Source organism: Notolabrus celidotus, chromosome 13, assembly GCF_009762535.1.
Source record: "Notolabrus celidotus isolate fNotCel1 chromosome 13, fNotCel1.pri, whole genome shotgun sequence".
Taxonomy (NCBI): domain Eukaryota; kingdom Metazoa; phylum Chordata; class Actinopteri; order Labriformes; family Labridae; genus Notolabrus; species Notolabrus celidotus.
In genome coordinates, this window is record NC_048284.1 from 31,127,915 (window position 1) to 31,272,093 (window position 144,179).

General features: G+C 42.1%; 1 protein-coding gene and 1 long non-coding RNA gene across 2 annotated transcripts in view; both read right to left on the bottom strand.

The window, feature by feature from the left end:
* Positions 1 to 7,544: 7,544 nt before the first annotated feature.
* On the bottom strand, positions 7,545 to 104,866 carry lrfn2b (leucine rich repeat and fibronectin type III domain containing 2b). The gene is made up of 3 exons (XM_034698859.1): positions 104,796 to 104,866; positions 33,827 to 35,223; positions 7,545 to 12,130 (listed from the first exon to the last, which is right to left on the bottom strand). Exons 2-3 carry the CDS (start codon positions 35,200 to 35,202, stop codon positions 11,152 to 11,154), a joined length of 2,355 nt encoding a protein of 784 aa, XP_034554750.1. The 5' UTR covers positions 35,203 to 35,223; positions 104,796 to 104,866; the 3' UTR covers positions 7,545 to 11,151.
* Positions 104,867 to 126,368: 21,502 nt separating this feature from the next.
* Positions 126,369 to 144,179, bottom strand: part of LOC117823626 — a 180,051-nt gene continuing 162,240 nt past the window's right edge. The window contains exon 4 of the long non-coding RNA XR_004633439.1: positions 126,369 to 126,618. This is a non-coding gene — a long non-coding RNA (uncharacterized LOC117823626). The remainder of the gene's footprint in view (positions 126,619 to 144,179) is intronic.

Consider the following 144,179-nt stretch of genomic DNA (forward strand, 5'->3'; position numbering starts at 1 on the left):
ATGTTAACCTCAATTAGGAATTAATATTTCCATGTAAACACGAAGGAGAAAACTTGAATTCCGAATGATTTAATTCGGAATAATTAATTCAGAATTAAAAAACATCATGTGACCGTACCCAGTGTGTTATGTTTACTGCAACAGAACAGATTATCCTAAGATTTACTTTACCAAGGTAAAGTTGATTATTCTGGACCCCTCAGCTCCAGCATGAACAGTTGTTTTGCTGGACAGCGTTGTATGCAGGGGTGTAGTGCTAGTGCTAGTAGTAAGTGGATCATCTTATATTGCTCTAAAAAGTCTTTATGAATCTCAACCGGATTATGCATACAGCAAGTTATCTATTTTCTCACTTTGAGGAAAAAAGTGCCGTTCAGGTGCGCTCCATTAGCACTCTGATTTAATGCGACCCCCAGAGGACAAATCTGAAAAAGTAGTACTTTTATTGAAAAATTGCAGTTAATGTCTTCTCTGTAATTTTTTCACTTTGCAAAGTCGTTCCGCGGGCCGGATTGGCACGTCTGGCGGGCCGGTTTTGGCCCGCGGGCCACATGTTTGACACCCCTGGTCTATGGTGTCAACAAGCAGAAGCTAAATGTGTCTGAACTTTTTTCTGTGGATTGATTTGACATCATGTTAGTGAAAGTTAATAACCGTATTCAAGGGTTTCTTAAAATGGGGAGGGTGGGGGTCCTATTATATCTAGACTAATACAGAACGATTCTCACATAAGACAAGAAGACGAGAAGTGTCTTCAGGTTACATCTGAGGAGATAATGAGTTACTGAAGGATGATGTTGAAGGATGAAGGAAGACCTTTTCCTTTGCAGCTTTCCTCAAAATGAGAAAATAATGTACAGGGTCAGATCACTTCAAAACACAAGTGAAGGTAATGTGCTTTGCAGCTTAATGCCCAGTAAACACACAAACACTAAAACAGTTTATGTTTCTAACTTTCTTCCCCTCAGCTGTGTTAGTTTCTTTGTAACAACAGGTTTCAGTCAGAATTAAGGCTCCAGCAGCTCTCAGACGGCTCTGTGAAAGTTACAAATGATCTCCTAATTGCTTCAGACAGTGGACTTTCCTCCACATCTCGCCTGTTAGATCTTAGTGCTCTATTTGTCCCTGTTTACCTTCACATCCTATTACAGGGACTGGAACTTTTAATAGGCATTAGAGCATCCACATAAACTGGTCTAAATCAAATTCATCAGATCGATCCAAGTCTGTAAACCTAAAGGAAAGTCCTCCCTGCACTCCAAAGTTAGTCTCAGAGTGTCACAGTACACTCAGTGTGAGCCTTTACTTTTCACCTTAGATAACCTTCCTTTAGTGTGTTTTAAGAAACCCTGCAACAATTCAGTGACCCTGCAGATGGTTCCTGGTTTAAATCATTAATCCTGATTGGTAAATATCCAACTGCAATGGTGTTATTACCAAGCGGAAACCTCCGGCCCCGAGAATTGAGGCCAATGCGGAAGTGTTAAAAACTGTAGTTCATGGAGTGTCCACTTGAGGCTGTCTCCGTAAGTACCAGAAACCACATATACACAAATTCAAAAGAGACGATCTTTACAGCAGAAATAAACATGTTTACAGTCTGGTACAAAAGACGAGTGTAGTCTGGATAGCTCATTTCTTGTTCGGCACACACTGGGTCTCATTCATGAAACATGAGCAGCACCAGTTTGTGTGTAAACCGTGTGCAGCAGAAATTTACACAGATTTCTGCATTTATCAATCTTTCAGTAGCACAATACGCAGTTGCCGGACACATAGTTTAAACATGACAAAATATTAAAAATCTACAAATACAACAAATAAGTTGGCAGTTAAAGCTTTGAGATCTAGATTAGGTTCATTTAGAATGTGAACTGCTTGTTAAAAACCCCACAGACTAACTGTGTAGCTGTTGGCTAGGAGGCTCAAAGCCCGCCTCTTTACCTCACAATAGCTTGACAGAAGTTAAGGTGAGTTCAACATTTCCAATATGGCGCAAACTGAACTCTGGCCCTTCTAGTGTTAACAAACACACCGACACAAGTACAAGAATCCCTGCATGAGGCAGCAGGGCAGCAGTCCCTGCTCCAAAATACCTCCTCACCTTAGAGCAGGTGATCCTTGTTGTCTAATCATTTGATTCACCTGCAGGATGAAACACAGAGCGAGAGGAGGGGAAAACACAGACCCACCCTCAGTTTAATAAGAATTTGACCCCCCTGATAAGAAGATACTGGTACCATGGAGGCCTTACTGACTCCTTCAGGGTGAGCTCCCCTCAGCTTTGAATCGGGGTCCTGCTCACCCTGTCAGGATTCTAACTTGCATACCTATCCTTCCTTTATATACAATGTCTCTTTAAGCTGTTCTCTGTTTGTCTTTCAGCAGCTCTGACCTGTGCAGTCAGTTTGGTTGTCTCGAAACGTTACGTTTTAGAAAGTGCATCCCTAAAAAGAAAGAAAGAGGATATTCCATGGCTGAGTTTTCTGCTCTAAATCCCCCGGCTTTTCTCTGACACTGAAAACAAACAACAGAACAGTGAAGCTGAAAGTGTCACTCACAAACCTCTGCAGGATTCCTTTAAATTGCAGATTGGATGCTTTCCTCTGAGCCCGGGTGGATTTTAAGATGGAGGGATATCTCAGCCCCAGGCGCGGTGCCAGCTCATCAACATGACTGACCGGTGTCAGAGCTGGACTCGACCAGGGGAGATAGAGGAGGGCGGGGTGAGTGATACACCAACAGACTTAGAGCTGCAGTGTTTCTTCTTTAACTCCGTCGGTTTGCACAGCAACAGCTCACAGCTCGGACTCTGAGACGCTGTGAAGCGTGAAGCATTCATAAAGACCGTTCTGTATCCGTGAAAACAAAACTTAGAAAACGGTCAACGTGTGAACTGACACATTAAGTGACAAGACTGAACTGCTGGTGTTTGATCCAAAGAGAATGTTCTAGCTCTCATCACATCCTTAGGGTATGGTGTGAATCCTAAAACTACTTAAAGGTGGACAATAACATCACTGACATAAGTCCAAGGTGTCTGTGCATTTGGACAGCATTTTTTACTATTGGATATAAAAGTATGAACTTAGTATGCCCGACCTCCTCAAACGCCACTCCCTATCTCGCTGCCTCAGATCCTCAAAAGCTGATTTCCTGTCCCCCATCACCAAGACCAAGTACCGCACCTTGGGGGCAGTGGCGCAGTATAGAGGAGAAAAGTTAGGATGATTCTAAGGTCCCATGACTGACAGGGGGCCCGAAAATAATAATGATTTAAAAAAAAATCCTAATAAATATTTCATTCAGAATAAGGTAATTAAAAAAAACAGTCCCGTTGTCTTCATAAAATGTATATCAGTAATCTCTATTTGTTCAAATTCATATTAACCCCACTGTCTCAGCATGAAATGGTACAGCCCAGCCTGAATCCACTAATCAGCTGTGCCTCGCAGTCAGACAGAAGTTGCACAGTGCACAGAGTGCGCTGAAATGTCTTGAAAGGCAAAGTCTGGGTCCCAGAAAAGGAGGGAAAGAAAGGAGAGAGAGAAGAAAGGGTGACAGTATGTCACCCAGTTTATCTCCAGGAAAGGTTGGTATAGTCTTTGAGTGTTTAAAATCAACCTGTTTGCTAGTTTGATGTCCACAATGAGATGAACTACGTTGTAGCTAATTATACTAAATGGGTTTCCTCATCCTCCCTACCAGACTCAGCAGCTGATATGTCAGCAGGTGCACTGTCTCCCCACAACTCCCCCCAACCCAGTGAACAAGAAGGTGAGCAATGTAGCATGTCAATTTGCATTATTGAAGGGGGTCTGTGGGAATCTCTTTTTTCTCTCTTTATCTGTACTATTACAAAAGCCTCTAAAAACAAAGCTATAGCTAAGCCATGAAAATATAATAAAAGAAGGGGCAAATCTGTCACCTTGTGTGCAGGGAATCCTTCATTTTTGCCAGTCATACAGTAAATATTTGACTCCAAGAGGCAAGGCCTTGCCATCGCTGCCCCGACTCTTTGGAACTCTCTCCCTCCAAACATCCGCAACTCTGACTCTGTTCACTCATTTAAAGATCAACTTAAAACCTACCTCTTCAAAAAAGGCCACACTACATGACCCAAAATCTGTTTTTTAGTATATATATATATATTTTTTTTTTCGCTCTTCATGTAAAGCAACTTTGAGTATCTAGAAAAGGGCTATATAAGTCCTATCAATTATTATAATTATAATTATAATAATTATTATTATTATCATTAATAACAATAATAATAATAATAATAATAATAATAATAATAATAATAATAATAATACATATTTTGGTTATTATTTGATAATTATATATTTTATTATTAATAATAATAATAATAATAATAATAATAATAATAATAATAATAACGAGCCAACAAAAACAGTATTTTGAGATCTGACTTTGTTTTTAGAAGTAAAAACAATAAAAAAAAAATTCCCCTCCAAACTCCTAACTCCACCCTGTCAGCGTCCGTCTCACAAAGCTGGGTTAATCTCTCCTCCTCCATGATCGATGTCTGGATGAACCTCCCTGCTGCTTCTAGAGACTTGAGGCTGACCAGTGCCCAGTTTGATGACCTGTCTCGCTCTGGAACAGGACTTTTAGAAGGACTTTGACCTCAGTGCTCTGTTCAAGCTGCTGTGAGTGACAGCTTCACTGTGTCTGGTAAGTCACACGTTCCTAAAATGGTAAAAACTGTAGCACAGTTCTTGTCTTCTTAACACTCACAATGCTTCCACACTACACGTCTCATTCCCTCACTCACACTGTGGGCAGGGGATGATATGAACAATGCATATTAGTATAAAAAATTCCTATTCATAGATATTCACACACCTTAATGATCTACGTCTTGCCCAAGGACAACTCAGTATGTAACTGTGGGAACGGGGATCAAACCACAAACCTTCTGACTGAGAGAGGACTGACTGAACCGCAGTCCTGTTGACATCCTGTTTAGGGGTTAAAAATAAGCTGGCTTTTAATGAGCTTCATTTAAAAAAAACATAACAAAAGGATGAAAAAATAACAACAGAAGTAAAGATGAGGTATTTAAAAAGCATTCAGCGTTTGTCTTTAGGAGAAATCATACAAGTTATGCTGATCTCGAGTGCATCATGACAAACAACTCACCAGAAACACAAAAGTTTCCCCTGTCTTTCTGTCAGACATTTTATATTTTATTTATTTTATTGAACATATGAAAGAGCAAGACAAGAAAACATTACAGCTCAAATATAAGAGCCAGGATAAAACAGACCTGAGAGGTTTACTCAGAAACTGATCACTAACCTTAGTAAAGAGAAATGTGATGGAGGAACTGAAAAAACCCTGAAGCTCATGTTGAGAGGAAACATCCAACATAAACACTCTGGGCCCGATCTACTAAAGGTTTGCGTGTATAAAAACACGTGCAAACTTGATAGCTCGCACAACTGATGTACTAACCGGGAGCACGGAGGATTGCGTCTGTCAAATGAGCAAAATAGCAGCACAATCCATTTAGCGTGTTTGCCGCCATGAATATGCAGAATACATGTAGATTATCAGAACGCGCAAAATACTGGGAGGAGGAGATGCAAATGTAATCATTTAGCACACGCAATGTGATTTATCAAACCTGAAGCAGATACGAGCGCTGTATTTGCGTCTAAATTTAGCACGTTTGAAAGGCAGGTGCAAACTGGCACAGCGTTACGCACACTTGGCTGCGGTCACTGTAAAGCTCATCATAACATCACTTTACAACATGCCCACAAGACGCGGGGCTTACAAGCATTACTACATTTTTTAGTCAATCAAACCAAGAGAACAAAATAATAATAATAATAATAAAACAACACAAATTCAAAGCAGTTCAGCACCACGGATAGCGACTGCATCATTCTGACACCCACTTTAACTTTTTCAACTAATGAGAGCACAGTAGGTCACTGTATCGACAGATATAAAGTTTATTAAAATTGGCACAGCGGCCCACATGTTCACATACAAACAAAAAATCAATATGAAGTACTCGGCCTACTCACCACTGTTTGGACGAGCCTTAAGCTCCGCGGACTTGTCCACGATGCACTGTATGTCCATTTTCTTTGATCTGTCATTCTCAATAGATAACATGACATGTCCACTCAGTCTATTATGTCCCATCGTGCTCATCAAGGGGTTTTTAGTTAGTTTTAACTTGGAGAATGAGCGCTCACTGAGCTGCGCCAGGCAGCTCTGCGTAACTCCTCATCTCGTGCTCGCAGCAGTGTGTTGGGGCGAATTGACTCAAACATGTTCCCAGTTCCATTTAAGCTGGTGAATCTTTGGGACAGTTGCTGGATGATGATATCAGGCATTAAAAACGTTCACCTGAAAGTTGCTCCCTGGGACAGTGAGGCGAATGTCTTCATCCAAGTGACGCCTAATCAAAACACTGATTGCGTTTTGGAGTAGAGTAGATGCGTTTATTTCATTGGCAGATCTTCTGTTTTTTCTCACATCATTCACCTTTTCACAGATGGACTCCCACTCTGCTCTCTCAAACTCTCCATGGTGACAGCCGATAGCACACGCAAAATCCTCGTAAAATAGGGCGGTCCGCACCACTTTTGCACTCGTTATCATTTGCGCACGCAGTCTTAGTAGCTCACCCGCAACACGCCCAGAAATAGCATGTGCAAAATTATTATTTGCACACGCAAATTAGCGCTCGTTATTTGGGATCTTAGTAGATCAGGCCCTCAGTCTTGTCTCATCTTAATCCACCATGAGCATTGCACCTCGCAGCATTTAGCAAGTTACAGTGGCAAGGACAGACTTCCTTTAACAGGCAGAAACCTCCAGCAGAACCAGACTCATGTTAGACACACATCTGCTGAGACCGAGTTGGAGAGAGGGATAGAGGGAGATGAAGAGAGAGAGAGATGATAGTGATGAGATGGGTAGTAGTAGCTGTCGCCGCTGGAGTCCAGCACATTGTGTCAGCTGGAGTCCAGCACATCCACAGCAGCAGGCCGTCCTTGGCAGCTCAGAGGAACCTACGAGACAAGGGAGCTCAGGGACTCCAGAAAGGTCTATGGTTAGTAACTTTAATGGGACAGGGAGAGTTAAAGTAAGTGATGGGGGTTTGGGGGGGGAAGGGGGTGAGATAGGATCCCAGTGTGTCAGTGCGCCAGTTCGGCAGTCTAGGCAGCATCACATAGAGCTGGTCCAAGACTGCATTGTTTGCACGCTTGCAATCGTGCTTTATTTATTTGTTCATTTATTTTTGTTGTCATTTGGTCAATGAAACAACTTCAAAAGGTTCCAAATCTATATACTCTGTAATTATGCCTCCCTCATGGGCCCATGGTATATAATGTTCAGTTTTTCTTGTCCTTTGATCCACCTCTCTCAGTCTGACTTTGATGATCACATTTGCTGTCATTCAAAGATTTCATTTTTATGAACCTGTTTGTGTCACTTTAAGCTCCCATTTACTCGCTCTGCAGCAGTCATAAAAGAAACACTCAGAGGACATCGTGTTTGTCTCAGGAGATTTTTAGTTTTATCTTTGTAGCAAAAACAACAAATTGAACCACAGAAACATTTTTTTTACAGCTCCAGGTAAGAAACATGAACAGCTGCTACTCGTCACCTCCTCCTCTGCTGTTCACACATCTTCCCACTGGAGAATGGTACAAAAAAAAAACTATATGCAGGGACTGTACACACGCAACCAGGTCAGAAATATCACAAAGTCATTCAGACAGCATATGAGAAATGACAGCATCAATGTATACACGACTCTGGGGTCATCTGCAGCAGAAACATGCAACACATGACAAAAAGCAAACTTCATCATGTTTAATAGAACTTCCTCCACAATGAAATTAAAATGAACACGCTCATTAACTTTAAATTCATTCGTAACATTAGTTCACTTTTATGTTCTGACAGATCTGCAGGAGAAGAATGAGAGGGACGTTGAACATATGAGTTTGAAAATGTGATGTTGACTCTTCAAAGAGTTGCATTTATGTCAGTGACTGAAAGAACATCATCAGATTGAATGTGTGGCTTTTTAAAGGATGCTATAAAGACTTGGAGAGGGGTGTTATGCTCTTTTTCAGGCTTTCTATCGACTTTCTCAGAGCTCTGTTAAATGATTTACAGCTCTAAGACTCTTTATCCTCTCAGGCTGGCGTCTTTGAAAACCCTCATTTCAACCTCTGTATGAGCCCACTGTCTTACAACCAGCTCTCTTGAAGCCTCCTCCACTTTTGCCATACTACAAACTTGTCATCAGTTAGTTAGCCAGTGTTGTTCTATTCGTTATGACACATTATGAATACGCATACGTTTTGGACCCTGAATCTCACCCGGACAGTTTGGAAAGGGACCAATCAGTGACATCACAAATTGAGGAAATCCTGTGTCCCTCTTGTGTAACTCTCATGAGACTATTTAAACTTAAATTTCAAGGCAGCCCATGGCCTCTTTACCCCACAGTTTGAAACTTTGCACACGTTTAGTATTAAAATCCAACACTTTAACACTTTCTTGTTAAATATGAAAAGGCATAACATCACTGATTTAACTGCTCTGTACAGGGTAAAGGTTCAAAGCAACTGAACTTCAAATAAGAAATTTGTGCGGAAAGGGAATTATGGGTTTTGTATAACTTGGGCCTAAGATAATAAATAATTATCCACAAGGCTGCCTTAGTTTGGTCTATTCTGGTCCAGAGTCAGAACTCTGTGATGAGGAAAACAATGTAATTTAAGATAAACGGCTGAAAAAGGGTATGAAGAAATGAACATCATGTGAGTATTTCTTCAGCCTGTAGATAATGATCTTCCTTTGAGTACCAGTGTCAGCCGCAGACTGAACATGAGAGGTGAATAAAGCCTCAGAAGTCCCTTTAACCTGAAGTCTTTCTAATGACCAGCAGGAGGCGACCTCACAGGTTGTAAAGAGCAGTCTGATCGCAAAAGGAGTCTATGAGAAACTGGCTCTACTTCTCAGATGATTTATTCCTTCAATTAACATTTATGGTCTCAATCTTTAGTTTAAGACTTCTTTATTGTCAACATGATGGTTATTTTGTAAATTATGGTCCCATTTAGCGTCAGATAGACCATACATCTGGAGGGGATTTAGGACGGGGCCACCTGTTGTTGACAAGGCACTAACATGCCAACCTGCAAAATGTTATCCTCTCTAAAAACCACTGTGAAGACTGGGCTGTTCTTAATTTGTAGGATGTTTAAAGCCTGATTTATGCTTGCAAAAATGACAATCCCAAATAATTCCTCAGTATCTGTGAGTTTGTGCTTGTGCTTCCTGTCAAACAAGCTAGCACTTGCACTAGCTTGTGACTTCAATTTCTTCAGCTTCTCTCTTCCCTCCAGCCTCCTTCTTTGATCCAAATATGGTCTCAATCTTTAGTTTCAAGTCTTTTTCCAATTAACTTGGTGTTCATTTTGTTAACTGTGGTCCCATTCAGAGTCACACAGACCGTATAGCAGGGGAAGATTTAGGGTGCAGTTGACTAGTATTGACACATGACTAATGAATGTCTTTTGACGCATTTGGTTGTAGTTTTGGACGCTCAGGAGTCCGCTCACTTTGTGTAAAGACTGTTTTCTGCTAGCCAAAATTAGCAATAAACATCCAAGTTGCTGAAGGGATATGGATTAATCTCGATGACATTGCTAGCGCTAGCCTTCAGCCTGATTTATACTTCTGTGTCGAATGACTCAGATGCAAGCCCTGTGATTGGTCCGCTCATGTCCGTGTCAGCTCCTGCTGCGTAGGGGCGACGCACAGGTATAAATCAGCCTTTATTTTATGACTTAGCATTAACTACCCTCTTGATCCTCTCAAGCTCCACCTTCTTGTTTTAATATGGTCGCTTCTGGCTCCAAAAACAAGATGGTGTCTGCAAAAATGTCCCATTTCAACTTAACAACGGTCGTGCATCAATCAATATCTGACATCATTGTTAGTACACTGACTCACACTGGAACATCTGATTGAAATAACCTAAACAGGTTTGTTTCCAACATGTTTTATAGCCATTCTTCCCTCCTGAGCGTTGTGGCGTGAGGAGTAGTGTCTTTATAACCACACTAGACTCAGATGATGAAATTGAGTTATTGGTGGTAAAAATGATGACTATCCTACAACCGGATCGGTCCTCTAGCTTTAGTCATAGCACCCAGTATTGACCTGAAAATGTAGTTTCGGCAATGTGAAGAAAATGTTCGGTTTGTGTTTCATGGATTAACAAAAAAGGGAGTTCCTCTTTCATGTCTGTCGTCTTAAAAACCCGGAATAAAAAAAAGGAACATTAAAAAAACATTTACTGACTATACAGGACCTAAAGGGTTAACTGTACACCACCAAACAGGCCTACATGTCGGTGTGATTATCCTTCCTGTTGCACCAGGTTACTCTGAAATCATTTGGCATTTTTAAACAGTGACAGTGCGGCCGCTGCTCAGGAGACGATGGTTTGTAATCAGTCACATGAAATTCAGAATTAGAGTGACCCCTGAAATATATACTTTGTAGAGAAAGTAAATATATTCAAATACAACTCTGTCATTAAATCTTTTTTGTTAAGTCTTAAGCATCACATCTACATATATATATATATTCATATATTTATATTTTACTGCACCGTTCAGTCAGAGAAGAAGAACTGCATCAGGAGGTCACCGAGATGAGGATGAATTTACAGCAGAGAGTTTAAACCTGGACACGCCTCAGTGTTTGTCAAGGCAGAGACCAGCGTCGTGTTTGACCGGCAAAAATCAAAAATATAAAACTTTAATTTCATTACATACTTTGAATTTTTACAGAATAATAACAGTCCATGAGCATGACCTCATATTTCTGTTTCAGACAGCACCGCTTCACTCCAGCCGTTTAATCCGTCTCTGTACATGGTGTGAGGCAAAGGTCTTTCTCCTGAAGTTTGATTTGGCTGTGACTGTGACTCATCCAGTCTGTGAGTCTGAGGAGAAGGAGGGATGAAAACGAGTGTGCTTCATGCAGGACAAAGGCTCTGAGACCAGCAGGTCTGTCATAGTGTGGCCGTGTGTTTCGGGCAGTGTTTGACAGAGTGACGGTTCTCCATCTCTCCTACACAGTACTCTCCATCACCCAGTCAGCGCTGTCCAACGTGCCCTTGCTCCCCCCCGTGTCACCCTCCTCCTCACACTGCAGCAGCATGCCGTTCACAGACAGGCTCCTCTTAGTCCAGATGCTGCTGAACCTGCGTGGTTTGTTGCTCAGCTGCGCGGCCCCGGCGCTTGTAACGTCCCCCATGTCAAAGGACTGACTCCTCCTGGGCTTGGCGTCCAGAGGGAGCATGAGGAGCCGGCTGAGGCTGGAGTCCAGAGTCCGGCCCAGCAGCGGCTCCCTGTCTGTTTGCGGTTTCCTAACCACTGTGTTGGAGGCGCTGCTGGAGGCCCCAACCTCGCCGCTCTGAACCCCCCTCAAGTCCAGAGAGGTGAACGCTCCGAGGAGGTGGTCCAGGTTGGTCCTGGGCTTCGACTGAGCCGACCTCCAAATGTTTGCAAGAGCACTGTTGGGGCTGTAGGAGCCCCCCGCCAAGGAGCCCGAGGAGGAAGAGGAGGAGGTGAGGCTGCTCTGGAGGGAGCCACACTTAAACTCCACCACCTCGTCCTGCAGGGTCACTTTAGCCTTGACCTTGGGCTCGGGCTGAGGCTGTGGCTGAGACTGGGGCATCAGGAGTCCGTTCTGCCCCAGGCGCCCCCCGTTGGTCTGGGAGTGTGTGTCGCTGACGTTGGTCAGCTTCCCCACGGGGGGCTCAGTATCTGTAGCTTTGTAACGCACCATGAGGATGACGATGAAGACCAGCAGGGTGGCCACGATGATGCCCCCTACCACCAGGATCATGGTGCCCCCCAGCAGCTGGCTGGGTAGAGACTGGCACTGGGCGTAGTCATCCTGCGTGAAGAAGTGGGTGCAGCCCACCACGTTGGTGGCGGTGAGCGTGGTGGCTGAGTCGTCCCAGGCGGCGAGCACACACAGATCATAACGGGTCCCAGACACCAGGTTTGTCACCAGGAAGGCTTTGCTGGAGGCCGGAATCATCCTGAACACAGAGAGACAAGAAACAAGAGAGCGCTGCAGGTTACTGAGAGGACCAGATAACAAGAGAGAGCTGCAGGTCACTGAGAGGACCAGATAACAAGAGAGAGCTGCAGGTTACTGAGAGGATGAGATAACCTCATGTCTAATGGAGTTAATGAAGTAGTGAACCCTCTGAAATGAGATCACAGTGAATGCATTTTAGTTTATTTTGATGTTTTTGAGTACCAGCAGATTCTTGGTATCCCTCAGACCTGTACAACCTCAGCACAAAGGTGATGCATGTCAAAAACCATGATGACAGAGATACCTAATGACACTGTCATACAAAATAAACAAAATAGGATGTCTGTCCTGCTTAAAGCTTGATCAATGAAGAAAAAACCTACTGATCAAGAACAGCTGAATGTAGAAGTCTAAAATGAGCATTTCTTTAATTCCCAGAGGTCAATTATTTGATCAAATATTCTCTTTCTCTCTCAGAGAGTAATGTTTTATTGATATCTTAAAGGTACAGTGTGTAGAATATTTGATTCTGTGTCTTATTTCTAGTCAAATGTCTTCTTAGACCTGCTGTGGTTTAGTTTTTTTCTTTATCTTTGTAAATCTTTGTTTAATCAAAGGAACTTCTTTGTTTTGACCTTCATTTTTTTCCCCCTAACCATTTGATCTCTTACGATTTTAGTGGTTAACCCTTATGGAATAACTCAAAGAACACCCTGTTGGTCTGCAACTGCGTCCCACTCCCCCTCATCCTGACACTTCTTAAGTTTCTTGAAGTAAGACATTATTCTTATTTCAAGAGACGTCATAAGTTCATTGTTCTTTAAACAAACATGAAAAACATGATCCACTGCAGCTGATCCAGGGCCATTCTGTCATTTAACACACAATATTAACTGCTGTACAATGTGATGAGAAGAAAAATACCTCAGCTATAAAATTATTTACTAAAATATTTATAATTTTTTTTTTAAAGTTATATTTTTCTGGCTTTTTTCCTTTATTCCATAGGACAGCTGAAGAGAGAGAGGAAATATGGGGAGTAGAGAGTGGGGGAAGACATGCAGGAAATAGTCGACTGGTCGGGAATCAAACCGGCGACCCCTGCGACCCCTGCGACCCCTGCGACCCCTGCGACCCCTGCGACCCCTGCGACCCCTGCGACCCCTGCGACCAGGACTGTAGCCTCTGTATGTGGGGTGCTTAGACCACTAAGCCACCAGCACCCCTGTTTATGATTTTTTATTGTTTAATGTGTTATTATTACTATAATAATAAATACTTAAATGTATTTATTTATTTAAAAAAATGAATTCAATCAGCTGTGCTTTTTATTTAGTTTTTAATTTATCATTTGAATGTTCTTAATCTATCACTGTCTATTTTCTCTGATGCAATGTCGTCTTCTTTGAACCTTTTTATTGTCCTCTGTCTTTATTTACTTATTTACTTTTTTATTTTTTTTTTAAAACCCTCTAACAATGATTTAATGGTGTACTTTTTCATCACTTTATTCTGTTTAATTTGAGTTTTTTCTTTAAAATTTTATGAATTAAATTTTTTTTTTGCATCGTTAGAATTTCTACCCTGCTCTCTGTCTGCTCAAGGTTTATTTTGTCCTTTGAATCCTGCCATGCTTTGTTTGTCAAAGCACTTTGTAAACATTTGTTTTTAATTGGGCTATATCAATACAATTATAATTAGTGTTATTATTATTAAAAATAATTAAATTGAATAGTTAAATAGTACATCCACTTGAAAGGAGAGGTTTAAATGTCCCACCCTCCCCACCTCCGCCCACAGACACACAATGATTTGCAGGAGGTCTGTTTAAAGGGTCACAGACACAAAAGCAGTTCCAGTCAATACTCTACATGATTTCAAGAGGTTATTCACTCAAAACCAGCACATCTAGACTCAACAACCCACTGCAAGCTCTTTTTACTGAGCCGTGTCTCCTCTAAGCAGAGCCACAGTTTCTATTTGCATTTCCTGGAGTTTTTTCTCCACAGCTAAGTCTCTCCGGATGCTGCTGTAACAGACAGCCAACAGTAATTGGCTTTATCTCTCAGAGCCATCTGTCTCGCTGCAGTGAGCAGAGGGTCTGCTTGATATCTGGGCTCTGGAGCGGTCATAAATAAATAGGCAGAAAAGACTGCAGAGGTCTGTCCTGGTCCATACAGGAATGATGTAGATCTGTGAGACCGGTCAGGAGTTTCTGTGGCAGGAAGAACAAGCTGCAGGAATGTGTCAGGTGGTATCAAGCTGCAGTGCTGTTTGCAGCTGTGTGTGTGTGTGTGTGTGTGTGTGTGTGTTTGCATGTGTGTGTGTGTAGGAGGGTATGTTTTTCCTGGTTTTAACAGATAGCAGCAGGGTGTGCTGGTGTCCTGAGGAGAAACAGCTTCTGACCGCCCGAGGCGAGCAGCTCAGCATCCAGCTGCAGGTCGTACTGCTGCTGTAACACTCACTCCTGCCGTTTGACTGATACAATCATTCATCTCCAAACACACCGCTCCTCCTGCAGGGACTCACATCAGACATGAACCTGATGGTCCGTCCCTCAGGCACACTCTGGACAGATCTGTGTGAGAGAGCTGTGAGTAACACGCCGCTAAATGAAATCATCCTTGAAAAAAGATAATAATCTGTTCACGACGCAGCGTCACATTCAAACCAGCTCACATCGTCTCTGTGTCCCTGAAAAAACAACAACTCCCATCCATTTCAATCTAGGACAGGGCCGGATTAATCTACTTAGAGGCTAAGCTAATTAGCTTATAAAAAAGATGCTCTTGTTGACTAATACTACTATGATACCAGCGCCTGATTAGAACGGTTAATGGCTGATAAATTACAGAATCAAACCGACGTCCAGAAACACGCCTCATATGAACATGTGGAACACATAAACTGTATAAAAACATGGAGGGCATGACAGCTGCTCAAAAGGAAAGCCAAAACATGATGATTACCCTCCACTGATGGCTGCAGTGTAGGTCATAAAGCCTGCGTCCTCCATGTTTACAGATGGAACATGGGTCAAACTATCAAATCTAAATTCACCTAAATATATATATATATATATATATATATTCTACTGTCCATCATATCATGATCTCAGGTGCCTCCTTTTCAACAAAATATCAGAAAACTGTCCTGATTTGTTTTTCATGTCTGATGAAGATAAACTTCAGTACCTGTTTACACACAAAGTGTTCCAGTTTGCTCCGTTTGTGTTCAATGCTGTTCAGCAGCGTAGGAGCACACTTTATGTCTGATTTAGTTGTTGTCACTGTCAAATGTCTGAAGTGTACCACTGTGCTTTTGAATTACTTTAGGTCATTGCTGGACATGTGCAGTATTGTAACTGCTCTTCTTTCTTCTATTTTTTCTTTTTCTTCTCATGTTGTTGCTCCTATTTTGTTTTGTTTTTGTAGTGTCTTGTAAGTCCATATGGGCTGGGCACCTTTATGGTGCACTACACGATGAATAATTAATAAATTAAACTAAAGTAAACTAAACTAAATTCCTCAAACATGGTTTCTGGCGTTATATAGAGTTAGTTCTTTATGGGGCGCCGTTTGTAAAGTTGTGCAAAAAATAACAGCAATAATTCTCCACATTTAGCTCTTAGATGTAAAACTAAAAAACGTAGTGAAATTTTTAAAAGCCACTTTTTTTAATCACATTTAGATCAATATGTGTGATCTTTTTCACTTTCATTTTGTTGTGACAAATATGTTTAAGTTCAAATCACCGTTAAATCTGTTAATGTTAAATTTAAATGTTAAATCTTAATGTTAAATATTAAATCTAAATGTTGCTCTCAGATCCTTAATATTTAGCTAATGTGCAAATTCACACTGCCGTCTAGTGAAAGTACCAAAATGAAAGCTTCATAAAGCGATACAGATATTTCAACCATATCTGTCAGTGATGACTCTTACGGGTTAGTAGGCGGCGGACTGCCCGCCCCCATTATGGGCAATGATTTAGCAGAAAATGTTGGAAAGGCAGTTCTGGAGGCCATTAAGACATTTCACAACAGTAATCACCCAGTCTATTGTACGGAAAGGCTAAGTGGGTAATGCTAATTCTGTATCACTTTATGATGCTTTTATTTTGGTATTTCTAGGAGGCAGTGTGAATTGGGATATGAGAAATATTAAGGATCACAGAGCAGCATTTAAAATTTAGATTAAACATTAAGATTTCAAATTTAACATTTATATTTAACATTTATATTTAACAGTTACATTTATTATTTAGATTTCAAATTTAACATTTATACTTAACATTTATATTTAACAATTACATCTAACATTTAGATTTAACATTTACATTTAACATTTAGATTAATATTTTAAATGTATATTTAACATTTAACATTTATATCTAGATTTAGCATTCAGATTTATATTTAACATTTAGATTTAACATTTATATTTAACAATTAATAATTAGATTTAACATTTATATTTAGCATTTTGGATTTAACATTGACTTTAACTTAAATATATTTGTCAAAACACAATTGAACGTGAAAAAGATTTCAAGTATTGCTAATTTTTAAGACATTGAAGAGCTAAATGTTAAGAATTGTTGCTGTTGTTTTCAGTGGGCACAACTTTACAAACGGTGCTCCATACTTTTTGCCATGCTGATTTATGTCACATTATTCTTTTTTTTTCAAAGTTGGGTGTGACATCATGAGTGACAGCTTTGTTGACAAACGACCAGCTCACTTTGTCAATGCCCATCAAAGCGACATTGTGGTCTCCTAATTTGAAAATTAGGAGGAGATGGGGGGCCGTCATGTACATGCTATTAAACGTTTCATACCTTTACTTGAGAGAGACAGGACAGTGGGTAAAGTGGGAAACTGGGAAGAGGGAATGAACATCAAAGTGGTTGGAATCAAACCTGCGCCGCCTGCTTCAAGGACTGTATCCTCTGTACATGGGACACGATTTAACCGCTGAGCCAAAACAGCACCTCGGTACGACACTTTTGACACAAGGAAAAAGACAGATGTGCTCTAAAGAAAGAGGTCAGCCTGTACGGCCAAACACAACCCATGTTCCCATTTCACTGACAAGACGCTCCAGAGGACATTTCAATTTTGACTCGTGTCTGTCAGGAGGACAAGAGGAAAAACAGAGATGCTGTTCAGAGACACAAGAGCCCAAAGGGACGAGGTATGATGGATCAACAGAGCTGTAACTTTGTCATTGCAGTCCCTGTCGGCTTTGTGTCTCCTGTCAGTCAGAAGCCCCCTTGGACACACATGCTACACACTCAAGGATCTCCTGACTCAGCCTGGTGGGGTGCAGGTGGAGATGCAAACACAATTTCATCCAGACTGTTCCCCCAGTCATCATGTGAATTTTGGGTTGGTTGCCTGTGTTATGTTTCCACTGTTGTGTTTGTGTTGTAGAAATGTAGTTACAGATGTTGAAGTGATAGTAACACAGAAACACTCCTCCTCCTCCTCCTCCTTCTGCATGCTCTACCCAGCCCACCTACCCAAACAAAGCAGAGCTGTGACGGTGCATCTGACAGAAAATCTGTGACGTGCATGTGTGAATCACAAGTTTCTAAAAGGAAGCCTTAAATTGACTTCCACCAGATCTGTGTCCAGTCCGTCTCCGGTACAACTCCGTGCTCTCTTGTCCGTCAACACCCACTGGTTGTGCTTTCAGAACACAGCATAGAGCAGTAGTGGTGCCGTATAGGGGGGAAACGTTAGGATGATTCTAAGGGCCCATGACTGACAGGGGGCCCGAAAATAATAATACAAAAAAAAAAATCATAATAATATTTTATTCAGAATAAGGTCATTAAAAAACGGTCCCGTTGTCTTCATAATACGTATATCATAGATCCCTTCTTTATTTGGGCAAATTCATATTAAGCCCCCCCTGTATCAGCATGAAATGGTACAGGCCAGCCTGAGTCGCACTAATCAGCTGTGCTTCACAGTCAGAAAGAAGTTGCACAGTGCACAGTGTGCAAAAGGCAGCTAAAATGTCTGGAAAGACAAAGTCTGGGTCCCAGATAAGGAGGGAAAGAAAGGAGAGAGAGAAGAAAGGGTGACAGTATGTCACCCAGTTTATCTCCAGGAAAGGTTTGTATAGTCTTTGAGAGTTTAAAATCAACCTGTTTGCTAGTTTGATGTCCACCATGAGATGAACTATGTTTTAGTCTGTCTCTCCAACCCAGTGAACAAAAAGGTGAGCAACGTAGCATGTCAATTAGCATTATTGAAGGGGGTCAGTGGGAATCTGTTTTTTCTCTGTCTATCTGTACTATTACAAAAGCCTCTAAAAACAAAGCTATAGCTAAGCTACATAAGCTACAGCATAAAGTCTGTATGGATGCTGGGCAGGTTGAAGCATTGAGTGATTTAGTCTGTTTTAATGTCACAGAGATTACTCAAATAATACCTTCAAATCAAATATTTTGATGCTGACTGACAACAGTTGCACAGGGTTCTTGTGGCATTTGGTGATGGGGCCCACTGTGATATTTTTTCATGGGGTCAGAAATCCCTGGCAGCGCCCCTGATTGTGTGTAGTGTTTTGAAAAAAGTGTGTTTTAGAACTGCAATTTGAGTGTAAAGCAGGAATTGAGCTTGTAGTTTAGCAGAATTGGTTCAGGGGGTTGTGTATGGGTTACATGTCGTGGTCATTGTGTCTCAAGAAAGTAATTGTGTGTAAACAATTGAGAAAAACTGTAATCCCCCCTGTATCGGCATGAAATGGTACAGCCCAGCCTGAGTCGCGCTAATGAGCTGTGCCTTTAAGTCAGACAGAAATTGCACAGTGCACTAAAGGCAGCTAAAATGTCTGGAAAGGCAAAGTCTGGGTCCCAGAAAAGGATGGAAAGAAAGGAGAGAGAGAAGAGAGACAAGAAAGGGTGACAGTATGTCTCTAAAAACAAAGCTATAGCTAAGCTACATAAGCTACAGCCTATAGTCTGTTTTGGATGCTGGGCAGGTTGAAGCATTGAGTGATTTAGTCTGTTTTAATGTCACAGAGATTACTCAAATAATACCTTCAAATCAGATATTTTGATGCTGACTGAATTATAGATCCATTATTCTGCATGATTCAGTGCTGCTCTTTTCTGTTGTGCATTCATTTTTAAAGACTGTTGTAACTCTGATTATGATGTTATTATAAATGGTAAATTACAAGACATATATGGGGCCCAATGTGATATTTTTTCATGGGGCCCAAAATCCCTGGCGGCGCCCCTGTGGAGCTGGACTGCAGGACAGTCAGAGTCACGTGACCATCATCGCTCACTCTCTTATTCTCCTCTATCCCTCTTTCCAACCCCAACTTGGTCAAGGCAGATGTGTGTCTAACATGAGTCTGGTCCTGCTCGAGGTTTCAGCCTGTTAAAAGGAAGTTTTTCCTTGCCACTGTAACTTGCTGCATACTGCAAGGTGCAATGCTCATGGTGGATTAAGATGAGCTGGGACTTGATCTGACCCCGTCTTGGTGTTGGGTCTCTGTTAATAGTTAATCATAGAGTACGGTCTAGACCTGCTTTGTTTGTAAAAGCGTCTTGAGATAACGTTTATTGTGATTTGGCGCTATACAAATAAAGATTGATTGATTGATTGATGTGACTGAGGTTTTCCCGCAGTATTTACTGAATGAATCCATGTTGTCTTTCTGGTCCTCTGAAAACCTCTGACCTGTTGACTCCAGGCCTGGCTCCGTTCATCATGACTTTGGTTTGTTGTTGTAGTTAATTAAAATACGATCTGGTGATAACACAGAGTGTTTTATTCTGAAAATTGACCGGATGTTTTCATTTTTTTGGTGTCTGACTTCCTGTCCTGCTCCAACTGTTCTGTGCTGATTGATGTGTCATGCTGTCAAAAATAGAGGTCTTGCGTATCTGATCTGTAGGGCTCTGACCTGCCGGATGCAGTGGAAGTTAACACATTGACTAGAATAGAAATCAGATCCAGTGACGTGACGGAGACGGACCGGACACAGATCTGGTGGCCGTTGGACTTATCAAGATAAAGTCAGGAGTTAATTTGTGAAAATGCTCTAGAGAACTATTTCCAGCCAAGGGTCGGTGGTTTAGTAACCCCCCCCGCCCCACCCCTAATTTGTCACAGCAGAACATTGAAGTTGCCTCACCACAAAAAAAACATATAGCGAACAGTTTAACAGTCTGTTACATGGCTGACGACTGTTCAAACTACTAAAGGAATTGCCAAAACAGTCCTGACCAGACGAGACCTGGACTCCTCTAGACCTCTGAAGGTGTGCTGTGGGATCTGGCAACAAAACATCAGCAGCAGATCCTTTGAGTCCTGGACTCTGTGAAGTTTAGCCTTCATGGATCAGACTTGCTTGTCCAGCTAATCCCACAGATGCTGGATTGGATTGAGGTCTGGAGAATCTGGAGGCCAAATCAGCATCTCGAATTTGTAATATTCAGTTAGACCACCTACTTCCAGGGCTCTGTGGACCTGTTCTGATTTTCATGTGTTCATTTTAGGCACTGGTCTGCAACATACACAGGGAAGTGTGATGCTCTCTGTGTTAATTTTCCTTCCTTGAACCATTTTGGTCAGTACCGACTCCTACAGACGGGAACACCCCACAAGGGTTAGAGATACTCTGACCTGAACTCTGAGCCGATGAATCATCACAGCCTGGTTCTTGTCAAAGTCGCCCATTTTTCTTTCTTCCAACTCATAAACTTCAATCTCAAAAGGTTCTGTTGTGGCCTAACATCCCGCCCACTTACTGGTGCTGTTGTAAAGAGATGATCAGTGGTATTCACTTCACCTGCCAGAGGTCTTAACGTTAGAGCTGCAGGTCAAACTGGTGCTGTAATGTTTGAAGGTTTAAAGAAACAGCCTTTGTCCTTCAGGGTGCAGACTATTGTTGCAGGAACACCCCCAAGTGGTGCAAGTACGATCATTTCTTTTCTGTGTCTACCCAATTAACTCAAAGTTCTCCAAAACAAGAAAACTTCCTGCAACAGAGATCATACATGAGCCAAAAACATCAGAACTTCAGTCCTTTCTTTCTCCCAATTAGTCCTCCCAGCTCAAACAAAAGGCGCTGTTTTCTAATGAAAAGTTCTTCTTCTCCAAAAACTTGCTCCATTTCATTACTCTGGTATAATTGGTTGCCTGAGATTGGGAGGGAAATTCTTCAGCCTGGTGGTGCTCGCTGCGGTGTCTGGGTCTAATTGATTTCAGGTTGTCTGCATAGACGCACTTAATTCATTTAATACGTAAGAATAAAGCCGGGTCCAGAGAAACCTATGCCCGTACTTATCATGGGGAGATAAAAGTCTTCTCCGCCCCTGCAGGCTGCAAAAGGCAATTTGTGGAGTGTCCTGCTCGGCTCCTCGTGCTGGTGTGAGGCTGCAGCATTAATCAGAGAGAAAGAAGGAGAGGAAGAGGAGACAGAGGGGGAGATTGGCTCTTTGCTTTGGCTCCTTTAAGCTTTGTGAGAGATTTATAAGTAACAGTTTTATTATCCCTTCTTCTTAGTTTAAAGAAAGGGCTGACAAAACAAACAGATCTCTCCTCCACGCCACATCATTCCTGTCCACCAGCTTCAGACTGTTTATGGTTCTGCTTTTTTCACCGCTGAGACATTCATATATCATCTCTATTGATTTCTGCAGGCTTCTCTCTGGACTTACACAGACAAGGTCACGCCAAACGCTCTCCTGCCCCACTGACTCAGCGTAAACATGGGTGTGACGCCGAGAGATTTGATTATGCTTATATAATCAAAATCCCTGACGTGCTCACAGTCTGCAGCTGTGCTGTAAAGGATTAAATGGGCCGTGACATTTTTCTATCTCTGTGTATACCCTTGAATATCTCCTGGTAGCTCTAGAACATCCCCATCCATCTAACGGTAATGGATGTATGCATTAGGGGAAGGAAGCTGTGCTGAAGCGGTGCTTTGTGTTACAGTGTGTGTTTGATGAAACAGCATAACTGGTGTGAACCTGCAGGGAGCGTTCACGTATCTGCCAGTAAGCGCTCTTTTAACAGAGTCATGGCATGGATGTGATTACACCACAGCTCCATACTTTTAGATTTAGATCAAAATGAAGTCAAGATCTGAAGCTACATCAGTTCTCTGTATTAAGCCCCCTGAAGGCAGCAGAACAATCGGGAAACACAACAGCTGAGCTCATGTCCTCTCAGTCAAGACAACAACAGGAGTCTGAAAGAGAAAGTTACGGACCAATAAATGCTAACGCTAACGTGTGAGTTAAAGCTAGGGTTGGTAGTCTTGGAAAACCAGCATGAATTTGAATGTAGCATTTCCTCAGGACTCCGTCTAACCCCTCCCCTCCTCCCTCGGAGCTCCTCCAAAACGACGCCCCTGATTCTCGACCATATGATCGTGACTGATTCAAAACCGGTCCTCACCAAAACATTATCATAGTGAAAGTTAAAAACACAAACAAACATGGCTGCTGTTAGTACTCACAACTATCATTCTAGCATTATCCAGTTGTACCAGTGACACGATATCAGGAGAAAAGTTATAACACATATAATACTGTAACAGCTCTACTGTTTGTTAAACGTGTTCAGTGTAGATGTTCTTAATTCCTACAGTGTTGACGGTCAGTGAAGGCATCAGGAGAGGTGTAGAGTGTGCGAGTGGGAGAGAGGAGAGGAGAAGTTTTTCATTCATTCAAACATTGATTGTTGTTTTGTTGGTTGGCGTGATCACGGCCGACAGTGACCGGTTATTAAAGATCAACGTGTTCACCAATCGGCTCGTCATCACTACAACGTCCGGACGGACGCTACAATAAATCTATATTTTCTGTAGGACTTACTGAACGTCATTAATTATTCTGCTTGTTGGTGAGAGCTTTTTAGACTCTGATCCGGACTACAGTCCTGAGCAAAGCACCTCATCAGGTCAGAGGGGACAGGCCCGAGGACGAGCGAGAGGGGCAGTAAATAGAGTCAGGGGAAGTAGAGGCAGGAGACCGGGACTCGGAGGAGTGAACGCCGGGGAAATGTACGCGCAGGAGGAGGGCAGAACGGCTGGACGGGATTTGATTGGTTTAAAATTTGGGGACCCAAAAAACGGTGATTGGTTTGTGTTTTCCCAGGTTTACTCCGGCTGTATATAGCAGTTTTTTTTCACTCTTTTTTAGGAACACATTATGTATTGATTGCCATCAGGACATAAAGATCATTTTAACCACTATGACAAAAAGTGTATCTAAATATGATTACCAACCCCAGCTTTAAAGAAGCTCCACCAACAGCAAAGCTTATCAATCTGAATGTTGACCTCGTCTGTAAAGTTGAATTCACATGAACTGACAGAATTCTTGTGGATGATAATACAAGTAAAATATTTAGATTAAAGGGTTAACTGTCCTTTTAACAAATGGTATCACTTCCAACCTCATCACCTTGTGTTCAGATCTGTTATTTACATGTTTAGAATTAATATTTTAATTTCTCTGATTGTCAGAGGAAGGTTCATGTTTGATAATCTGCTTTTAGAGATTTGGAGGTTACTTTAAAATCACTGTGAAATAGCCTCACTCTTATCCTGAAGCTTCTTCATGACCTGCAGAATAAAATGAGTTCATCAGAGATCTGATTGATTATTTCTTTCTTTGTCAGAGAGAGTAAGTAATCATACAGGAGGAGTTTTTTGTCTTTAGATAATCCTCTATTGACTAGGGATGAGCAATGATTTTTTAATATTTGAAATATTCATTCACTTAGTAAAAGCTGAAGAGTTACTTTGAATATTTTCTCATTTTAAATGTACAGTTTTTCACCATTTTATTTACCGGTGCCTGGTTATAATACAGTGTTCCCACCAGACGGTGGCTACAGAGTGTCTTAAAGGTGACATATAATGCAAAATGGACTTTTTAATGGTTCTCTACCTGAAATATGTTTCCCTGGCATGTCTACAAACCCCCCGAGAATGAAAAAAATCCATTCTGCCCCTGTTTTGATTTCTCCACCTTTCTGTAAATGTGTGTGAAACGAGCCGTTTCAGACTTCCGTGTTTTTGTTACGTAACAACAATATCCGGTCTGTCACGGAGTCAGAGCTCGGAGCTTGTTCAGCCCATAGACTGTATAAAATAATACTGAATCCCCCCTCCGTTTTTCATTACCTGCACAAATGTGTGCTAACAAGGAGCTTAGGAGGGAGGCATGCTAGTTGTAGGCTGTCTTAATAAACACAAAGGTCGGTTTTACTCCCCACGTCTGCAGATTTGAAGATCTAGTGGATGATTTTTATTTATCATGGATAAGTGCTAGCGCTAGTTAGCATAGCCACATAGCTACATGTTCGTAGCTGTGTACCAAGACACACGTCGACATACTGACAAATAAAACAACAAGAAACACTAAATCTGTGACCAATCCTTCAGAAAGGTCCTGCTACAGGCGCCTCTCCGTCAGGATCAGATTCTGGATCAGATTCAGAGGGTTGAAGTAACGCTATCTGTGAGCAGCCGTGTGTATTCAGCCAACATGTAAACATTAGATCAACGTGCTGGAGAGCCGACGCACATCCACTTCCTGAGGGGGCGTGGTCAGAGGGAAAACAGAGTGTTCTGAGGAGGACTGAAGAAGAGGGCTTTTCATCAGGCAGACCAAAATCTGATTTCAAAGTGTTTTTTTGAGCATAAACTTTAAAGACTTGTTTTGGGGACCTCTTAGACCAATATATATTGATGAAAAAAGCGTGATATGTCCCCTTTAAAGCAGTTTGCCAACCGTATAAGCAAACAGAAGAAGGAGAATGCTAACTGCATTAAATAGTATAAGAAGAAGAGAACATTAGCAACAGTCACTGTGTTTAACTCCGTTTCTGAATCTCACACTACTACACATGTACTGTATCTCCAGAGACTCAGCATGGCTGTAACATGTAAACACACACGCCACGCTGCGTCACAGAAACACCAAAATGAAGATTGAGACAGACGTTGCCCACTACTAGCAGCACCTCGTCCTGCTGCTGGTTCATGCCACTGCCACACAAACAAACTGTTAATGGGACAGGTATTTGTGTGTGTGTGTGTGTGTGTGTGTGTGGGGGGGGGGGTTATTCGAGTAATCGTGGAATAGATGCAAATGATAATCGAATAGTAAGATCAAACAGACGTATGTTTTCTCTTGAAGTGTCAGACGGAGAAACTCTACAACCCGGGCTCTGCTAGCTAAAAGAGCTAAATGTCTATGAACAGGATGTAATGTTAATTTTGATGTGTGAATGCTTCCCTGCTCTTTGAGGACTTAAGCCTGGTTATTACTTCTGCGTCGACCCTACACAACAGTGGTCGATGTGGACGTGAGCTCTACATACTTGTGCGTCGATGTGTCCGTGTCGCGCAGCAATACTCCACCGAAACGTTTGAAACATTCTCTGTTTACTTTTCCACAGTGATTCAGAGCGTGTTATGTTACCTTACAGCTGATACATGTTGCTGTTTATCAAACAGAAATGATTACAGGGAAGAACAGAGAGGAGGAAATTAAATACACAGCCGATGTACGCCTTTTCTGGAAGTGCTCTTAATGCAGGAAATACAATGCTGTCAGGCGGACCAATCACATGGCTTGCGGTTTGCGTCGTATTCGAAGCATAATTACATTTGGATGGAGGTGCGCGTCAGCTATGTGCGTAGGCCTAGCGTGCATATTTATGTTATTCAGACATATATTGGGACACTGAGCTCACATCATGACACCGGGGCGTCTGCTCACCTTTTGAAGCTAGCTAACGGTTACTGACGGTTACAGAGTTTAGTAGTTGTTACGTTACAGTTAATATTTTGACACATTACCTGCATCCTGATAAAAGTTATCAAAAGAAGATCTGTTTCATTCATTAACTTCAACAACAAATATGACACATCTTTATCACAGGGGGTGATAGTGCTCATGGGAAATGCAGTCTTCATCCCAGAAGAAAAACACGCTAACACTTTCATCCAAAGGAGGCGCCAGAATCACCACAACATAAAAACTTCTCACAGCACCTTTACATTCACAGGACCAGCTTTCACAGTCATGAGTACATTTTTAAACTAAGAGACAACTTATTACTCAGGCTTATTTTACGAAGGTCTTACTTTGGGTGGCTGTTGAATTGGTTTTCTTTCAATCAGATGGTTGATGGTTCAAACCCCAGCCTGTGCAGTCTACATTTCAAAGTGTCTTTCACATAGCTTGGTGTTTTGTCCACCGTCATGTATCAGAAATACATTTAACCTTTTTTTTTTCTTTCTAGATTGACTCTTTTTCTGCGGATGCACATTAATTCAGTATCTGTAGAATAATAGATGAAGCATAATTCTACAGCCACCTATACTTTTTATATCCTTCTTTCTTGTTGACTTCATCTGACTGAATACCTGTTATTATAAAGTATTTTCACTTCTTCGCTTCTTCATCTGCCCTTCCCATCTGCGATCACAGCACATTCAAAGCGTCACACAACAGTCCACTCTTCAGGAATTAAAGGAGCCTTTTTTTCAGCCTGCCACTGACGCATTTTTAAAGTCTGTTTTGTTTTGAATGATTCCTCTCGGCCCTCAGGCTCTCACATTCTCCACATTCCCCATCCTACATAAAGGATCCCGTCAAACCTTGAGTTCAAGCAACAATGTGGCAATCACGGAGCGGTGATAAGTTTGTCCTCCAGCTGCAGCGTTTGAAGAGGAAACAGCTGAAGACTCTTACCTCATGTGAGCAACAGCAGGACACAGCTGAGATGATGAGGTTTAGTAGATTATTTGAATCTCAGGAGCTACAGGCGAGTGTACAAACTTTATCTTTTATCTGAACTTTTACAAAGAATCCACTTCACTTAACTCTCCTGAATTCAACCCTGCTTTCATGAATCAACCTGTGAAACATTACAGGCGGCTTTCAGCACAGACACTCCACTTATTAAGGTAGAACATCATATCCTCGCAGCAGCATGAAAGCTCATCCCTCTGGATTTCATGCAGATATTTTTAACTTCTTAATTTATCCAGTGAGTTCTTTTTATTCTTGCTCTTATCTGCCACACATTCACAGTAAGACGTCTTCAGCAGACTCCAAATGTGGGTTCAGAAGAATCTGGTTTAATATTCCTCTTATTTTTCGATAATATTCAGCCAAAACTAACACCAGTGTTACAGTAAACAACCTTCAAAGTGCTTTAGGAAACGATTTCACAACGAAAAAGGGAAATCTTCAGAGTAATGCTGTGTATTTGTTTTAGTTTGTTATGTGTTGGATTCCAACTCACTGCTTCTAACACCAAGTCATATATAAACTCAGTGGAGCTGAAGAAGTAGATCAACAACTCCCTTATTTTGAAGTGTTAAAGTGCTGTTTTTCTCAGTGAAGTCTGGAGGCTACTAAAAGATCCATGTAACAGCTGTTTCAGGTCTTCTGTATTTAAGGGGATTATTCTGAGGACCATCTCTCTGGAACAATCTGCCTATATCTGAACAATCAGCATCAACATCATTATCATCCTTTAAAGGTGACATATCACGCTTTTTTCATTAATATATATTGGTCTAAGAGGTCCCCAAAACATGTCTTTAAAGTTTATGCTCAGAAAAACACTTGAAATCAGATTTTGGCATGCCTGAAAAGCCCTCTTCTTCAGCCCTGCTCAGAACACTCAGTTTTCTCTCTGACCACGCCCCCTCAGGAAGTGGATGTGGCCTTGGCTCTCCGGCACGTTGATCTATTGTTTACATGTTGGCTGAATAAACACGGCTGCTGTTACTTCAACCCTCTGAATCTGATCCAGAATCTGATCCTGACGGAGAGGCGCCTGCAGCAGGACCTTTCTGAAGGATTGGTCACAGATTCTGTGTTTCTTGTTGTTTTATTTATCAGTATGTCGACGTGTGTCTTGGTACACAGCTACGAACATGTAGCTATGTGGCTATGCTAACTAGCGCTAGCACTTATCCATGATAAATAAAAATCATCCACTAGATCTTCAAATCTGCAGACGTGGGGAGTAAAACCGACCTCTGCCAGAAAGGCAGCAGGACCTTTTCTGAAGGATTGGTCACAGATTGTGTTTCTTGTTTTATTTGTCAGTATGTCGATATGTGTCTTGGTACACAGCTACAGCTACAGATATGAACATGTAGCTATGTAGCTATGCTAACTAGCGCTAGCACTTTTCCATGACAAATAAAAATCATCCACTAGATCTTCAAATCTGCAGACGTGGGGAGTAAAACCGACCTTTGTGTTTATTAAGACAGCCTACAACTAGCATGCCTCCCTCCTGAGCTCCTTGATAGCACACATGTGTGCAGGGAATGAAAAACAGAGGAGGGGTTGAGTATTATTTTATACAGTCCATGGGCTGAACAAGCTCCGAGCTCTGACTCCGTGACAGACCGGATATTGTTGTGACGTAACAAAAACACGGAAGTCTGAAACGGCTCGTTTCACACACATTTACAGAAAGGTGGAGAAATCAGAACAGGGGCAGAATGGATTTTTTTCATTCTCGGGGGGTTTGTAGACATGCCAGGGACACTTATTTCAGGTAAAGAACCATTAAAAAGTTGATTTTGCATGATATGTCACCTTTAAGAAGCATCTGAGCAGGTCGCTTATTTAACAAATCTCAAAATACACAGCATGTCTTGTAAATGTAGAACTGTGGAGCTGTTTTTATTAACTTATCGGTATTGCTGCATTTCATAACTCTTGGTTACAAAGAGGGGAGGTATCTTCATACGCCTCTTTGGGGCCTCTAACCTCCCCTGCACAATGTTTAAGATACTATTACTGTATATTGATGTTGTTTTTATGATGTGCACACAAAATGATAAAAAAAAAAAATGTATTAAAAAATGATAAAAATATATATATTTTTTGCCGTTACTGGCTGAAACAACCTATAGAAGCAGGTCCAGGGATTCAGGATCTGTTTGTCAATCAGCACCGAAACATGTAAAATATGGACCTTTAAAGATACCAATATTCTCCTTTAGGTCGTTGATTTAGACCAGGGGTGTCAAACATATGGCCCGCGGGCCAAAACCGGCCCGCCAGAGGTGCCAATCCGGCCCGCAGAACGACTTTGCAAAGTGAAAAAATTACAGACATTAACTGCAATTTTTCAATAAAAGTAACTACTATTTCAGATTTGTCCTCTGGGGGTCGCATAAAATCAGAGTGCTGATGGAGCGCACCTGAACGGCACTTTTTTCCTCAAAGTGAGAAAATAGATAACTTGCTGCATAATCCGGTTGAGATTCATAAAGACTTTTTAGAGTACTATAAGATGATCCACTAACTACTAACACTAGCACTACACCCCTGCATACAACACTGTCCAGCAAGACAACTGTTCATGCTGGAGCTGAGGGGTCCAGAATAATCAACTTTACCTTAGTAAAGTAAATCTTAGGATAATCTATCTGTTCTTTTGCAGTAAACATTACACTCTCTGTCAGGTGAATGGCTAACCTGTGTTTGGTGTGTTCGCAGCAGGTTTCAGGGCTTAAAGAGTAAAATATTCTGCCCACTATGAGACTCATCATGGCAAAAAAAAAACAACAGCTGTTTTTGTAGAAAGACAGTTCATTAAATGTGAACATTTACAGAATGTACTTCTACTTTTTTGCACTAAAACAAAGGGAAACATTTAGAGTTCTCGTTATTTATAGGTTATTATGTTATGACTTTACTGGTCCGGCCCACATCGGATCAACTTGGGCTGTATGTGGCCCCTGAACTGAAATGAGTTTGACGCCCCTGATTTAGACCAAGTGGCAACCTGCGGCCGCAAGAATTGAAGCTAACGGGGAAGTGCTAAAAACTGCAGTTCCTCAAGTGTCCGCATGAGGCTGGCTCCTGAAGTACTGGAAACCACATACACACCCATTCAAAAAGCCGATCTTTACAGCAGAAATAAACATGTTTACAGTCTGGTTCAAAAAACGAGTGTAGTCTGGATGGCACATTTCTCTATCGGCACACACTGTATGAGGTGAATTTTTTCATAGTGCATCAGTTTCAAAGATAATAAGATTAGAAGTTTTCCATTATGAGAGGCACAGCTGACTTGACTGACAGAAGGAGACGCTGTAGCTGTTGGCAAGGAGGCTCAAAGCCCACCTCTTTATGTCACACTAGCTCAACAGAAGTTAGGTTGAGTTAAGCTAATGAGTGAAGCCAATCGTCTTGGCTTCAAAACAGCGCCTCAGAAACAGGTGGGTGATGTCACGGATACTACGCCCATTATCTATACAGTCTATAATTTAGATGCTGGCGAGTTTTCACACCAATACAAATACAAGGTCACACACAAGCCTAGTGTCCAAGGTAACAGCAAACCAACAACTCCCTGAAAGTCTCTGTGAAACCTAAGAACAACAGGATGAGTCTGTCTGTGATAAAAACTTTGAATGGACGCCCTTTGATGGGAAACATTTGATCCAAGGCTCCCACTATCACTCAAAAACCTCCTTTCTCTTAGGTCAAATTCAGTTTACAACAAACTTGTTAAGTTTGAAGGTGTTAATGTGTCCCACATGTAATAATCATTTGAGGGTTCAACACATGTGATCCTTTCACATCACACATTCCAGTGAACTGGTTAATTCACTAGTCTGATGGTTCAAATAAAACCCAATGAAGAACACAGGAGTTTTTGCTCTACCCCTGACTTTGTTCTGTACAGTTTTATACCCAAATAATGCGTTTGATCCAGTTCTTTAAGTGGGCTAGTTTGCCATCACTTCTAAATTTAAACCCCTTGGCATACCAGGACATCTTACTTACTCCCAGTACCCTTCCTTGCCCTCTCGATACTACAGTTTTTTCAGTGCTCTTCATGACCCTTGTGTCCTTTTTAACGGTGTAACATGATAGTCACCTGTCTGTTTTGCCTGAGACTAATGTCATTTTAATGCAACTATATATATAGATCATATAACCTGATGGAAAATTGGATGGGAGCATGTTGGAAGTACCGTCACTAACTTCCAGTTAAAGCTCTGGTTTGATCTAAACTAATCACTTAAAGCAGTAAAGTCACAAAACATCATAAAAAGACAAACAAAGGCAGGAGTAGATCACCAACTCCTGTTTTCTGTGAGACAGGTTTCATGGATTTGTCAGAGGACTCTGGTAGCTCTGAAGAGAGAGAGATTTATTTATTTGTTTCTGATTTTTGAAAAGCATCTTGTCTCTGTAAAGATCCTCCCCGTAATGTTGTCACAAACATAGAATAACAATCTGATCCGATCGGAAACAAAAACAAGAACTTTTCAAAAGGACATACTTTGTTTGGGCATATCTGAGCTGAAAGATTACCTTGCAGCCTTTACAGTTCAAAACTCTCATTAACTTTGAATCATTTGGACTCCATTAAAGAAGCCTGTGTTGAAATGTACCTGAATTCCACCTTTAAATTGAGTGTGCACAAAAGATGGTGTTTAGATTGAATCTGCAGAGAGACTGAACGCTCCTCTGGGAGATTATCAGAACTAATTTATTTCACAGATTTCACTTGAGTCTCCTTTTCTTACAGACCAAAGTGTATTCATTTTTTCTATTCAGCTCAATTTTTATACATCCCAACTTCTTCTGCCAAGCTCTGTAAAACCTCATTAGCATGCATGAGGTGTTTTTAATTCAGGCCCCTTTTTGAATCAGCTGTCATTTCTGTACATACTGTGCAGCTCGAGGCAAATGCTGTTTGACAATTTGCATAGAATAAATGGTTTCTATTTAATTATACGATCCTTTCCATAATTATGTTTAAAATGTTGATTAGAATGGGGATGATTTATGCAGGAACACACTATATGAATCCTGTAAAGAATTAACAGCATTACATTACTATTTGCTGGAGTCTTACTGTATAATTACACAAAAACTGTAAAACAGCCGTTCTACATAATTAACAGGACAAACAAGATATAAAATAGGACTCGTAATGGAGGGGAATATTGGAAATAAAGGGTGGGCCGACCCAACTTGGGGCCGCGGTTCTTAATATCTTATTTTCCACACTTTAATAAGAGTCATTGAGCTAAATGGCCTAAAGTAATTGGATTTTTTCTGTTTGGTCTCACTTTTGTTTTAGAGGCTGTAGTGTACAAAACAAGCTTCATCTGGTGGAGTTTAATCTCTGACAAACTCTGCTGGACCGACAGAACCCTCTGCCTCCTGGAGAGGACTCCTCTGGTTCTGGACTGCTGAGCATAACCAATCCCTCCATAAATCACACAGCACTGTTCTCAGTAAGAAAAACAACAGATGATGAAGAAGGAACAAGAGTTGTTTTTTTCTGCTGATAAATAACTTGGTGGAATAAACAGACAGAAAATGATTGGTGGATTCTTTTGATATTTCAAAATCAGTTAAAAATTTAACAGAAAACGTTGATCTACACTGAACTCACTGAGAGGTCAAGATGACCACACCACCACAGTTTTCAACCCAAAAAGATAAGCTATGATTGGCTAGTTATTGGATCAGAGGTGGGACTTGTGTTAGTGTCAACTTTAAGCCCTTAAAGAACTGAGCCGAGACTATTTATGTGTCACCACTCTGTTGTGTTTCTATTCAAATTAGAAAATCTGATCATAAGGTGATCTCCTGTCCTCGAACCCAACTCATCCCCCTTTACCTTGACCCCTACTCATCCCTCTTTACCTCAACCCCTACTCATCCCTCTTTACCTCCACTCCAACTCATCCCTCTTTACCTCAAACCTTTGACCTAGTTAAATAAAATTATTAAAACTGTACTATTGCGGGTGCAAACTTAGCCTAATGGTTAAGTTGCGCACCCATGTAGTGCCCGGGTTTGAATCCAGCCTGCAGCCTCCCTCCCTCATGTCATTCCCCCTCTCTCTCCCCCAGTTTCCTACTCTCTCCGCTGTCCTCTCCTCTATTAAATAAAGGTGTAAAAGCCCCAAAAATATAACTTAAAAGTAACATAAAAACTGTACTATTGCGTGGTTTCGTTTTTGATGTTCAATGATGTTGTTCTATTTACGTATAAAAGCAGGTCTTGTTACAAATATAATTATAACGAACAAGGGCGTGGTCTTGTTAGTGAATGCAGTATGATGTGTGTTTGATAAATTATGACTCTGTGTAAAATAGATGATAAAGTAGGGCCGGTTTGGAACCTGGCTACCTTTTGTTTGGCAAGCTGCTATGACTGCAGCGGCTGACAACTATGAAGCATTGTGTATCCACCCTTGTGTCCAAATAACAAACCAAGATTAAAACAGCTACAAAGACAAACTCAAGGTTTCAAAATAGTTGTCCCCTTGCAAATTAGGGATATCACGTTGGCTACTTCAACCTCAACTTCTGCGGTTTTTGGGACATTTTAATGAGTCCAATAATCACTCTTCTTTTAGGACTGGTATTTTTAACCAATTTGATTAAATATATGACAGCTTATGGTAGTTTTTTGTATCTGAAGGTGCAACACCACAAGTGCCCCCTTTCCCTTTACACAATTAAATAATGAGGTGGATTTACTGTGTTGAGGGTAGAAATTAATCCAGTGCATCCTCAACTTACCAACCCTTAACCCACAGTACTTACTATGTAGACATGTCAAAATTCACAACACAAACTGTGCCTGCTCTTTTAACTGGGTAAAGAAAGGTAGATGTGTTTACCTGTAGATTAGCACCTCATCATCAGAGCAGTTGTACTGGAGCTGGTACATCTTCACTTTGGGGGCGGACTTGCTCACGGTCCACGTGACCAGTGCTGAAACAGCTGTCACCTCGGATGCAGACACAGTCTTCTCTGGTGTGCTCTTGGGAGCCCCCTTGCTGATCCTAGTAGTCCCTGTGATATCTGAGAGGCGGGACTTTGGCGCCGATGGTTGTCCTGTGCCGTTGCTGAGGTGGGGGAGCTGGACGATGGACACCTCTACAGGGGCAGTGGACTCCCCGGCCACATTAGCAGCAATGCAGGTGAAGGTGCCGTAGTCCTTGGAGGTGGTGATGGTGATGCTCAGGGTGCCGTTGCTGAACACTGAGGTTCGAGAGGAGTTGCCAAGAAGCCGATCATCGGGGGAGATCCAGTGGATGGTAGGAGAAGGGTCTCCGGTTGCTTCACACCTCAGACTTGCCGTCTGACCCTCCAGGACCAGCATCCTGTGAGTGTGCTGGGTAATGAGAGGTGGCTGACACAAAAACTCCTCCTCCTTCAAATTCCAAAAGTAACGTCCCTTCAGGGCCGGGGGGGAGGCACAAGTCTCCAGGTCATCGTCTCTCTCAAGTCTCCGCAGCCACAGCATCTCACAGTTGCAGTGCAGCGGGTTACCACCCAGGCTCAGAGACAGTTGTGGAGCATAGGGGGTAGTCAGGATCATCGAGTCCTGGGCACGGGCAAAGATTGGGTCTGGGGGTAACTTTTGCAAGCGGTTTGAAGTGAGGTCCAATCGTGCCAGCCTTTCCAGATCAGTGAAAGTGCCCTCTGGGATAAAGTCCAACAGGTTGTGGTCCAGACTAAGCTGGTGCAGGTTTATCATCTGGCGGACTGAGTCCCAGGGCAGAGATATCAGGTTATTGTAGGAGAGATCCAGATCCTCCAAGGCTGGTGCTAGGTCCTCAAAAGCCTTGTCATGAATCCGTCTCAGTTGGTTGTTGTTAAGGATGAGGTGCTGCAGGTTGACCAAGCCTCGCATGTCATCAGGGCCTATCTCCATCAGTCGATTGTTGTCCATATGAAGCGACCGCAGTGTTTCCAGGTCACCAAAGGAGAAGGGCTGAATGTAGCTGATGGTGTTCCTGGAGAGGGTCAAGTCCACCAGGTCACTCATGTTGGCAAAGTCCTGCTGCGTGATACGGAGGATGTAGTTTCCTCCCAGTCGGAGCTCCACCGTGCCACGGTCAATGTCCGGAGGCACAAAGAGAAGGCCTTTGGAGGGACACAGAGTCCCCAGGGACTCAGACAGATTCTGGCATGAACAGTACTTGGGACATGCTTGTGTGATCATCACTGTGGCTCCAAGGACCAGCAGGCAGCAGATGATGTGGTCCATGGTAGAGTCATACAAGGGAACCTTTGAAGAGACAGAGAAAAGGAACATTAGTTGAAGCTAATATTGCTCAACTTCAAATCGTCACCGTCATTCGCACAGGACTCAATAAACAATAGACTCCTTTAGGATATAGTTTGGGGCTTTTTTATGCCTTCATTCAACAGGACAGCTGAAGAGAGAGAAGAGATGTTAGGAGAAGAGAGCGGGTGTAAATGAATCAAAGAGTTTACGCTTGTAGTCGAATCAGGGACCAATGCTTTGAGGACCATAGTCTCTGTGCATGAGTCACCTGTTCTACCAACTGACCTGAACCAGCACCCCTAAAACCCTTTAATCCTCCAAACATTGAGTATTGGCTTGACCTCTCATATGGCCTATTGTCCTGTCTCTAATCTCTCTAATCTCTATATCTCTTGTTTATAGTCAGGGGAATATTGCCCAATCAATTTGAATGAGCTTTGGTTATAAACAGTGAAAGAGTCAGTGTGAGCATGGCAGGAGCTGATGGCCAAACCAGGCTGTCCAGGAACCTTTCAACAACCATCACATGACAATTTACCATTTCAGAAAGTAGATATTGTGTATCAAATCCATTCTCAGGTCCCAAGATGCTGGTTGGACTGAAAATGACCTACCAGTGGACGCTTAATTCTTAGCCTTGATATTCGCTTTAAGTTATTCAAAACCTATGGGCTATAATTGAAGCTCAAAATGTTGCACCATCAGCTTCATAGGCTAAATCATTGTTAGAAAATAGTCAATAGCTTCCGAGATTGACCTGGCAGTTCACTAGTGTAACAGATTGGTGCAGAATCTGGAAACTTGTGAACCAGGACCAATCTTAATTTATAGACCGTACTCTATGTTCTATTATTAACAAAGACCCAACATCACGACTGGATAAGATCCAGTCCCATCTTACAGACAGTCTGATCTCATCTTAATCCACCATGAGCAGAGCACTTTGCAGCATTTAGCAAGTTACAGTGGCAAGGACAAAACTTCCTTTAACAGGCAGAAATCTCCAGCAGGACCAGACTCATGTTAGACAGGAATCTGCCTTGACAGATGTCCCTGGCACAGTGCGTTTAGATGTCATCTTGATCTGCACCGTGGAAGGTAAAATTGATAATGAGGATAAGATTGATGTTGTCAAATAACCTACAGACTCTCCTTCTTGTTTGCCACACAAATGAGGCAGAAGGGCAGGGGTGTTTTCAGAATCTTTGGGTGGCCAAACTGGGGCACTAACTCATGCTCAAAACTGACACCAATAATTTGAAACGTATCCTTACAGAAGCGTTGTCAGTAAATATAGTTTTGGACAAAGTGCAGAAGTCTGGTTGCAATTTCTGACTTCATCCTAACCAATGCGCCTGTCTTATGAAATACCAGTAGATGGATGTGGAGTATGTTTTTTCTCAAAATTTGAAGTACCAACAAAGAAAATGGGCTGCCTTAAACACAAAGAAAATGTGGGTCCACTGCAACACACCCAAGTTCTTCCTTTTATACTAGTCCCGCCTCTCTTGGGCAATAGGCACTCTGAGATTAGGAGTGGCCAATCAAATTTCAACTGAGGGGCCCGTGTCACCCCTACCTTTCTGGACATGCTTCTGCAGAAGAGACAGCACAAGGAAGTGGAGCAATGTCAAGAGCAAAACCTTGTTTGACAGTGGAGGCGGAGGTGTTTTTAAGGGAAACTCCATAAAAACAGCAAACATGATTTACGTATATGCACGGAAAAGCCATGGATATTCAAATTATGATGATGCTTTAATTCAGCTGTTCAAAGCAAGCGGCAACCTCCGGCCACGAGAATTGAAGCCAATGCGGAAGTGTCAAAAACTGCAGTTCATTGAGGATCCGCTTGAGGCTGGCTCCGGAAGTACAGGAAACCACATACACACCCATTCAAAAAAGCTGATCTTTACAGCAGAAATAAACATGTTTACAGCCTGTTTAAAAAAAAACAAATGTAGTCTGAATATCTCATTTCTCTATCGGCACAAACTGTACGGGGGTGAATTATTTCATGACACACTGTTTTCGAAGATATTAAGATCACAAGTTTTCCATTACGAGAGGCACAGCTGACTTGACTGACAGGCGGGAACACTGTAGCTGTTGGCGAGGAGGTTAAAAGCCCGCCTCTTTATGTCACACTCGCTCGACAGCACTTATGTTGAGGTCAGCATTTCCAATACGGCTGCCGCCGATTGGCTTCAAAACAGCGCTTCAGAAACAGATGGGTGACGTCACAGATGCTAAGTCCATTATTTATACAGTCTATGGTTCAAAGGCAATGTTCCATTATTAGATTATTATTTTTTATGTAAAAAAAACAAACATAGGAAGTGTCAGTCTTCCCAGTATTAATATTTGATGTTCCCACTTTACCCTTTGTGTGTGTGTGCAATCATATAATTTGAGTTTGTGAGGAATAAATACAGTATCCATGACTCCATGCAGAGCATCCACTCAAAGACATTCACTATAGCACCAGGCACAGTGTATGGTGTCGTGTTTGTCTTGTATAGTTTGTTCCATTATAGAGCTGTCAGTTATCGCCCTGCAGGGACATTGAAGCGGCCTCTATCTAGGACGTCAGGCGACCCTGCTTCATTTCTGCAGGTGTATGGAGCACTCAGGTGTAGGTAATGGTGCAATCATTATGTAGCCCTGTGATCAGGGAACACTGTGCAATAACTCCAGAACAGAGTGTTAGACAGCAGGTGCTTGGAGACACGTTTGAGCTGTAACAGCAGGCTGCCGGGGGGGTTTGGGGGGGGGCGGTGGTAGCCTAGTGATAAGCTGTATTTATGGGATGGTCATAAATTAGCATATCTCAGAACTTAAAATGTGACCACTTATTACAGTCTACTACACAGGATGCTCCCCTGTTACCTCATTAAAGCCACAGAGACAATAACAAACACTCCTAACACTCGCTCTAAAATGCAGTGACAGGACTCAGTTCAGACAGCGTGAGGTGTGAGGTGTATGATAACCCATAGAAACTCAGTATCTCTGCACATTTTCACTCCATATCATGCACAGCGTCATTAGAAACTGTTATCATTTCGAACAAACAGCAAGCCTCCAACATAAACAGACATTATCCGTCTTTTCTTTGCTGGCTCACACCCACACACACGCATACACACACATTTAAATCTGCACAGAGCACACACACACACACACACACCGACATGTTTAAACATCCAAACAAACATTGCGGCTCTGCCAGATATCGCCTGTTATGACTCACATCTTTGCATTGAGCTGTCTCTATTCTTATCAACTTCAGCTGAGCACCACGCTCCTTTGCAGCACAGCGTAACCTGCCTGATATGATAGAGGTGCTAATGGTTGTAATGATGATGATGAATAGTTCAGAGTAACAGCCGAAGTGAAGGATAAAAAAAGATTAGCTATGGGAGCTTAGGCTGCATAAAAAATTGCATTTTGAGGAGAGCTCTGTTTCTGTGGAAGGAACGGCAGCATTCCTTGTCAATCCACAGTATGTGGTGCTTTACACTTCAGATATGGTGATGATTCATTATTCATGTTAGAGATGACCTGTCATAGTCAGCAAGCTTACAACTGAGCAAACATCTGTAAAAGACCATGGGACTGGATGGGCTATATGCACACAGCAGACATCTTCCTTCGACATCACACACAGGGAGGGAAGATTTAGCAGTGTATGGAGTACTTTTCTTCTGTACCAGCTGATGAGGGCTGTAACATCAGACTTCCACCAGATCCGTATCCGGTCCGTCTCCGATCAGCTGCGGTCCAGCTCTGTGCTCTCGTCCATCAACAGTCCCTGGCTGCATTTTCAGAATGTAGCACGGAGCAGGACCGCTGGACAGCTGGAGTCATGTTACCGAGGTTTCCCACAGCAAACACTGAATCAAGGATTCTCCTTCTCCTCTCCTCATCCATGTTGTCTTATTCTGAAAATTAACCAGATGTTTTCATTTTGTTTTGGTGCCTGACTTCCTGTCCTGCTCCATCTGCTCTGTTGAGATTGATGCGTTGTGCTCCGGCATCCGGCAGAAATAGAAGTCTTGTGTATCTGATCTGGAGGGCTCCAACCTGCCGGATCAGAGACGCAGCCGGAACGCAACAGAGCTGATCCAGTGGAAGTTAACACTGGACCACAGATGAGGACATGAGGAGAATCCTTGATCCAGGGATTACCGCAGGAAAACCTCGGTCACATGACTCCAGCTGTCCGGTGGTCCTGCTCCGTGCTGTGCTCTGAAAACGCAACTGGTGGATGTTGACGGACGAGAGAGCACAAAGCCAGACTGCAGCAGATCGGAGACAGACTGGACACGGATCTGGTGGAAGTCCCGTGTAAGCTCTGCCACCACTGCACCTTTGAACTTTTATATTGAAACCCTGCCACGGTGTAATAGCCAACAGTGTGAACACGGTGTTAGGGAAGCATGAGAAGCACAAAGAGTGTAAGAGTTTTACATACACACAAACTCTCAAACACACAGACGTCCATTCTGTCCTGCCAGCTTCAGCATTTCACTTCTGTTGCTGCGTTCGGTGCCATCTCAGCGATGGAACGACTTCATCCTAATTTTATGAATTGGTGTGTTTTACATGGACAGCAAAGTGAAATAATAAACATGCAATGTAGAACAGGCAATGACTGTTCTGAAGAAAGATGACCCTGAGACTTTGAATGGAGCAGAAAGTTACATCAGCTGGTACTGTCTCTTTAAATAAACTTCTTTAACAGGCTGATGTATCGTAGGAAACATGGCACAGATTAATTCAGCACCAAAGATCCTGAAACTGTTGTTAATACGTGTCATGTTCAGGTGACAAGTTATGTGGCCCCAAACTCCTGCTGAGAATACAGTACATATTAAATGATCTGCAGAGTCCTGTACACGGTGCTCAAAGGGCCCGGGGACACAGGGAGGAGTGTTTCATCAGGCGGGGCCACACACTGAGGTGGCGTTTAGTAAATCATCTGGTCAGAGTCAAGGGTACGGTGTGGAGGATGGATGGTGTGGAGGTCAGGGAGTTAGCTAAACGAGATCTGTGCTGACAGGTGGAGCGTAGCGGCTGTGCAGGTGGTTCTGTGGCATGCCGCGCGGTGCAGGGACAGTAGTAATCAGCCAGGACCTTGATGTGAACACTCATCACAGCTCCTGACAGAGTCTGCTGTGTCGGCCCCGGGGCCCGCCAGGCTCTAGCCTTCATGCCCTGACCGGCCCCGAGGTGGACGGGAGAGAGAGAGACACACTCATCTGAACACACACAGACCCACACTTGTCCAACACACACACACACACACACACACACACACACACACACACACACACACACACACACACACACTGCTGCAGAGCCTCGGTGCTGCCCTGATAAGCCCCAAATTCTCTGCTTCCACCATAGCATTCTAAAAGATTGAAGTTAATATTGAATTTCCTCAACATTCACAGCTTTCTCAGACTGTGTTGTGCTGCTGAAAATTCATTTCAGCATGAGCTCCAGAGGGTGTCGAGTCTGCACACACAGCAGCTGAGTGAGAAGAGGAAAAAATGAAAGCAGAGTGAAGCAGAACAGCGGTGTGTTTCCTGACGACACGCTGCAGCAGTCTCAGCTGAAAAAAGTCAAATGGGTGAAAAATGGGAACAGCATCGGTGAAACTTATAAAACTGGATCCCAGTGTACCCACTGCTGTAAAAATATCCTTCTCTGTCACATCCCATATGATCACACTCTGAACACACACTCCTCCTCTGACCTTGGCACGTTGTCAACCTCAGACTCGTTATTTCTGTCTGTGGCTAAACTGAACACTTATAACCAGCTTTGTGTGCATGAACTTCTCTCGTATCTGCTTTAACCTCTTTAACTTTACTGTCCCTGCATTATTTGAAACTGCTTATATCAGAGTGTGTGATGTGTTGCACTTCAACACATCACAAGCTCAATCCGACACATGACAGAACAAGAGTCTGTCTGGTTATTCAGAGATGATGGTTTCACTTTGACTTCCAAGAATCAAACCGGTAGGTACAAATGAAAATAAAGGGCCACAAGGATCTGATTGCACCAACAACTTCACTGGCTGATTAAACTATTACTAAAGGAACAGTTAGTATTTTTTTCACGGGGTTGTATGAGGTACTTGTTTGTGTGTTCGCTCTGTTATGGTTTGACTCTCTCGTCCGTAAACATTCTCCAGCTGCGTTCTCAGACTGAAACAGCTGGAGTCAAGAGATCAGGGATTTCCTGCAGTTAATACAGAAACAATGGTTTTCTAACTCCATGATAAGCCTCTCATCATCCATGTTGTCTTTATCCACTTCTGAAGACCGCTGACAATGTTGATTCCAGGCCTGGCCCCACCCGTTATGATGGTTTGTTGTTGTAGTTAAGTCAAACACAATTTGGTGTCAACATTGAGAGTCTTATTCTGAAAACTGACTGTATGTTTATGAAAGCAGCTTAATAACCCTCTCCTTAAAACCCATTTTACAGACTTCATCATTTTAACCGCTTTTATTTCTATTTATTTATTAGTTGTATCCAACTAATGAATAGTTTTTAATTGCATTTGATTATTTTATTGGATAATTTACTGTTTTATAATTGACTTTTCATTTCTTATTTTAATGTTCCTAATCTATCCTTTTCACTTCTTCTATGTTCTACGGTGTGATGCCGTCTCCTCTTTTATTGTCCCTTAATGCTTTTATAAACTTATCAATTTTTATTTATTTATTTATTTTAATCTATTTGTCATTTATTATTGAAAAACCTCTTAAACAATGATTTATTGGTCTATTGTCTCACCTCTTCATGCTGTTTAATTTACCTGTATTCTTTATAACCTCTTGTGTTGCATTCTGTTATGCATTGTTAAAATTCCTCCTCCCTGTTTGTCAAAAGGTTTACTTTGTTATTGAAACATGCTTTGTTTGTCAAAGCACTTTGTAAACATTTTTTTAAAGGTGCTTTATAAATAAAGTTATCATTATATTCTAATTATTATTATTATTAATAATATTATTAATATAAATATTAATGTTAATATTAATATGTACATTAATAATAATAATAATAATAATAATAATAATAATAATAATAATAATAATAATAATATATAACAAACAAGGTCTTTCTCTGTAGTGACTCTTGAGAAAATGCACAGTGCTTTGGACCCCAAATCTGACCCAGGAAAGTTTGGAGTCTCATTCTGGGATTGCTCTGACACATATTTCCCTCACAGTTTGAAACTTTGCCCATATTTAGTGTTGACATTCAACATTTTCACTTAATATTGTCTGAAAGAGCAAAATACCACCTCTCTCTACTAGATCTAAGTCAGGCTTTCAGCCTCGTCACATCACATTTAGTTTTGGTCCTCGTGACGGGGCCGACATGTGCTCAGGTGGTATGCTCATCTGTTCTACATTTTGTGCAATAACCTGATGAGGAATGATGATTCAGACGTTGGTGAGTAATGTGCTTCTCTGTCCTCACGTTGACAGAACAAGAGTCCTTCTCATTATATAGAGCTGATGGTGGGAGTTCTCCCTGCTGGTCACAGACAGCATGTGGTCCTCTCTCTCTGACTCATCTGCAGGTTTAAAATTAGAGTCTACAAGTTCTCATTAAAAATACTTTTAAACGGACTCCAAGATTCACAGCACAGGTGTTATCTCCTGAAAGAGGCCATTAGTCCTCACTCTGCATCTGCACATGCATGATCAACAGACTGTAAGAAAGACCTGATCCTGGCGGTGAAGGAGGTTTCAGCGTTTGTAGAACCCGTAAAGCTGCAGCGTATTTTGAAGGACACTCTCAGAGGTGTACAAAGAACGTTCCTGAATACAAATCCACCTTTCAAAGCTCTTAGTATGTAGCAGGCTGTTTGACCTTGGTAGACGGAAATAAAATATAATAACACAAAGATTCATATAAGCCTTGTAGAATCCACGAGCCACCACCACTTTACATTTGACCTAAAGTTATGAAAGGCATGCTTCGTTTCCGATTCTATATAGCTAATTCAGAGTCAAATGTATCTCAATATCACAACAAATAAATACGACAAAGTGAAATTTGATTTATACTTTAGGTTTCATCAGCACAAGAGGCCTTCACTGTATTTACGCTGAGGAGCGGATGTGTCTGCAGCAGTCACTCCCACATACAGTCTATTTACAGATTCTACAGGAACATGTATAATCAGTCTCTGCTGGCCTGGATTTCAGTGTGGGGGGTGTTTCTACTTTTGTAGTCCAAGTAGGTTAGACCAAACAAGTCTCAGCATCCTTTGTAGTACAAAGGAAAAACAGTCTGTATGGAGAGCAAAAGCAGGAAGAGTACAACCCACCGTAATGACATCTCGGCTCTGCACAGCAGTAATCTAATGATTTGTTTCTCTCTGTGAGCAGGTCTGCATGAAGAGAAGCTAACGATCTGTTCTAGATCAAACATTTACACCGAGACACAAATCTGCTCTGTGCTCTGTCACTAATTAGGATTTCCAGAAAACCTGGAATGCACCCGTACCTACGCAGAGGCCTACGCACGTAGCTGATGTGCACCTCCTCCAAAATGTAACTACACGTAAAATCAACGCGAACCACAAGCCCTGTGATTGGTCAGCTCAGCAGCATTGTGTTTACCGCATTCACAGCACGTCAGTCTTGTATTTGATCTCCTCCTATCTACTCTTCATGTAATCATGTCTGCATGATAAACATCAACATGTATCAGCTGTAGATTAACAGAACACGCTCTGAATCACTGTGGAAAAGTAAACAGAGATCATAGCGGGACCGGAAGCAGGCGACCGGCTATCAGAGAGACCACACTGCCCTGAAGTGTTTCGGTGGAGAATTGCTTTGCGACACGGGCACATTGATGCACAAGTATGAGGTGCTCATGTCTACGTCAGCCCCTGCTGCGTAGGGTCAAGTATAAATCAGCCTTTAGATTCAGCCAACTAAGGACCAAACTTCAATGAATCACAAGAAAATAGTTTTCATTTTTTGGTTTATATCATGGATGAAAGCCAGAGCAAAGCCTGACAGTGGAACTGAGACCCACCAAAATTAGATGGATGGGCACTACTCCACGGAGAGCATAATGAACCAAGAGTGTTTGAGATACGCTGTGCATATTCAGCGTTTATACCTGGATGGGTGCGTTTCGAGTTTCGGCCTCTTCTTCTGACGTTACTATCTTCACTTTAAAAAAACGCAGGGCATGGGAGAGAAAGTCTTGCCTGGAAGTTGTTTATCTCTGAATTTGGCCACACTAGAATGCAAACAGAGTGGGACTTCATTCCCAGAGATGATTGCTGATATGTTCTGAGATTGCACCTATGAAAAACCACTTAGCACTTTGGTTTCTACATCCCAGTGTTGAACGTATTTCCAGTTTTTCATGTCTTTGAAACAAGGCCATGAAGGCTGATGCTGGAGACCCAGACGCTGTCCTCTTATTATAAACAGTTTCAGATGGAGCCCAAGGCATCAGGGTTTTGTTTTCCAGAATGCTCCCTGTGATGGTTAGAACAATACAGCGGTACAGATTCCTGTTTTCCTCGACTAAATTAAAACTCAATATAGTAGTGTCTGTATAAATGTTGAAGTTTCAGATGTTCAACGTTTAAGTGATGGGTTGAGGACTTCTCAATGAACAGATGATCACAGATCTTTATTGGTGTAGCTAACTCAACTTTTAGTTTCTTAGCTCTTAAAGTTCCTGTGAGGAACTCTGGGTTTGCATCATTTTGGCGCCCCCTGTAGACAGAGCTGGTCCTCTTCATTCATGATCTGTGCCTCCTGATGAAACCTCTCCTCCTGCACTCACCATATCACTCTCTGTGAATCTTTGCACTGTAAGCTGTTTGTGCAGCATGCCGTTAATCTACAACAGACCTCACAGCAGCAGCTTCAGACATCAATAATCACAAAATAGAAGTTTGTAACGTTCTTGTTTGCTGTTGGTAAGTTTTATAACCGGATAAAACTCCCCCCAGTAGCTTTAACTGACTCATTTTAAAGGTAAATATTATTAACCTGTAGAGTCATATATAACTGTGATGGGTTTTTGGAAGCAGAGAGTAGAGAGTAACTGCACAACACTCATCCAAACCAGCCCTTGATCAGAACCACGGACAGCAGCCGTAACAACACAGTATTATAACAGCCAGCCTCAAACCACCACAGCCTGATCTCTTTAAACTACAGAACATCTGACACAGCTTTGGACTGAAGGTAACTTGCACTGAACTTTGATAAACATGAAACACAACCAAAAGAAAAAGGCCTGTACGTTATTGATGTCGGACTTAAACTTGTATCAACTATTACTGGGGATACATTTTATCACATACACACACAAGCAATGGTGGACAAAGTACAGGTCTTCATGGCTGAAGTCAAAGTGTAGATCCTCCTGGTCAAACATTACTCCACTACAAGTGAAAGTTGTTCAGTCAGATTCTGACTTGAGTTAAAGTCCTGGAGTACTTGCTTTTAAAAATACTGAAGTATTCAAAGTACTTTTTAAAATATCTCTAAATGTATTTTCACAAAGCATGAGGTCAGTCAAGAATGCATGGGTGTACATTCTGCTCCGTTCTGTTTATGTAGAAAACATGATTTCATATCTACAAAGTCTACCATGAAATCTAAACTAAGTTACTACAAGCACAGACAAGTTTACAATGTTCCTCTGGAATCAAAGCAGTGTGTTAGCTCCAGACCTCCACATGCTTTCTCAGGTTAGATGCTGATGATTTGGTGGCTGTGATGAAGTTTGTGTGGTAAACAGATCAGAGATTTACAACAATACAAACAATCATTCTTTAATTAAAAACCTCAAACGTGGGTTTAAAATATGTCCGTGGTGCTCAGGTAGAGAATCATCATCCTCCTCAGTCATAGCCATCATCACCACGACTAAATGAACGCACTGATCTGAGGAACGTTTGATCTACGCTCAACAGAGGTACAGATACACCACTGAGACAAACCAAACACAAGGACACCAACAGTTTACGGTCTTTGGGATCTGATTTCAGAAAAGAGAATTCATCAGCTGACTTCAAAGATAAAGTAGAGAGTAACTAGAGCTCTGATAGAAATGTGGAGGAGTCAAAAGTATGATATTTGTCTTCTACATGTAGCAGTAATCATTTCCCCCCAAAATAATACTCAAGTAAAGTACAGATACGCAAAACATGTACTTAAATAAATTTCCTTTGTTACTGTCCACCACTGCATAGTAGGTACACATTTCTGAACATATGAGAGGTAACAGTTAAATTGCTGTAAACTTAAGAGAAATCTGCTCCACCATTAGAAGTTCAGCCTGCAGACAAGTCTGTGATAATTCTGTGTAAGACCAAGTTTCTGTCTCTGTTGTTCTCTATTGACAACTTCCTCAACCTGCTGAGTCTCTCTCACCCCACGCTGCTTCTTTTTATCAGGTTAAGCTTCACACTCATCCTGTTGTCTCTGCTCCCTCCTTTTTTGGAGCGCTGCTTTTTTGCTCCTGCTTGATAACAACTATAAAGTTAACCTGACGTCTTGTTATTTGCTTTTCGTTGGCGGAAAACTGATCACATGACGTGAAGTCACAAGGTCATTGGATGAACAAATTAGCATTTCCCAACAAGATTTTCCTTCATAACTTTAGAGAAGAGAGAGACCAGATAGGTGATTGGTGCGAATAATACTCATTTAGGAAAAAGTGAAGTCTTCAATAAGCACAAACAGAAATCAAATTACATAACACTGTTTGAAAACCATCAGTGCAGCATACTGGTTAAAAGGTGATGTGAAAACTATCATATGCACAGTTTGTTGGGACCATGAGTGTATGATAAATGGACGTAGTATCCGTGACGTCATCCATCTGTGTCTGAAGCGCTGTTTTTAGGCCAATCGCCAGCGGGAGCCATATTGGAAATGTTGAACTCAACCTAACGACTGTTGAGCTAGTGTGACGTAAAGAGGTGGGCTTTGAGCCTCCTCGCCAACAGCTACAGTGTTCAAGCCTGTCAGTTAAGTCAGCTGTGCCTCTCATTGGAAGACTCGTAATCTCAATACATTCGAAACTGCAGTGTTATAAAAAAAATTCACCCCCCATACAGTGTGTGCCGGCCGAGCAATGAGCTATCCAGACTACACTCATTTTTTGTACCAGGCTGTAAACATGTTTATTTCTGCTGTAAAGATCGTCTTTTTTCAATGGGTATGTATGTTGTTTCCGGTACTTGAGCCAGCCTCAAGTGGACACTAGAGGAACTGCAGTTTTGAGCACTTCCGCATTGGCTTCAATCTCACGGTTGGAGGTTGCTGCTTGGTTGGGACAGATTGATTCGACAGTATACTTCTGTGTCACACTCAGCAGATTGCTTGACACTCGACACGTGTCATAAACTGACAGAGGTGGGCGGCACCCTTTGCACTGCGATACTTAGGCCACTGTTTTTTACACAAACACTGAAGATCATTCTTTTTGTTTTCACTCACTGAAGCTATGAAGCTCCTCGACCAAATCCTCAGACCCATTGAGATGAACAGTGGAGCTGATTGAGTCGTACCAGCGGGAGGAGAGTTTAAATCCTCTTCTTCTCTTTACTCTGTGATCCTCTGATTCTTATCTTCTTTTTAACTCAGTGAATGTTCAAAGGCATCAGATCAACCAGCCTCTTGGTGATAACATGCCATATGTGTCATATATGAGCACTGATGAGTTAATGGCTCAGCCTGCCTTGGGCCTGATGGTTCCTCTATCTCACTTCACTCTAATGATCACATGAATCCTCCAGTTTCACATCCTCTGAGCCCGCGGTAGTGTCAGATAATTAATTCTGTTTCTGGGGCTTTTCCCTCTAATGAAGATTAAACGCTGCACCTTATGGCATTATTACAGTCTTTAATTCTTAAATACTGCTCTAAATGTCTGCTATCAGCTCATATTCAGCACTTAAAGAACATAAAGCTCCTGTTTAAGGAGGTTAGACGACACTTTTATACACTCATGTATTTTCTGTATATTCTGCTGCTCTGAGGATTTGTGCTGCAGAGGATTCGGCTCAGATGTGACAGTCAGACTTATCTTATGCACAGACATGAGATTTGGGTGTAAGTCTGCGTGTTGAAGCGTTTGTCTGCAGGAGAGCAGCTCCAGAAGCAGGATCAGGCTCTGATATTTCATCTAATCTCTGCAACGCGGCAGACTAGCTCCTATTAGCATTCTGCTGCTGCCGGGTTTTGTGAGCAGCTTTTAAGGAGCTTTCGGGCTGAAATCTGCCTATCGCCTTCAGAGGGCTGCCGAGTGCAGCGTGTTACAGAGAGTTTGCACTTTAGAGGATGAATGCAGAGAGCAGAGTTTAATAGAGACAGTTAGAGAGTTAGCCTGAGAAGGTGTGACCTGCAGGGAGGAGGAGATGAGGTTTAGACGGCTGCAGGTCGAGGTTTAGAGAGGAGAGCGGATCAGGGCAGACTGACAGGTCTGCTGCGTTTGTTTAACATCTTTCTGCTGAGAGGAGAGATGCTGCAACTTTTGCAAAAATTGCACGGATACATGAGATTTTAAGTTGTATCATGCACTGAGGAGTTTATATATCTTTACAGCAACCCCTTCACACCTGCTCAAACACATCCCAGGTGATCAGATCTGAAGCTTTAAGCACTTTTATCCTTATCAAGCATCTCCAGTGACCTCATGTGGAAGGATCTGAACTCCTGGCTTTCATGCCCACAAATACAACATCAGGGCCTGTATGCACGTCCAGCCATTACACAAACGGGACCATTAGTCTTAACATACTGTTATGGAACCATACCATTTGACCGTAGTGTTAACATGGCGAGCGGTACCGCTGTGACTGAAAGAAGATCAAGAATAAATGGACATTTTTTTAGAAGAATATAGAATGAACAAACAGCTGTTATGAGCAAGTCAGTCCTCAAAGATAACAAACAAGAAGAAAGGGAAAGTTTGGCTTCAGATCTTGAACCGGGTAAATGTGTGTGTTGTTTCTGAGCGCACAGAAGACCTACAAAATAAAATAAGCAACATGAGAGAGGCTTTGAGCAACAAGCACCGCCACCAACGTGGTCCTGGTGGAAGACCACCTGTCCCCCCATTGAAGGATGAGGACTTGTTAACGGAGTTGTTTGGGAGGGATTCACTTCACGGTGTTTCTGGTAGGTTACCTAAGAATTATGTTGCGTCTCCTAAACCTAAATTTGCTGTATATTTCGACATCGTCATACTTTTCCAAATAATTTGTTTGATCCCCAAATATCTGTTGTCTTCGCAATTTTCGTCTTAAACAGTTATGCATAAGCACGATGTCCTCCATCCTTTAAACCAGGGGTGTCAAACTCAAATACACAGAGGGCCAAAATAAAAAAATTGGTGCAAGTCAAGGGCCGGACTGGTTTAATGTTTATTGCAAAACTTATTAAAATGAACTTATTGCACATATTGAACATTGAATTAGCAAAACTTAAGTTATTGCCTATAAACATTAAAAAAATTCAAAATATGTTGAATTCATTTCTTATTGCTCAATCTGCAGCTTATCTAATGAATGCGCTTCACTAATTTCTTATGAAAATATTTTTCCACAGGCCAACAACATTAGCAAAAAAAATTCTGCAAAGAAAAACCAAAAATGCCCTGTGGTAGTGAGAAAAAGTGCAAAAAGGAAACATATTTTAGCTCAGTCGGCTGCTCTGTGATGCACACTAGTCTTAGCCAGATACTCAGCATCTCATCTTGGATGTAAGTTCATCAATGTTTGCGGTCAGGCTCTGAGCTGAGGAAATCCTCAGGATTGAGTGAAGGTGTTCATCAGTAAGACGACTCCTGTGAGATGTTTTGTTTAACTTCATCAAAGAGAACAGTTGTTCACACAGGTAGTTTGGCAGCACGGAAAATGGCTCAAGTTTTCTTGCAGCATCTGCGTCTCCCACAGACACAGCTTGGTTTTAAAAGCCCTCACTGCAGCGTACATGTCTGTGATCACACGGCCCCGCCCCTGAAGCTGCAGGTTGAGCGCGTTGAGATGGCTCGTGATGTCACACAGAAACGCCTCTTCACACAGAAACTTTTTTTGATCGTGGAGCTCTGCTGTGTCTTTCCCTTTGCTCTCCATGAACTGACAGATCTCCTCACGCAACTTGTAACACCTTTACAGCACTTTTCCCTGGCTTAGCCATCGCACCTCTGTGTGATGGGACAAGTCACCATATGCTGAACCCAACTCCTCCAGAAAAGATTTGAACTGGCGCTGATTGAAACCTATGGCTCTTATGAAGTTAACTGCTCGTGTTATGGTGCTCATCACATGGTCCATTTTCAAGGCTTTGCCACACAGTGATTTCTGGTGTGTGATGCAATGATCAGCTGTCAGCTCACCTGCGCTGTTTTCCTCCCGCATCTTCTCCCCGATCCTGCCCACTAATCCACTCTTTTGCCTGCACTTCGCGGGCGCTCAATCCGTCGTCAGTCCCACACGTTTATCCCAAGACAGCCTCGTTTCATTTACACATCTGGATACCTCTTCAAAGAGATCTTTCCCCGTAGTTGTGCCATGCATTGATCTTAATCCCAAAAGTTCCTCTGTTACGCGCATGCATATACTCTGCCTCCCACCTGTCTTGAACCCCCCTGTTTTCAAAGTCCACCTTTCGTTTAGCCATTTTTGGGGAGAGGGATATCTGAAAGTTGACTGCAGGTGACTAGCTTCATAAGGCTGATGATGAGCGGAGAAGGGTAACGACTCTCGCGTGCGGGCCCTCGATTGACATGCAGTGCATTGTGGGACTTGTAGTTTTAGTGATGCATGCAAAATACCGTCGGGCCAGCTCTATAAATAATTTGATATTATCTCGCGGGCCAAAGATAATGCCACGGCCCGCGGGCCTTGAGTTTGACACATATGCTTTAAACAGACTAACAGGTGTGGTAATCCTGCCGTTAGCACCTGTAAAGGTTGGGTCTACTGCCACTAAATGTAATGCTTTGTTGGGGCCTTAACCTGGCTCATGCATACCGCTAATCCATTTTTTTTTCACCATTAGTACAAACGGCCCGTTTTCATCAATAATGGCTGGCATGCACACAGGCCCTGGTTCTGTGCTAAAACAATCCACTTCTAAGTGTCCCTCTGAAGGACTTTTATAGCAGCTGTTTGTGCTAAGCCAGCTGAAGATTGGAGACTCTAAAACTCAAATCATCAAACTTCAAATGAAAGAAGGGAGGGAACAGAGGGAAAATAGTGAACATTCACTTTGCTCCGACAGTCTGATGTTAAATGTCTCTCTGCTCTGATTCTGCTGCTTGTCGTCGGCCATGTTGGCTGCTTCCCTTTCATCCATGTGGCTCTCTCAGACATCACATTCACAGGACGCCTCTTCTCCATGCTCCAGTTTCCCTCTCCGCCTGTTTGTCCTCACACGTCTCTCACACGTCTCTCACCCACTTCTCCTCGGCTTACGTCTGTCCTGTGTGATATGCACTGATGGAGACACCAAGGAATCAGCTCTACTCCGAGTCCCAAACGTTCGGTTAAAATCAGGCAGGCAGGGGGACGCTTCATGCAATAACTCCTCTCAAATTAAGTTTAAAATCATAAGCCTGCTGCTGATAGTGTGAGGTGTGAGTTCAGATTTCTGTTAAAAGGATGTAGACGGTATAAGTAAGTAAAAAAGTCAGAAAACTTGAACACAAGATAAGATCATGTGTTCAAATGCTTACAGCAGCCACAGAAATGTTTAGAAACAGCCTAGAGGCTTGACAGTAACAGCAAAACCAAAAGGATGATGAAATCCTGTAGAAGTGATATAATATGTAAGGTATGATGTATGGTTAGCAGGTGGTTATGGGAAATAGAGCCCTCCAATTCGCATTGTTTCTTCTCTGCCTGTTGCGGTGGATTGAACATGAAACTGTCCTCATTCAGCTCTCCTTCTTCTCTGAGCTCTGTGGTTCACACACCTTTAAAAAGAAACTAATGTCACAACTTTGAACCCTGCTGCTATCATCACCACCGCTCATGGTTTAACTTTAAGTTTCTTCAAACTCATTGGAGCTCAGGTCCGGCTCAGTTGGCAGAGCAGGCGCCCCATGTACAGAGGTCTTAGGATCAGTTTTCACTCCCAACATGCTTTGGTACATGTCCTCCTCCACATTTCCCCTCTCTCCCTCTCTCAAGCCGTCCCTTCAAATTAAAATGAGAAAAGCCTGAAAAATCTAACTTGAGCTGAACTAAAGCGTCCTGTTCAAAGTGTGCAGAGAGGACGTTACTGTAACTGACAGACAGGTGTAGGACTTAAAAGCTTACGAGGACGTAATCTCTACCAGATGAATCACCAAACGAAAAATCTCTGCATGCAAACCTCACAGGTAGCAGCTTTAACACATGACTCACCTGTTCTACTTCAGAGAGAAACATGAAACAGACAGGTTTACACTCTGCTGTTTGAGTCTGTTATTACTGTTCCACTTTTAGAAACTTGTCAAAAACTGGAATTTAAATATGTCCACTTTCAGGATAAATGTTAGGTGAAGTGTAGTAAAGATTTCTGGCTAACTTCACCTGATTTAAAGGTGAAAGACTTGAACAGAACTTGAAGTTAAAGCTCCTGCTTTGGTTTCGGGACCATGTTGTCACACTCTGAGGACTACACAGTTTATCTGATTTTGTAGATTCCTCTACATGTGTTAAGCTGTTTTTAACACATGCATGCTAGAAAATAAGCCCCAATATTAGAGTTGTTTGAGTTGTGTCTTCACAGTTACCCCTCTTCCACAGAGGCAGTTTCAGGGCCGGTTCGGAGCCGGTGCTCAATTGAGAACCAGTTTTTTGTATTTCGACTGCGAGTGAACCGGCTACCGGCCAGGAAAACAGGTTCCAGAGCAGCACCAACTCTTTGCTGGTCTACAACCTCGAACCGCTTACATCAGGGGTGGGTGGCGAGGGGTGAGGGGCGGGGTTGCTGTGACCAAAAACAAACTGCCGCCAAGTTGGTTCACAAGTCAAGAAAGCTCTGAAGCCAGGTTCGCATTGGTCGAAAAGGGGTGAGTGGTTCTCTCACAGTCTGGAGTCAGACGGATCAAGGGTTTCTGGAGATCAAACAGACGCTGTCGTAGTCACCATTTAATGTTTCCCAGATTAAAACTCCTGATCATTAAATTTGACTCTTCCATTACCTCATTCTTTATCCTCTCTTCTTTTGTTTCCCTCTCAGCCTCTGGTGCTGGTTCATGAATTCACTGATGGGTTATTGTCAATGATTGCAGAAAAAAAGGAGACAGACGAAGCAACACAGCCGTATGCTTTGTTTTCTTTGACTGAACATATCCACAGTATCTGATAATAATTTACGCTACAGTCTTCCTGGTTAACATTTCTACAAGCTGTCAGGACTTTTGTGCACGTGTGACAGAACTATGAGCCATGATAACTGATAGAAAATCATCCCCCACTGTCTTTTAAAAGTCAAACCTATCACTCACTGCTGTGCATGTTTACTGTGGGACATGTAACAAATCAGGCTTGGACCAGCTTTTGTCATGCTGCTATAGGCCTAGACTGCCGGGGGAACTGGCACACTGACACACTGGGATCCTAGCTCACCCTCTTCCCCCCAACCCCTTCATCACTTACTTTAACTCTGCCTGTCCCATTAAAGTTACTAACCATAGACCTTTCTGGAGTCCCTGAGCTCCATTGTCTCGTAGATTCCTCTGAGCTGCCGTAGACGTCCTCCTGCTGTGGACGATCTGGACTCCAGCTGTTACGGACGTGCTGGACTCCAGCGGCAACAGCTTCTACTACTCGTCTCATCACTATCACCTCTCTCTCTTACTCCCCTCTATCTGTCTTTCCAGACCCAACTCAGTCGAGGCATGATGGCTGTCTAACATGAGTCTGGTTCTGCCTGAGGTTTCTGCCTGTTAAAAGGAAGTTTTTCCTCACCACTGTAACTAGCTAAATACTGCGATGTGCAATGCTCATGATGGATTAAGGTGGGGTCAGACTGAGTCTTACCCTGTCTTGGTGTTGGGTCTCTGTTCATAATTTGACATAGAGTGGTCTAGACCTCCTATGTTTGTAAAAGCGTCTTGAGATAACGTTTGTTGTGATTTGGCGCTATACAAATAAAGATTGATTGATTGATTGATTGAAATCGGAAACTACAGCATCTCCATATAAGACAAATGTGGTTTTTGTCTAGTTTGCTTTTGCAAGTCACAGAGGATTGTTTCCCAACCTAGGGTCTGAGCCATGCCTACGGGGTCACCTGAGATATCAGGGTGGGGTGCCTGGTTTTGTGGTTTTCTTAATAACTCATATGTGGGGGTTTTTTTCTATATAAAAATATAAAAACATTCATTTCTCATTTATTTTGGTAAGAAATAAAAAAATGATGTTTATTTGTGACACATCGCTGTGAGTGTCCTTGAGGGCTCAGCTTTCCTACACAACAAGCAGCAGGGGCTCAAAACTGTTGCAATCCATTGATATGGAGGCAATATTTTAATTCCAGTCTGTTTCATAATCAGGAAAAAGTCATCACAGGAGCTTTAAGAAGTCTAGTTAAGTCCACGTTAAGCATCAAACAGTGTTCCCATTGGATGCATCAGTGTTGCATCATTTCTGCACAGTGTGATCATTTCAAGGCTGACGTGGTTTGACGTAGTGCAGAGGCAGGGCTCAATGTGATGTGTTTTCCAGGGGTCAGAACCCCCTGGGAGCGCCCCTGCATGTTTCAATCACTCGCTGACACACACACAGACACACACACACACACACACACACACACACACACACACACACACACACACACACGTACACACATTGGGTCTCATTCATGAAATGTGAGCAGCATAAGTTTGTGTGTAAACCGTGTACAGCAGAAATTTACGCGGATTTCTGCATTCATCCATCTTTTAGTAGTTCTGATCTGTGAGTAACTACTCACAAAATCTACACCTGCTCCTGACTGTGTGTAGAGCTTGTGTAAATGTAGGAATACACATAAATACTGCTGGTCACTGTCGGAAATTACAATTTTAATACGTACTGCTCTCTGTTATCTACACAATATGCAGATGCCTTTGAGACACGTAATTTAAACATGACACAATATTAAAAATATATGTAACATATTTTTACAAGTTGGCAATTAAAGCTTTGAGATCTAGATTAGGTTTCTTTAGAATGTGAACTACTTGTTAAAAACCACACGGACTAACTGGAGCCTAATCTGACGAGGCCAACTAAAAGAAGCCAAACCATACCTGCACGTTTGCAGGCGCTCTCTGTGCTGGGATTCTTAGCCACAGGGACCTTCCAGCAGGAGATGGCGGATAGATCTGGAATCTCCCAGCCATCAATGAGCCGCATTTTACCGGCAGTACTTGCCGGCATTATTGAATTAAGGCCGAAGTACATTCAATTCCCCCATGGAGCACAACGGCAAATCGAGGTAAAGGGGGGTTTAGCGCGCTGGCCAACATGCCAAATGTCATTGGTGCCACAGACTGCACACACATACAGATCAAGGCTCCATCTGATGATGCATTTGCATACATAAACCGGAAAAACTTTCATTCCTGATATGTGATGCAAACTGTGTGTTGCTCAACGTTGTGGCTCGGTGGGACGCATGACAGCTTACTGCTGGCACCAGTTTGGAGAATGGAGCTGTGAGAGACGGCTGGCTTGTCAGTAAGAATGTAGTCTTCTATATAAATGCATGTGTTTTATATGTAGAGACTTACCATTTTATATCCATAGAAATTAAAATGTGCTTCCTAGATTCCACTTCACCCAAAATAATTTCAATCTCCACCTCGGGAAGTTCTTTTTTTGCTCTCTATCCTTCTTTCCTTGCACCATGATTGCAGGGCAGGCCGACCAGATGCACAGGTCTGTGTCCTTATATGGTGGTTATTTGATATTCATGGGCGGGGGTTTATGCTAACTGATGATCATCTGGAGCGCGCTGTCAGTTTACGATGGGTTTCATTCATGATCTTACACATGTGTTTACGTTCAAATCTGAGTTTCCCGCGCTGTTCATGAATCCGGAGTAGAGTTTTAGTAGCGTGAGCTTTTATGTGCAAATCTACACACAGATTTACTCACGTTTCATGGTTGAGACCCATTAAGTACTGTTTCTGAGACATAATCACCACAGTCAGAAGTGTGTCGCTCTGTTTTCTCCTCCCTCTGTGTGTTTCTCAGGTTGAAGTGATCTCATTTATCACAGGTGACAGCGAGGTGTTTTCACGAGAGCCACTCAGGGTAAAGATCAGCTTATTCAGCCAACTAAGAGGAAGAGAACCCCCCCCCCACACACACACACACACAAGGCTCTCCTGTTAATAACCCCTCAGCTCCCTCAGCGTCTCTCTGTGAGGAGACTCTAAACCCTACCCACTGCCTACAGGCTCCGTTTGAAGATTAATAACTCTACTTGGAAGCAGAAGTGACATCATGAAATTGCTTTCTATTGTCCGTCTAATTAACCTTCCTGCTCAGCGCTCTGCACAGACTCTGAGATTCCTCTGTGGTGTGACAGCAGCGTTAGAGAACAGACAGCAGCCTTTCAGCAGAAACACACACTCCGGGCTGTGAGACGCGCTTCATGTGAAACTCTTCCCTGAAATAAAAGAACAATCACACTATATATATATATATATATATATATATATAAGTCACTCTGGAGACAATCACAGGAACAAACTTTGGAGAAGTATAGATATGCTCAGCAAATCAGCTGCTTGCATTAAACAATGAAGCTGGGGGAATTACCACGCTGCGCAAAGCATGCTGGGATGCCAAACGTGTCTGCTCACACCATCTGCCCTAACTTTAACAGCTTTTCTCCCCCATTCTGTCATAACTATACATCTAACAACAACTGTGACACACTATGTAGTAGAAGTTTGTCCAGAGCTGGTTTGATTAAATGATGCATCACGTCAAATTGAGACAAGTTAGGCTAAGATGGCAGTCAGGCATGGTTAGCCTTTGAGCCTGAGCTCAGGACAAACTAACCCTCAACTTATGCATCTGAGTGTTACCTCACACATTTGTGGATCTTGCACGGCGGCAGTATAGCAAAAGCCGTATTTAAGGCGTGGCATGATTCAGTTGTAATCAATGATGTGTGTGTTTTTAGTTTGTCAAGGAAAAACACTCAAAGGGGATTCACGAAGAATGGATGGCAGTGGCTAACACAGGACTTCCACCAGATCCGTGTCCGTCTCCATGCTCTCTCGTCCGTCAACACCCACAGGCTGCATTTTCAGAACGCAGCACGGAGCAGGACCTCCGGACAGCTGGAGTCATGCGACCGAGGTTTTCCCGCGGTAATTACTGAATCAAGGATTCTCCTCCTCCTCTCCTCATCCATGTTGTCTTTCTGGTCCTCTGAAAACCTCTGACCTGTTAACTCCAGGCCTGGCTCCGCTCATCATGATGGTTTGTTGTTGTAGTTCAGTGAAATATGATCTGGTGATAACACAGAGTGTTTTATTCTGAAAATTAACCAGATGTTTTCATTTTGTTTTGGTGCCTGACTTCCTGTCCCGCTCCATCTGCTCTGTTGAGATTGATGCGTAGTGCTCCAGGATCCGGCAAAAATAGAAGTCTTGTGTATCTGATCCGGAGGACTCTGACCTGCCGGATCAGAGAAGCAGCCGAAACGCAAAGGAGCGGATCCAGTGGGAGTTAACACATTGACTAGAATAGAAACCTATCAGATCCGGTACTGTGACGGATCTGACAAGGATCTGGTGGAATTTGGCCGTTAAGCACCAAGATCTGTGCATCATTAGTCCCTGCTATCTTCTCTGTCTCAAGGTAGAACTCACAAAACATGTTCCACTGATGATATTCAAACACAAAGCTCAGCAGCTCTGTGCAGTTTGCTCTTGTTTTGTGTCTGATTCTGGAGATGAGCTGTTAGCATCTCTGATCTCTGCTTCACAGAGCTTAGCTGTGCACTCTCATCCTGACAGTGCAGCTCCGCCCACATATACACGACGAGCCGGATGCATACTTTTGTTTTACAAGCTTTAGTGTTCCAGTCGTCTTTGGATAAGCCTGTTTTAGCTCTTGAGATCAGGGTGTTTTAATTATTGCAGAGTATTTGCACTTGTTGATTTGCCTGTGCAGTTTAGTTCATTATTTTTTCTCTTTTTCTTGTTCTTCTTGTTCTTCTTCTTGCCCCTTTGTCGAGGAATTGAAAGAGAGACACGAGGGAGACTGATGGAGGCTAATATTCCCAATGATAAATTCATAGTTCCACAGCGTCAGTCTGAAACGACATCAGGTACAGACGACGAGCTGCACAGCTGTGACAACTGTCACACTCACAGCACAGCAGAACCCTCATTTAAGACCTATATTTAAAACTCTACTTCTGTCTCACATATAGATGGATTCCTCTTACACAGGAAGTCTTTGATTATTGAGATCAATTTATTCGCTTTAATGCTAGAGTAAAACATAATGTCACAACACCTTATATTGAAATCATCTGTATATAGTTAAAGCGTGTACTATTACACTGCACTTCACAACTGTTAGTTTCTGCAGGGGGAGTAACATGCACATAAAATAATAACCTTTGTGCAGAGGTGCAGCATTTACTGAAATGCAGCACCTCTGCACCAATCACATCACGTTCTCAGTGAAAAGACTTCTGCAGATGATCCATCTATGGATCCTCACTCTGAGCTCCTCTAGGAGTCTCCTCTCTCCTCTGGCCTCATCTCCTCCAGGTGCATTTAAGGATTTGGAAGATACTTCATCAAGGCAGAGCAGGAATGATTCCCAGGTGAGTGGAGGAGAGAGGACGCAAGGATGCTTACATTAATGCAAAGAGAAGCTTCCTACTTCTTCTTCTTCTTCTTGTTTTGAAGCACTGGGCATCACGTCTATCCCTCGGTAACATTACAGCCAAATTCCACCAGATCTGTGTTCGGTCCGTCTCCGATCCATCACGGCACCAGATCTGAGAAGTTTCTATTCTAGTCAATGTTAATTTCCACTGGATCTGGACTGAAACCTCGGTCACATGACTCCAGCTGTCCGGCGGTCCTGCTCTGTGTTTCGTTTGGAAAAAATGGTGACATATAGTGATGCATATTTTAAAAGATTTTACATTTGAATAAATTATTAGAGCATACAGTCGTTACTTAAAGTCCTCTTGAGGTAAAGAATAAAATGATGTTGCAGAGAGTGAACCGATTTTCCACTTGAAGAAATCAGTCCTCCTCCTTTGCACCTCCAGAAGAAAATATATTGTCTTATATTTAGAGACAGAGGCTGGAGACATCTGCAGCTGCAGGCCTTCATTTAATATTAATAGAGGTATCACCCGTTCAAATAGGATATCGATGCAGATAAAACAAAGGACAAAAGAGAAAACAAAGTTTGCAGCAGCTCTGCGTATTGCAGCAGCAGCAGCAGCCTCTGACCTCCTCTCTGCAGCATGGATCACGTCTCCTCGCCTCGCTGACCTTCACGCTCCGCTCTCTTCAAAAGAGATAACAGGCTGCTCAAACTACAGGCAGCCAACACACTCCAAGGACCGCTCACTCCCTCTCTGAGGCAACACACTTCAAAGTTTGAGTCTAAAAATATTTCAGAGAATCACAAATAGTGACCAGCAAAGCTTCTGAGAGTCAACACAACAGGTCTAAAAGCGGAGAAACAAGAAGTCACTATTATTCTCAAACACAACAAGTTAGTTCATTTTTATCAGAGGAAGATAAAAAAACAACTACAGACGGATCATTTCCCATCTCTTTCTCTTTTGCTGTTGTTTTGATTCCCGTTAAACTCGGCACTCGTTTTTTCACATTTTAAACCCTGACAGGAAAACAAAAACTCTCTGAGCTGCTGGAAGATTTTCACTGGGATGAAACATTTGTTCAGTAAGAGAAGAAAGGTCTGTTCACAGCAAAGTAAAACCTCAAAGCTTACTGAGTCTATTTCCTAATCAAAATATCTCATCACACTTATTATAAGCCACACTGACCTCAGAAGTCCAGACATAAATCTCATTTTAAGATATTAAACATCTGACAATACGGGAATAAAACGTGTTTGTAAAGTTTCTTTAAAGAAGCGTCTCATCTTGTTCAAAAAGCCAGGTTTGTTGGCTGCTCTGGTAGGAATCTTCATCCCTTATGATCAACAATATAGGGGCTTTCCCATTACACGCCACCTGATCACACTTAACGCATGGACACCGGGCGTGCACATTCATGTACTTATTGTTAGTGCGCAAGAGTGTCCCGTTTCTCCAACACTTCAAAGTGCAGTGAGCTCGATTTGCACTTTATCTGTACTTTAGGTAAGATCGATCTGAGCGGTTGTAGCCCAAGTATAAATCCCACAATGCATCTTGTTGGTGAAGTGTATTCCCAAGAAGTTATTCTGAGCCATAAGATTGCCCTCTGAAGAAAATTTAAATGTCAGAAAGATGTTTGAAAGATGCAAAATTGGTAACTTTACATATATTCACATCGTTACTTTAAGTAATATACAGTATCTCACAAAAGTGAGTACACCCCTCACATTTCTTCTAAAGCTGATGCACAAGAAAGCATGCAAACAATCTGCTAAAGACAGCAGACTAAGGACATGGATTACTGGAACCATGTCTTGTGGTCTGATGAGACCAAGATAAACTTATTTGGTTCAGATGGTGTCAAGCGTGTGTGGTGGCAACCAGGTGAGGAGCACAAAGACAAGTGTTTCTTGCCTACAGTCAAGCATGGTGGTGGGAGTGTCATGGTCTGGGGCTGCATGGGTCCTGCCGGCACTGGGGAGCTAAAGTTCATTGAGGGAACCTTGAATGCCAACATGTACTGTGACATACTGAAACAGAGCATGGTCCCCTCCCTTCAAAAACTGGGCCGCAGGGCAGTATTCCAACATTATAATGCCCCCAAACACACCTCCAAGATGGCCCCTGCCTTGCTAAAGAAGCTGAGGGTGAAGGTGATGGAGTGGCCAAGCATGTCTGCAGACCTAAACCCTATTGAGCATCTGTGGGGCATCCTCAGACGGAAGGTGGAGGAGTGCAAGGTCTCTAACATTCACCAGCTCTGTGATGTCGTCATGGAGGAGCGGACCTGTGAAGCTCTGGTGAACTCCATGCCCAAGAGGGTTAAGGCAGTTCTGGAAAATAATGGAAGCCACACAAAATATTGACACTTTGGGCCTAATTTGGACATTTTCACTTAGGGGTGTACTCACTTTTGTTGCCGGTGGTTTAGACATGAATGACTGTGTGTTGAGTTATTTTGAGAAAGCAGTAAATGTACACTTTTATACAAGCTGTACACTGACTACTTTACATTGTATCAAAGTGTCATTTCTGCAGTGTTGTCCCATGAAAAGATATTATTAAATATGTGTAGAAAGGTGAGGGGTGTACTCACTTTTGTGAGATACTGTGTATATATATATATATATATATATATATATATATATATATATATATATATATATATATATATATATATATATATACTATATATATTTTAATTGTATTCTATTTTAAGTTGTTTTATGTACAGCATTTTGTGTTACAATGTCATTGTATGAAAAGCACCTTATAAATAAAGTGAAACTTGGGAGAAACTTTCTTGTGTTGATTTTGGCGCCCCCTGTGGACAGAGTGTGCGATTTATCTGTTAGTTGATTTTGTCCTGTAGTTGTTAGATAATAAATCTCCTCCTGCTTCTATTTACAGGTCGAATGTATCCCTCATTGTTAATCTTTTCTGTGGGACATTAGAAAAGAAGTTGTTTCCTGAACGTGTCAAGCTTTTATCAGAAAAATGACATCCTGTGTTTTATTAACCGTCTAATAATCACTCACTGTGAAAAAAAATTGTTAGATGTTGATCTTCATGCCTGACACAGACACACAGCAGCTGATTCAGTTATTAATAATAACAATGGAGATCTCCTCACGGGAGCCTTAACAACTCAGACATGGGCAAAACTCTAATAGACTTATATTGACTAATCATGTCAGTGAACCGTTGTATCAGTTGGATCCTGCTATAAATAAGAGACGACTTATTCTAACAAAAAGTTTGATTCATGAAACTCAGAAACACTCTCTGAAAGTCATCCTCGACTCACACACACCTCTCCATCTTTCTCATTCACAGCAGGAACTCAGAGCATCAGCTAAATGTCAGAACTGTAAAATGTAAATTTCAAGTTCAGTCAGGCCGCAGGAAACTCAAGGACACCCTGAGCGCTGTCTCCACACTGAGCGCTGTCTCCACACTGAGCGCTGTCTCCACACCGAGCGCTGTCTCCACACTGAGCGCTGTCTCCACACTGAGCGCTGTCTCCATGAGGGCCGTCTTCACAAGCGTTGTCTCCATGAGCGCTGTCTTCATTAACAGAACCTCCTGCCTGACACAGCACACATTTGTCTCACTGAACACATGTCTATGGGAGCTCAGAGACTACATGCCCAAACACTCCCCTGAGCACCCACACAATCAGTGGCTCCAAGCTCATAATCCCACTTTGACATTCATTATCTCACCTGCTTCTCACGTTCAGGTATGAAACAACACTCTGCTCTCTTTGTAAGCTTCAAGAGGTCTCATTACACATTTTACAAACAAGTCAACTCAGACAGTCTACAGAAAATCGCATGAGGAGAAAGAAGTGATGGAGGTAATGTGGAGGTAAGCCAGTTTGAACAGATGACACCTTTTCTTATATCACCTACAGCACCGGCATTCAAACAAACTATCATCTGCATATGTGAAGAGCCCTCATTATCTTGTTTCATTAATATGAGTCCAATTATCTCACTTGTTCAGTGTTTATTTGTGTAAGAACAAGCGTGCAGAAAGTAAACTGCTGTCGCACATTGCAGGCTAATTTGCAGATCCTTCAATGAGCCTAAAAAAACACATAAAACTCAACAACAAACACACAGGAGGCGGTAAACACACAGACTGACTCCTCTCTTAGCGTCTCATTTCCTTAAGTTGTTTGTTTAACCAGGGTTAATTAAAAACAACACGCCTTCAGATGAAATTATGCTAGTTATATTGCATGAACGCATCTCAACATAGGGTGTAGATCAGCAGCAAATAATAGAAGCAGTATGTGGGGAAGAGTTAACAAGTGGATTGTAAAAGAGATGCTGAAAAGTATCCAACAGAGACATTTTCTGACTGTTAAGTCAGCTGTGGGTACTTTACTCTGACCTTGTGGCCCCGGCCCCTTTTGCTTTACAGCAGCCCATCCAAAATGACCAGCAGGGAATGAAAACTCTGAGGTCTTTGGCAACTTTATAGAAGGATCATATCATATAATGGATGTTGAGAGGCCAAATATGGAGGATCAGGTTGTATGAAACATTGTTTACGAAGGTAAGGCCGGTAAAAAATAATAGTATTAAAATTTGGGCGTTTTTCTTTTGAATTCTGAGATTAAATTAAAAATTCTTACTTTTTTTTAGAAAGCTAAAATTAAAGTCAGAATCCGTAGTTTAATCTCAGAATTCTAAATTTAAAGATTTTTTTATTTTTTTTATGACAAAACCTGCAAAAGCAGTTTTTTTTTACTGGCCTTATATACATATATAATCACCAATCAGCCAAACATACACTTTGTCTATTTTAACCAAGCAGCAACCTCCGGTCTCAAAATATGAAGCCCATGCAGAAGTGTTATAAACTGCAGTTCATTGAGCGTCCACTAGAGGCTGGCTGCAGAAACATGGGAAACCACATCCACACCCATTCAAAGAAAACAATCTTTACAGCAGAAATAAACATGTTTACAGCCTGGTTCAAAAAACGGCTTGGGTCTACATAGCTAATTTCTTTATCGACACACACTGTACGGGGGGTGAGTTTTTTTATAACGTGATGGTTCAGAAGATATTAAGATTATGAGTTTTGCCCATTTAAGGACATGACTGACTGGACTGACATGTGGGAACACTGTAGCTGTTGGCTAAGAGGCTCAAAGCCATCCTCTTTACCTCACACTAAGTCAGGTTGAGTTCAGCATTTCCAATATGGCTTCAAAACAGCGCTAACGAACAGATGGGTGACGTCACGGATACTCCATCTATCATTTATACAGTCTATGGTTTTAACTCTGTTAGTCATCAGTTTTAAAATGTATTTATTCGTCATAGTTTTATACAGGGCTGAATGTAGGGGTAAATATTACTGTAGTTTTCACAAAAAACTCAAATCAAACAAACAATACTACTGAGTATTTTCTGTTAGAACTTCGGTAACCATTTCTTTTAGATAACTGTGAAACAAAAATGTCACCTGGACGCTACCACTTATTTATCAATACGTGACAGGAAGTGATCATTTCATCAGCTACACAGGTTAACAACTTGTGTGCACATGATAAAAACAAACACCTTTTTGGTCTTCTGGGGCTCCGTAGAAATTAGCTAAAGAGACTTTTCTTCTTGTATTTTTTTTATACCAGGCTGTAAACATGACTATCGAATCATGGGGCTCCGGAGTGACTGACTCACTTTTGGAGACATTCAAGTGGACAATCAGGGAACTGCAGGTTTTCATGCCTCTGCATCAGCTGTACATAAAAACAGATCTCACTTCTCCTTTAAGAGACTGAGCAGTAATCTGTTAGAAACTCTCCTGTAGGTGAGATTTTCTGGATTAAACCCTCCTGGACTCTTTCCTGTGAGCCGCTGATGGAATCACAAGAGGACGAGTTAAACCCTCTTTCATTCTGTTGATTGTTGAAACCTGAACTACTACAGCTCCTGCACTCTCACTCTCTGAATATAGAAACAGTGAGCAGCACACGTCACACTTGGATAATCCCACTCTCACACACACACACACACACTCACACGCACTCTCTGTTACAGTGTGACGGGTCAGCTCATTGTTCCTCGCTGCCTTCTGCACTCTCACTCGACACACGGCTCTCACAGATAACTGCCCGCTCGTGTGTCTGTATCTCAGAGAGCGTTTCTAGACTTCACTCTTATCTGTGTGTGTCAGACCCAGCCCACCTCTTCCCACACACACACACACGCGCACACGCACACACACGCGCACACGCACACACACAGGCACTAACAATCTCAGTTACACTCCAGTCAAAGAGAACCACGCTCCTGTTTTAATGCAGGATGACTTATGGAGTGCAAATGACAGCACTCTGATTCACTCTCATTCAGCAGAAAGCAGAGCGCTCAGGCTGATGATGATGGTGATGGTGATGATGATGATGATGATGATGCTGATGATGAGGCCCATATGGAAGTTACTGTGTAAAATCTGCAGTAACACTTCAAACACAGCCGAAGAGTGGTTACTGTTAAAGCCGTCATTAGAGCCTGTGCAGGCTCGGCGCTGAGCTTCAGGATGAACATTCAGCACATGAAACATTCGCCATCAGGTAGTTTCACCTCTTTATTTTCTCCTCTGTCCATTTCCAGAGGAGAAAATAGACATCAAAAGGCATTTATAGCGAGGCTGGATTATTGACACGCCCGAATTGTTGAAACTCTGAAATCCCAACAAAGAAACGCAGAGGGGGAAAGAGCATCTGGCTTTACACATTAAGTCCTCATGAGATCAGTTTCAGGCAGATAAAGCCGTCACTAGTTTTAAATGGCATTTTTCGAACGCAGGAACTTTACCCCTGAACTACGTGCGTTTTGACCGGAGGAACCAGGGTGTAAATGTGGTTCAGGGGTAGATAACCTCCCCCCTGAAAAGCCCCTGCTTGGGGGGTAGTACTTTTCAAAGGTCTTTTGGGGGGCAGGGCCTGCAATGCTGAACGTGTCTGATTGGTGGATTAACCGCAGTGTTTTTATTCCGCCTGCCGTCCACAATAACATCACACACATCTGTGATTCACTTGATTTCTCTTTCTTTCATTAGTTTTTATTTGTTCTATCTTTTTTGTATGTGTGTGTACTTTTCAAAAGAAGAAGCTGTGATTCTCTTGATTTAGCAGCTTGTGACAGTTGTCTTCTCTCAGCCCACCATGAAGGCGTCTCTCCCGGTGTTACGGTTTTAAAAGTGTCCCTGTAAACTGGAGACCTTCAGCTGAACGTGTCAGTGTTTGTGGAGTTTACACAGCTGTTGAAACACAGAGGGAGTTCCTGGGAATGCAAACTAGTTTAGTTTTTATTAAGATTTCAAAATATCCTCATCAGATATTTAATGATCGTCTAAAGACGTTTATGAGGGATGCATCCGGCTGAAAGTCTCCAGTTAACAGGGTCGCTGTTTAAACCAAAACACCGTCCGATCTCTGCCACAGCTTTTTGAGTTCAAAAGGATTTAAAGCTGTGTTGAAACGTCTTTGCTACTCGCGCTTATCTCCTCTCACGTGTTGATTCAGTGAATCCATCTGTGATGAAATATAACACCATCTAAAACAGCGCCAGCTGAGTCTCTTCATGCTAACAGGCTAACTGTTGTGTTGCTCATAATGATACCTGCCTGTCCGTCTGCTTCTATGGTGTCATCTGGGATGAATGGCATTCCTCTTTGTTTTACTGCCCTCTACTGGTCTAGTGGTGTAGTGCATTTACTTTTTTTTTCTCCATACATGACTGGCCTGATTTGCACAATCTACCGGGGACTTCAGCCCACGGTCGAAACACAGACAACAATGGGGGGCACAGAAACCTTTTAGTTCAGGGTAAAGTAGAGCTTTTGGCTGCACCTTAAAGTTCAACATGTTTTCTGTTGAGACTTTCAATGAACACACTAATGAAAACTGTTATTTGCAGCTTCTATATTTAATGCTTTTATGGCTCCATGTAACAGCCGGAGCTTCATGCAGAGCAGCTCCAGTGACTCCAACAACACCGCTCAGCATTAAACCACAATGAGACACGACAGGGAGTGTTGTTCTGCGCTCTCCTGCAGCGTTGTCACTGAACCTACAGGGAGGATTCTGAGCCCTGCGAGGTCCTCTGAAGGGATCCTGTTTTTCGTGGAGTGTGCCGTGCCGCTGACCCACTTTACTCTGTTTAGTGTTTCATTAGGATGCTTCACGGGACTGTAAAGTGCAGTTTTCACGCTCTGGATTATGGCTGCGTACTGTAAGAGGAAGGGATTAATCAGCTCATAAAAACACACCGTGGCAGTGTTGAGGTAAAGAGTGCAATTAAAACGCGATGAAACATTAATGAGGGTGGATATTTCTTCTTTGGACTCGGTCAGTAGAGGCCTCGTAATGTGCTCCTCATTCTCTCTCTCTCTCTCCCTCTCTCTCTCCCTCTCTCTCTTTCTCTCTGTCTCTCTCCTGAGGGGGAACTGCGGCTGCTCTGAACTTGGTCTGCATCCGAGGGGAGAGAGAGGGAAATTCAAAGAGGCATAAACTGTCTGGAGCAAACACAGCTCCTCCATAAACACTCTGCAGATAATTCATGAGCTGCTCTCCTCTGTCAGAGAAGTCATCGGCGTAATGAAAAGCCGCGTGTGTGTGACCAGCGGGGAGAGTCCGCTGCACAAGTGTTGGCTGCATGCAGATAAAATGCCATTTTATTGTTCATTTCAAACCCGTGCTCGGAACGATGAAGACACGTTCAGGGCCGGGCTCAGCAGAGACAGAAACACAGATCTGCGGGAACACACAGCGAAGCAGGAAAACACTCGCTGTCTGTGTTTACTGTCTTCATAAACCCCGATTACGTCCCAAGCCTTTATTCTAAATCAGCTGTGAAAGAACAGTCAACTCTCATTTTGTACTTTAGTGCCCGAAACTGAAAAAATCACAACAATAACGCTCTTCAGAGTTACTTCTGTCACATTAAAGGGAGTGGATTTGGGTCTGAATACTTCCTCAGTTCAAAACAGGAGAAGGAACATCCAAGCAAACACTCCAGAGAAACAAACATCATTAATGAAGAGTGTCATAACTTCAAATCCCTGAACAGAGAACTTTAAGTGTTTCCTTTCAGCTCTGAGCTCCTCTACAGAGTGCACTTCTCAACACTGAAGATGACGTGCACACTGCTCTTCATCTCTTTGTGTGCAGGGTGAAGGACCCCAATGGATAGCACGGCAGCTAAGCCTTTGCATGCTCACAGGAAGTAATGACCTGTATTCTAGTGACAGCCTTGAGGATGACTCAATGTGCTTTGTGCTGTTCAGTGTTTATATTAGGTGAGCAGACTCTTTCTCTCTTTGAAGGTGTTCCTCTTTTACAACAGATCATTATTCATTCTGTTTATTTCACAACTGTTACTTAAAACATTGATTTTGTACACCAAATATTGAGTTACACATGATCTAACGTTATAAAACATGGCCAGGCTAACGACTGACTCTGTAGCCTTCTTATAATGAGCTAACCTAGCTGTTTTTACTCACATTGAACTGAACTGGACTTAAAACTTTCCTTTTTGATAAAGCTTATAGTTAGAGCTGGCTCAGGCTTGGACCAGCTTTTGTCATGCTGCTATAGGCCTAGACTACGGGGAGAACTGGCGCACTGACACACTGGGATCCTAGCTCACCCCCTTCCCCCCCAACCCCTTCATCACTTGCTTTAACAGGTGAGCTGCAGGTATTCTTGGGTTCATCAGAGACCTGCAGTGATCCCACCACAGAATGAATGAGTGCATCTCCACATTAAGAGAGGCATGGTCACATTTATGCACAACATACAGCGCTGTTACTTCATTCATGGTTTTGATCTCCAGACACAGTGATGGGATCACTCAGAATCTAATGCTAAAAAAACAAACCAACGTCAAATGAAGCAGACTCCCCTGACTGATCAGTCCTCCAGAGTCTGCATATTACAGATCTGTATCCATAAAGTGGGGCTGTCAAGAAACAACAGACCGTTGCTGTGGAGGTCTCAGTCAGAAGCAGGTATTTAACAAGGCTGTGGTGACTCTCTAACAGGTTAGGTTCAGCCTCAGCACCCGTCTGACCGTGATACCGCCTCTCCTCGTGCTCCAGTGTTTCAGTGTTTCTGGTGTAACCAGCTTTTATTGAGAAATGTCCTCTGGACAAACATGTACTCTCTGTTTGTTGCTTTGTTTACAGTCCAGTTAGCATCTCATGAAGTGAGAGTGGACTCTACACATCTCTGCCTGTGGAGCTTAATGACATTTCAAATCAAGTGTTGAGAATCCACAGAGGGTTGTTTGCTGCAGAAATCTATTTACTGACATTAAGTGAAGCTACTGTGTTTCAACTTATCATTATGGTGGATACTCAGCCCCTTCAGCTCTTCACATGGACTGTTTTCAAGTAGATGATACCGACGGGTACTTAAATCTGTGCATTGGGGCCAGACGTTATAATTATTTGAGGTGAGTCTCAAAATGTGCACAACATGGTGGTGATGAATGTAAACTGGGACATGGAGGTTTTATAGATATCTGTCATGGCTAAGAACAACCAGCTTTACACTCGTCCTGGACAAAGCAAGACGTCTGCTCACTCTGCACACTACTTGTTAGTTATCTGCATAATAACAGCTCAACACTGACTGCATCCGTTCATTTACAGGGACAAATTAAAAGTGTGTAGGACAGATAAACTGTGCCCAGTGACACGATAATGTCACTAAAGATCGCTTAGCAGATCTCAAACGCTTGTTACAGCTGTGTGTGTCCTCTACCGGTGTTATTACACTGCCTGCTGCTCAGAGAGAAAACAGTGGAATGTGTGGAGATTGAGAAACAGTACATAAACTATTTTACCCTGATAAAGCCACGAGGTGAACAACATCCCCGTTATAATCAGCAGACTTCCACCAGATCCATGTCCGGTCAGTCTCTGGTCCATCTCTGTGCCCTCTCGTCCGTCAACATCCACTGGTTGTGTTTTCAGAACGCAGCATGGAGCAAGACCGCTGGACAGCTGGAGTCATGTGACCGAGGTTTTCCCACAGCAATCACTGAATCAAGGATTCTCCTCCTCCTCTCCTCATCCATGTTGTCATTCTGGTCCTCTGAAAACCTCGGACCTGTTGACTCAAAGCCTGGCTCTCCTAAAAAGTAGAAGTCTTGCGTATCTGATCCGTTGCATTCCGACCAGATCAGAGATGCAGCCGGAACACAACGGAGCAGATCCAGTGGAAGTTAACACATTGACTAGAATAGAAACCTATCAGATCAGGTGCTGTGACAGATCAGAGATGACACGAATCTGGTGGAATTTGTCCGTTAGCCTTATTAGCTCCATTAGCTCTGTTAATGCTGTGCTGCACATCAGCTGTTAACAGAGCTGAACTCGGAGCAGGACTCAGAGTTTCTCCTCAGAGACACATGACAAAGAGTGATGTGCAGTTTGATGTGAACAAATCAAGGTTACAGATTTGATGTGCTGGAGGAAACTCAGCTGAGAACAGTCAGGAGGTAAAGTGCTTCATCTGTACAGATACAGACACTGAACCAGAGCAGAGGGAACCTACATGAACTCTCATGACTGAAATAAGTTTGACTTAATAAATTCTTTATCTGAAGTTTTCAGTCTTTAAAAATACTTCCTCAGTTTAGATTACATATTTTCCTTTGGAGCATCTTTTCATGCCCTTTATATTAATGTTGTTATATTACACGACTGACAACTCCAGAGGAATAAAAAAGTCAAGACAAACTTTCTTATTTGTGAGTTTAACTTCAGGAGCTCATAACTGTGTTTTAGGAGTATTATTAGAGGCCTCCTTTAGATACAAGCACTCTGTGTTAGTTTTTCCTCAGCTGCTCGGCTGTGTTGATTTTCTGTTTCGTGCTTCATTGAAAAATCATTCTATAAATGAGGACCTGGCACAAAAAAATGAAAGTATTGATGCGTTAGCTGAAGTGTTAGCTTGTTGTGTTGCAGGCGATGAGCTCCTCTGCAGGACTGAGTCAGCTCTTTAAAGCTTCTGGCTCCAGTTCTGTCAGAGACTGGAGGTGGAGCGGGATGCAGGTACGGCTTGTTTTGGTGTTCAGCTCATGAATATCCTCCTGCAGATCTGTCTGTGAGCCGCTCGCCGTTTCTGTCTCATCTGCACTCAAACCCAAGTTTACCCTGCAGAACATTAAATGAAGCTTTTAAGTGGTGATGAAGTTCAGCTGTGTGTGCTGAGTCATGAAAACACACACACACACACACACACACACACACACACACACACACACACACACACACACACACACACACACACACACACACACACACACACACACACACACACACACACACACACAGGGCAGAGAAAGACTAAGAGCAGTGATGTGTGGACGAGTGTGAGATGAGGTTATTACCTGTGACAGGTTTTATTAAGCTTCCTGTCTGCACATAGTGAGACTGATCCTCCTGCGAGCCGGGCTCTCTGACCCTCTGATTACACACAGTGATGTGAGGAGCTGCAGTCTGATGGAGCTTAATGACATTTGAAATGAAAGGCTTTTGTTGTAGCTCCGTGCAGCTCTGCAGGGTTTAAACTTTACTGAACTGAATGATGCTAATATCGCTCACCGCTTTGAGATAACACATCACACACATCTGTCGGCCTCGGGTGGACGCGAGCAGAGAAAATTTTTCTTTAACCAGCTTCTTGTTTCATGGAGTGTTTCTGTTAGATCTATGTTCAGCACAGAGATACAGAATCAATATTCACCTCCAGCTGCTGATGCAGAAACACATCTCCAGAGCTGAAAATGAGACAATCTCGTGTCCAGTTAGGAGGAAGAAGAGAGGCGGTATAAACAGAGAATTGAAGGCTGAAGACGCAGGAAGGTTCAGATAAAGTGAGCATTACACACTTTCATTCTTTAATCTAAACTGAGCTTAAAGTTTGAAGGATCAGAACAACAGATTTGTGGTGAACCAGGATTTCTGTTCATGTTTTGTCCTTTCCCCTGTGCACATGTGGTTTGGTTTCCCCTGGGCGTTTCTTCCAGATGCTGAAGCTCCCAACAGGTACACCTGGTTTTCATCAACAATCACCAGCTGCAGTATTTAGACTCTGGCTCTTCTCTCCCTCGCTGCCAGATGGTTTCCGCCTACATGCGGTATAGTTGGCCCTCTATAGCTGTAGCCTTTCCAGTGAGTCCAGTGGTTTTGAATCTATTATTTTTCTTAAGCTATATGTTTGGGCATTTTTTTCCTTTATTTGATAGGAAAGCTGGAGAGAGACAGGGATTGTGGGGAGCAGAGAGCGGGGGGAAGACATGCAGAAAATGGTAGTCGAAGTGCTGGCCCGAGGCATATGCAGCATAGGCAAATGCTAGGGGCGCCAGCCGTCCATAGGGGGCGCCGCTTGCACCCTAAATGAGTGAGGAAGAAAATTTGAAGATAACAGGAAAAAGAATATTACTTTATCTAATAAAATTTGGGGTTAAATTGTGGAGTGATACCAGTAATCAGGTTAAAACTTGTGATTCTCTTTTTGTTTAATAAAAAAAATTGTTTCCAAAGCAGTTTTTGAAGTCCATAAGTGTTCATGATTTACTTGGTTTTGTTTTTTTTTTGTTTTTTTTTTACACTTTGGAAGCTGGTAGCTTAATTAGATAGAAAATGTAGGCTAGGCTTAAATAAGAATATTGCCTCCGCCTTTTCAGTCATCACTTAATACATGACTGTTGCTTTAATGAAAGAGTCTGTACTTTGAAAATGATGGTGTTATATGATGACTGAATCAATTTTACTATTATAAAATTATATATTTTGAAATTGTATTATTTTTTCCTGCTGAATATCAGTGTTATTACCTTTTTATTAATGTTTGTGTAAAATAAGAGAACGTATAAAACATAAAGCTGCATGTCAATTTTCTTTCATACAAGAGGCGCTAGTTAAAATCTTGCCTAGGGCACTAAGTCAGTTAGGGCCGGGTCTGGGTAGTCGAATCTCCGACTGCTGCAACAAGAACTACAGCCTCTGTATACACAGTGCTCGCTTAGACTGCTAGGCCAGCAGCAACACCTGGTGTTTTTGAGTTTATACTCATTTTTACCCCCTGTGACTTTCCCTTTTGTCTTTCTACCAACTTCCAGTGCCTCCAGTCTACGAGCTCCAGTGCCTCCAGTGTACGAGCTCCAGTGCCTCCAGTCTACGAGCTCCAGTGCCTCCAGTCTACGAGCTCCAGTGCCTCTCCGCCCAGCCTCTCACCACCTGAGCCGTGAGCTCCCCTCACAGTCCTACCAAGGCCGTCACCTCCCCTTTCCCTCCTTGGTGCCTCTGCCCCAGCCTCTACCTTCCACCTTCAACCAGCCTCAACCTGCCACTACCAACTCAAGTTTCATGGACAATAAAGCCTTGTTTGACACTTCCAACTTTGTCTGTTTGTAAGTGTTACCCTTTTTCTCTGCAGGTCCAGCTATAGTTGCCTCTCTACACTCCCCTGGGACTTTACGTTGGGGATGTGGGGATGTGGGGCAGAGAGAAACACTGGACGCCGGGTTCAGGATGTGGTTTAGACCAGCATATTTAAATGAAAAAACACAAAAGTAACGTCTCCAAGACAAAACATTGCTTCCGCTCACAAACCAAACAATCTCACAACTACGGTGTCGCATGAGGGACAAAAAACAAAACAAAATTGCTCGATCCGGCTGCAATAAAAAGCCGAACAGGAGCACCTGGTGGCCTTTTAAGGCTACTACCTTACATAAGCTTTTGGGTCAAGTTATACCCTGTGCAAACAGAAAAAATTTTTTTTTCTAGGTCTCTGTGTTTCAACAATCAGTACCCAATTAGAAACTAGAGGCAGACAGAGCCAGGGCTAATGTGCAGAGATGCTTCCATGATAAATCATACCAAATATAATCAACTCAATTTGGTGTCAACAGTAATCAAAGAGCCCGTGTCTTGGTTTGGAAATGGCCCAGTGTTTAATCAGTAAGCCCAATAAGAGGAAAACCAAACCAAGTTTCATCTTATTCCCCAAAACTCACAGGATATTTAATTTAACTGCTGAACTGTTTGATTGGTGAGTTTTTGTTGAGAGCGCCGAAAAAATGTAAAGATCATTGTTCAGATTTAAAGAATGAAAAGACGTCAATCAAAATCTCAACAGGACACTGTGCAGCAAACGAGGGGATCATCACAACCAGCATTAACATGATCATCAGGGTACGCCAATCCAGGAGAAATCTGGTTTATCATCATAAATAAACAGATTTGTATATGGTTGGCATTCACAGCAATCATGTCTGCAGTTTGATTAGTCCCAGACATTAGGATGCAACATAAGTCGATGCAACATCTGATGCTCACACGCTGTCAGGACACACTGAGTCTTATTTTTTATAATAGGCATTACAAATGTAACTTTGAGAAACGGCTCATGTAGATCTGTTGTTGAAGCATAGATGTGTCTCACACGTGATGGTGAAAAGAGTGTGGCATGTTTTGCAGTGGCTGGTGGCTTTGCTGTGTCTGTCTCGTACAGATTCATCCATCAGGTCTGCAGGCGACGACATTTCTGGTGCCGTCAGACTGCGACAGCCTGCACGCCTAAATCCCTGTTTGTTTTCTCCAGGTGTCTCAGTGACACACGCACGCACGCACGCACACACACACACACACACACACACACACACACACACACACACACACACACACACACACACACACACACACACACACACACACACACACACACACACACACACAGACTCATGGTGCAGCACTGCCGGGCCAAAAGCTGAAAATAACGTCTCCCTGTACAGTTATCAACAACCATGTTCGGCTTGTGAGCGTACGGGTGGAGACAGCTGCCACTGGGACCCATCAGGTCTCCGCCTGCAGAGGATTTAGACTCAGGGTGGAGGATTGACGGGGAGTCAGAGTCTGGAAGACGGCTCCATGAGGAGTGTGACCTGGTTAATTGGTGCTGTCATGTTACAACACAGTGACAAAGCACAAAATAGAGACAGAGGCTGCGGGACAAAACAGGTCATGACCTCGCTTATGCAATGAAGCAGATCAGATGTGTTGTAGACTGTAGAGTCAGCAGAAAAACACAACAAGTACTCACAGCTGAGGAGCTGTTCTTCACACCAGATTCATTATATCTATAAGTGATAACAACAGAACCTCTCTCTCTCGTTCTGATTATTGTTTTAATGTTTGCTACAAAACCAAAACTTATGTGATCAATAAAGAAGATCTAGATCACAAAAATCACAAACATCATCCATCAAAACTCTCTCTTCCTGCCTCTCATGGTGGATTCAGGTCAGGTCTTTGCTACTAATAAAACAGAGTTATAATCTGAGTTTACCTTTGTCATTATGTAACACCTAATAGATAAAGACAGGTTGACTCATTGATGTTGACAGGGAACATTACAGTGTCTGTGTTCACGTTTTGTGTACAGTCTAGTTTAAGACCATAAACATAAATAACAACTAGCCTTAGCTGAGACTTTTTCTTTGGGCCACTTTAGGAGCCAACACTACGAATTAGGATTATAAAAAACAGATGACATTTACCCCACTACAGATCTACATGCTGCCAGCCATGAAGGCTAGTTGGTTAGGGTTACTTTCTGTGTTCATTTTGGTGGTATCAAAACTCTTTGATTGAACTTTCATGTAAGCTTCAGATGTTTTGAACTCACATTTTCACAAACTTTAGGAGAGTTTCAGTAGAAACATTGGGAATTTCTAAATTGGATTTCTTTTTTTAAACTGTAATTTTCTGAAATATTGTAATCCGAGTTGCCTGCCATGACTTGACTTACCTGTACAGTCATGGCCAAAAGTTTTGAGAATGACACAACTATTAATTTTCACAAAGTCTGCTGTTTCAGTTTTTATAATGGCAATTTGCATATACTCCAGAATGTTATGAGGAGTGATCAGCTCAACTGCAATTAATTGCAAAGTCCCTCTTTGCCTTGAAAATGAACTTTATCACCAAAAACACATTTCCACTGCATTTCAGCCCTGCCACAAAAGGACCAGCTAACATCATTTCAATGACACACAGGTGTCACACACATTAACACAGGTGTGGGTGTTGATGAGGACAAGGCTGGCGATCAATCTGTCATGATTGAGTGACTGGACACTTTAAAAGGAAGATGGTGCATGACACCATTGTTCCTCATCTGTTAGCCATGGTTACCTGCAAGGAAACACGTGCAGCCATCATTGCATTGCACAAAAAGGGCCTAACAGGGAAGTTTATAGCAGCGAGTAAGATTGCACCTCAGTCAACCGTCTATCGAATTATCAAGAACTTCAAGGAGAGAGGTTCAATTGTTGCCAAACAGGCTCCAGGGCGCCCAAGAAAGTCCAGCAAGCGCCAGGAATGGCAGCAGGCAGGTATGAGTGCATCTGCACGCACAGTGAGGCGAAGACTTTTGGAGGAAGGCCTGGTGTCAAGGAGGGCAGCAAAGAAGCCACTTCTCTCCAGTAAAAACATCAGGGACAGACTGATATTCTGCAGAAGGTACAGGGACTGGACTGCTGAGGACTGGGGTAAAGTCATTTTCTCTGATGAATCCCCTTTCTGATTGTTTGGGGCATCTGGAGGAAGGCTTGTTCGGAGAAGACGAGGTGAGCGCTACCATCAGTCCTGTCTCTTGCCAACAGTGAAGCATCCTGAGACCATTCATGTGTGGGGTTGCTTTTCGGTCAAGGGAGTGGGCTCTCTCACAATCTTGCCTAAAAACACAGCCATGAATAAAGAATGGTACCAGAATGTCCTCCGAGAGCAACTTCTCCCAACCATCCAAGGGCAGTTTGGTGATGAAGAATGCCTTTTCCAGCATGATGGAGCACCTTGCCATAAAGCAAAAGTCATAACAAAATGGCTCGGGGAACAAAACATTAAGATTTTGGGCCCTTGGCCAGGAAACTCCCCAGATCTTAATCCCATTGAGAACTTGTGGTCAATCCTCAAGAGGCGGGTGGACAATCAAAAACCCACAAATTCTGACAAACTCCAAGCATTGATTATGCAAGAATGGACTGCCATCAGTCAGGATTTGGTCCAGAAGTTGATCGACAGCATGCCAGGGAGAATTGCAGAGGTCTTGAAAAAGAAGGGTCAACACTACAAATATTGACTTATTGCATGAATTCTGTGTAATTCTCAATAAAAGCTTTTGATACTTATGAAATGCTTCTAATTGTATTTCATTATACCATATAAACATCTGACAAAAACACCTAAAAACCCTGAAGCAGCAGACTTTGTGAAAATGTAATATTTGTGTCATTCTCAAAACTTTTGGCCATGACTGTAGATAGACTTTTTGGGGGGTTAGTTTGAACATTTAGGGCACTGGGAACCTTACTGGGATTAGTTGTATAAAAAAGCTTCTGTTGAGTTCTTTGGGTGACCTGTCTGTTTTGCCTTTTTTGAAGGTCTTGATATCCAAGACTTTGATGTGCAGCTTTTGTTTAGTTGGGAATTTGTTGTATTCACAGTATATGTTCTTTAAGAATGCATACAAGTTTAAAGCATACAAGTCTCTGGGTTTTGGGTGGGGTGGCGGATGGGTCCTCTTTCTTTTCTCTCAGTTAATGTAAAGTTTAAAGAGATTTGTTGCCACAGCTGTGTGATTTGTGACTAGATTGAAGAGATGAAAAGCAAACATTTATATTTTATGTGTTACCCTTTTTCCTTGAACGGTAATTTTCTGAATCTTTCAATAATTTAGATGCAAATTTCCAGACATTTTGGCATTTTATTTATTCATTTTTAAAAATCTGGATGGACATTTTTAGGAATTTGGAGTACTCCAAATATCAGATGAAAAGGTGTGTGTGAAGAGGCAGCAGAGAGGCAGAGTGAAACTTACATGATCTGTGTCTGTGTGCATGTATGACAGCAGAACTAGAGCCTGACTGGGAGAGTCTGAATCTCTTCTAGAGCAGCAGCCTTCATCTCTCTCCTCCTCCTCCTCCTCCTCTGTCTCTGCTCGGACACGCTGCCTGAATTTTAAAGAGGGATTACATTTCTGCTTCCTGAACACGACCCACAAACAACACCTCAGCAAGACGTTCAGGGGATTATTTTTCTGACACTTTGATAAAGAACAGGTGTAAAATATTATCAGTCGGGTCCGATGGACTCAGTGAAAGCTAACCTGGGGATTTTACCCAAACAGAAACAAGTGTAGCATTCTGCACAGTTTCAGAGTCCTGTCATGTTATTAGACTCTGCTTTGTTTTACATTCCAACCTTTCACTTTAACAGCCTGCATTTAAAGCCCTCTTCTGTCCTTTTAAAACATTAAAACAGAGGTTTCTATAAAGTTCAACAATAAGCATCCATAAACCTAACAGGGTATCCTAAAAGAGGATTCATAAACCTTCACACTGTGTTATAGTGATCTTCTTTTGGTGATTTTCACAGCTTCAAAAGTCACTTACACAGGACTTCCACTAGATCCATGTCCGGTATATCCCCGATCCGCTGTGGTCCAGCTCCGTGCTCTCCCATCCGTCAACAACCACCGGCTGCGTTTTCAGAACGCAGCATGGAGCAGGACCACCGGACAGCTGGAGTCATGTGACCAAGGTTTTCCCCGTGTAATCAATGAATCTAGGATTCTCCTCCTCCTCTCCTCATCCATGTTGTCTTTCTGGTCCTCTGAAAACCTCTGACCTGTTGACTCCAGGCCTGGCTCCGCTCATCATGACGGTTTGTTGTTGTAGTTAAGTGAAAAACGATCTGGTGATAACACAGAGTGTTTTATTCTGAAAATTAACCAGATGTTTTCATTTTGTTTTGGTGCCTGACTTCCTGTCCCGCTCCATCTGCTCTGTTGAGATTGAGTGCGTTGTGCTCCGGCATCCGGCAAAAATAGAAGTCATGTGTTTCTGATCTGTTGCTTCCACTGGATCCGCTTCATTGCGTTCTGGCTGCATCTCCTGTCCGGCACACCGGAACGCAACAAAGCAGATCCAGTGGAAATGAATACATTGATTAGAATAGAAACCTAGCAGATCTGGTGCTGTGACGGATCGGAGACAGACCGGTGACGGATCGGACACGGATCTGGTAGAATTTGGACGTTAGAGATTATTGACACAGACATGTCTATTGGAAAAAGCAGCATACCTTTTTCTGCTGACAATTTACTGGAATGTGAAAACATCTGGTGTTAAAATGTGTCTCATTTTCCTTCCTTAATCATTTCCTGATATACGTTGGGGTCTTGAGGAAAACAGAATAAGGAGAGCTGATGAAGAACAAACATGTCAATCTATTTTCCTGCAGAATTCCCATTCAACTCCCAATTTCAAACGTCACCTTCAATAGACCCAGGCCTTTTTTTTTAAACCGGCTTCTATCAGACTCAGACCTTTGTATAAAACCCTTCTACTGTATTCAAAGGGGACAGTTAGAGACAAATAACTCAGGGGCACGACCACGAGCAGAACAGCACCAATAAAAAGATGAAGGCTGCACACTTATTATTAAATATTTGGTAACTGAATTTCTTTTTGTGTTGAATCTAGATACCAGGATCTACCAGGTCCTTCATTGCAGACCTCTGCTATTACCACAGTGAGTGCAGCATTACATGACAGAGAAATGACCTGCAAACTGTGAATTCTTTCTCTACTAAGAGAGCAGCAGGAGACTATGGAAGCAAAGAAGAACCAAAATTAAAATTAAAAAGAAAATTTGAAAACTAAATGCATTAACAGAAATGCTTTTTAATTATCTAAATATGGGTGCATTATGTGACTGATAACTAAAATTAAAACTCAATAATCCTAATTGCATTTTAATTTTCATCTTCAACAATGCTAATTATGTCACACAATTAAAATGAAAAAGAAAATTATATTCGCTTTTTAATTTTCAAAAAATGCCCCGCTAAATTAGTATCACAATTCAAATTAAAAAGGAAAATTCGAAAATTAAAATGAATTCACAGAAATTATTTTTAATTCAAAATGAAGATGCATTTTTTGACTCAAAAATCAAAATAAAAAAGCAATCCTTCCTTTTTCATTTTATAACACAATTTAAATGAAAATGGAAAGCATATTGCTTTTTTGTTTTCAAATCTGCCAGCTCCCGTACATGATGCATGGTCGGTCTGCAAGGTGAAGTCTGATGTCACTTGTCTGTGCCGTGCATATTGCAATTTCATTTTCAAGTTGGTTTGGATATTGTGACCGATTTAGCAGGGCAGATTTGAAAGTGAAAAAGCAATGTGCTTTCCATTTTCATTTTAATTGTTTTACAAATTGAACATGAAAGTTAAAATGAAAAAGGAAGGATTGAAATTTCATTTTATTTTTGAGTAAAAAAAGGGAATTCATTCTGAAAATTAAAACGCATTTCTGTGAATGCATTTACATTTTCTTTTTAATTTGATTTTTTAAAACTAATTTAGAGGGCATTTTTGGAAATTAAAGAGCAAATATAATTATTTTTTTCATTTTAATTGTGTAACATAATTATCATTGTTGAAGATTAAAATTAAAATGCAATTAGGATTATTGAATATAAATTTTAGTTATTAAACACATATTTATAAAATTAAAAAACATTTCTGTGAATGTAATTTCATTTTCAAATTTGCTTTTTAATTTTAATTTTGGTACTTCTTTGCTCCCATAGAGACCAGCATCCTCTCATCTGTGAGGTTATATTGCTGTTGTCGTCATTGGGATGTGGTGGCTTTAAATAGTGCAATCTGCAGAAGTTTCAGTGTCAAATGAAATATTTAAATAAGCTCCATCTCTGTAGGGATCATGTCTGTAATGTCGTCAGATGCTTAAAATAACAGAGACAAAACCTTTAGAGGGTGTACTTTGATGCATTAAGGTTCATGTTGCAGCCTGTTTCTCTGCTGCAGGCTGAAGAACTAAACAGGAGACAATAAGAACACTGTCATTCTGTCATTTAGACCCCTGAATGTGTCCAGGGTTTTTAATCCTACCTCCTGATTGAAAGACGGTTTCATTCCAGGTGAGTTTTTCCTCCCTCACTAAACTGAAGCCTTATTATGTGAAGTGGTTTCTGCTGTTTAAACAGTTCTGTGTGAGCAGCAGAGCTCTGCATCCTGCAGTCACACATCGCTGCTGGCATCAAAAACTAATCCTATGTGACGGAGGAGGCAGCTGCGTGCAGAGACACACCTGCAGGGACTGTGACATGCCTTTAATAAGCCATTCATACGGCCTTGTATCAGAGTTAATACATTTAGCCTATGCATTCTGTACAATTAACCCCTGGCCTCTTTGTGTACCTTGTGTTCTGACAGGGTCACATTCAGATTAACTAATAATTTTGCATTCATGTTCCTTCGGCATAGAGAGCCCTTTAGAATTTCATAAACCCAAACAAGGACACTCTTCTTCTTCTGTAATTAATTATATTTTATCTTAGAACAAAACACTTCCAGCACAGCCTTGAATGTGAAATTGAAATCCCAGTCGACCAAACAAACATTTGAAACAGTCCGTCTGACCCCGGAGACAGCCGAGAGAGAGCCTGAGGTTTGTTAATCCTGATAATCATCTGTTGTTGTGCTTCCTGCTCGGGGAGAAGATGAAAATATCTGAAGGATACCTGCAGTAATGGCGTGTCTGTTTTGGACGGTAATGATAACGCTGATTAAAGATTCTTTGATTTATGTATCGCTCTCATCAGAAAATACGAGCGGACTGTGATATGAGAGGATTGGGCGGGAAGAGAGCAACTGCAGCCAGGACGCTGGCTGATTCACTTTGATGATTACAGGAGGTGTGTGTGTTTATCTTTGTAGAGCCTCTCTAAAGTGGAGATAACCCGAAGATGTATGGGGGTCAGGCCGTCATTTTTAGCTCCTGATACGCGGATCTTTTTCATCTGGAAACAAGTCTGAAAGGGAAAAACCCACATGTGCGCCTGCACACAACGAGAAGGCTGACGTTATTCTACTGACACATCAAACACTGTTTAGAGGCAGACGCTCTGTGCTCAGGGATTCAAAGGAAGAAATCAGCATCTTCAAACACTTTGTGACTGGATACAGGTTTGGTTTTTGAGTCGTTAAGATGAAAACTGAGATCTCTCTTATTACAAAAACAACCCATAAGGAATACAATTAAAAACATCTACAATCCAGCTCTGACCATATCTTTAGTTTGTTTTTAATTTAATAAAACATTACTGAAAGAACTCTTATGCAGAGTAGTTTTAAAGGTGACATATCATGCAAAATGGACTTTTTAATGGTTCTCTACCTGAAATATGTGTCCCTGGCATGTCTACAAACCCCCCGAGAATGAAAAAAATCCATTCTGCCCCTGTTCTGATTTCTCCACCTTTCTGTAAATGTGTGTGAAACGAGCCGTTTCAGACTTCCGTGTTTTTGTTACGTAACAACAATATCCGGTCTGTCACGGAGTCAGAGCTCGGAGCTTGTTCAGCCCATAGACTGTATAAAATAATACTGAATCCCCCCTCTGTTTTTCATTACCTGCACAAATGTGTGCTACAAGGAGCTTAGGAGGGAGGCATGCTAGTTGTAGGCTGTCTTAATAAACACAAAGGTCGGTTTTACTCCCCACGTCTGCAGATTTGAAGATCTAGTGGATGATTTTTATTTATCATGGATAAGTGCTAGCGCTAGTTAGCATAGCTACATAGCTACAAGTCGTAGCTGTAGCTGTGTAGCAAGACACACGTCGACATACTGACAAATAAAACAACAAGAAACACTAAATCTGTGACCAATCCTTCAGAAAAGGTCCCGCTGCCTTTCTGGCAGAGGTCGGTTTTACTCCCCACGTCTGCAGATTTGAAGATCTAGTGGATGATTTTTATTTATCATGGATAAGTGCTAGCGCTAGTTAGCATAGCCACATAGCTACATGTTCATAGCTGTAGCTGTAGCTGTGTACCAAGACACACATCGACATACTGATAAATAAAACAACAAGAAACACTAAATCTGTGACCAATCCTTCAGAAAGGTCCTGCTACAGGCGCCTCTCTGTCAGGATCAGATTCTGGATCAGATTCAGAGGGTTGAAGTAACGCTATCTATGAGCAGCCGTGTATATTCAGCCAACATGTAAACATTACATCAACGTGCTGGAGAGCCGAGGCACATCCACTTCTTGAGGGGGCGTGGTCAGAGAGAAAACAGACTGTTCTGAGGAGGGCTGAAGAAGAGGGATTTTCAGGCATGCCAAAATCTGATTTCAAAGTGTTTTTTTGAGCATAAACTTTAAAGACATGTTTTGGGGACCTCTTAGACCAATATATATTGATGAAAAAAGCGTGATATGTCACCTTTAACAAGCTGCATCATTGAACCTAAATGTTAGCTGTCATGTATAAAGGGTGTTTAATGCATAGACTGTACAAATAATGGACGTAGTATCCGTGACATCCCCCATCTGTTCCTGAGAGCTGTTTTGAAGTCAATCAGCGGCGGCAGCCATATTGGTAATGCTGACGAAAAGGGGCGGGGTTTGAGCCTCCAAGCCAAAACTTGGGCAAAACTCGTAATCTTAATATCTTCTGAACCGTGCCGTTAGAAAAAAATTCATCCCCCGTATAGTGTGTACGTAGACTGAAGCTGTTTTTTGATCCAGGCTGTAAACATGTTTATTTCTGCTGTAAAGATCGTCTTCTTTGAATGAGTGTGTATGTGGTTTCTGGTGTTTCTGCAGACAGCCTCCAGCGGATTCTTGATGAATTGCAGTTTATAACACTTACGCATGGGCTTCATATTTTGAGACCAGAAGTTGCTGCTTGTTTAATGCATAAACATTAGGGGTGACCCCAAATAGTCGAATATTGGACGATTCGTTCTAACGAGCCTTAGTCGACTGCCAATCTCATAGTCGATTATTTGCATATGAAACGTGGATCATTCCATTCAAGCCATGGGGGTGCTCAATGTCTAATTTTACACTATTTTCATGTTTCCCGTAAAAATAGTGTCTCATTTAGCCTATTTTATTTTAAATATAGACTTATTTAATGTAATTCTGAGAACAGCTCTTGAAGTGTTATATCTCCTTAAAGTGGTAATTAAATCTCCCCTGGTAATTAAAGGTGGACCATTTAGCGGGGACCTGTGGAGCAGGCGTACCTCAGCTGGCCCTTTAAATCTTTCTTAGCTCAAAATGTCAGGAAATAAATCTTCAGTTGATTCTAAAAAATAGTGATGAAGATGAGGAGCAGCTTCATGAAGAGGGCTGTGAGATCAAGGATTACCGGACCACACAAAAACTGTACGGGGCCAAAAGAACCAGGAGGGATACCCAAAGCTGTCTGAAGCCTCAAAAACAATCCACAGTATCCCATCCACCTCCACACCATCAGAGAGGATATTCTCAAAGACAGGATTTACAGTCAACAAAGCAAGGAGCGCACTTCTGCCCGTACACACGATGGTTTTCCTCACGTACAATTTAAAAAAGACTCAAGCGGACAAAGACGTGATGAAAGACTGTTTTAAAAGGTTCTGTTAAGAGATTTAAAAACCCTTTAGCTGGTTCAGGTTTGATTTTGAAGATTATACAAATGTTTAGACTTAAGTTGGACAAACTACCCTCCGCAGTGCTGCTCTCTGCTGTGTGAACACTGTTTAAATATCTCCTGATTCCTTATTCTATAACGGCGCGTTGTTCCATGTTTAACGGATGGTGGCCTTATTTGAGTTTTCTCTTCTTCATCACCTCGTTGTTTTTGCAATATAGATTTAAAAAATCTAAGTTTTATACTTATAATATTCTGTTGTCCCTTTTACTTTAAGCTACGAATCTCTTAATTGTAAATGGTTATGTGTAATATTGTCATGCGGTCACCATCATGCAGACTTTGGGTCAATAAGGAAAAACAACAAACATTCGACTATTCGTCCACTATGGGCAAAATCTGATGAATCAGATTCGACTAAGCAAATCCTTAGTCGGGGTCATAAACATACTATAATAATCAAGGTGTTAACCAAGATACGATCAATATGACAAATTAAAATTTTGGTTTAAATGAAGTTAAGGTGTTAACTTAAATTTGGGAGCAGGACCACGTCTAAACCACACCCTCAATCACCTGACAAGCCTACCCAAAAACATAGCCAGCCTACTCCAACCGTTTGTCTGTGATTCTTCAACCCAACCTCCCTCACCTTTCTCTGCTCCACTTAACCTTTTTCCTTATCCCCTTCTACTCATCTTGTGCTCGCTTCTTCCATGCCCTTGTCTACTTCCAGGTACAACCCGGGTCAAGATCAGCTCTGCAGGTTAACGCTGATACAGAACCACCATCCTGAGTCTCCTTCTGCTGGGCCTCACTACGCATAAATAATTCATAAAATGTTCACACTTATATCCTTGTGTGGCGTGGTCCATGCTAGTGAAATCACCCTCAGCCCACCGAGTCAAGCAGCTGCAGCATCTCCTCCAGCAGCAGTCTCTCCTGCAGGCTGCAGATATTTGGATTTTAGCTCAACTTGTCAAGACATAAAAGTACAGCCCACACATGCAGACACACACACACACAAACGAACACACACAGATGAACACACAAACACTGGATCAAATGCAAATTATGAAATAAAGTTCACACAGTGTGTAACATCAAACTGTGTTGTGCTAACCGTGCTAAATTTCACATCTGAGTGCGTCTGCATGCAGCAGACTGTAAAATGGTCTGACTTATTAACTTTTCAAAGCTAACAGGCATGAAGAGGGCAGCGCCAGAGATCTGTGTGCATGAGGCAGGCTGGTGTTACAGACACACACACACACACACACACACACACACACACACACACACACACACACACACACACTCTGTTTCCATATGGAGCTCCTCCGTGATCTGCTCCTCTGGGTGCTGAGCTGCTGAACACGGCTGCTAACTCTCTGCAGAGCGGCTCACATCAGCACATTACACCAGGTCCTGTGACTTTTATGTGCTGTAGTTTGAGATTCACATGAGCTCCTTACAGCTCCTTACAGCTGTTTCTGTTTCCTTTGTTTTCAATGTGGAGGACAGAAGCTATCGTACTTTGCTTTAGTTGTCTTGCCAAACGGCGTACGCATGCATCGTAAGCATACAGGTCAATACTTTGTCACCACCAGCCTTTGCATGAACAAACATTGTAGATGTGTGTTATGCTCAGGCAGTATTCACTCTACAGTTATTGACTCCATGTGCATATCTGACAGAGGTGGGAACAGTTAATCAAATATAGCATTACCAACATTAATATTTGAAACCTGCTGAAACTGCAGAAAGGGTCCCCACAATCCAAGTTGTGGTGGAAAATGATTGAATAAACTGTTGTGCTTTGTGTTTCTCTGTGCTTGTGTAAGACTCCAAAGATTGCAGATGGGAGGTTTGATGGAAACTGGTGCTGGTGCAGACTTCTCCAGGGCCGCAGACGGGAGGTTTCCTGTACTCCCATCCTATAGCTTTCTTACGTTGCTTGCTTACGTTTCCTGTTATGCTCTCTCATGTGTCCTGTTTCTCCTACTTAGCCAATGATCTTTGTTAGACCATAGAATATTCCCTTTTTTGGAAGAGCTTCTTGTCATATGCCACACGTGTTTTCACTGGTTCATGTACTCTGTTTTCATGCACTTTCGGGAAAGAAGCCTGACTTCGACTGAGTTCACTCGTTAACACTGCCTTCACCCTCTTTGCAAAGAGCGTTGATAATAAAACTTGACAAAAGACAACCATTTGTTTCTCCATAAGTTCATTTCATCCATCACGCTGACATCATAACCTGAACAAGAAATGGCCATTACAAAGTCCAGTAACAGATTTAATCCAAACACTTGATCTCCAAAAAGATCGAGGGATAACCTCAAGTCTACAAAGGCGGTATGCTCTACTTAACTTGTCTGTGATCCCTCTCACCATGTAAGAGCAGGGTTTCAAAATCCAAGATGGCTGCTCCCTGCATCAACAGTGAAATAGCTATACTAAAATTAATGGTCATTTAATGGCAATTTAGTCTTGTTTTGTGTAATAAATCAATCACACTGGCAGTATTTTGAGAAGTCTATCTGTAGGCTTTCAAGGGAAAACCATCATATTGTGAGATGTTATCGCCTTCTATTAGCTAACAATGCTAAAAACAACAAGAGCTAATGGCAACACAACTTTTCGACTTTGTATCTGGAACGCGGTAAATTCAAATGTGACGTCATTCCCAGCTACGACATCCGACATCCGAGGAAAATGGAACACAACAAAGCCTCCAGTGATGGGAATCCAGGCTCTTTTTAATGATCCGAATTATTGAATCAGCGAGAAACATCTCCCTCAGCTCCCAAACCACTCTTCATAGTATCATTCGCATACATTAGCTGGCTTTAAGAGCTGAGTCCTATGCAACTGACTCATCACCAGGCTCCCCTGCTCAGCGTAGATGTCTGCTGTGTTCCTTTCAGGGAATGATAATGTCAAAGAAAAGTGAGTTTGATGGAAGTTAAAGGTTTTGATAATCATCTTTCAAATTACTGTTCAGGTTAAAAGTTAATACAAAAAGGAACATCAATATTTAAAGATTAACAGTCAGTGCCCAGCTCTGATCTTTGGTAGATATGACTGTTCTGTTTTCAGAATAAAGATGTATCCCCTCAGGAGATCTTAAGATCTTGGTTGAGCTTGTGAGGCTGTTAATGTTTTAGAAGAATTCATCTTTTTCTTCCAGTAACGTCCTCTTTGATGTTTTTTGTTCAAGGCTAAAAACATTTGGACTTTCAGAACCCCAAACAGCAGTGGGAGTGATTATTTCCGTCGAGTCTGTGAGTTTTTCATGTGAACTACCTCACAGACTAAAACCAACACAAAGAGGACTGGGAAAATAATTAAAGAGTTTGTGTGAATAAAGTTTGTGTTTGGAGAACCTCAGAGCAGCAGAATGATGAGAAATGACTCAGTTATTGTTCAGTAGAATTAGAGGTGTGGGAATAAACATTATAATGACTTTTCTGTGAGAGTGTTTTCTGTGAAGTCTGAGAGACTTTGTGGAAATCAGCCATTAGGTGAGAAACTCTTTGCTGATTTGGTGTTTTATGCATATTAAATGTTCCCTGACGTGGGATAGCTTCAGACGACGCTCTCTCTGTGTGAGACATTTAAATGAGAAAAATCACAGATGAGTTATAATCCATTTAGTGCCAGCACAGGAGGAAACCAAAACACAGCTGACATTTCACTGAGCCGTCTGTACTGTGAGACGCTTTTGTTCATTTTGGTGCCTTCTGCTGCTGGGTCAGAAACACAACAAAATGCTCTCATAGCAGGGCTCCACTGACGGCAAGACTGTACACATGACACAGAGCAGGAGGAATGAGCAGCACTGAGGGGCGAGACAGTTAATCCGCTGTGGGACACATTTATCAGCTCAGAGACCAAAGAGCAACATCCATCCATCTATTCATCTATTCATCTATCAATACATCAATCAATCAATCCATCCATCCATCCATTCATCCATCCATCCATCCATCAATCCATCTATGCATCCATCCATTAATTCATCATCCATCCATCCATCCATCCATCTATGTCTCCATCTATGCATCCATCTATGCATCCATCTATGCATCCATCCATCCATTCATCATCCATCCATCCATCCACTCATCCATCCATCCATCCATCCATCCATCCATCCATCCATCCATCCATCCATCCATCCATCCATCCATCACTCCATCCATCCATTCATCCATGCATCCATCCATTCTTTCATCATCCATCCATCATCCATCCATCCATCTCTGCATCCATCTATTCATTTCTCATCCATCCATTCTTTCATCATCCATCCATCCATCTCTGCATCCATCTATTCATTTCTCATCCATCCATCCATCCATCCATCCATCCATTAGTTTCCCATCCATCCATCCATCCATCCATCCATCCATCCATCCATCCACCCATATATGCATCCATTTATCCATCCATCCATCCATCCATCTATCCACCCAAATATGCATCCATCCATCCATCCATTCATCCATCCATCCATCCATCCATCCATCCATCCATCCATCCATCCATCCATCCATCCATCCATCCATTCATCCATTCTTTCATCATCCATCCATCCATCATCTATCCATCTATCTTTGCATCCATCCATTCATTTCTCATCCATCCATCCATCCATCCATCCATCCATCCATTAATTTCCCATCCATCCATCCATCCATTAATTTCCCATCCATCCATCCATCCATCCATCCATCCATCCATCCATCCATCCATCCATCCATCCATCCATCCATCCATCCATCCACCCATATATGCATCCATTTATACATCCATCCATCCATCCATCCATCCATCCATCCATCCATCTATCCATCTATCCACCCAAATATGCATCCATCCATCCATTCATCAATCCATCCATCCATCCATCCATCCATCCATCCATCCATCCATCCATCCATTCATCTATGCATCTATCCATTCATTCATCATCCATCCATCCATCCATCGTAGCACTTATCCATCCATCCATCGTAGCACTTATCCATCCATCCATCCATCCATCCATCCATCCATCCATCCATCCATCCATCCATCCATCCATCCATCCATCCATCCATCGTAGCACTTATCCATCCATCCATCGTAGCACTTATCCATCCATCCATCCATCCATCCATCGTAGCATTTATCCATCCATCCATCGTAGCACTTATCCATCCATCCATCCATTCATTCATCCATCCATCCATCCATCCATCCATCCATCCATCCATCCATCCATCCATCCATCCATCCATACATCCATCCATCCATCCATACATCCATCCATACAATTACCCATCCAAGCATTTATCCATGCATCCATTCTTTCATCTTAGCATCCATACATTCATCCATCACTCCATAATGACACTATGTTTACCTTATCAATAATGTTCTGTTTGCTGCTGAACAGGAAGACTGGGCTGAAATAAACTCTACATACATCATTAATAATGTTCAGCATTTGTTGCTTCAGATTATCTCAAACAGATATGCAAAAATATCTGAATTCATAAGGTGACTAATAAATCATGGACCCGATGAGAGGATGAGTGTGCAGCAGGCACAGGAACACAAATGTGTGTCATGCACAAACGTTAGAAGGTCTCTTCTCCCGGTGGAGATATTTGACGTGACGATTTCACAGCTTTTTATTTCCCTGATAATTAAAATGTTTGCAGCGGATGATGTTTGTGTTTGTATCCTCAGAAGTGGAAACAATTAACCTTTACAGAACACCTCATTCTGATTCCCACTTAATGTCCTCTCCTCTCGCTTTATTAAGAGGAGGAGAAATCACAAACTGGAGGACGGTCGGGGCTGAGTGGATTTTGTTCTGAAGAGATAAAATGAGAGTGAGAGCAGGAGGAGGGTGATTCAGCTGATATTTGGCACGAGGAGAGCTCTCTGTCAGCCCATTATCATTGCTCGATGATCCTGTCAGACCATTAGAGACACATTAAGTTCTTTAAATTAACTCACACTGCAATGCTGACCAAATTACTGGACCGAGTTAGAGATTTAACACTTAATTTAAGCAGAAGAAGAAGAAATACTATCTCTGCTTTAAGAATACTCTCTGTACAGTTAGGTAGCCCCTGTATGGAGAATATTCTTAAAGCAGAGTTTCGTTGTACAATTGAGCAAAAAACAAACTTTGAACTTGATGCAAGGGGACTTTTCTGAACACATTTACTCAGGAAACTGAAGAACAGATTTCCTTCCTGTAGGCATAGATGGTATCCTTCCTTTTCCTTCTATCATAGGAGGATTGGACATACAGCTGCACCTGGAGACATCCTGCAGCAAAGACTATAAAGACTGCATTTGACTGAACTCAGCCCAAAGCTTCCAAACATGATGATCGAGCAATGTTAGCTGCAACCTCGAGTTACTGTTTTAAAATTAAGCAACATAAATATTCATCATCTGGTTAAACTGTCCATATAAAGGGCAAATATAAATGTGCAACATCAAGTAAGACTTTTTATCAAACTGCTTTTTAAATTTAAGGCAGAAGGTAAACTTAAGTGTTTTTGTGAGTGGTGTCCAACATTTGATAAATATGCTCATCTTCTCAAATGTGGACGAGGCATTTGACTGCCTCGGTGCTCCAAAGCCTGGTTTACACTTCTGCATCGAATTGACCGCTAGTCTACTTGGGTAGGTCTCATAGCCCCTGTACCTACGCCTACAGAGGCCTACATACGAAGCCATAGTGCACCTCCTCCAAAATGTAACTACAAGTCTAATTAACCGCAAGCCCTGTGATTGGTCCACTCCACAGCATTGTATTTCTTGCATTTACAGCACTTCTGGAATCCCTGCACATTGGCCTTGTATTTCATCTCCTCTGACATGTCCTCTCTATTCTTCCCTGTAATCATGTCTGTATGATAAACAGCAACATGAATCAGCTCTAAATTAACATAATTTGCTCTAAGTCGCTGTGAAAAAATGAAAAAAAGAAAAAAGGAGCGGGGCTGGAAACAGGTGACCCAAATACCAGAGAGACCACACTGCCCTCAGGTGTTTCGGCATAGTACTGCAGAGCGACACAGACACATAGTTCTTGCCAAGCAGAAACTTCCGGCCGAGAGAATTGAAGCCATAGCTAAAGTGTTAAAAACTGCAGTTTCTCTAGTGTCCACTTGAGGCTGGCTCCGTAAGTACCAGAAATGACATACACACCCATTCAAAAATGACGATCTTTGCAGCAGAAATAAACATGTTTTCAACCAGGTACAAACATTTTTCTATTATTCAAACAGTCTATGGTTCTCACGTCAGTGTCAACCACTGCTGCATAGGGTCAACGCAGAAGTATAAACTAGGCATTAGTCAACCCTCTACTTGTTTTGTTGGTGGGCTAGCTGGCTAATGTTAGTTAGCATCTTTAAGCGAGCTTCCCATAATGCAAAGTGTGACCAGTAGACATGGCATTTGTCTGAGGAAAAGGAGACTGTGACGTCATGATGCAAGGATATCCCTGCAGTGATGAGGGCTTTGGTAGTGTGTGCATAGAAAGAGCAAGAGGAAAAATGCAACAAAAAATGCACCTCAAGTTATCACACTGGAGGAGATTTTGCATTCTTGTGTTTTATTAAAATAAGTGTATAATCTGTATTAAGTTCATGTTCCAGATAAGTCAAAAAAGCTGTAATTTACTGTCTTTATCCTTAATTTTGTCCTCATTAATAAATCGATGAAAAGAACCAGTGACGTCTTCGGCTTCGCTCTCTTCAGCCGTTGTCTCTCAGTTCTGAAGGATTTATGACTCACACTATAAATACCTACAACAGGTGACTTTTTCATGAGGCTAGAATCTTGCAGTCCCTCACCTGTCTGTCTCACTGCCTGGGTGAAGGATGTGTGAAGCTGTAGAGAGGTTTTATCTTGGTTTTATATCCTAAAAGATTTGATTTGTTGACGTGTAACAGGCTTTTTCTTCACTTAGCCGCACAGTCTTTACTTTAGAGTATATAAATGTCCTCCCTGATGAATCATATGCGTTATTTATACCACAGACATACTTCACTCTGCTCTCTCTCTCTCTCTCTCTCTCTCTCTCTCTCTCTCTCTCTCTCTCTCTCTCTCTGAGCTGAGTGCTGCCCGCTCTTTCCTGATGAGGTAGAGAGCTCTCATCCTGACCTTTGACCTGCCTTGCCTGTGGTGCTCTGCCTTTTGGGGCTGTGTGAGGTTGACTGCGCGCTGTGTGGTGGAGGTGGAGGTGGAGGTAGAGGTGGGGGGCGGGGATGACTTTGATGTTTGAGGCAGAGATTGCTGAAGCCCCTGTGATTGTGAGGATGATGGTGGGCAGCATGAAGGCCGACAGCCGTGATCCCAGCTGACAAACTGAATCAGATTATCGGAGTCGAAATGCTGCGTGGAGCAAATCAGAGTCCACTCTGCAGAGATTTAACCTGCCACTCATCCTGCTCTTAAACAGGTATGAAGGGTGACAAGACAGCTTAATATAACAGAGTCATAGAGAGCAGCAGTGTTCAACACACCGGCTTTTCAGGACTTAAAGAGAAGTCAATATTATTCTGTTAAAGCTGTCATGGATTTAAAATGACCCGCTGGGTTCACACTGGGACAGAGAGCACGGGGAAGAAATCCAGAACTTCAATATTTGTAGATATTTTCTGATCATTGTTCGACTCTAAAATCTGTGACCTTTCAATCCATGAAGCGGGCACAGCTGCAGAGATTACACCTCAGAGAGAATACAGAGTTAGAGCTGAAGACATGAAAACAGCTACAACAGTCAAGAGACGCCGGGAATCAAAGACAAACATCAACTGTGTTTACACAATCTGACATTTACACTCAGACTTACTCCAGAATGTAATTTGCAAGACTACTTTAGGGGACATGTCTAATAAAACAATGAAATAAAGCTTAAAGGTAATAATCTCTGGGTTATCGGTGGAAAAGGATACAAAAGCAACATGGAGAGTCTAACTTTGGTCTTTTCCACAAAAACAATCTGCCGGGAGGTCTCTTCTTTATAATTTTTTTTTAAAGATATATTTTTGGCCTTTTTGCCTTTATTTGATAGGACAGCTGAAGAGAGACAGGAAATGTGGGGAGTAGAGAGCGGGGGAAGACATGCAGGAAATGGTCGACTGCTCGGGAATCAAACCGGCGACCACTGCAACGAGGACTGTAGCCTCTGTATGTGGGGCGCTTAGACCGTGAGGCCACCAGCGCCCCTGATAAATTTGGTTTTAATTGACAATTGATATCCACGTTAAATCTCCTGGGAGGATCTCTCAAGTCTATTTCAAACAGAACACCTCTTCCATCTTTGCTGATCTTGTTCTGTGCACAAATAAATACATGTTTATCTCTGAACAAAAACCTCCTCCTGCTCTCTTTTCACAGTTACATGCATCACTCACTCTGAGACTGTTATCGAAACTGCCTGCTACATACTACCTACAAATGTAGTATGAAGTACATACTGCATGCTAAATACTGCTTACTCAAGCCATGGCAGAAGTGCTATAAACTGCAGTTCATCAAGTGTCCACTTGAGGCTGGCTCCAAAAGGAGCTCAAAAAAGCCAATCTTTACAGCAGAAATAAACATGTTTACAGACTGATTCAAAAAAGGAGTGTAGTCTGGATAGCTAATTTCTTGATCAGCACACAGTACAGGAGGGTGAATTTATTTATAACGCAGCAGATTCGAAGATATTAAGATTTCGAGTTTTCCATTATGAGAGGTACAGCTGACTTGACTGACAGGCGGGAACACTGTCGCTGTTGGCGGGGAGGCTCAAAGCCCGCCTCTTTACCTCACACTAGCTCAACAGAAGCCGACGATTGGCTTCAAAACAGCGCTTCAGGAACAGATGGGTGACGTCACGAATACTATGTCCATTATTTACACAGTTTGAAGGCAGTATATAGTATGACTGTTCTGTTGGATCTGGTCTGCAGGATGCTGGGTCAGGTGTCACTGGAATTCCGGTTTTGGAAAGCGGAAGTAAACAACGGCCAAGCTGATAGATAAACTGCTTCTTTAGCATCACTTATGATTTAAAAAGTTAGGAAGTGGTGTATATGGAATTTAATAATTTCACAGCACCTAAAAACTGAGTGCCCCCATCATACGGAAGAAGATTGAAGAACATTAGCGCAGTGCATTGTGGGAAACAGTACACGAGGGAGACTGGTACACTGCATACTGAGATAATTTCCTGAATCAGTACGACATCAGAGTAGTTTTGGAATACTGTAGATTTTGCTCTTGTTCACATACTACTTACTACATACTGAATTTTGGACAAATCAGTACGTATGGCTAGTATAGTAGGAGGTTTAGAAAACAGCCTGAGTCTTTGCTGTGGAAATATAAAAGAAGTCTCTTTCTGCAGTTGTTAATCTCCTCATCTGACATCGGCCTCACAAGTATTAAAATATTTCTATAGAAACAATCAGTCTTAATGATTATTGTGTTGTTTGCTCCTCTAGGTCTTAAAGAGGAATCGTTACAGATTCTAGTCTGTTTCATATGCAGCTCTAAACTCCTTGTGGAGTCTTCAGACACACTTGAATTAATTCATTAGACCCAGAGTGGCCTGTGCAGAAAGAGTGCTATGGCAACAATAAGAGCTTCACTTGTACCTTTCTACCGTCTAACTCAGGAGCTGCTCACACAAAAGACACTTGACTGAGTGAGAGCGCTTTGATTTGAAGGTGATAAACTCATATTATTAATAAATGGAGTGACGCCTGTGAGCGAGTTCAGGCACTGAACTCCAGCTGTACTCATTTCACACTTGGCATGCGTCATTCTCACAATCACCTGACAAACGTACCCTCCTGGTTTTGTGGCCTATTTGAGCTGACAGATTTCAGGTCTCCTCCTCTGCTCTGTTATTCCCTCCGCTGACCTCAAACCAGCGCTGCACCCACACTTACAGCCCCACCACCTGCCAGCATCCACCTGCAGGTTCCAACCAGGGGGAGTGAACATGTTATCTAATCACTGCTCAGATTTCTGCACGTCAAAGAATTCTGATGTATGAGCCACATAACTCTAGACAAGTTTCCCTCAAAGACAGGAAAGTATATCATGTTGTATTCGTCTTACTGTATTGTATCATATTGTATTAGGGATGCAATGATATCAAAAGCAAAACAGAATTTATTGAAACACTAAAAAAATGTACATTTCGTCATCCATCCATTCATCCATTCATCTATCCATCAATTGAATCATCCATCTATCATCCATGCGTGCTTCAATCCATCAATCCATCCATTCATGCATCCTCCCATACAAGCATTCATCCATTCACCTATGTATCCATCCATCCATCCATCCATCCATCCAAGCATTCATCCATCTGTCCACCTATGTTTCAATCAATCAATCCATCCATCCATCCATCCATCCATCCATCCATCCATCCATCCATCCATCCATCCATCCATCCATCCATCCAAGCATTCATCCATCCATCCACCTATGTATCCATCCACCCATCCATCCATCCATCCATCCATCCATCCATCCATCCATCCATCCATCCATCCATCCATCCATCCATCTATGTATCCATCCACCCATCCATCCATCCATCCATCCATCCATCCATCCATCCATCCATCCATCCATCCATCCATCCATCCATCCAAGCATTCATCCATCCATCCACCTATGTATCCACCCACCCATCCATCCATCCATCCATCCATCCATCCATCCATCCAAGCATTCATCCATCTGTCCACCTATGTTTCAATCCATCCATCCATCCATCCATCCATCCATCCATCCATCCATCCATCCATCCATCCATCCATCCACCTATGTTTCCATCCATCCATCCATCCATCCATCCATCCATCCATCCATCCATCCATCCATCCATCCATCCATCCATCCATCCATCCATCCACCTATGTATCCATCCATCTATCCATCCACCTATGTATCCATCCATCCATCCATCCATCCATCCATCCATCCATCCATCCATCCACCTATGTATCCATCCATCCATCCATCCATCCATCTATCCATCCATCCACCCATGTATCCATCCATCCATCCATCCATCTCTGTACCCCATGGTCTCTTTACTTCCCACTTATCTCCACTCTGCCTCACTGCAATTAGAACTTAACTAATATTTATGCCCAGCAGACCTCTCAGTTGATACCGTCACAGGTCCACAAGAGTATCGAGGCGCTCCTGTTCACGCAATATCGCAAAATTGTTGATACTGTTACATCCCGAAATTTCATCCTATTGTTCTGTTATATCATAACATGGCTGTAACATGTTGTATGATCTTATATCACATCAAATTGTATCACATTGTGTTGTCTTTTTATTTTCCTTTGAAAATTTCATTGACCAAATAAAGGCAGAATTTCATCCTACAAGTCAAAGACGAGCTCTTATTGAGTTTGTTAATACATGGCATTATATTTAGAGTTTGGCCTGACACATATGCAAACCAATGAGGTGTAACTTTAAAACAACAGAATTCAGAGCATCGTAGGGAGAAGTTGGGCAGTAAATGAACCAGACTGAGAGTGAAAACTTCAGTCCCTGATTAATGTCAGTGTCCTGTTTGCATCAGTCATGAGTGGGAGCTGCAGATGAATTGAAGGGAGGTTTGCAAAGACTTTGAAGCCCCTGAGGCGCTGCAGTTATTCAGTTGCTCAATACTTGGACGGTGTTTCAGAGACTGTGTAGACTCTGTACGATGCGTTCAAATCTGCACATTATCCGTGAAACGTAATCAGAAGGATTTCAGCCTCAGGACGCTCTGAATTTCACGGGTAATTCTCAGATAGATCCACTCAGCTGCAATCGCTGCCCAGACTCTTCAGGGACAAGAGGGCCGGCTCATTATGAATTAAAAAACACATGAAATCCTGTCTGCAGGAGACTTTCTGTCCCTGAGAGAAAAGAGGCAGGCCTCCCTGTGGGCTCTGAGAGATCTGGAGCTTCAATAGAACACAAACTTAATACGTCAAAGAGCTCAGTTCATTAAAACAAAAGGAGTTTATCCTGTAGAACAATGCTTTTCCAGTGATCCTGGAAACCAGACATGAGCTCCTGAATGGCTGTTTAATTGCTTCTCATTCAAATTCTGAATGTTGAACAAGATATGAAGCTGTGCACGGTTATTTCCTGTAAGCTTGGAGGAGCCGCGTAAACACCCGGCGAATAAAATTCAAAGATTTTAGAGGCAATGCCACTTTTTCAAAATCCTAAATGTCTTTCACTTTAAACAAACCTCTGCTGACCTTCAGACTGAATCACGCTAACTCATCTTAAAGATAAGGGCTGAAGTTAGAACAGAAACATACTGAGCGCTAAGGTTCTCTCAGGATTTTATCATTCCTCAAAGAGACCACAGTTTATTATTTTTTTAACCTAGAAAGTAGTTAAAAAGCCCAGTGCTGACTGTTTCCTGACTGTTTCAGCTTCAGATTATTTGTTTATTTCTGACTGATTTACTCTGTTTTCTAATTGTTGCCTCATATTTCTAGACTGATTTTTGTCAAGTTTTCTTTTTTCCTGACTGTTAGCTGACTGATTTGCTGAAAAGTTTGACTGTTTTACAAACTGTTTTTTTTCTCTGTTAACTGATGTCCCAGCTTTTGGTTTTATTTGTTTTGCTCTGCTTTCTAACTGTTGTTCCACATGTTTTTATGACTGATTCCTGAAAATTCTGTTTTCCAATTGATTTGCAGACAATTTTCTGACTGTTTTCTGACTGTTCCAACTGCTTTCTGAAAGATTAACTCTGTTTGTTCTGCTCTCTTTTTTGACTGATGTGCGGACTGCTTTCTGACTGATGTGCGGACTGCTTTCTGACTGTCATAAGACTGACTAACTGACTGTTTTCATCTGTTTTCGGGCTGTTTTATTGTTTCAGACTGACTTGCTGACCCTTTTCTGATTATTTTTTTTCTGGCTGTCCAAATGATTTCAGACTGACTTACTGACTGTTTTAATCTGTTATCAGAGTTACCTGCTGACTGTTTTCTGACTGAATCGCTGACTGACTTCTGACTGACCTGCTGACTGTTGTTTGACCGAGTTGTTGCCTGTTGTCTGACTGCCTTGCTGACTGTTTTCGGTTTTATTGTTTTCAGAAGAACCTGCTGACCGACTGTTTTCTGACTGACTTGCTGACTGTTCACTGTTTGGATTTTTTCTGAATGACCTGCTGTCTGACTGTTAGCTGACTGCCTTGCCGACTGTTCTCTGACTGACTCCCTGACTGTTTCCTGACTGCCTTTCTGACTGTATCCTGACTGTATCCTGGCTGCCTTGCTGACTGCTTTCTGACTGCCTTGCTGACTGTATCCTGACTGTATCCTGGCTGCCTTGCTGACTGCTTTCTGAATGTGTTGCTGACGTTTTTTTTGTCTTGCTGACTGTTATCTGATTGACTCCCTGACTGTTCCCTGACTGCCTTGCTGACTGCTTGCTGACTGCCTTGCTGACTGCTTGCTGACTGCCTTGCTGACTGTATCCTGACTGCCTTGCTGACTGCTTTCTGACTGCCTTGCTGACTGTATCCTGGCTGCCTTGCTGACTGCTTTCTGAATGTGTTGCTGACGGTTTTTTTTGTCTTGCTGACTGTTCTCTGGCTGACCCCCTGACTGTATCCTAACTGCCTTGCTGACTGCTTGCTGACTGTTTTGCCTCCATGCTGCAGCAGATTGATGCGCTGCAGGTGATGCATGGCCACCCTCTGAGGATGAAAGAGGCGTCTGCTGTCAGAGCCGTTAAAGTCACACATCTGTCACTCCTAAGGACATCTCTGGATGGGCTCGACGAATGATGAACACACACACACACACACACACACACACACACACACACACACACACACACACACACACACACACACACACACACACACACACACACACACACACACACACACACACACGTCCCCCAGCAAGGATAGATATTGCACTTCTAAACTTCCAGCATTTTTTTAACTTATTTTGTGCATGCATCTGTCTGTGTGTTTGTGTGTGTGTGTGTGTGTGTGTGTGTGTGTGTGTGTGTGTGTGTGTGTGTGTGTGTGTGTGTGTGTGTGTGTGTGTTTATGTGTGTGTGTCTGTTAACAACAAAGTGATGACTAACATTTGCAGAGGCTTTGTACTCTAATATCTTTCTGTCTGACTTGAGGAAATTAATGCGCTCCAGCTCTGCACCATTAGACACGGCTGTTGTGTTCTCTGCACGCTGATTCCCATTTGTGAGAGGAGAGTCGTTGTTTTCGTGACGAGGTTCATTTGTAGAAGATCAGTTTATTATTTAACAAGATTCCTTTGTCTTTATCTAAGCCTCTGGGTTTTTATTCTGCTGGAGCCTCAAAGTACTCCACTTTGTTCATAATATAAAGTCCTAACTTTGCAATTGCATTCTACATAATGAGCATCTGTTGGATATTCTAAAACACTATTTTAATTTTGTTAATTGCTAATTGTTATCGTACCTCTGTGGGCTTCATTCTGATCCTATGCGTGTCTTCAAACCAAAGGCAAAGGACATGTTTCCCCAGCGTTACTCGGCCAAGTTTATCCATGTGATCTTGGTGTTTAATGTGGGTTAAACTAATAATACATCCATTGCTTTTCAAGGCATGTCTGAAAATATAACACCAGCATTCATGTGTTCATATCATCACCTGGACTCTCACACAATCTCTCCTCCTCCTCCTCCTCCTCCTCCTCCTCCTCCATCGACTGTGTCTGGATGAATCTTCCTCCTGCTTCAGGCTGTCCTGTGCCCAATTAGATGAGCTGGTAGTTACAACCAGTACCAGAATCTCTCTAATAGACACCAAGTGGTGCTACATAGCAGAGTTTCAGGAGCAGGACCACACCTCAACTAGAGCTGGGCGATATTGAAAATCGTGTTATCACGATAAATTATTTCATATCAGTCGATATCGATAATTATCACAATAAATATAAAATCATTATTTCATTTCAATTTAAAGGCAGATTTTGGTCCTGAGTGAAAGTTGAAGACAACAGACAGTCATAGCTTGTGTCTGTGTTTAGCTTTCTGGTAAGCTTGTTGAATCCATCGTTTCTGACGGTGTTAAAAGTACGATGCGTAAATTTTGCTCGTCTCAGCTGTGTTTACATTTCGCTCCAAAATTCTTTAAGCCCCGCCTACCTCTCACCCTGCGACATGATTGGCTGTTCAATGCTGTCTTCTCACTGTCTAATGTTGGATGGCAGCTAGTGTTCAAGGCTCATTAGTGCCCCCCTCTTTTTCCGGTGGTTGGGGGTGTAATTACAGGTTTAAATATATCAAACTTTTATTGAATATTTTTTATATTAATATAACAAATGAAAAATGATGTAATGGATAATGTATGGTTAGCAGGTTGTTATGGGAAAAAGAATCTCGACAGGGTGAGACAAGACCCTGACACGAACCGGAGGGGTTTTGACCACCCTGAAGGGCTGTTGCCAATATTGCTGGACAGGGTCCAATATATAAACGTCGGTAGCCTGCCGATTTAGCTTGCTAACTGAAGCTAACGTGTTAGCCACTTTGCTTACCAGTATGACGCTAACAGAAGCTAACAGTTTTACCTCACCTTACGGTCTATGGTGTCAACAAGCAGAAGCTAAATGTGCCGGAACTCCTCTTTTGTGGATTGATTTGACATGACGTGTGATCAGTTTGACTCTGGTTTCTCATGTTCGTGAAAGGTAATAACCGCTGTCAAGGGGTTGTCAAGGGGTTTTGACCAATCAGAATCAAGCTTCTTACACAAGCGGAAGATCAGTAAGAAAGCCGGGTAATAAATCACGATAATTATCATTATAGAGTTATCACCCAACCCTAACCTCAACCACTCCTCTTCCATCTCTCTTATAAATTCAAACACATCCCTCTCCTCCCCTTTGTTCTCAGATTCCACACTCCGCCCTCCCTCCCCTTTTCTTTCTGTCCTTCTATGCATAGGGCTCTAAAGAGGGGTTTGTTGTGCACAGGAACTACAGTGGGTCCCCTCAAGCTTCCCCAAACCAGTAACGGCAAGAAGTTCAACGTCAAATCCAGAATCACTATTCTGATTAAATCAATAAATCATTGTCAAATTACATCCTGTTGATAGTGTGGTCCTTGCTAAACTTATGGTCATGTGTTTCAGCTGTGGAGCGCCTGTCCATCTGTCTCCACTGAGTCTCAGTTTCACTGTATCTAGCAAGTCTCACTGCAGCGTCGTAACCCTGAATAAACAGACTGACAGCTTGAAATGATGCTGAAATAGCACCATCAGCACCATGTAGCTTTGTGAAAAGTCTGATTCCATGGCTGAACAAACAAACACATTTGAAATAGAACTTTTTGTTTTAGTGGAGTTTGGTTTGAACATTTCTGATAACACAGCAGCACTGAGCGGCTTTCACAACACATCTCTTGACCTGGATGACTGAAAATCGTCTCTGTGTGAGTTATATGTGGAGTTGACTCAAGTTGGTCTTTTATAATCTCTCATTCTCAAAGAAAAGTGTACAAGTGTAATTCACCTACAGATGGAGTGCCTTGGTTTTGTTCATGGTTGTCTGCAGCACTCACATCAAGCATGACCTACTTCATCTTGTTTTCATTTTGGTAATGAATTGTCCTCATTCTTGTCACTCCTACTTGCACATGAGCTGTCTCAGTAATATTTAAAGACAGCAGCAGCGGGTACGTTTTTAAAATTTAAGGAGCTGTAAATTCAAACAGCAGACGTGGTGACAAGAATACACCTGTGGTACGCTCGGCTGGAAATTAGGACAAACTCACACTGCTCAGTGTCTCAGGAGAACTGCAGGGTGTAGTTTAAAATATCGAGTTTTCACCCTAATTACTTTCCCCTTTCCTCTCAGTCTTTATACTGAAACATTCTTACATACAGACCAGCTCTGTCAGTCAGGAGAGCATGCAGGGTCATCCAGCTCAGCAGGCTCAGAAGTCATTAAATGAACACATGAATTATGGTCCTAAGCATTAAAATCAGAGCACATATACAGTATCTCACAAAAGTATGTACACCCCTCGCATTCCTGCAAATATTTAATAATATCTTTTCATGGGACAACACTGAAGAAATGAAACTTTGATACAATGTAAAGTAGTCAGTGTACAGCTTTTATAACTGTGTAAATTTACTGTCCCCTCAAAATAACTCAACACACAGCCATTAATGTCTAAACCACCGACAACAAGAGTGAGTACACCCCTAAGTGAAAATGTCCAAATTAGGCCCAAAGGGTCAATATTTTGTGTGGCTACCATTATTTTCCAGCACTGCCTTAACCCTCTTGGGCATGGAGTTCACCAGAGCTTCACAGGTTCCCACTGGAATTCTCTTCTACTCCTCCATGACGACATCATGGAGCTGGTGGATGTTAGAGACCTTGTGCTCCTCCACCTTCCATTTGAGGATGCCACACAGATGCTCACTAGGGTTTAGATCTGGAGACATGCTTGGCCACTCCATCATCTTTACCCTCAGCTCCTTTAGCAAGGCAGGGGCCGTCTTGGAGGTGTGTTTGGGGTCATTATCATGTTGGAATACTGCCCTGCGGCCCAGTTTTTGAAGGGAGGGGATCATGCTCTGCTTCAGTATGTCACAGTCAAGCGGCAAACTCCGGTCTCAAACGATGAAGCCAATGCGGAAGTGATATAAACTGCAATACATCGAAAATCCGCTTGAGGCTGGCTGCAGAAACACCGGAAACCACATAGATATGAATGGGAAAAAGACGATCTTTGCAGCATTAATAAACATGTTTACAGCCTGGTTCAAAAAACGGCTTGGCCCTACAACGCTAATCTCTCTAATGACACACACTGTACGGGGGGTGAATTTTTTTCTAACGTGACGGTTAAGAAGATATTAAGATTATGAGTTTTGCCCAAATAAGGACATGACTGACGTGACTCCCGGTCGGGAACACACAGCCATTGGCTAAGAGACTCACACTACGTCACACTCTGCCTAGTTGAGTTCCGCATTACCAATATGGCTGCTGCCGTCGATTTGCTTTAAACAGCTCTCAGGAACAGATGGGTGACGTCACGGATACTACGTCCATATTTTATACAGTCTATGGTCACAGTACATGTTGGCATTCATGGTTCCCTCAATGAACTGTAGCTCCCCAGTGCCGGCAGCACTCATGCAGACCCAGACCATGACACTCCCACCACCATGCTTGACTGTAGGCAAGAAACACTTGTCTTTGTACTCCTCACCTGGTTGCCACCACACACGCTTGACACCATCTGAACCAAATAAGTTTATCTTGGTCTCATCAGACCACAAGACATGGTTCCAGTAATCCATGTCCTTAGTCTGCTGTCTTTAGCAGATTGTTTGGAGGCTTTCTTGTGCATCAGCTTTAGAAGAAATGTGAGGGGTGTACTCACTTTTGTGAGATACTGTAAATAAGATGCTAGATTTTGAGGTTCTAGCACTGAAACGTTGCAATAAAACTATTTTATTTACAGGTTGGACAGTGTGCGGGATTCTGGGAACTCATGGTTCAAAAACAAACATCTGACAAAATAACTTTCAACAGCAGCCTGGGTGGATGCCCCCTGTGTTTGAGTATTACACAGTAGCATGGTGAATAATGTACCAGGTAAACACGTTAGCATGCTGACTTTAGCTTTTACCTAACAACATCTCTGTAACCGAGTAAACCATCAGTCACAGGAGAGAGAGAGTCTGAAGTCTTAAATCCTGACATCAGGATCATTGTGTCTGACAGTGAACATCCTGCTCTGTTGTTTGTTGTAGGTACAAGTCTGCATGGTCTGGTGTGTCAGATAACAGCGTCTCCAGGCTGCAGGAGGAGGTGTGGATGGTTAGTCACGTTGTGGTTCGATGTGTGACAGAAGGCTCCCTCCACGGGAACGTCCCTGTACACTTTGTCTCTGTACAGATTGTCCTGTGTTGTCGTGCTGTGGTTGGGCACAGATCTGTGTGTTTCTGTGTGTGTCTGTGTGTGTGTGTGTGTGTGTGTGTGTGTGTGTGTGTGTGTGTGTGTGTGTGGCAGCTCCTACCTGCACTGTGCTGTCTCTCTGCCATAGGTTCAATCACGGGCTCGGCCCGCTAATCACAGCCTCCACGTCCCTCACTCCCACACCGAGAGAACCAGACCACCTGCACGACACATAGAGAAAACTGTCCATCAGCATGCATCCTGTAAGAAGCACCCTGCACACATACACACATACACAAATATACACATATACACACAGATACACACCCTCACATGAAGGTACCAGGGATTTTCACATGGCTCATTTATGCCACATGCTGAATAATAATAATAATAATAATAATAATAATAATAATAATAATAATACATTTTATTTATATAGCGCTTTTTCAAAAACTCAAAGACACTGTACAATTGTTAAAATCAATACAAGCAAAATAAACAAATAACAAATAACACAGATCAAACGAAACAACACACCAGTACAATCACAAATGAAAAGCTAACTTAAAAAGGTGAGTTTTTAAAAAGAGATTTGAAAACTGAAGGGTCAGAGCAGAGTTTTGTATATGGGAGGGGAGTGAGCTCCAGAGGGTGGGGGCGGCTACTGAGAAGGCTCTGTCCCCCCAGGTTCGGTGCTTGGTTCTGTGAGGTGGGGACAGGAGGTTGGCATGTGAGGAGAGCAGGTTACGGGAAGGAGTGTGATGGTGGAGGAGGTCAGTGAGGTAGGAAGGGGCCTGGTGGTGGAGGGCTTTGTGGGTGAGGAGGAGGATTTTAAACTGTATGCGGTAGGGGACGGGGAGCCAATGAAGATGTTGGAGGACGGGGGTGATGTGGTCACGGGAGCGGGTGCAGGTGAGGAGGCGTGCAGCAGAGTTTTGAATGTATTGCAGTTTATGGAGGACTTTGGATGATGTGCCGTACAGAATGCTATTACAGTAATCTAAACGGGATGTGATGAATGTGTGGATAAGGGTTTCTGCGGCAGAGGAAGAGAGGAATGGACGGAGGCGGGCGATGTTTCGGAGGTGGAAGAAGGCCGTTTTAGTGAGCTGGGTGACGTGGTGTTGAAAAGAAAGGTTGCTGTCAAAAATGATTCCAAGGTTACAGATGTGAGGTGCAGGAGATAGAGTAGAGTTATTTAAAGTGAGAGTGAAATTTGGAATGGGATTTGTGAGGGACTTGGGGCTGATGATTATGAGGTCAGATTTGTCGTAGTTCAGTGATAGGACGTTGGTATGCATCCATGTTTTTATTTCAGAGAGGCAGTTTGTGATAGTGGAGTGTGTTACAGTGGTTATAGATATGGTGGAAATATAGAGCTGGATGTCATCAGCGTAGCAGTGAAAATGAAGGCCATGTTGACGGATGATGTTACCAAGGGGGAGCAAGTAAATGATGAACAGGAGGGGACCAACCACCGAACCCTGGGGGACGCCTTGAGCCAGAGGAGCGATGTTAGAGGTGCAGTTGTTGGTGTAAATGAACTGTTGACGGTCAGTGAGGTAGGATTTCAGCCAGGAGAGTGCAGTTCCAGTGATGTTGATAGTGTGCTCTAGCCGGGAGAGAAGAATAGTGTGGTTTATTGTGTCAAATGCAGCAGTGATACCTTTCAAAACGACCCAAGGATGCTTCCCATGATAACGATGATCGCAGAGACGGGCACAAGTCACTTCTTGCAGTTCAGAGTCAAGTCTCTCAAGGTTTCAATAAAGAACAACCAAATCAAAATGTTGTAGTCATTAAAAGGTGTCTCTGTACGAGTTTGTTGTATCATCCACACACCTGAGAGGAGCGGATCCAGACTTCTTTGAATATAGTGACCAAATTGAGAAGCTGACCTTTGCAGCGTAGCCATGAGGACCAGAAACACACTAATGAACAGCATCTATTCTTCCTTTTCATCCAACGTTTCTTGTTAAAAAAAAAAAGAGAGCTCAATCATTTAAAATTTGCAGGAAAATAGTTAATGAGTTCAATTATTTTTTTTGTTATTATAAGCTCTAGTCTGGAAAATTAAATCAAAATTCTTTCAGCTGACAAAAAATGTGATGTTGTGATTAAGAACAACTCAACGTTCCTTGGTGGAGCTTGTGAGAGTGATGTGTTAGACATGGTCAGAATCCTCCTGATGGAAACACAATTGATGTCATTTATAAAAGAAATAATTTATTGTGTCATCACTTATGTATAAATGTAATAAATCCTTCCTCACAGGTATTTTCCCTGATAAAATGAAAACAGCTAAAGTAGTTCCAATTCATAAAAATGGTGATAAACATATATCAAATTGTAGACCTGGGTCTTTGCTACCACAGTTTTCTGAGGTACTTGAAAAACGATTTGTTAACAGACTTGATGACTATATTGAGAAATACAAATGATTCAATGACCATCAATATGGGTTCAGGAAAAATAGATCAACATCTTTAGAGGTGATGGATTTTGTAGAAAGTATGTAGGATAAAAAACGACACACTGAATCCATTTTTAAAGGAGTAACTTGCAATGTGCCACAAGTATCAATATTGGGTTCTAAGTTGTTTATTCTTTACTTAAATTGTTGTAGATTTTCTAATAAGTTGAAGTTTGTCACACCTGTTGAATCCAAGAGGCAACCTCAGGCTGGAAGAATTGAAGCCAACACACACATGCTAAAAACTGCAGTTCCTAGAGTGTCCACTTGATGCTGGCTCTGGAAGTACCAGAAACCACATACACACCAATTCAAAGAAGACGATCTATACAGCAGAAATAAACATGTTTACAGCCTGGTTCAAAAAACAAGTGTAGACTGGATAGCTCATTTCTCAATCGGCACACACTTTTTCATAACTTAGCAGTTTTGAAGATATTAAGACTACAACTTGTCCATAATGAGAGGTACAGCTGACTTGACTGACAGGCGTGAACACTGTAGCTGTTGGCAAGGAGGCTCAAAGCCCGCCTCTTTATGTCGCACTAGCTCGACAGAAGTTAGGTTGAGTTCAGCATTTCCAATATGGCTGCCGTTGATGATTGGCTTCAAAACAGATGGGTGATGTCACGGATATGACGTCCATTATTCATACAGACTATGATTGGATCGCAGCCAATAACTAAGATAATTCATTTACTAAGGGTCCCATTTAAGATTAGGCAAACAGCCAATCATAGTGTAGGATTTCAGTATGCGCCTCTTGACTTGTCAGACATTAACCACCGATCTACAGTTTAGTGCTCCCCAAACAAATTGAGAGTAATGTTAACCTTACATAAACTTTATAACGTGCTGGACTCTTCTCCTGTGGATTATTTTGATGTGATGAGACATGGTCGCCCTTGGCGTCGCTCTCAGAATGAATCGCCTTTGTTTAAGGGTTCCGACCAAGCGTGCCGAATACAGCCCTGGTGGTGAGGCTTTCAGCAGTGTGACTGCCCCCTGGTGGCTGGCTGCAGTATAGGTCAAATAATCTGTCTCTCCCATTCATTTGAATGGGGGAGCAGTCAAACTTTTAAAAATAAATACATGTCGTACAAATGTTTCTCACATCCGTATGCTGTGGTTATATGTAGTTAGTATTTGACTGTTTTGTGTCCAAGGCCTCTTTTTTCTGAAAAGTTTCTTTTTTGTTAGTTATTAGAGTTTAAAAAACGGGGTTTTACTTCCGGGTTTCCTTTGATTCACAGCCGCCGTACAACGAAACTTCAAGGGGAACAAAGCGTCTTGTGACGTTACGCTGTAGGGCGGAGCTTATTACAAAGGCTTCACAGGCTCTCGCTGCACAATGGCTGCGCCCAGGAGAGGGATTTTTTGGCTTCAGAACTGTACAACGGGAAGAGGCGGAGCAATGCTGTCCATTTTTATTTACAGTCTATGGTTCCGACCAATCAGAATCAAGTATTTAATATAGCCTGGTGATTTGAATGAAGGTTGGGAAACAAATTGTTTACTTCTGTTCAGTACAAAATGGGACACAACATCTAGTGGCATGGAGCGTCCAATCTACCGCCAGCTTTAGGCGACAGGGAAGTGACGTCTTGCTGCCTTTATCAATCTATTTCAGAAACAGTGCACAGGTGTCGTGTTTCCATCGTTGTTTCCTTGTCATTGCTAACCTGTTTTAGAGTTTCTGTACATATTACATATTCTTCGAAGCCAAGGTGACCACCTTTTCCCACTGCAGACATCGGTTTATCCAACACACAAACACAAAGACAGGCACACACAGGGAGCCGTGTATACATCACAGTGCTCCACCACACTGTGGGAAAATAAAGTGAAAGTGGAATTAGATGTAGAGCTCAAATAGCTTTCTGTCCGATGATGATTAATGAAGTAGGACTGGGCTCAGAGCAGAAACCTCTCCTGAGATGGGCTCCTGAACTCAGCGTCACAGTAACTGGTCTCCGTGGAGCCTCTGATGGGACAGAGATGGATGTTAATGACCTTTGTTTCTTTCTCTGCTGACATTCACAGTTAATTTACACTTTTAGATTCAAGCTTTTTAACGCTGGCTCCTAACTGTGGGAGATTTAGCCTCAGTAGTAACAGAGAGGATGTTTTTCTTTTTTATTGTTGTTGTCGGATTTGTTTCTCTGTACAGTCTGAGTTCATGTCATGAGAATCTGACCGATAGATGCCCCGGGAGAAGATTTGCTCCTCATCATTTTTCCTCTGGCAGCGCTCTGGCTTGGGAAGCTGAGGAGAGCGATGTGTTGGCGTGGGGTGGATTGTTATTTTCCCTTCTAACAGCTTTGTGTCGTTGGATTCACACAGAGCAGAACCACAGGCAGAGCTTGTGTCGATATCTGCAAATCCTGTCTGGGAGAATAAGCCGATGAGATGCACTGACACGGCCGCCTGATCCCACAATCATTTACAGAATGTAAATAGGACGCTTGTCAGAAAGCTGCCTCACGACACCTGCATCTGCATATTCATCCCGCCTGTAACAGCTAAGTGATCACACCTCCTTATTCCTCATTCTGTGCAGGGCTAGATTATGTCAGCTCCAGAATAGAAAGATCAAAACCTGCTGCGTCTGAGTCGAGCCCTGCTGCAGATTTAAAGTGTGGGAAACAGCCTGCAGGTGAAATATGAGGATGAGGGGAAATGTGGAAGATGAGGCTCTCCAATAAATCTTTAACTCAGTAAAAGTAGGAGGAATCGGTCTCCACTGTGTTTAGCTTGCTGCTCCAACCACACCAATGTTAAACATGCATGAGACAAACTGAGCTCTAAAGGAAGAGAGAGAGAGAGAGAGAGAGAGAGAGAGAGAGAGAGAGAGAGACACACACACAAGATCCGTAATCACATACTGGATGAAGACCTTACAGTTCATTCTTTGCAGATATCTAGTCAACACTTTCTTAAACGACATAAATGTGTTTCAATGATTAATGTGAGAGGAGAGAGGAAAGTAGACCTCGGCCTCACAGAGCAGTGACACACCTGGGCCTGTCTGCAAAGAGGTCAAAAACAAGGTGTAGTTCAAGACGTTGCATTGAACCATAAAAAATAAGTCATGGAAGAAGCAGCTTTTATCAGCTGAGAGCTCAGGTTAAACTGAAGCCTGTTTTATTCTAAAGAAGTAACATGTAACCCTCAGTGTCTGTAGGTGCATTTCGACCAAGAGTTCTGGGGGCTAAAAGTCCCCAGAACTCTTGGAACTAAAAGGTTCCTGTGCCCCCATTGTTGTCTGCGTTTCGACCGCGGGCTGAAGTCCCGGGTAGATTGTGCAAATCAGGCCAGTGACGTTTGGAGGGAAAAAAAGTAAATCCACTACACCACCAGACCAGTAGAGGGCAGTAAAACAAAGACGAATGCCATTCATCACAGATGATACCATAGAAGCAGACGGACAGGCAGGTATCATTATGAACAACACAACAGTTAGCCTGTTAGCATGAAGAGACTCAGCTGGTGCTGTTTTAGATGGTGCTATATTTCATCACAGAGTGGCAAATATGTTTCAACACGGCTTTAAAAACATAAGTCGAGCATATCGCGCGACTTATAATGATTTTAAAGCCATGACAGAGATCGACCGGTGTTTGGATTTAAACAGCGACCCTGTTAAATGCAGACCTTCAGCCGGATGTATTCCTCACAAACGTCTTCAGATGATCATGAAAGCATTCCAGAGGACTCCCTCTGTGTTTCAACAGCTGTGTAAACTCCACAAACACTGACACGTTCAGCTGAAGGTCTCCAGTTTACTGGGTCACTCTTCAGACTGTAACACCGGTGGTCAGTAGGCTGTAACACGTCATCAACTGTAGTTCAAATCTATGCACAACGAAGTTTGGGAGCGCAAGGAAGCTGTGTCAAGTAGAGACGGATGCATCTTTAACATACTGTGCACTGCAGTAAAAACCCTCATACAGCAACAAGTGAAGGAGGAGAGCTGTGCTGGAGTCCCTGAGAGAGGAGCAGGGGGAAGCAGGTGTGTGTGTTTGTAAAGCAGAGGCATAGAGTGAGCACGACGCAATTGAGGCTTTAGCAAAAACAAGACTTAATAAGAGTAAACAAGCTAATGACTACCAGGCTAAACAGTGAGTGACATCAGTCTGTGTATAATAAAATATAAGTCTAAGTAAGTCTTGACATTAGAAAGATGAGGGATTGAAAAGGCTGAGTGATTGGTTAGATCTGCAGCCTCTGATGAAATGTAAATGATGGAAGAGATCAGATTCTTTACTTTCTATAACAAAGTTAGAATATACTCTACTGCAAGTCAAAGTCACATATTCAGTTCATAAGTTATCATTAAATATAAAGTCAAAGTTAAAGTGAAGTGGTGATGCAGAAAATACTCCCTGTCTGCACTATTATATGAAATGTTTTAATATTAATGTTGAAGCTGTATTAAATCCAATTAATCTAAAAAGTGAGTGAGTTGAAGAAGATGACAGACAGTTGGGCGGGTCTGCAACAAAAAAGATAAAAGTGTTCATTACATTTTATTTTCATTAGTTTTTTGTTTTTCAAAATGATCAGAATGTTTATGTGGTCAAAAAATGTGTTTCATAAATGAATAACTACTGAATGTGAGATGTACTTTTTTGCTTTAAAGGGATATTTCAGTGTTTTTGAAGCGGGTCTGTGTTAAGTGTTAAGTCATACTAATTGTAGCAGCTACAACGGATTGAAGTGCTGAGAAAAACAGCACGCAAGCAAGGCTACAGTGTTCTGCAGACGCGTCAAGTTCTGCCACGTAATTCAGCTAGTTTTGAAAGACTTTGACCTGAGCACTCATCTCGGTTTAGGTGTACGCCAGACTGTATAAATGATAATAATGATAATAATAATAATAATACATTTTATTCACAAAAGCGCGTAAAAAGTTTCTTAAAGACACTTTACACAAAAAAATTATGTATCAATCAATTATATTTTAAAAGCCTTTGTAAATAGGTGGGATTTGAATTTGATGAGTGAGGAAGAGAGTCTGAGGTGTTAGGGGAGAGAGTTCCAGAGGGTGGGGTCAGCGACAGAGAAGGCCCTGTCCCCCCAGGTTCAGTGCTTGGGTTTGGTGAGAGGGGTGAGGAGGTTGGCATTGGTGGAACGGAGGTTGCGGGTGGGATTGTATGGCTGCAGAAGGTCTGTGAGGAAGGAGGGAAGCCAATGGAGGTTCTGGGGGACTGGGGTGATGTGGTCTCTGGAGTGGGAGTGAGTGAGAAGGCATGCAGCTGAGTTTAATGGACGTAGCCTCTGTGATGTCACCCATCTGTTTCTGAAGCGCTGTTTTGGGGCCGATCTACAGCGGCAGGCATATTGGAAATCTTGAACTGAACCTACTTCTGTCGAGCTAGTGTGAGGTAAAGAGGCGGGCTTTGAGCCTCCTAGCCAACAGCTACAGTGTTCCCGCCTGTCAGTCACATCAGATTTGCCTCTCATAATGGAAAACTCGTAATTTTAATATCTTGGAAATTGCTGCGTTAGAATCAAATTCACCCCCCATACAGGGTGTGCCGATCGAGAAATGATCTATCCAGACTACACTCGTTTTTTGAACCAGGCTGTAAACATGTTTATTTCTGCTGTAAAGATCAGCTTTTTGAATTTGTGTATATGTGGTTTACAATACTTCCGGAGCCAGCCTCAAGTGGATCCTCAATGAACTGCAGTTTTTCGCACTTCCAGATTGGCCTCATATTTTTGGACCAGTGTTTGCCGCTTGGTGTACGCCCTACTGGGGTTTTTTTACCCTATGCCTCCAGAAAGCCTGTTTGTTTTTGCATTATTTGTGGACGCAATACAGATGTGCTCTCTTGCCTGCAGCGCACTGATCAGCTAATCCAATCTATCATGTACATCACTGATATAGTGTCAATTTTTGCAGTTTCTCATTGAAGGGGCCGAGCTGAGCGCCATGTGTTATTGCTAGTACAATTACTGGTGACATAGAACTCAAACAACCCCACTTCAAAAACACTGAAATATCCCTTTAATGGAGCAGCCCTGGATGATGCCATAAATAACTTCCTAAAGCACTGAGGTTATAAATGAAATGAGCTCTGTGACCTGAGGAGGGAATCATAAAGATTATAATATAATGTAGAGCTGTGGGCTTTGTGTTGTACATAAAGTGTACATCACATCAAGACAACGCACAGTGACTCATGTAACATATAGAGCAACTTCAAACAGAGTCAAAATACAGGCGAGAGAAAGGAGCATTAAACTATAAAACTTTTCTAATAGCGTTTGTTTTCTTTTCAGTAAAGTCTTTAGAGCCTGACTTTTATGTGTCTGAATATGTTGGTTTTTAATTTGCTGCACTGTGGCCTGGTTTGTGACATGAACCCATGTGCACTCAGAAAGACAGACAATGATCAAGATCCAGTTCATCTGTGTCCGTCACTTTACTGCAGAGGTGATGAAGATCGAATATTAACCGTGCAAACATAGATCAAAGTCAAAGCACACAGTTTGTATGAATGAGGTCAGAGCAGAGGTTTAAAAACCCTCATCCTTCAAATCTGTGTTTAAGCAGCAGGATGTGTGAATGTAGGCCAACATCCTGCTCATAAGATTATATAACGTCCATTATGAAACAGATAACTGCATTCGTTTGTGTCTGTTTGTTTGTTTTGATGTTTGGTGTGATTGTTTTATAGGTCACTGTGCAAATTCAGTGTCTGAGGGTTTCCTGTCTAGTAGGACGGATAAGAATGTGAATGAATTTATACTCAAACATTTTCATTCTCTAAACAGTTTTTTTCTCCAGTCCAGACTCTTTCCTGTATTACACGCTTCTGTGTTTGCTTCTTGTCATCACAGGTCACCCAACCTAAATCCTGCCCTGCTTTCTGGTCTATTTGACTCTGAATGGGATGATAATTTACAAAGTAAACATGGTGCTGTATAAAGAAGACTTGAAACCACATATTGATACCATAAACTCATTAGGAGAATGATTGCTGAGGGAATAAAACAAGTAGGTAATCAGTTGCCTCATTTTCTTATTGGACCAATCCCAATCTCCACCTCAGAGCTCAAGTGTACTGAACCCTCACAGACTCTACTGACGTCATGTGCACAGGGTGTCAACGTGAGAGGGTGTTTTTTTATTTCTTTAACATTTCCTTTTGTGTTTTGCTTTATTTACTATCATCAAAGAAGAATCCAAGTGAAGTCTGAGTTCATTTCTAACAACAACAACAACAATAATAATAATAATAATAATAATAATAATAATAATAATAATAATAAGACATATTATTATTATTATTATTGTTATCATTATTATTATTATTATTATTATTATTGTAATTGTAAGTAGAAGCAACATTATTATTATTTTTGTTATTATTATTATTATTATTATTAGTAGTAGTAGTAGTAGTAGTAGTAGTTGTTGTTATTATTATTTTAATAATTGAGATTACTATTATTATTATTATCAATATTGATATCATTATTCAAATTATTATTAGTAATAGTAGTAGTACAGGTCAGAGTAGTAATAGTGTAAGTCATGGTATAGTAGTTGTAGTGCTAGTAGTAGATGTAGTAATAGCTGTAGTAGTTGTAGTAATAGTAATAGTAGTAGTAGTAGTAGTCATAGAATAGTAGTTGTAGTAGTGCAGTAATAGTAGGAGTAGTCAAAGTATAGTAGTTGAAGTAGTTGTATTAATAGTAGTGGTAGTATTAGTCATAGTATAGTAGTTGTAGTAGCGCAGTAATAGTAGGAGTAGTCAAAGTATAGTAGTTGAAGTAGTTGTAATAATAGTAGTGGTGGTATTAGTCATAGTATAGTAGTTGTAGTAGTGTAGTAATAGTAGTCATAGAATAGTAATGGTAGTAGTGTAGTAATAGTAGTAGTCAAAGTATAGTAGAGGAAATAGTTGAAGTAATATTAGTCATAGTATAGTAGTTGTAGTAATAGCAGTTGTAGTAGTAATAGTTGTAGTAGTAGTCATAGTATAGTAGTTGTAGTAATAGCAGTTGTAGTAGTAATAGTTGTAGTTGTAGTAGTAGTCATAGTATAGTAGTTGTAATCATAGTAATTGTAGTAATATTGGTAGTAGTATTCATAGTATAGTAGTTGTATCAGTGTGGTAGTTGTAGTAATAGTAGTAGTAGTAGTAATAGTAGTAGTAGTATTCATAGTGTAGTAGTTGTATCAGTGTGGTAGTTGTAGTAATAGTAGTAGTAGTAGTAGTAGTAGTAGTAATAGTATAGTTGTTGTAGTAGTAGTAGAGTTGTAGTTGTAGTAATCACTGTAGAAGAATTAGTTTTAGTATATTAGCTTTTGTAGTAACGGTAGTAGTAGTAGTATTTATTAAAGTAGGAGTGCTGTTTGATTCCAGACTCCTGACTGTCTGAACCTACACTGACTGTGTGGGACCTTTTGGATGAGTAGTGATGTGTCTTGGGATTTAAGTGAACAATGGAGTCACAGCACTGTGTAACATCCATAAATGCACACTGTGCCTCTCTTTATGGAGAGATAACACACTGACTGATTCTGCTGCAGCAGAGTTACAGCAGGTGTGTAAACTCAAAAACATCTGCAGCCTTATTTATCCAAACTTGACTAACCAAACATCTTTGATCCAGAGATGTAGCCACTCTACACAATCTACTCTCACAATCCAAGTAAATAAAGTCAGTCACTCGGTCTTTCAGTCCTGATGTAGTCAAGGCAAAGGCAAGTCATGAGTCCTGAAAATGAGGACTCGGCTTGAGTACTATAACACTGTTGCTGAATGACACTTTATCTTTGTTGTTTTTTCTCATGCATTTAAAGCATTGCACTCCCTGTACTTTCTTCTGTACTTAAACACTTTAGTTGAGTGCTTTCTCAATGAAGACTTTAGAAAGAAGATGAGAAATGTTAGGAATCTGGCTGATATGATGTCTAATGATGCTTCATGAACAGACTCTGGTGTCAGTGACTTTTAAATGCCTGGAATTAGACTTAACCTGCTGGTCCTCATGATACTCTGGGTTCCCGTGTTTCTGAAATATTCACTATGAAAACCTCTTCACTGTCATCACACTCTGCTGTTAGCCGTCACTTTTGTATTAAGAGTTCACAGAGTCCATTTCACAGTGTAAAATACCACTAATCCCACAATTCCCTCTGTCATCCCAACACAAGGACACGGCTTCACATCCTGCAGGAAGGAACCTTAGATCTAAGTGTGTGTGCGTGTGTGTGTTGTTATTCAGCACCGTGGGAGGCCTTTGTGTGTGCAGGAGCTCCTTAGAGGAGTGAAGCTAATCTGTCTTGACAGAAAATCACTGCTGCACCAAAATGTTTAATAACCTACTTTTCCGTGATTACAGCGCTGCACCTGCAAAGCTCATTAGCTCCAGGTTATCAGGATGAAAGATCCTCCGGCTTTTTATAAGTCAATTAACAGAGATGAAAGATAATGAGTTTGATGGAAGGGTTTAATAGGTTTTCTGTTAGACGTCTTGTTGAATCGAGGAGCACACGTTCACTCTTTCAAAGGGCTCAGCTCCAGACAATGGAGGAGAGAAATGCAACTTCCTTATTGCAATTAATCAGAGTGTAGTGTTTGTCTTCTTTCTTCTTTTAATGATTTTATCTAACACTTGTTTGTTACAGAGGGAAGCTGACTTACACAATCATCTAACAACTCTGACAAATGATAGCATGGGGCTGATGGATGCATTACAGGAGCATCTTAACAAATTATACAACTGTGAAACATGTTTTGTTGTTGTTTTTGTAATAAAATTCAAGATGGTGAGCTTCCTTGTATTCAGAAGTCATTGCTTGATTTAGTTTTATCAATCAAAAAGTATTTAAAATACAGAATGTCCACATCCTGAAGCACATGTTCATTCAAACACTCAGTACTTGTTGGGTGCTCCTATACCATGAATGGGAAAGGATCACAGTGAAGGAGGAGACCCTTAAGTTGAGGTGATGTGCCTACAGCTCTGAGGTCCTTTTGAAGCCAGGGTTGCTTTGAAAGAGACCTTCAGCTCGTCTTTATTTTTGGGTCGGATTCTGTTCAGCAATCCATGTGGTAGTAGTTTTGGTGTTTGTGGCTAGGTGCGGAAACTTCACACTAGACTTCAATCACCTTTGATTATGTGCCTCTCCGCTATTCCTCCAGACTCTGGGACCTTAAATGCTAACTTTCATCCGAAGAGAGGCATTTTGACCACTCAGCAACAGTCCAGTTCTTTCTCCTGAGTCCAGGTAAGACTCTTCTAATGTTGTCCTTGGTTCAGGAGTGTCTTGATATCAGGAAAGTGACAGGTGTAGTCTCTTTCCCTGAAGACATCTGTGTGTGGTGGCTCTTGATGCTCAGACTCCAGCCTCACGTTGGTCTTCCATCATCACCCACCGGCTGCGTTTTTGGAACGCAGCACGGAGCAGAACCGCCGGACAGCTGGAGTCATGTGACCAAGGTTTTCCCGCTGTAATTACTGAATCAAGGATTCTCCTCTCCTCATCCATGTTGTCTTTCTGGTCCTCTGAAAACCTCTGACCTGTTGACTCCAGGCCTGGCTCCGCTCATCATGACGGTTTGTTGTTGTAGTTAAGTGAAATACGATCTGGTGATAACACAGAGTGTTTTATTCTGAAAATTAACCGGATGTTTTCATTTTGTTTTGGTGCCTGACTTCCTGTCCCGCTCCATCTGCTCTGTTGAGATTGATGCGTCGTGCTCCGGCATCCGGCAAAAATAGAAGTTTTGGGTATCTGATCCGGAGGGCTCCGACCTGCCGGATCAGAGATGGAGCTGGAACGCAACGAAGCGGATCCAGAGGAAGTTAACACATTGACTAGAATAGATCGGACACGGACCTTGTAGAATTTGTCTATTAGTCGACTCCATGTGAAGCTCTCCAAAAGTCTTGACTCGACCTTTCCTGAAAATCCTCTTAAGGCTGTGGTTATCCCTGTTGCTAGCGCTCTACAGACAGACCTTCTGTGGCTTACCCTCCCTGTGGATGGTGTTCATGTCTTCAAGACAAATGTCAAGCAAGCTGTGTTTGATGTGCCGCAGGTACAGGCACTTACAGTATGTGTCACATCTGACACATAGAGCTAAAAAATTCTAGCATTGACCATGTTAACAGTGGTTGATAGCCTAGCTTAAGTTTCAGTTTTCTGTCTGATATGTCAAAAAAGAGCCTGACAGGACTCCCCTGTGGGTAGTACACTTCCTATTTGACAAGTTCCTCAAACAACCACACTATCACTGTAAAAAAAAAAAAATTCCACATCTCTTTCGATTTCATCCAACAGGTGAGGAAAAAGTTGCATTGCCACATACAGCAATGGATCCAAACTTAAAAATGTAACTCTTGGCTGCCGAAAACAAAAGTTACATGTGCCGTGCATGACCTTAAATATTAAATGCCACATTTCAGTGCTGGTACTGTGCAAACATGTGGCAATCCAAAGAAAAGACTTCCAAAATGTCCAGTTCTTTGGGTCTTTGACTGTGCAACCACGATGCAAGACCTACACTACGATTAACCCCGCTCAGCCCAGACTCCCATTACTACCTGTTTGAATTTTACTATCTCAGAGAAGAGGATCCCCTCAGACATCAAAGTATGAGCTAAATATAAAACAGGCACTTCTGATTCAAGCTCCTGATTTAACACACATCATCAGACATCACACAGACATCCATCCTCTCATCTCACCATCACAGAGAAACCCAATAACTGGATTTCCACAAAATTTAAACTCTCCCTCTAATGTTTGCTGCACCTATGATGTGCTAAAGAAACCAGAGACCCCCAGACTGATGCTTTGAGATTCAGGTAGGGAGTCACTCATCACACCTTTATCAATGAACTTTGACCCTCTTGAACTGTCTTAAAACAAAGACTTTCTACTGATTAAAAAAGCATGACATGCAGAATAAACACAGTCTGCAGTTCCTCTTTAATATTCAGAATGAACAGCCTGTTTATTCTCTGATTTATTTTGTCAGCTGCACAACATCAATTACCCTCCTCTCTGTCTCTCCTCACATTTATCCTCTCTCGGAGGAGGATGAAGCTCCTTTCTTCCTCCACTCTATCTCATTCTCTCCCTCCACATTTGGTCCTTGAATGCAGCACATAACAATGAAAAATTCAGCTGTAGTTAAGAGGCTCTTGTTTTTCTCTGCACTTGAATTATTGCTCGCTCTAATACACATTTATCCTCTGTCTGGATGTATGCACTCATTTCCTTTGCATAATATTTCAACTAATGGGAAACTAATGGAAGCATCCTTCTTAGAGGCGGACACGCTTCCTGTTAAATGGCCGGCTGGCATTGTGGGCAGCCCAGTCTCAGTCTGTCTGCAGAGTCCAGCAGTTAAACAGATAAGAGGAGAACAGAGTTACTTTATTTCTGCTGTTTGTGTCCGAAAAGTTTGTCTGGAAGTTTGGTTTCTCTGAAAACAAACTCAAGCTGCAGCAGCTGATTATGTCTGTTACAGAGCAGCCTGGTTTGTTGGTGTTTTTATCCATTTGACTTTTTCTCCCCTAATTATCCACATATAAACATTACTTTAAACAGAAAATAGAGAGACTTAAAGTTGACATAACATCGATATATATTTAATGATGCTTAATTGTGTTTATTCAGAGTCTTTCTTCAGTTTGGCCACCAGACTCCAGCCAATCTGAAGTGTTTGATTGTGCCAACCACGTCAGACTGCGTCAACAATGAGGGCAGACCACATGAAGTTACACACAAAAGGGAACAAAGAAGTGATAACACTCAATTAAAATGTCTCACTTAGAGACATGCTGTTAAACTGTGGCTGCATTACATCACATGAACTGGACCATGAACACATCTCCAAACCATAGACTGTATAAAATATGGATGTAGTATCTGTGACGTCACCTATCTGTTCCTGAGAGCTGTTTTGAAGCCAATCGATGGCGGCAGCCATATTGGAAATGCGGAACTCAACCAGGTAGAGTGTGACATAGTGTGAGCCTCCTCGCCAACAGCTATGTGTTCCCAACCGGGAGGCACGTCAGTCATGTCCTTATTTGGGCAAAAACTCAAAGTCTAAATATCTTCTGAACCGTTGCGTTAGAAAAAAATTCCACCCCCTCCCCGTGTGCCATTAGAGAGATTAGCTTCATTTGGCCTAACCGTTTTTTGGACCAGGCTGTAAACATGTTTATTAATGCTGCAAAGATCGTCTTTTTCCCATTCATGTCTATGTGGTTTCCGGTGTTTCTGCAGCCAGCCTCAAGTGGATTCTTGATGTATTGCAGTTTATAACACTTCCGTGTGGGCTTCATCGTTTGAGACCGGAGGTTGCCGCTTGCTCCAAACTCAGAGCAAACTATGACATCAGAAAAATATGAAGTTAAACCAAGCGGCAACTTCCGGTCTTAAAATATGAAGCCCATGCGGAGGTGTTATAAACTGCAGTTCATCGAGAATCCACTTTATGCTGGCTGCAGAAACACCTGAAACCACATACACACCAATTCAAAGGAGACGATCTTTACAGCGGAAATAAACATGTTTACAGCCTGGTTCAAAAAACGGCTTTGGTCTACGTAGCTAATTTCTCTATCAGCACACACTGTGCGGGGGTGAATTTTTTTTCTAATTTGACGGTTCAGAAGATATTAAGATTACGAGTTTTTGCCCAAATAAGGACATGACTGACTTGACTGACAGGTGGGAACACATAGCTGTTGGCTAGGAGGCTCAAAGCCCACCTCTTTACCTCACACTAAGTTAGGTTGAGTTCAGCATTTCCAATATGGCTCTTGCGACGATTGGCTTCAAAACAGCGCTCAGTAACAGATGGGTGACGTCACGTATACTACGTCCATTATTTATACAGTCTATGGCTAAAACGCTAGTTTTGGTTAGCATGCTAAATCAGCAGGCTATCCTGTCCATCAATATGATGAAGGAGCTGATCAGGTGAGAGAAACTTTAGGTTAGTGAACTCTACAAAGAAAGTTAAACCATGAGTGGTGGTGATGATAGCAGCAGGGTTCAAAGTTGTGACATTACTTTCTTACTAAAGGTGTGTGAACTGCAGCGCTCAGAGAAGAAGGAGAGCTGAATGTGGACAGTTTCAACTGACGAGGAATCACTGGGACTATTTTTTTAAAACTGTAAACATAAATCATTTTAGATCAATAAAATAATCTTTAATCATTGTTTTTACCAGCATGTTTGTATCTTAAGTCAGTAGCTGGGTAATAAGTGGGATAATGTATCCTTCAGGGCAGGCAAGTGAAGTCAGGGTCTTGTGTCACCCTGCCAAGATTCTACTTCCTTTTTTTTTTTTTTTTCTCTTGTCTGCATATATATTTCTGGTTTGTGTCATGTTTGTCACAAACTGTCAAATATTAATGCAATTTATTCTTGCAGCAAAAGAAAAGAAAGAAAACCTTTTTCTTCTGTGCTTGTGACTGTGTGCATGCAACCATCACCATCCCTCTTAGAACTCTGGCCTATCTTTTATTGACAGCTAATATCATGTTCTGTAAAAGAGGGCGTGCACACCTAGGTGGGCCAAAAAAAATAAAAATAAGAGAAAGTAAAAGAAAGATTACATAAGGATATACAAAGGGACAGGGAAAGAGAAGGAGAGAGACCTAACACACTTAGATGGAGAGGGACCATCTCACCATGATGGCAAAAAAAATCTGTGGGGTGATGCTAATGATTAAGCAACCCTTAGTGTCCACAATCATTACTGAAGCTTGGGTCGCAGAGGGTTGCCGCCGTGCTGTGTTCTATTTGTGTAACGAGACCACCACTGGTGCAGATGAAACCACTTGGGTCAGATCAGCCGAGCGGTACGGCCCGGCACCCGGGCCGCGAGAGCAGTCAGACCGAAGGACTCAACCCGCCGCGGGAGACCCAGGCCAGGGGACAAGCCAAGGACCGAGACCGGAAGCAAACAGGTACCGCCGGAGCACCCAGGGCGACCCCCAGGTCACCCAGTAGGAGGAAAGGGGGGCGAGGGGGGAGAGATCCCGCAGCCCCCCCAAGGGACACCCCCACAACACCGCCCCCACAGCCCCCCAAGACAGAGCCAAAGGAGCCACCAGGGCCGAGGGGGCCCAGCACCAGGAGCAGACAGCCAGGCAGACGGGCAGGACCAGGACCAGAGCCCGCCAACCGGCGCGCCGGAGCGGGGGGAGGGCGGAGGCAGCAGGGCCAATCGCCCCCGCCCCCCCCAGACGGCCCAGTCACGCCCCCCACCCACGCCCTGTGACTGATGGACCAGGCCGCGGGGGCATGGAGGGACACCCCAATGGCTGCCGTAGTAACACCCCCCCAGCTGCGCGCCACCCCACCCCCCAAGATTCTACTTCCCATAACTACCTGCTAACCATACATTCAAGGGTGTAGGTTTGATTTTTACATTGGTCGGGACATCGACAATTTTTTCATCGTTTCAGATTGGTAGGGACTCGTCCCTACTGTCCATACGCAATTCCACGCCACTGCATACATTATCCCTTACATAAGTGCAGGAACTTTAAGGCTCTGATGTTAGCCTGTTCTAGTCTTTGTTGAAATAGTATATGGAAAAACGTAATCCATAACCTTTATTCATATTTATTACATGTTCACAGGTTGGTCAAATGTCTGTGAAGTCTGTCATCACCCCTCATGATCAGCTCACGGAGCCTGCCTACTGACGATTGGTCAGTAGGCAGAGTTTTATTGAAACTTTCTGTCTCTTTATTCATCTGCACCACTCTGAACTCTCATGCAGCCAATCAGCAAAGAATTACAATATCCTCCCGCCCTCTCAGATCCCTGAATGGATAATGAGGTTATAAACTGACAGGCTGCAGATCTTCCACAGAGGCTGAATCTGTGAGGTTTTTTGCAACTGAATTCAAAACTTCGATAAAGACATCTAGGAGATGTTTTAAGCAGCTTAAAATAGCACTATATGGGACCTTCAAGACTTTAAGACCCTGTAGGTACTCCATAATGAGACATTCAAACCGTTTTTCTGACACAGATCACTTTAACAAGCTAATGTCTCAAAAAGAGCTTCAAAGAACACAATATAAAGGAAAGTAAACTCCACTTGAAAGAATGTAGACCAGGTTTTGATGCAGCATTAGACATTTCTATGTGACTTCTCAGCAGGGTGCTTTTCTTTGCAGACTCTGTCATTGTGAGGGGACGTGTTGTGTTTTCTACTGCTCGTCCCACCGTGTCATCCTGAGCAGACAATGCAGAGCTGACGTTTTGGGGTCAGTGTGCAAATTCCCAGAGAAAAATAAGTCTCAAAAGTAGATTTCCAAGGAACAAAGTGTGCTCGCTTTGGTCTGCCTGCTGCTAAAATATTCATACGACATAAAAGCAGATCCCTGATGATCTGCCTCTGTGCACCCACATTGCAAACACGCCTCCTGGAAAGTCGGCATGAAGAGAAGAAAAGGAGCTGAATTAAAACCAGCACGACAGTTTGGGTCGACACTATTGGTTGAGGAAGCTATTTATACCAGCCCTCTGCTCTGTCGGGCCCAGACCACCAGCCTCACTGGATCAGCTTCATTATAACAGCAAGGCAAGCTGCTCTCAGACATTTTCTCCAGTACTGTATTCTGGTTTAAATCAGTGGAGTTTGGTGAATGTGATGAAAGCAGATGTCTCATTATTAGAGAAATGGTTTAAAGTTTATGGTTTGGATCTACGCTGATGAGAGATAACCTTAGTGTGTTTTAGTTTTGTGTCTTTTTATTTCTGAGTCATGCTAAATGTATCATCCAATTGATAAAACACTCACTGGAAATAGAAATAAAAAAGCCATTAGAAGCAGATAAAGCTCTTTGCTAGGAACCTCAGCATCTTGAACTTTGAACATCACATCACAAAACTTGTACGGCCATGTTTTCATCCATCCATCCATCCATTATCTTGACCGCTTATCCCGTTAGGGGTCACGGGGGGCTGGAGCCTATCCCAGCTGGCTTTGGGCGGAAGGCATGGTACACCCTGGACAGGTCGCCAACCTATCACAGGGCCATGTTTTCATCATCTTAGAAATATTTCAAAGGTTGAATCTTTTTCAAACTTTTGAGGACACAGAGGTGATTTTACATGCTTTCATATCAACACGGCTGGATTACTGCAACAGCCTTTTTACCTGTCGGAACCAAAAATCCCTTGATAGGCTTCAGATGGTCCAGAACTCACTTTTATCCAAAACCAAGAATCATGACAACATTGTGCCTGTTTTAGCGTTCTAAGTCCGGGCCCCACAGCTGTAGAATGATCTGCCCGAGGACATTAGGTTGCCTGATTCTGTGCTCTCGTATAAGTCATTTTTCAAAAGCATGCTTTTATCGAAGAGCATTTCCTGATTTTATTTGATCAGAACTGTCGTGCACAGTGTCCTGTTTTATTTTTATTATTGTGTTTACTTTACTTACTTAATAGTAATGGCAGATGCACTAACTGGATGGTCCTTTAAATTGTTCATGATTTTGATGCATTGTTAAGCAATTAGTAATGCAGATTTTGAAAAGAGCTCTATAAATAAAGATAATTATTATTAAAGTAATAATAATAATACTATTATTATTATCATTAGTAGTAGTAGTAAAAGTGTTGATATTATTATTATTATTGTTATTAGAAGTAGAAATATTGTTGATATTATATATTATCATTATTATTATTATTATTATTATTATTAGAAGTAGTAGTAGTAGAAGTAGAAATACTGTTGATATTATATATTATTATTATTATTATTACTATTATTATTAGTAGTAGTAGTAGTAGAAAGAGTAGTAGTAATTTTGATAGTATATCAGTATATTTTCTTATAAGTGTAATAATAATACTAATACTACTACTAATAATAATATTAATTTTTAGGAATATTAATAATAATCCTAATAATAATAATAATGATAATGATAATAACATGACAACAACCACAATCATAATTATAATTAAAAAAAATAATAATAATGATATTATTATTATTATTATTATTATTATTATTATTATTATTATTATTATTATTATTATTATTATTATTATCATCATTACTACTACTTTTAAAAATGTGCTTTAACGTTTCTTTAATGTCAATCCTGTATTTTGGGATCCTAGCCCTGTTTTTATTGTTTGTTTATTTGTTCATCTCTATATTCATTAATTTCCATAAATCGAGGTCTAAAGTATTGAAGACTGTCATAAAGTCTGAAATACAATATTTTAGCCTTCAGCAATAAAACCAGCTTCAGAAGCAGCAGTGTCCTCTGAATGTTCCTGTCTGCTGTTTGAAGTGTCTGACAACATTAAAGGAAAGATCCCTGCAGAGATGGACTTCTTGTTTGATATTAAGATGCTTCTTTTGAAACCTGAAACATCTGTTACATCACTTTTATTTAAGCCACCAGACTCCATTAACATGAGTCACTTTACCTCACAGAACATACACATGCTGCTCCATCGCTGCCTCAAATCTTCACTTCTTTATGATGTTGTGTGTTAAAAAGTGTTTATTGGATCTGCAGCATCCATTAAAAACACTAACTTTATGTGAGAGGAGAGAAACTATCAGAGCCGAGCATTGGTAGATCGTAACTCCAGTGGTCTGTGAGGCACAATTAAAGGTTGTTATTTTGAATGGAGTTTGATGGCTTTAAAGAGGGAGATAGAACAGCTGTTTGTGGTTAAAAATACCTCTCTCTCTTTAACAAAGAGGTCTGTCTCTGTAGGGATCCTTTCTTAATGTTGTCAGACACTGAGAATAAGTTTTCCAGGGAAAACATTACATCCATTACAGCCTGCTTCACATCTGCAGGCTGAAGTAGTCTGCTGTTGCACCTGTAACTTCTTGTTCCTGTTAATTTGTAAAATAGGGCTCAGGCTTAAAAAATACCAGCCTCCCTCATAAACAGGAGCTTTAGTTGCTCCTCGTTATTCATGCAGATATCTGGATTCTGGTTTACGATGTTTTCAGCCTGTGGTTTTTGTCCTAGAGGTTAAACAGAGCAGCTTTCACAGAGCGAGTGTTCTCACTGAGATATGGTGCACACTGCCAACCTTCCCTATATAAAACCTGTGAAGGCACACTAATATTTGGGGCTGGTTTCACAGACACACCAGTTCCCCAAAGCAGACTTCTCAGTAACACAACCTTTTCCTTCCACATGTTTGATCCATATCTACCAGCCGTTGTTTTCACATTTTAGAGCCTGCCCTTTATTCATCTTCAGCGCTGACATTCTGTGCCTGCCTTTATGACTTAATGTGGTTTTTACAGCCACACAGATGTCTTTGTGGTGAGGACATCAGGGACGAGATGAAATACTCACTGTGAGGTGAGTATTATGAGGTGGAGTTACCACCTGAGGTCAGGGCTCCATCTTCACACCTCTGCAGTGCCTGAGGCTCCGAACACATCCTCTCCTTCAGTTCCTCCTGTGGGAAGAGAACAATCAATCACTGTCCACACACCGTCTGAAGACTCCAAACTATATTGACGCCATGATCACATTACTTTTCAGGCTTTCCACAATTTTCTGTCTGAGCACGATGAAGTTAAAGGTTAATGACTCCCCGAATCGATCCCAGAGTCACTCCTCAGCTCAGCTTTTGGCACATAAGACCTGCACAGCCTGCAGCCACAGAGTGAAATGAAAAACCCAAACACATTGGGGTTATGAGTGTAAAGCATAGAGGTTGGTGAATCTGGACACACCTGACCTGTGTGCATACCTTCAAACTGCACAGGGATCAATCAATCATTAGCACCAAATCCCAACAAATGTTATCTGAAGACTCTTTCCAAACAGAGCAGTTCAAGGTTGAATCTATGTTCTATTATTAACAAAGACCCAACAACCTCTGGTCTCAAAATATGAGGCCCATGCGAAAGTGTTATAAACTGCAGTTCATCCAGACTCCGCTTGAGGCTGGCTGCAGAAACACCGGAGGAGACGAGATGATCTTTATAGAATTAATAAACATGTTTACAGCCTGGTTCAAAAAACGGCTTTGGTTTATATAGCTAATCTCTCTATCGGCACACACTGTACAGGGGTGAATTTTTTTCTAACGCAACAGTTCAGAAGATATTAAGATTACAAGTTTTTGCCCAAATAAGGACATGACTGACTTGACTGACAGGCAGGAACACATAGCTGTTGGCTAGGAGGCTCAAACCCCGCCTCTTTACCTCACAGTCTTTTGAGTTCAACATTTCCAATATGGCTTCCGCCGCCGACTGGCTTCAAAACAGCTTTCAGAAACAGATGGGTGACTTCACGGATACTACGTCCATTATTTATACAGTCTATGCTCAAGACAGGATAAGATCTAGTCCCATCTTACAGACACGACTCAGTCTGATCTCATCTTAATCCACCATGAGCAGAGCACTTTGCTGCATTTAGCAAGTTACAGTGGCAAGGACAAACTTCCTTTAACAGGCAGAAACCTCCAGCAGGACCAGACTCATGTTAGACACACATCTGCTGAGACCGTGTTGGGTTTGAAAAGAGGGATAGAGGGAGATGAAAAGAGAGAGATAATATGATTATTAGAGAGTTTTGTTCTGAAGCGAGTGTAGACTATCTTTAGAAATCTTTCGTTAACATAGATTCAAACATTTTTATAACCTCAACATCGTTTTGCTTCTTTTTAGGGATGAGGAGTCAGTTGGTTGTCCTCCATCATTCCCTGAGGCCTGAGTGAATTTGCCTCTGTGATGTTATTGCATTGTCGTTATGCTTTGTCCCACTGCTGCATTGCACAGCTCACAGATGACACCATCACTGTACTTTGGGGTGAAATGGTCCCACACAGGACTTCTTTTTACTGAGAATCCACAAGAGCTATTGGTATTTCCCATGAAAGGCACATGGTCACTAATGTTGGTCCAAAAGCATAGATTGTACATCATATTATTGTATAAATCTGCCAAAGTAGGGTCAACGTTGTTGCTTGGCTTTTCAAACTCTGAGTCAGAATAAACTGGCTGGCCTCTTTGGACAGTCAGGCCGACAACGTCCCCATCTCTTTAGGCCTAAAGAAGGTGGAAAAAACTGCTTAGCTCATCAAGAGAATAAAGTCATACATGGAGGATTCATCAAAGACCCCGATCACTTCTGCCAAAATCTCTCCTGCCTTCTGTTGTCACACAGATGGTACCTCAGCACACGGTCCTGCACCAGCAGGCTCAGGGACTGCTCCGTCCTGCAGGATGTAGGACTGTTGTATTCTTCAGCTGCCAGCTCGTCACTATGAAACTACACACATGGATGAAATATGAACCTAAAGTTCTTTATATGAGGGCAGTCCAATGATTCATCGCAGAGCTTCAACAGTAAATCAGGATTTATGACAGTTTGAACTGCTGATTTAACGGATTTGGGAATTAAATTAATGTAATGATATTCACTTTATGATCATGACTTTTCGATTTTTTATTCGAACAAATGCTGCACGGCTTCATGAGTGTGCGGTGACACCATGACTCAGCAGGAAGAGACAGCTTCAAAGTGCTTATTCTGCAAAAAACACTGTTTGGTGTGCAGATACTCAAAGATAGTTTTGTTAACTCACTGATGTTTATTTGCATTTTTCAGGAGTTCCAGTTTGGTTGGTATGCATGAAACTCTTGATCCTCATAATGGTAACCCTGTAGCGACACACCAATATAGAGCTCTGCCAGCTTTTGTGATGTGTTTGCGCACGACGCAGTTGGCAGCTCATACTCAAAGTTTCTCAGTGATGATTCCATTCTGTTCCAGATTATTTGACTTGTCATCTGAGGCATCTGGGAGTTTTTAAGGTGATCTGTTTCGTTCAAAAGTTCTGTGTTGATGTTATTTTCCATCACGACAGCAGCAGGTGCAGAGAGACGCAGCTGTGTCTCGCTGCAGTGTGCCAAAAGGGAATAAAATATCATGATTAAAAAACTAACACTTTGCTTTCTGACTGTAACTGCACCCCGATTAACGCATTAACTCTGACGACCCTTCTTTATGTTCATATTCATTTCTGTCAAGTAACATCCACCAATCATTAAGTATAAAAGTAGAGATAAACTCAGATCTTCAGCTCCAAGCTAATGCAATAAACAGTGTGTGTGAGACGATGCCTTCAAGGAGCATCTTCATTCTTTTAAATGTAGGACAAACCCTCAGACCTGTTCGAGCAAACTGAGTCTAAATCTGGTGTTTTTTTAAGCCTCCTGAGGGTTTAATTAATCCACCTTTCTCACCTAGTTCTGTTAATAGAGCAACAGCACATTAGAAAAGCTCCAACACTGAAAAACCAGGGTCATAATTCTACCATTTAGGAATAAAAACATGGGGGTGCAGACTTGTTAAGTTGCACGCCCATATAGCAGGCTCCCGAGATCGACTCCAGCTTGTGGCCCCTTTCCCCTGCTCTCCACCGGTTTCCTGCTTTATCCACTGTCCCGTCCTCTCTGAAACAAAGGTCTAAAATCCCCAAAATATAAAAAAAATAGTAATAATAAAGTCATGCATCTTTCAGGCCAACCACTATACGTTTTTTTTATCTATAAAGTTCCAAATAGCTGCTTAAATGTGAGCTCTCCAAATAATGAGCAGGTTTAGAGGAAAGTACTTGTTTTCAAATTTAGAGAGTCCAAAAATAAAAATGGTGCAGAGCGCGGCGCAACCGTAACGCGACGCGGCACGTCATGTATAAATTGGGGGTCAGTCGTCTATCAATCAAAAGGATGCCGGTTCAATCCCAGCTCCTGCAGTCACATGCCCAAGTGTCCTTGGGTAAGACAATGAACCCCGAATTGCTCGGTCTTGATCAGCAAAGTGTGAATGTGTGTGAATGAGATCAGCTAACACCGATGGTGCCTTACTAGATAGATAGACCTTTATTGTCCTTAGCAAGGAAAATTGTTGCCACAGTCTCTACAAGCATAGACACATGGAGAAACATAAGTAACATCCACCCAACCTCACAACCATGAGTTGTTTGATGGTGAAGTATCTGATATTCAACCACAAAAGATTAAGTATATGTTGCTAGTCTGTGTTGTTTAAAATAAGTCAAGGGGACCCACAAGAATGAGTTACAATAGTAGGCTCCAGGAGTCTCTAGGAAGGGCCTAAAAAAGATCACCTTTGACATAGGCAAATATATGGTTGACAGTGACAGCTGACGTCTTTGTCAATACTTAGAACAAGGCGCTCATAAATGGAGTCAAATAGCAGCTAACTTGAAACTTGTGTTGAAGAGTCCATATATGTGTATGTTTGAAGGACACCCTCATTCTAATTTGAGTGCACCTTCATAGTATTTAAGCCAGAACTTGGAGACAGAAGAGAGGCGACTTCATCTGGCCCGGTCATCCTCCAAGCAGCCGTGATGCTTGTTACTGATGCTGATGCTGTTTGATTGTAATAAATCGAATTACTATTCAAGCTGGCCAGTGTCACGAGGTTCATTGTACATCTGCACATCACGGGCTGTTAAGACACGACAATGGTCTGGATGCCTGATATTGAGGGAATGTAGTGGTTGCTGATGAAGGGTGGGAGTCTGTGTGCCAGTTTAAGCGCCCTGTTCTGTATTAACTGTAGACGGTGAAGTTGGTGGTCTGAGAGGGTGATCCAGGCTGGGATGGAGTACTATATCGAATAGTGGACGGATGTATGTGGGGTAAAATTTGGTTATTGTGGAGGGTGATGCGCCATGCTTTCCACAGAGGGCTTTGAGGTGGTTCAGACGGGTGTGTGCTTTGTGTTCCGGGTTATTGATGTGTTTGGTCCAGGTCATGTTGCTTTGGAAGGTGATGCCGAGAAATATTGCCTGCTTGCTGACGTTTATTGTCTGGTTGTGAAGTGTGAGGTTGATGCTGTTGAACTGCAGGTGTTGGTTTCAGGCGAAGATGACACATTGGGTTTCGACAGTGATTATTTGTAGTTATTTCATTTAACCTTTATTTAACCAGGTAAGTCATCAAGAACAAATTCTCCTTTTTAGGGGCAAAGAGTCAGGGATAACAGTAATGACAGAAACAAACACAAGGGTAATCAAACTTCAAAGACAAGTTAAACATGACAGGACAGAACAGAGCAAATAACCAACAGCGACAGCAGGAGTCCAGGAATAAAAGCAGGTGCAGGTGTGTTAAAAGTGTCCATGAGAGAGTCCCTGAAGGCTGATTTTGAGATGTAGTGGACCAGTTTTAAAGTTTTCTGTTAATTGTTCCAGTCTGTGGGCAAAGCAGACTGAAATGATGACTGACCAATGACTGAATGTGTTTTGGGGATTTTCAGTAGGATAAGGTTGGCTGAGCATGTGTTGTAAGTGGCAGGTGCAGATTGTAACAGGCTACATAGATAGGGAGGTGACAGTCCAAGGAGAGTTTTGTATATTACCATGTACCAATCAATTCAATCAAGCTTTATTTAAAGAGCACCTTTCATACACATCAAATGCAACCCAAAGTGCTTTACAGTGATTGAAAACAAGAAAGAAGCAGAAATAATAATGACAAAACATGAAAAAACAAAGTGGATTTAAAAAAAGAGAGTAATGCACACCAACAACAATAAAGATCATGTGTAATCAAAATAAGCTAAAGCGTCAAATTAATAGTACGAATATAAAAAGTTAAAATGAATACATTTAAAAAGGGTAAGGTTAAGAGTTGAAAATAAAATTAAGGCTAAAAATGTCGATCAAACTAAGTAGATAAATAAATAAAAATAAAATAAACAGTTTAAATTTATAAAATAAAAAAGAAACATTTAAATCAATATAACAGTAAAAAATAAATAAAATTGTTAAACCCAACTTAAAACTTGACTGAATAAATACTTTTGTAGTTTATGTTTAAAAGTCTCAGTATCTCTATCAGCTCCCCTCAGATCCTCCAGCTGGCTGTTCCATAGTTTAGGAGCGTAGTGGCTGAAATCAGCGTCACCAAATGTTTTTGTTCTCCTATTAGGAACAGCTAAAATAGAGGAGCTGGAGGATCTGGGAGGCTGGTGTATTTCACGGCGGATGTGTAAGGATGGCCAGTTTACAGAGGAGTATAAAGTGCAGTGGTGAGTTCTGAAACAGGTATTTGTGGGAAACGTAAGGCAGAGTGATAGAGAGAGTCCAGCTTTTGCAGGGTAAATTTGGAGGCAGAATGGTAGATGGCGTCACAGTAATCCAACATGGGAAGAACTGTCATTTGTGAGTGTCAGAGTGTCGTCCAGCCAAATACCCAGATACTTGTATTCAGAGACCTGCTCTGGGTTAGATCCACTGAGGGTTACGATGTCAGGAGGTGAAATTGGGACACAGCTCTTTTAACCAAACCAGATGATCTTGGTCTTCGGGGAATTCAGCATGAGATGTAGGGAGGAGAGTGCCTGTTTGATACTGTTAAAACTTGATTGCAGTGACATGTGTACTGCCTCAGGGGAGGGGCCAGCTGCATAAAGAATAGTATCGTCTGCGTTCAGATGAATGGCTGAGTCTCCAGCGAAACAGGGGATATCATTTATGTAAACAGAGAATAGTGTTGGACCTAGTATTGAGCCTTGTGGCATCCCCAGAGACAGAGAGGGGCTCCGACAGGACTTGTTCTGAGGGTGGTTCTCCAGAGGTTTGTCCAGTCTTCTATTTCAGTGATGCATTGTTGTAGTTTGGAGGCGGCGAGCTGTGGGGATTTGGATGTGGACCAGTCGCAGAGATCGTCGGCGAACTGTGAAACTTTGGCTAAGATGTCCTCTCTCACACATCAGCAGCTCTCCATCAGTCACAGTGAAGTGAGTCGTGGTCATTAGCAGACACAAGCTTCTTAGTTCCCACTGGTTCAAACCCTGTGCCGCTCCTCTCGCTCAGTATGGATTATGATTTCTGATCACATTATACTCAGTCAGCTCTCTAATTACTGCTCAGAGCACAGGGGCCATGTTCATCGTCACCACACATTCAGACTGACTCAATACAATTAAACAGTGACCGAGACACTTAGTCAGCTTTCATTTCAAACCTTCTTAATGCTGACAATCAGAATTAAGTCTTTTGTGCAGAGCTGTGAAAGTGCTGCCGCTGCCATGGGACTGCAGGGACACTCGTGTCTGATTCTCTGCTCCACTTTTCTGTCTCCACCTCCCATCTCTCTCACAGCCTTTTCATTTCACTCCCTCGTGCTTCTTTCCTTATAACTGTTTTTTTACTCCCTCTTTTTTATGTTTATGCTTTCTTATGGCCCGTCAAGAATGCTGCATCACACAGATCTTCAAACTCCAGGTTATGCTCAATATTCAAAGTCATTTTAAAGACTCAGGGCCAGATCTACTAAAGGTTTGCGTGTATAAAAACACGTGCAAACTTGATAGCGCACTCAAAGCAGACGTACAAACCGGGAGCACCGAGGATTGCGTCTGTCAAATGAGCAAAATAGCACTCGCTACCCATTTAGCGTGTTTGCCTTCATGAATATGCAGAATACATGGGAGGAGGAGATGCAAATATAATCATTTAGCACATTCAATGTGATTTATCAAACCTGAAGCAGATAGCGGGCAGTGTTTTTGCGTCTATATTTAGCACGTTTGAAAGGCAGGTCCAAACTGGCACAGCGTTACACACAAATGGCTGCGGTCATTGTGGTGAGAAGGAGGCATAAATGCAATGATAGAAGATGGAGAGAGAGAATCCTTGGTGCACGTGCCAACATATTTGGACTGTCAGAAATAAAAATAGTAGAGACATATCGTCTATCCAGCAATGCCATTTTTGAGCTGCTGGATGACCTAATTAAGGACTGATTTGGAGCCAGTCACAAAAAGGAGCCATGCCATATCTCCTATGGAGAAACTCCTTGCAACACTGCATTTTCTTGCATCTGGATCATTCCAGCGCACTGGCGTCTCCCAGTGTCCACCCGTACGTAATGAACGAGTGTCCCGGTGGAGTGTGCGCAACATTGGACACAGCTCTCACCTCCTGATCAATGGCCTGTAACCCATCCGTTCTTTGTTGCTGCAGCAACTCCTGCCATCTTCTTTTTATTTAATAGGCAGATCTTCTGTTTTTTCTCACAGCATTCACCTTTTCACAGATGGCCTCCCAAATCACATTTCTTCTGGCAACACTGAGATGTCTCTCCTGGAATTCACCGATGTGTTTATTTCCCTCCTCCACCAAGACCTCCAACTCCATGGCTTCAATTTTCCTTTTTTGTTTACAGCCACTCTGCTCTACCAAACTCTCCATGGTGACAGCCGGTAGCACACGCAAAATCCTCATTAAAATAGAGCGGTCAGCACCACTTTTGCACTTGTTAGCATTTGCACATGCAGTCATAGTGGATCACCCGCAACACGCCCAGAAATAGCATGTGCAATGTTTTCGTTTGCACACGCAATACAGCACTCGTTATTTGAGATCTTTGTAGATTAGGCCCTCAGTGTTGTTTTTGGTTAAGGGAAATTGTGGTATCCTTAACTTTGGCCATGCTTAAGCTCTGTTTATCTGCAGGAGGAGGTCACATCATTTTAAACTGCTGCGTTTCTGTGTCAGCCCAGAATGAACGGACTACACACTGACTCTAAAAATATCTGGAGGTCTCCCACACGCCCCAAATGAGAGAACAACCTCCCGCTCCTCCACACTGCTCCTCTTTGAAATGTTATTTTGCACACAGATACTGATTTGGATTGGAACCACTCAGCTGAACAGCAGTGTCACACAAGATAACTCTACAAGCTGATTAAGACCAGCAACTGCTGTGTTCTGTGAAGGATCACTGTGGAGTCTGCTGGCTTTGAAGACAGTGATGGAAAGGCTGTTCCTGTTGTGAAGAAATCATCTTCCCCTTTACAAAAAGGTCTCTCTCTGAAGGGATCCTGTCTGTAAAGCTGTCAGACACTTAGAGGAACAATCTGAGCCTGTGAAGAACAGACTCAACACAACAAAAACAATTGTACCAGTTAGTCATTTAGTAGAAACAAAACCAAGGGTTAAAATAACCAGAGCTTTAAGGTTTTAGGTGAGGGTGTTCTGAACTTGTTTCTTTGTCATTGAAACATAAATGTAACTTGTGACGTACTGGCTAGACCAGGGGTCGGCAACCCGCGGCTCCGGAGCTGCATGCGGCTCTTTCATCCTTATGCTGCGGCTCTCTGTGGCTTTGGAAAATGAATGATGATTAATCAATTTAAGTAGGTTTTTTTTATTGTAATGCACAGAGGTAATGAATATTGTCATTCAGATTGTCAATAAAGTAATGGCAAAAGGGTTAAATCACCGTCAGTTCCGTTCATTACTGGACAAGGTGGAGAGTGCACGTACTCTGATCTCCTGGCTGTCCCAGAGGGGAGGTGCTGAAAGGCTTTGCCGCATCTCTGGAACAGGTGCAAACTTTGCTGAGCAGCAAAGGGCTCATCTTTTTTGAGCTGGATCAGCCTGAGTGGCTAGAAAAGCTGCACTTTATGGTAGATATAACAGCGAACCTGAACACGCTGAACACAACTCTCCAGGCGAGGCCATGGCTCTAGACTGCAACCTTTTTATCTGCGTGTGCGTACGCGCATCACACACCAAAGACAGACAGAACTTCATAACAAGGGTTTCACTATTTCCACAAATGAAGTGGTCTATCGCTGATTATATTAAAAAACAGAATGAGGAGAGAGAGGAGGAGCAGGAGGCTGGTGGAGAGGGAGAGCCAGAAAAAGATGCCAAATCAGACTGTGGTCAAGCCTGCCTTCACCTCTGAAACGATAGTCAAGCAGCCTCCACTGTGTTCTGTTGTGAGCGTTTAGAACAGGCATTACGATAATAGCGTGGAAACAGATTATACGTTTTCTGAATAAATGATAATTTTAGATATTTTCAAAGTTAGATTATTTTAAAAATCCTCGTTTCCACTGACTAATTTTAGTTCAGACTGATAGTGGAAGATGTCATGGTTTAATCCTGTCAATCACTCTCGATCTGTTGTGTCATTTCAAAATAAAAGACACTTGAAATGTAGCATAATTGCAATAATTTGGGATACTTCATTGAGTTCATAAGCAACACACTATAGTTCTTTATACATAGCAGAGAGGTTAAAACAACGATACAAGTAGTGTTAGATGTCAAAAAGGATTTGCGGCTCCCAGTGTTTTCTTTTTTGTGGAAACTGAGTCCAAATGGCTCTTTCAGTGTTAAAGGTTGCCGACCCCTGGGCTAGACCAAACATAAGAAAACACTCAGCTTAAGTTATTTAACAAAGCTAAAAATGGGATCATGGAGTCTGTTGGTGAGTAATGTCAAATTGCAGAGTGTGACTAACACTAGCAGAGCTAGCACCAGCAGCCTGCAGTCCTCCTCACAGGTTAACTCACTCATCCACACTCCTGTGCTGGTTACACATTTCTCCAGACAAGTGGTTATACCAATTTAAACAGACACAGCCCACACACAACTTTATCTCCTTACCCAACATGCTGTGTGTGGACTAACATGGTCCCTTAGTCACAATCATGCCACTTAGTCTCTCCTCGTTCTAATTATCTCTCTCTCTCTGCTCCACCTTTCCTGTCCTGCCTTTCCACTTCACCTGCTGATAAAGCTGTCTGATGTCAAGTAAGAAACAAGGGGACGATTGCGATGTGTGTTGAGGGAAGCTATGAGGTCATATTTTGCACAATGCAGCCTTTTAACTAGTAATTTATATTTAGCCCTGGACTGTATTATTACAATCATAACCATTGTTTTAGCATTGTTTTTATTTTATCATTTTATTCTATCTTATTTATGTTATTTCATTCTATCTTATTTGTTTTATACTACTTTATTTTCTGTTATTTTGTTTTAACCTATCCTATTTTCTTTTGTTTTATCTTATTTCATTTTATTATATCTTATTTTATGTTGTTTTATTGTATTCTATCTTATTTGTTTAATTTTTTCAATTTCATTCTGTTATTTTATTTTGCTGCATTCTGTCTTATTTATGTTATTTCTAGTAGATCTAGTGGATGATTTTTATTTATCATGGATAAGTGCTAGCGCTAGTTAGCATAGCCACATAGCTACATGTTCGTAGCTGTGTACCAAGACACACGTCGACATACTGATAAATAAAACAACAAGAAACACTAAATCTATGACCAATCCTTCAGAAAGGTCCTGCTGCAGGCGCCTCTCCGTCAGGATCAGATTCTGGATCAGATTCAGAGGGTTGAAGTAACGTGATCTCTGGGCAGCCGTGTATATTCAGCCAACATGTAAACATTAGATCAACGTGCTGGAGAGCCGAGGCACATCCACTTCCTGAGGGGGCGTGGTCAGAGAGAAAACGGAGTGTTCTGAGGAGGACTGAAGAAGAGGGTTTTTCAAGCAGACCAAAATCTGATTTCAAAGTGTTTTTTTGAGCATAAACTTTAAAGACATGTTTTGGGGACCTCTTAGACCAATATATATTGATGAAAAAAGCGTGATATGTCACCTTTAATTGAAGTGCAAACATCCCTAGTTTTTGGAGGCTGGTCAGCTGATTTTAATGAGGGACTGACAACATACGCATCCACCAGCTTTCCATCCACACTCTGTCTTTGCACACTGCTACATAACAGCACCCTGCTAGAATATACGGTGCTGAATCATCCAGCAGAAACATCACTCTGAGCTACATTAGCTCGCTGAATCACTCTCTCAGTCTGCACGGAGCAGACTCAAAACAAACAGCCACATCTTCTCTGGGTGAGGATTCATGTTCTCTGTGAACAGAGCACATGTAGGCTCCTGATCAAAGTGACACGTCCATTCAGTGAGACAGTCGGAGAAAAGAGCCAGCAGCTGCTCTGCACAGGAGCCAGAGAGTTCATCACCTGTGTGCCACCCTGCCAGCTCACCACTGACTCACTGTGCAGCTGTATTCCTGTTAGAGTCTCTGTCCATCACGACGGCAGTGTATAATGACCCACTGAGGCATGCTGGGAAGTGTGACACTACAACAACAAATAAGACGAGGGTCAACCACTGATGAACGGAGCATGCAAACATTTTTATCTACATGAGGTTACACCACTGGGCATCCCGACGAGAATATACGACCGCAAAGAAGAGCCTGTGAGGGACAATCTTCAGGAGTCAGAGTTTGACAGAGAGCAGGAATGAGAACATATATTTTAGACATTTTCATGAGCGTTAAATTGAAAGTAAGGTTGTGTTTTTGTTGCCTGAGAATGAGCACTTTATATATCACCATGTAGAAGCCGTAAACAGACGAACCCAACCATCAACTATCCACTTTACAAGAAGGAAAGATGTTTGAGCAAGATAAGCCTTCGTCTTTGTAGTGAAAACATGCATTAAGGGCTGGGTGATACGCGGAACAACATGTTGTGCATTTTCTTCCCTCAGTGCCAGATGTGTGTAATATAATCACACACACACACACACACACACACACACACACACACACACACACACACTGCAGTAATAAAGAGAATTTGAACCAGGACATGTCGTCTGGATCGAGCCACAGTGACCTGCCAAGAAAGCATGACTGTTCCTGGTTGCTCCCCATGGAGAGCCAGGAACAATGGGACAGGGAGCGGGGGAGTGGTTGCTCCATTTCACGGTCTTTAGTCAGGGGGGGGGTCACAGTGAGTGGTGAATCATCAGAAATAAAGGGCCTGCCAGGAAGCGAGAGGAATGTAATTATTGAATCTTTGGTGAAAATGATAAACAGATGACTGATGGATCTGAAGCAGTGACTGGATGCTGATTGTTGTTGAACTAACCAAGTTGCCTGGAGGGCCGAGAAGGTGATAAACCTGGAGGATCGGTTATTGTTCTGTGCTGGACTCTGCAGACCTCTGGGCTCATTGTTGTGTCGATATATAATCCTGCACAGACGAGACGTCTTGAGTTATTTCTCTAAAAATGAATGTTTTGATCATTCTGAAGACTCACAGGTTGTGTCTCCATGAAATACCAACATTATTTTCCCTTCATTGGGTGTTGAGGTGGAAATCTGAAAATGTGTCTTTGGTAGCTTTATTCCGACCTTCAATAAGCTTTGCAAAGTGGTCAGCCCGCAGTGTGATGTGACAAGCGAGACAAGGTCTGCTCAACTGACCCAGAGTGAAGATTCAACATAATACTTATTCTCTTCAGAGTACAAGATGACCGTATCGTTAAACACATTTAAAGAGCTGTGAGACAAACCAGAGAGCTTTTTGTGACATCCTGCTTCCTGGTCACCTTCGTGACTTCTCACCCCTTGGTCTGCTCCTCAGCCATGCAAACAGATAACAATTTTCAAATCACAGAAGGTCTGGTGTGTGTGTGTGTCTTTCTAACTTCTAATTAACACAGGAATAACATTCTATCATGTCTGGTGTAGTACATTCCAAAGATCTGTGTCCATTTAATTACTTCAACAACAAATTAGTCACATATTTACCACAGAGAGTGATTGTGCTCATGGGAAATGTAGTCTTCAAACATAAAAACACTACAAATTTGGTCTAAAGGAGTCATCAGAATGAACATAACAGTGGAGCTCCTCATGGTGCCTTTAACAGTAATATCTCATCATGACCCGAATGAGCAGAGCAGACCATCACAAACAAGACTGGCTATTACTACACTGTTTCTTTAAATACCTGAAACTGCTGCGACGGGTTCAGCAGGTGTGATAATAAACAGCATGCTGCAGGAACAGTCATGGTTTACACATTTTTAAGCAAACACTTACAGTAAATGAAGAAAGAGAAAGATGTAGACACAGATATATAAGAAGTATAACTCTGTCCACAGGGGGCGCCAAAAATGACACATGCAGAAAGTTTCTCACAGGAGCTTTACGACCTGATTCAACATGACAGTATGTTTATGATTTTAAAATCTAAATGCTTTGTTGTTTAATGTATCTGTACTTTTAGACATGAACCACACTCAGTGAACACTTCCACATGTTTCATGACAGCCACACAGTAAAGAGCGGCAACCTCCGGTCTCAAAATATGATGCCCATGCCAAAGTGTTAGAAACTGCAATTCCACTTGAGGCTGGCTGCAGAAACACAAGAAACCACAAACACACCCATTCAAAGAGACAATCTTTACAGCAGAAATAAACATGTTTACAGCCTGGTTCAAAAAACAGCTTCGGTCTGAACGCGACGGTTCAGAAGATATTAAGATTACGAGTTTTGCCCAAATAAGGACATGACTGACTTGACTGACAGGTGGGAACACTGTAGCTGTTGGCTGGGAGGCTCAAACCCTCCCTCTTTACCTCACACTACCTAGACAGTAGTTAGGTTGAGTTCAACATTTCCAATATGGCTCCCACCGATGATTGGCTTCAAAACAGAACTTCAGAAACAGATGGTTGACGTCACGTCCATTGATTGTACAGCCTATGGTTATGACTCTTAAATGTGACTCATCTGCAGAAAGAGTTGAGTTGAACCTTCAGTATTTTGATGCCAATGCGTACGATTATTAATAATTGATTTAATGCTCTTTTTGAAGATCCATTCACTTCCCATTATCTGCTGATGGTTACTTTAGTGCTCAGTACAGATTCAGTATTGCAATGACCTTCACTGTGAAAGAGGGATGTTTGTATCTGAGCTCATAGAGCTGTTGGACTGAGCAACACTCTTCCTCCTGCGTGTGTCTTCATACATGTGTCACAGGCTGTGTACCTGTATCTGTGACCACTGACTCACGCTCTGTAGGCAGAGAGTCTGGGTCTGTCCTGAGTTAGCCTCTCTCTGGTTTGCACAAACAATAAAAATGTTGCTGAGATGTGACGCAGCTCAGCCTGGAACATGATGCTACAGGGACTCTGTGTGACAGAGAAAGTTGCTAACACAAGCACTTGTGTACAAACAGTGGAGTTCAGTGAAAATGTCTTGGTTCCATAAATACCTTGGTGTTTGTGCCTCTGAAGTTGTTACTTTATTAAAACGTGCCATTTCACCTCCAGCTCTCCGCTCGGTGACCCACTTGGGAGCTGAGCGCGGCTGCCGGCCTCAGCTGGCTGCTCACAGCTGACACTGCACTCACACTGCAGCACATATTATGTGAGTTGTTACCGTTTTAAAGTCAGGAGGAGACCAGCGCTGTGGTGTGATGTGCTCTGTAATTACATGCAAACCTTTTCTAGTTGTGAGGCGGAGCGATGGAGCTGCTGATGCTGCCAAAGTCTCAGTTCTGATGTGCAGAAGAGTGCAAGGTGTGGAGCAGGCGAGAAGGAGGAAGGCTTTTCTAAGAGTCGTACAACACACCAAGTGTTTCTCTGTTCGAAGAGGAAACTATATGAATCCCTCTCTGATTCTAATCGAGCAAAGATTTGTCACTGAAAGCTAAAAGAGAAGTGTGCAGAAATCTGGTGGTGATGGTGTGTTCAGTGTCTGATTTTCATGTAGGAAACTGAGGTTGCAGTCCCATAAACAGAGCATATTAGGAAAGTGAACATAGCCAAGATGATTTATCGCACTGATTGGTCATGTAAAAAGTCCAGATTAACGTCTTATTTCAACAAAATGTACTACCTGACAAAAAGGTTTTCAAAAAAGGAGTCATGAGGTGCACAAAGAGAAGAAATAACAATACCATCGATTAAAACTTACTTAAGACAAGAGTACATCCCAGTGTCAGACCAAAACCAGAATAAAACCTGATTCATCTGAACAGTCTGGGCATGTTTGCTTCCCTCAGTGCCTTGAGAGTGTGTGTCGGGATTTTGAAGTCCTGGTATCCTGCTGATGCAGAAAAACCGAGCAGGTTCTTTTCTCTCAAGTGAATGAAAAGCGCTCCTGTGGGTTACTGTGTACAGATCTTTAGTTTGGTTTTTCAAGCCCCAGTATTGGGTCAGTACTCTGCTTCAGCTGTTTTATGAATTCAGTTATGGAGTTTAGTTTCTTGAAGAAGAGTGCTGCAGCCTGATCTCGAATCAAAGACTTGCTTGTCCATGCAGTGACCACTATATACCGAGACATGTGAGTCGCTCCTTAGCTGCAACAATAACAGAGGGACAGGATTAGCTCTCAGCATGTCTCAGATAAACTGCACACTACAGCATTTTAATCTCTGCAGACTCGCTCTAACTTCATCTTTACTCTGGGATTAATGTGAGTGCTCTGTATGCAGGGCGGCATGTTTCACAGTCTGAAGTGTCACTATCAGACCGTGTGTTAGCTTGTTCAGTTCAGAGAAGACCTGCAGGTGTCCACACAGTGAGAACAGCCTTCTGAGAGAGAGCTCCATCTATTAGCATGTGACCTTCTCTGAGGTATTCATACCTCATAACTCTGCAGCTCCACAATGATGTCAAATGAACTGAGCTCCAATCCAAAGCAGAAAATACGGTAACAGTTTACGACAGCAGCAACACGGATCCTACCCTGCGAAAATAGACTCCAGGCTAAATTAGGCTGCAGGGGAAGCAGATTTAGAGCATGCAGGCAAAAACTGTGTCAGCTGACTTTAATTAGCCGACAACATCCTCTCATTAAAGTGTTTGAAAGTCTAAAACAGGAGAGGAACTTTGATGTAATCCTCGGCCTCAGTGGGAAACAACGTGAGTGAGAGGGTGTTCTGACTGAAGACTGAAGGAAAACAGTGTGAACATGTGAGAAGATGATGCAGATCATAATAAAGCTGATTGTGTAATATCAAAACAGACAGACAGATCTGACACCCGGATGAATAACGCTCCCTCGGGTGTCTGTCTCATTCCTTGAATTGATCTCCGTCAGCCGCCGGGGGCCAACGTCCGCCCAGCAGCGTAAGCCGCAACGCTAATTGGGAGAAAAACAGTCGAGCAAAGAGGCACAGACCTCATTGTGTCTTTGATCCATAAAACATGATGAGTTCAATTCCCATCTCTCCTTTCATTAACTTCATCAACATGCTGTGAGATGAATAAAACATCTGCCAGAGAATGCAGAGTGGAAACAACAACAGGAAATGACTTGCTGTGGAGCACGTGCTGGTCAGGGACACACTGTTTCTTCCCCCTCTTTCCATACAGACACATGCAGCCTGCAGGTCAGAGCTCAGGGCTGAAAAACTCAGAGGTTGTCAGAGAGGTTGTGTGAGAGCAGTGAACGAGTGACGCTCCACCCTTCCCTTCCAACAACCGTCAACACCTCCGACACGAGTTTAACCTGCAGCGGCTGCAGAGAGGCCGGGCTCAGACCGACCTGATGTCGCCCAGTCTGTCTGTATCAGTTAGAGCAAGAGAGCACCTGCAGCATGTGGAGTACACACAGACACACCTCACACACACACACAAGGCACTGTGCACACATAAACACACGAACTCAGTGCACACAGTACAAAGAACCTGTCCTGGAGCATGCGCGGTACACCAGAGGTGGGTAGTAACGAGTTACATTTACTCTGTTACATGTACTTTAGTAGTTTTTTCAAAAAATTGTACTTCTGAGAGTATTTGTTTTGCAGAGTACTTTTTACTCCTACTCAAGTACATTTATGTTAAAAATGATGTACTTTTACTTCGTTACATTGGGCTGTCCAGTCGCTACTTTTACCGTTCCTTTTTTTCTTCTTATATTGTTTTATACTCAGCCGATCTCTCACGCAGCTCCTTCTGATCCAGAGCTATAAATAGCCTCAACACTGAATGAACGGAGAAGTAGCTCCGCCCCCGCCTCCACCTACAGCTGGGGAGAGAGGCTGTGTAATACCTGCGTCCCCTTTGGAGGAACATGTTTACCCTGTACCCAACATCCAGACTCTCTCATAACTTCTAAATGACGAGGAGAAACAGTCAAATTATGAGCTGCTTACTTTGTTTATACGGTGGAAATCTTGAGCTTATAGAACAATTAAATCTTAAAAACATGTCATGGTGAGTTATCAGTTAGGTAAGCTAAGCTAAGGATCATACTAGTTAATATTAAATCTTAAAAACATGTCATGGTGAGTTATCAGTTAGGTAAGCTAAGGATCATACTAGTTAATATTAAATCTTAAAAGCATGTCATGGTGAGTTATCAGTTA

What these genes read in the sequence shown, in the direction of transcription:
- lrfn2b (XM_034698859.1), bottom strand. Translation starts at nt 35,202, where the DNA reads ATGGACCACATCATCTGCTGCCTGCTGGTCCTTGGAGCCACAGTGATG. An exon ending in GATGAGGTGCTAATCTACAG is followed by an intron (nt 12,131 to 33,826) that starts GTAAACACATCT and finishes CTCTGTGTTCAG; the next exon opens with GATGATTCCGGCCTCCAGCA.